Genomic DNA, 102,079 nt, shown 5'->3' with positions numbered 1-102,079 from the left:
GCGCACACACACGCACATGCACACACACACACCTCTTAAAGATTCAGAAAACCAGTACGGACCCAATAAAACATTTTTGCAGGCACTTTGCATTGGAATTGAAAAGGAAGTGTTTCCAGTCATCTTAAGCACTTACTTTTCCTTTCTGGCATATTTAGCCAGGTGAGAATTTGAGGCAGGTGCCCTCCAGTGACTGCTACTATTATTTGCTGAATTTTGTAGTGTAAAAGTCATTCTTTTGCATTAGTATGCAATGTGTGTTGGTGTACGCATCTATGGAAGCTGAAAAGAAAAATGGATTCCAAAGATGAAATCTTAACCCAAATTGCTGTAGTACTCTAATATTATCCAATTATAGAAAAAACAATGTTTAATTTGGAAAGAGGAGGTACAAGTTATATGATGAGTTATGGGGATTTAATTACAGAGCAAGATTGTCGTTAAATTGGTATTACATAATGTGTGAGTAAAAGTTCTTAGGATTTAATAACCTGGTCTTCCTGCATTTTTCAGTTCTCCTATTATTTATTGAGAAAAGTGATCTCTTTGCTTCATGGACACAAGACCAGTGTCAGGGATTTAGGAACTGGAAATAAAAAGGAGAGGACAAGCAAGTGGAATGACAGGGGAGCCACTGTCCGCCTAAATAAACCACAGCCAAGAAAAATGCAACTGCACTCCCCTTGCTCTATTTTCAAGAACGCACTTTGTTCCTAGAAACTTTCCATTCATGTATCAGTTAATCTACTGAGCAAAACACTTGACAATAAAGAATACAGCTTTTGTGGCAAGAATATTCTGGACAATTTTTTTTCTGTCCAGTAGAAACCTCTGAGCAGGCTGGCTTGCTCCTCCCCTGTTTCTGGCCTGGGTGATGGAGCCAGGGGACGATGGCACATCACTGCCAGTCCCCTTTCCGTGGGTGTGCCAACACCACCAGAATCAGCATGGGCTATAAATTTTTAATTTTCTTTTATGCACGAGCATGAAAGGCTCTGACTTGAAATCTGGCCCCTGGTATTTCCAAAGTTTGGAAAAATGCAGCTCAAAATCTGGGCTTTGGAATTGTCCCCTCTAGCTCGGCTTGGCAAGGTGACTTGTTACCACATGCCAGATGCGGGCACCCGGTTGCACATGCTGGTTCATGCAGAGCTTTCACAGGCTAACAGAGAGCCGAAACATGGGATGTGCCAACGTCAGTGCAACCCGTAAGCTCCCACGGCTGTGAAGAATCAAATCCTCTTTTTAAAGTGCAGCCCTCGCTGGTCTATATGACAGAGATAGGAGAAGACAGTGCAGTGCAGTATTTGTGTCAGCTGTCACAGAAGTGTGATAAATGTGCTGTCAGAGCCCTACAGCTCTATCTGTTTGCTGTCTGGTGGTTGCATGATTCAAGATCAGATTATGAGTTTCTTCTGGAACCAGGTGGTTGCAAGGCAACAAAACAAATGCCAGCTACATATAAATGTCAAATGTTCAAACCATTACATGTCAACATATGCAGGGTGTGCAGCCAGCAGTGCTGCAGAGCACAAAGCCAGAGACAGGCAGCGGGTCTCGTTTAGCCAAAGCAATACAGAATTCAGGAAAACTCTGATTCTAGTAGAGATACTTGGTGAAAATAAATCAGCTCCTTATAACTAAAATATGACCAGGTCTCCATGTCATGAGATAGTCTGCAATATATGTCATGAAAGTGAGTCCTGTCAGATTTAATTACTTTTTTCTTGCAGCTTTAAACAGAGCTGGCTTCAGAATGAAGGCAGCTCCTTTTTAAAAACTAAGTACAAAAGATGAGGTTACTAACCACGAGGAATTACCAACAGAGACAGTATCTAATCCTGTGCAATATCCTGTGCAATCGTGCAATATCTGTGATACATGCAGCATTCCAGAGAATTATATTTTGGCATTAATTAGTCTTCGTAATTAGTGTAGTCAGACAGAACCTAACTGCAAGGCCTTTGCAGTGTTGGAGAGCACACTTCAGTGGGTTACATTAGCAGATAAGATGTACTACTTCATTCCAGATCAAAGTATTCTGCCCAGTAGTTCTGCCATTTTATGCCAAATCCCATGGACTTGAGTGGGGCCAGATTCTGGACTTTGGCTGGTTCCTGTATGTTCTGGCAGAGATGAATGCAATTTTATAATGAACTATTCAAAATCCTTCCAAACAAACTCAGTAATAAAAGGATTTCCCCGCTGTCAGAAATGAGGTATTTAGATGATTCGTGATGAGTACAACCTTTTCTAATAAGGGCTGGATATACTTTCTTTTGAGCTGCACTTCATTCATTTGCTAGAAATCCAGGAAACATTTGAATCGAGTTAGGACCAAACAGTGCAAAGGCTGAAATGTGGTTATCATCATGTCATGCACAAGGCAAAGACTCAGGCAGAATCCACTCCCTCCAGAATGTTCCCATCAATATTATGGGTGTGAGAAGGAGCCTGCAGCCATCTGGCCTTTATTATCTGTGTTTTCAAGCTTGATATACATGAGGAAGAAGTCTAAGAGACAGTCTGTTACAGTCAAAGATTTACATCAAATGCCCCAGTCCCTGGATAAGTGATCCCAGGAAACTACCTGCTAATGAATATAACATGGCATTGTGCACCAAGGATGCTGTTGAGCTGATAAGTTTTTAAATGTAGTTTATGATCGTCTCCGTTTTTAAAATTAAACAGTACATACCATCCATTTCAGAGCCTTTATAACCATTCATTTATCTCTGCAAGACTTAGCAAGAACAAGTCTTTTGGTAAAATCTGTGTCATTCTAAAATTTGTTTCTCACAGGCTGTTGCAAAATTGTTTGTCCTCCCAATACATCAAGTTTTATTGCCATCAGTTACAACTGCACAACAGTGTAATATGATTATATCCCATAAAAGAGTCAGCAGCATACCACTGTGGGCACCTCTATGAACCTTTCGAGGTAACATGCTGCCTCATACACGTGTGTTCAACACTCCAGACAGTAGCTAGTGCCTTTACGTGGATGCTGGACTCCTCCATCCTGAAAACTGGGACCAGAATGGATCAAAATCCCTATTAGCCTTGACCTTACAAGACCTCTGCACACTAAATTCCTACTGACTTCAGTGGGCGGTCGAGTGTGGGAGGTTGGCAAGACAGAGGCTGGGGTTTCGCTGCAGGAACCATTCAGGGACATCCCACTGTACGCCCCCAAAGGTCTTCCAAGGCCTTAATTAGAGCTGGGCACCGTCTGGGTCAGTGGTTACAGAGGCTGCAGAGATTTATGTGGAGTCCTCAGAGAACAGGCAGTCACTCCATCACGGTTGTTCCCCTGGTTTGTTCTCTGCAGTGGTTTGCACAGCATGTGGGGAAATGTCTACCAGATCCATCAGCACATTCTGCGAAACCCTGCTCCAGCCCCGGGCGGGACGGCTGCACGTCTGTAATTACCAGTGTAAATGTGGTCCTGGCTCCTCCCTGGACAAAGCATGAGCTTGCAAAGTCCTGGGTCAAACAATGACATTTCTCTCAGCTTATTGAAAACTGCAGTTCTTTCTAAAAAAAAAAAAAAAACAACACAATTATAAGATTGATGTGTAACATAAATCAGAACTAATTCAACTGAGACTGTTAAAATAAAGCTGCTTTTTCTTACTGAACTAAAACATTTTGATGTGACTAAAATGAAATGGTAAAGGCAGAACTACGGCTATCGACTATTTTAAATGAGATTTCACTTTAATCAATGATATTCTGCAAAATGTTTCTGACTTGTTTTCCCTGGCTATTCTCAGAGCCTTGGTCTATTAATATTTATTACCCATATTTTCAAACCTGGAAGACTAGGTTGCTCCCTAGCGTTAGTGAGCTACTATAACTTTGAATTTCCTATCAAGGCTGTGCTGTCGGGCTGGCTGTTGCCAGCTCCATGATTAGCGCAGGGATGGGAAGAGCCGGGCTTTAATCTTCCATGTGGTTTGGGTTTGTCATCTTCAGCTTCAGATTCTTGGCTGCGAAGTGGGAGACAATGTGTGCAATTTTATTCATCCAGATGTGAAATTGTCGTTGAGATGCTCAGCTGAAAAGTCAAGAAATTAGGATGACTTTTGTATCATTCGCCCTGGTGCAATGGGTGGTTTGTCTACAGAAGATAGAGTCCGTTTGTGCATTCTGCTTGCACTGAATTGCCTTTACCGTGGTACTTCAGCTCCTCCCGAACTGGTCTGAACCAGCATGCAAATATAGCATCTTCTGTCAGAAGTGCAGAGCCTGTTTTGGGACATTGGAAGCAAAAAGAAGCTCGTGTGCTCACCAGAAGGTAAGCTGTCTTTCTGGAAGAAGTTGTCCTTCTGTTTCTTCTTCCTCCAAGGACAAGCAGATAAAAGCAGCCAGAGTCACAGAAACCACCAGTGATTTCCAAGGAAGATTCTTGCAGAGAATTTTCATACTCAAAAAATGAAGAAATGGGACTAAAGATTTTCCAGTTCTCAGAAAGGTGGGACTCTATTGAGAAGAGAACTTTTCTCCTTAAAGTACTACTACTAACTGAAAATTTCTCCACTGAAAACCAACGTTGGCGGGATGCCTTCCAAGCCTCCCACATCCCTGGGTCAGCACCTCCTTTTTGCTGCCTTGAGGAACCCCCAGAGTGAAGATGCCAAGGCAGGCAGCAAGGCAGGGCTGTGCTGGGGAGACAGAGCTCCAACTCGTCCCCTCTGCTCGTCCTGAAAGGTCAGAGTGGGGGCACATGCAAGGAGGCTGCTCTGGGGCAAATGGAGGTGTTTTATCACCCTGCCGTCTCTCACGACTGCTGCCTTCCCGCTGATAAATCCTCCTGGCTTTGTCCTTACACTCAGCGAAAGGCTTTTCAGATTGCCTGCGCAGTTAATTTTATCTCTGTCGCTGGTCTCCTCGTTTCTCTTCCCACACAAAACGAGCAGCCTGACAGCAGAAAGCTAATCAGGAGGAGAGCCAGAAGTGGTGCGTGCCAGTGGCCCGTAGCGTGCAAACAGCCTGAACTGTGTCAAAGCACCTCCGTTCACTGCAGGGAAGATTTTTTGGTGCCCCAGACAGATACCTGAGACAAGACAGCACTTACATACTTCATTATCTGTCAGAGAGAGATGGAAAATGGATGATAAGGGAAAGAGGTGGGGTGGGAAGCACTCTGTTGACATTGGTAGTGAAAAGGTGAGCACGAAGGCTCCTGGGTGGCCTTGGGGAAGCCACCGTCGCAGGTCCTGGCTCTCTGGGAGGGGCAAGGCTTGTGTCCCCTCAGCCCAGTGGCACATGTGGAAGGGACCCAGAGGACTGCTAAGCACAAGCCATTGTACAGCTGGGGCAAAAGATTTACTTTGTTTACCAAGGTATGTTAAGTCAGTTAATATAGAGGCCCAGCCCAGTTCAGTCTGCCAGGAAAAAGACTGAAGAGAAAAGAGCGGGGACTGGGATGGGGACTGTTGCCCTGGCCTGCAGGCTATGGACATGGTGTCTGCTCCTTGCTGTGATGGTGCAAACGGCTTATCCATTAGTTTTGTCTCCTCAGCGCTTAGCCACGGTCCTTACTGAAGGAGAAGGGGTCAAACCATCTTTCCATCATAACATGAGGTCAGCCTGTGGATGAGCCTGGGAAGCTCTGCTTTATCCCATTCTCCTGAAGTCTGGTAGATCCACATCAGCACCCTGTGGTTTGATGAAGTCAATATTGCAAGACAGCCACCACCGTGAGTCACGGACTTACCGACAGAATGCCAGGCCAGCACCGTACCCAGGTGTCTCCAGCACGGGTTCCCATGGGAGAAACCCATGGATGTGATCCCTGAGCAGGGCCTTGCTTAGCAGTAAATGTATTCCCCAGAGGGAACTAGGCTGGCTCACACTCAAAATTTTAATACAACATTTGGGATGGGCAGTGTTTCTGCTCTGAGTCACACTAAGCCATTCCTCTTCACAACTGGAAAGACGCTACCACAGGGTTTCAGCTGAACACGGCGGTGCAGAAGATTTCACGCAGTTGTCACGGGGCATTTATGGAGGTCACTTTGTTCTCAGGAGGATCAAAGTCCCTTCAATGCCGCAGCCATTCCCATGGCACACTCCAGGAGTTAAGTTTTGCACAGGAAATGCTCAAAGCAGTCACTTAGCAATTGCAAGTAAATATGTAATTGGAGCTCAACACTCAAAAGTGTCAGGAGCCAATATCACCACCCTCCCAAGTCATGCTTGCATTTAAAGATCCCAAGGAGGCCCTTGCTGTCCTTATTATAGTCCCGGGTGAAGACTGAGCCTCTCTTTCTCTCTCTGAAGACAGCAGCTGCTCTACTGATGCTAGTGGAGAAACTGCTGCAGAGCTCGGCCGCTCAGGAGTACCCCAGCAGGCTGCCTGAAACTCCGGCCAAGAATAATATTACCGTACAATGTAGTGAGTTTGTTTTTCACAAGGTTCTCTTAGCTTCCATGGGCTGGGCGCATGACTCAAAATTAATGGAATGCAATAATTAATTTCACTTGTCAAGCCAGCATTACCCTATCTTCTGTGCTGAAATGGTGTTGCATCACACCGGGTCTCAGTTTAGGGTGGAATCATGGAGGAAACTGTACACAGAGAAGTCATGAACAGGCCTAACCTGGGACTGCGTACAGCATATCTAAGAGGGTTACTTTTGCGTCTGATAGTTTCCTTTTAATTAAATGTAAGCGTGCCTAAGAAAATAGAACTTGAGGTCAGGATTTTTGGATGGAAAACCAAATGACCAGGCTACATGTCATGTTTCACAGTGGGAAGAAGCAGCGTGAGGGATTTTTTTATTCAGGCTGTAGAGATTAGCTGGTTTTCTGTGGTTTTTTGGATAAATCGTTCCCGTGCAAGTACCCAAAGGATAAAACGATAAATCTCCCTCCGTCAACAACACCTTAACTGAACCACTGCTTGTACCACATCAGGGTGTCCTCAGATCTGTGGGGAGCACCCCTTGGTCCCCACATGAGCAAAGGGGTAATTCCTTGCTCCTACATTTCCTCGCTCTCCCTCTTGCAAACCCCAGTCGGCTTTTCATGTACAGGACCTGGGCTTAAATGGGAGCTGGACACCTGAACTCACAAAAAACCAAAAACTTAATTTAATACCTGGGTCTCAGTGACTATACTGCAGATTTCCTAGCCAGGGTGAAGAGAAGCACCTGTAACTCTGTGGAGAGCCACTGCCTCCAAGGAAGTATCGCTTCCCTCTATGTAGCAGCAGGTAGAGGCTGGAAGGGTTGGAGTTGTATGAGCCACTATTGCAATTACTGGTGTTGCTGGATGAATGTTTTCCTTAGTGCTGTGCAAAGTTGTATTCTTTGGGAAAAAAAAACCCAAACCAAACCTCCTCAGAAACCACTTAAGACATGAGATGCAGAGCAAGATTAATGATAGGAATGAATATAGTGCAGTTTCTCAGACTGAGGACATGGCTTGGTTCAGCTGCACTAAAATGCAGGCTCAGATGTGTCCTCGAGGGCTCTGGGAACGCACCTTCCGCACGGTGGGTTCATAGCACGTCTGCGATTTCTCTCTCAGCAACATGTGCACACCACTGCCAGAGAGCAGGTGAGGCGCTGGCTTGTGTCGCTTGCACACTTTCCTCCTACCTTCAGGACAGATTTAGTCTTTTTTCTTTTGGCCAAGTCCATCCTTTATTCCTAGGAAAGAGAATTATATTCCAGACCAACTTGATTTTCCCTCCCTTTATTGCTGAAAATTGTCTGCTTCAGGAGTGAAGAATCATGAAACCCAGACTTGGAAAAGTTATTTTCTTTGAAGGAAACAATCTTACACCAGTGAGTTTTCTGCATGAATAGTTGTTTGCATCCCTCATTTATTGCACTCTGAGTCAAGCCTTTGGGCTCTGGCAAACTGGAGAGTCACCGAGGAGAAGGAGACCAGGGTGATCTCTGATGTCCTGGAAATCACAGGCCACACTGCTTCACTGCAAGAGTTCTAGCTTGTCTTTGATCATTTTTTAAAGATTTCTTTTTTAATAAAAGATTTATACTTAGGAAGATCTGTTCCAAATCAACTTCAGCAAAGAGCAATTGCATTATGAGAAATTGATCCCTTTATTCTCAGTCACTCTGGGAAAAATACATTCATTGGTATATTTGGTCCAACGCAAACCTAAGTTACTGAACTGATTGTATAAAGTTGCACAATCGCGAACTTTCCGCTTCGCTTTATGGATTTCCTGTTGTTTAACCACCTATGCTTTAGTGTGGCATATAATTCCTTCCAGGGAAATGCTCTGATCCGCTTTATTAAAATCTCTGCATACCTAGGGAATTCAACTTCTTTCAGGTAATTTATCAAGCAAATGTGGATTTTTTTTTTATCATCCTTTTAAATTTTGTGCTAATTTTGACCCCGATTTAATATTATTGACGTTAAGATTCACCCTCTACGGACCTTAAAATTCCAGGCTCATGAATACTGTTTGATCTCTAGGAACTGATTTCAGTCCTTGAAAGGCTAGCACACGCCATGGGGTCATATTTATTTTATGAGATGATTTTTTCCTAGTGAGATCAGTTAATGGAGCAGCCAGTGTTGCAAAATGTGGAATAAATTTCCAATAATATACTGCAATACCCAGAAAAGATCTCACCTGCCATTTAGTAGTCAGTAATAGGTGCATTTTAATAGCTTGCATTTTACATATCTCTGGTTTCATAACTCCCCTGCCCTACTATATCTCATATATATATGTGTATATATATATATATATATATATATATATATAAAATGGTTTCCTGCTTTCTTACTGAACACTGGGGAATTAAAAGTCAACTCTGCTTCCTTGAGTTGCTGAAAGATTGCTTTCAGGTGCTATAGGAGTTCTTCCCAGGGTTTACTATAAATCAAGACAGCATCCACACAGGCCACTGCATACCCCAAATGTTTGCATAGCAGCAGGCTAGTTACTTGAAAGACACTAAGGAGCAACCCACACAAACCACAGCTTTATGCTGAAAAAATCCATTAAGCACTGAAAATTTTATTGTGGTCTTGGAAGATTCTGCTGTAGGTGTTGCCAATATCTGTTACAGAAATCCAGAAAGCAATTTTTTTCCTTGGCCCTAACATCAGCTGGTACCCGAGGCATTTACACAGCTTGCTGGAATGATTTTTTTGCCTTGGTGCTGTAGCACTAAATGATTTAGTGCGAACCCCCCACATGGCCATCAGATCGAGATCTCCTTCTGAAATGTTGCCTTCTGTCGCCAGCACTCCCTCGTTTCCAGCCCTGTTATCCCGTCTCTGAGCACACCAGAATTTCAGGAAAAGGAGCATGGCAATTTAAGGGCTCACTTTAGATGCTGGCTGCAGAAAAACTGTTAAAAACTGTGCACTGGATCCATATCGCACTTAAATCTGCTGGAAACCTTCCCTGCTTTCACCAGCAGCATGAGTAACACCCTTCACCCACCCTACTCAGGCAGAAGACCCCGGCTTCCACCCAAGGAGGAAAGCTCTCCGCATCCCGGTTGCAGGCAGAGCCAAACACTGCTCTTCTTCACACCTTTCTCACTGATTTGACATTCCCAAAAATGTATTTTTCCCCCAATAAAGTTTGAAAAATGCTAGGACACTCCCAGGGAAGTGATGCATGTGGATGTTGAGGGGGCGGGGAGGGGATGGGGGAGTGTGGATGTTCACACTGTCTAATTTTAGATGTCTAATTCAATTAAGATCTGGCCTGGTTACATAGTCAAAGAGACTTGCCTTCCGACGAGGGTTACTCAGAGCTCCTAAATTAGGAGCTTGCTGCTCGTCGTGAGCTGGGCAGGCAGCATAAACTCACACGCCTGGAGTCAGACAGTGTTTGTACATCCTAGACACGTTAGTTTGTTCGACTCTCTCTCCACTGTGGCATAATGAAATACGCCCTTCTTATTTTGTCTCAAAAAAGGCTTTATTGGCTTAGCCTTATGCCCCACTTTAACCTCTCTTTCCCATTTGTTATTTGTGAAGAGTCAGCCCTGATTAAAACCAGCCCCATCTTTTATACTGTGTGATGGCTCTTGCTTCCTCTCCATGGATTTCTTCCACTGGATTCAGAGTTTCCCCAGCCCGGCACGTAGGAAGCCAGCACGGAGAGCAGGCCAGAGAATGAGATTTCCTTTGTAGCTTTACTTTACTTTTCTTTCTGTTTGATTTCCAGGCGAGAGATTTTATGTTGCCTGTTTTTTAATATTTAAAAAAATACTCAGGGCCTGGCTTGCTCGGTCAGGGTGCCAGGCAGCCCAGCAAAGCACTTCTTAACTCTTAGTGGTCTTGTTCTGCTGTTAGACATTTTAGCAAAAGTTTCTTTGTCCTTACCTTTGCTCACCTTCCCTCTCTGATGTTAAGTGATCGTGGATGAACTGATTAACTTTCTCTATTATTTCAATCAGAAAAAGTATTTGCTGACATTCTGAGCACTGTGATGCCAGAGATTAAAATGACCAAAACAAAAGTGCATTTCCAGCCGCTCAGCTATTTACCAGTAATTATAAAAATCCCCCACACTCTCCTGTCGGTTTTGCAGAGCTGAGAGTAGACTGGAGGTGTCCCAGACACCAGTTCAGTGCTGCTGTCCTCATGGCCAGCAGACGATGGGAACTCACCTCGAACTCAGAACAGGAACCAAATTAAACCATGTCGACCAACTCATTATTTTCAATTCACTCTACATTCTCCTGGTCTCTTAAAACAGCGTGTGCATGGGATGTGAGTTTGTCAGATACAGAAATAATTAAACGTCTGCCTCTTGACTCCACTGTTCATTACACTGAAAAAGTCCTGTCTTCAGCCATGGCAATCTTCCACGGGTCTAAAGAGGTAAGAGTCGTACACTGGGTATAGTGTACCGGCAAGAGTTTCCCGATGCTTTGAGCAATTCCTTTTAAAATTATGCGTAGGAAACCCAGGCTGTAGCCCTAAGTCATGCCAAAACAATCTCCCCCTTCTAGATTTATAAAGTTTGCCCAGCTTTCTACCACTGCCACCCAGGTGGTACTTCACCCTACTACAGAAAAACACCTATAATTTTATTTCTTTGAAAAACATGTGAAAGTTTTGGCTCAAAGGCTGGGTGGGAAAAAAGTACATTTCTTAGTGGTTTATTGCCCTTAGGAAAACATACTTCAGTTATGAAGTATTCCCCCCTGAAAACTTACTTGACATTCTGTTGAGAAAATAGTAACATTTCTAAAAGTTAGCCAAACTACTTAATATCATAGCTGTAAAGCAAAGACCTATAGAAATGTCAGTGTGTGGATGAGGCTAGTGACCTGGATTGGTTTTATTCCACCTTTATGAGCATGCACTTCTGCTAAGGGACCCATCCTGTGAAGATTTACCCACAGTAGCAGCAGTTGCTCCTGTAAGAGAAGCCATGTGGGTGCTTCCCTGCACCAACACCGTTGCTGTCTTACCGAAGGGCTGTTTCATATTCTGCACAAGGCTGGAGAGTGGGAAGGGAAGGCAAGAGAAGTTTGGGCATTGTGGTGAAGCTCCCAAGGGGCTGGACTGGGTCCCTGGAGGTCCAGGCAGGCTCCAGAGCCTTTTCAGTGGGCAGACCTGAGCACAGAACAGCTTTTCTCTATATCCTGGGAGCCTCAAACCACTCCAAATCCTCTGTCCTTCCCCACCTCGGGCTCCCGGACACGTGCCATAAGCAGCTCAAAATGGGTATGATGACACACTTCTGCCAGTGCTCATTTGCATTTTAAAGGAATAAGCCTAGCTTAGCTCAGATGAGTTAATTAATTAGTATCTGTCTGTCTGTCTATCTGTTGTCCATCTCTTCAGCTTGAATGAAATTCTGGCTATGCTGAAATCAATGAAATTTTTGCTATTCACATATATGGGACCAGAATCTCACTCCTTATCCTTTGCCTTGCAGTCTCAGAGTCACACCAGAAAGTAAAACCCTGTCGCAGCTGCCCTCTGATCCCCTCTCTCTGCCCTTCAGATCCCCTCTGAACAGACACATCTCGGGTGCCCCCAACGTATACTCATAGCTGCGGTACCGCAACACACATCCAAACTTTGCAGTTGCTCCCGTCTTTCAGGAGCAAGAGAGTTAAATCCTGCGTCTGAATAAATCTGAACTGCAAGAAAGTTCAGACCCATGCTGGGATGTGAACTTTATGTCTCAAGCCCATTTCTAGTTTCGCTGTAAACAATTTCAGAATGTGATTAGATTTTAGGGGAAACTTGTAATAGAGCTGTAATAAGATATGATGTAATAGGTAATAATAATAATAATATATAGCAGCTGTTAAGTAAAGCTTTTTCTGCATTTATCCCAGAAGGATACAGGGAGTCAGCTGCAACTTCATATTTTGAAAGAGGGAATATTAAACACTAGGACCATGATGCAATGATGTTATTGTAAACGCTAACAGGAAAGCCCAAAGTGTGAGAGTTAAGACCAGCAGAAGATGCATGCAAACAGCTGCTCTGACGTAAATTCCCTCAAGTTTGGTTCATTTTCTTTTATTTAACTCAGAGTTAATACACCGAACTCACAGATATTGCTTTCCATAGGTTCGGGGCTGCTGAGAACAGTGGGACTTTTGCTCTTGCTTTCCACCATGGCCTGAACGAACCCGCAGAGCGCACCTAAAGAGATTAATGCGAGGTGTCTCTCCAAACGCCTGTCTGAAGCAGCGTCACTCAGCTTCAAGCGACACCCTGTCCTCAGTTCATGCCTCTGAGAGAAAAGAAATATAAAGTCAACAGAAGTTAGGACTGGAACATCAACTTCAAAACGGAATTTCCTGGCGTTTTTCACAGCGTGCCATAACTTAAGCGTTAACTAATATTGCTCCATGTATTTAATCTCCATGTGTTGAAGGAAAAAGATCTTTCATGGAAAGACTAGAACAGATAAACCTATATTTAGCCTTCTATAAACACGTCCTAGGGTCACGTTTTTTTAAATGCAGAGGCCAAGGATTGCACAGAGAAAGTGTATGAACACAGGCACAGTTATATTTGACTCAAAAAATCAGCATTTCTGCGTATGATGGACAGAGCCCATTATAAATTAGGCAATGTATTAAAATAAAACTTTCATTTGTTGGCCATAACAAGAAACGATCCAACTGGGGAGAAAAGGAAACACATTTTTTGGGTTGTTAACCTGGCAGAAGGTTTCCAGGGTGAAGTTACCGAGCAGCAACATCAAGCAGACAGAGGAGCTGATTCTGCTGTACACAGCTCTTCTTCTCCACCTGCCCTTGGCAAACAGCAGTGCCAAAACCCTGCCTGCCCTGGGCTCTGCCAACCCATTTCTGACATCAGCTTTGCTTTCCACATAACTCATTTGGCTTCTGCAGCCCAGGACAGAGCTCTGGGTCACGTCCTTCCTGCCGGCCATAGGGGCAGCTGGGACCTCTTGGTAAGATGAGGACCCCGGCTCAGCATCTGCAGACGCAATGAAATGGTGAGGTTTTTTCCTTCCAAAGTTAAGGACACACCGGGATACTCGTGGTGTCAGCGTTAGAGAAGAGAAACAGAACCGGGTGTCCCATTACACTGGCTTTCAGCTGTATTTGGGAACAACTATTACGTGAGATGCACTGCCTACTGCCTGCTCTAAGCAATCCAGGCCTGATCCAAAGCCCCAAGCCATCTGCCCTGCCAACAAAAGCATGTTAAATAACTTACCAGAAAGTACATTAAAACAGTCTCCTGTCCTTGGTGTTATTTTGGTATTTTGCTGCCTGTGCAATGTTACCACGTTGTGCTTGCTGCTCGACTGTATTTTTAGCATAATAAAACTAGAAAAACAGTCATCCATTCACCTGAATCTCAGAAGTTGGTTCATTTAATGTATGAAGATGTCCTGAATTCAAATTGGGATTTGATTTTCCTGTAGATTTTGCTCTAAAGTTGAGGGGAATTTTCAATAAGATTTGCAATCTTTTTCTACTGTCTTTTAAGAACTGAAGGTCATTGCGTCATGTTAGGTTGCCAACTTCAAGGAGAAAAAACAAGTATTGGTAAGTGTGCTGATGAATCCGGAAGAATTTGAGAGTGATTAACTTCAAACAAAGAAGCTAGGCTGTTTTAATGATGAGATCGTTATCTGAGTTGAATGCATTTAAATGTGTATTTTACAGTCCGCTGGTCAAGTCATGAAAGTCCTATAAACCTTAAAAGAAAAACTGAAGGTTAATAGGTCAGAAATCAGCCACAGAATTTTACGGGTCAGGAAACAGCAGGGGTTTATTCTTTTCAAGGTACCCTGCAAGACAGGGCGGACAGAGGTCAGAGAGCTGCACGCTGCGTGGGGGCGGCTTCAGCAGTCACCTTACAGGGAGGGAGGAAGATCACATCACAAAATCTGTGCTGTCATACTGAAGCGAACGAAGATGCCAAGCGGCGTCACCAGCAGATGTGTGGTGGCATTTCCCACCAACACAACGCTTGGTTGGCACTGCCTGGATGGCATTTTGTCCTTTGTAATCTCTGCTGAATACCACAGCAGTAGCCCCGGGGCAGTGCAGAGAAAACACGATGCCACTGCCTCCGCGTGTGCCTGGGCTTCGTGAAGATTCCACTGAGCTCATTTCTGCAGCAGAGCATCTGCATTTTTCCTTTTGTAATGGGGAGTGTCGTTCTTCTGTGATTGTTGTATTTATTTTATGAGTTGTACTAGGAATGTTGTGTGGCACTCTTGGCGGCTCTTGTCTATGATTTACAGTAGTTATAAACATTCCAAAGTATACATGTAAGTTAAATGATACATTAATATTATAAAGTTACAATTCTGGTATAAATGTGTCATCAGTTTGAAAATTCAGTTTTTCCTTTGCCCAGCTTTGTGATTAGGCTGACTGGAATCAGCTCGATGCAAAGGCACCCCAGACATGAATTCAGTGTGCCTGTGTGTCCCCAAAGTAAAATGCCGTGAAGACAAGAGAAGAGAAGGATATTCTGCCAAGCTGAAAAAGCTCAGAATATTTAACTGCTTGCACGCATTTTTATCATATTCTTCAATAAATAGAGCAAGGGGGTAAAAGTAATTGAACCTCATGCCCATGACAGGAAGACAAATTAGACTCTCGGCAATACCCTTCAAGGTCCAGCTCTTCCCGTGGGTTCATGCCATTGAAGTTGTTTCTGCAGTGCCAGAAACCACAGAGCTGGACTCACTGCTTGGAAGGGTATGTCTTGCACCGATGGCCCTTCCAGACCCGGCCACACGCTGCCATGGCTCCAAGCTGGTCGGATCCAAGCCAAGTCCGCAAGCCAATGCCTGGTCGCTGTTGGCCTGAGTGCAAATTGCCCCTGAGACACTTGTACAGACATGCTTCCCTGCTTCTTCTTTGTCGGTCAGGGCATTTCAGCCCTGCTGCTTGCAGCAGCAATGGCACCATTGGGCTTTCCTTCCCCACTTACCCCCACTTTCTGCTTTATGCAAAGAAGCGTTTACATCTGCTAGGAGGGATGGCAGAGACTAGGATTTTCACAGGAGTCTGACGAAGTTCAGAGGCATCTAAGTCTCCTGTATTTGCAGAATATCTGCCACAGCAGCAGTGAAACACAGTGAAATCAGATGATTAGCTCAAGGTCACTTAGGATATCAATATCACCAGGAGGAATGAAACCTAACGCTTAAGAAGATCTATACCCAGAGTTTAACACTAACATACAGAAACTCAGCTGACAGGTATTCTGTAAAATACAGAATTGGCTATGCAAATAGCAATCAGAATAATCACTTATATAATGAATGCAATAGAATAAATTAACATGAAAGAAGCTATCAAAGGAAAAGGGAATTTGTGTTATTAAGAATTTACAGGATCAGTCTCAAAGCCTGGTGGAGACAGGTTATTTGGAAGGAGATGAAGTGACCGTATTTGTTATATCCATCCAGCTATGTACCATTAGTCTGAAGAACCCCTAAGAATGTTCATTTTCAGAATAAAATATGTTAATTAACTATTCAAAAAAAAGGAGATGACCTAACTCTTTGCACTCACGTCGCCACTCTGTTTCAGCCTGATTAAACTGACTAGTTCAGCTGCTTCATGGGCAGGGTGTAATGTCCCTAAATCCCTGAAAATGTCACCTGCATTGTCTTAACAGTCAATTCTTCATCAGTCATTCCATAAGAAAGTTTTTTCTTTGTAAGAAATTCATGAGAAAACAGCTTAGCATTCAGAAGTACAGCTCTTGAGAAACATTTCTCCCTCCTGCTAGATGCAGTAAAGGGAGCCGGGTGAGCTATCAGATCAAACAAGCCTACCACAGAGCAGCTTCAGTTTTCATTGTTGCAATATGAAAATATTTTATGATGTCTCATAACTCATGCATGAGGCTCTGATAATGGTCATGTCAGCCCCCACATTTCACACTGCGTTTAAAAATACAGCTTGTTTATCTACCACATGGGCTGCAGCCTGCGATCAGATTTACATTTGAAAACACTCAGCACCCGCACGCAGTCTCAGAGACTGTCTTATGAAAAGCACCCTAACACGATACAAAATTGTTGCCCTCCACATTGTAATTAATGTTTTAGAATTTAATATTCTTTTGTCTCTGGGTTTGGAGACAAACTGAGCCAAATCCATACTCAGTGTCGTTTCAGGAAATGCATTTAAGATATTCGGCACACCCCTTCCACCCTGTATCCCCTGCAAACTGTGGGTGGACAGCGTAGGTGGGTGGCTAGATGGGGCAGAGCCACAGTGTGTCTGTGCTAAGGGTTCCCATGTCCTCTTCATTTTATTGTGTTTTGGTGCATTTAGCATTTTACCTACATCCAAATCTTACAGACAATTGTGAGAGAATCTCTGCTCTCAGCAGTAAAAAGTAGCCTTGTAGCCCATACCATTACACTGAAAGTCTTCAGTATGCAACTGAGATGAACCTTTGGGTCTTCAGGCAAATGCAATGAACCTCAAGCATGCATTTAAACATACAAACAGATAAAAATAAAACAACATAATGAGTTCAAAACCAATTTCACAATTTTGCTGCCTGAGTCGCAAAACTAAATTGCTTGGAGTTGGCAGTAACATATGAACTTTTATTTGGGTCTGTGCTCTCTATATTACATTACTCTATTAGCTCCTTAAAGAGCAAAATAAAGTATGACTTAGCATTCAGCAGTAAATCCTTTCCTTTTTCTGTGTCCTGTGCTGCAGTACCATAGTTTAAGTGAAAAAAAATTTTGACAATGACAAGAAGTGCAAGATATTGCCTGACTGTAAAAATGAGGTGGTGTTTCAGTTAACTCTTTCATTCTCAATGCAGAGTATTAAATGTCGACCAGAGGCATTAGCCAGTGGTTTAAAGGAGCCTGTTGATGATTTTAAATATTCAAGCGGTGTTTTCCTGCCTTGTTTGTATAGCTGTTGGGCAGCTGACAAGTAATTTTGCAGAGCATAACAGTTGCACTGTATCACACCAGAGCCTCAGAGCGCCAGATGTTGCAATATAAGGGACGGGGGCTTCGAGCAGGCCAGCACATCTTGTTCAAAGTGTGGAGGTTGGTGCGTTTATCATTAATTCCTGTGTATTCAGGATGTGTAACCTCCTCCCGTGTCCCCAGCTGGCCCATTCCCCCATCGCCGCCGGTCCACACCATGCCCATACCACCTCCAATGCTGCCTTTGTCTCCTCACTTGCTGAGGCTCGCTGCCCACCACACAGCGTCTCTTTAATCTTTGTAAACCGAATTCCTGGCCAGAACAAACTCTGTGGGCCGGAACGCATTTGGGAGGGATGGCAGGGATGAGTAGCAAGAGGCTGCATGGCAGAGGAACCAGCGTAGGGGCCTCATGGGTTAATTTCTGGTCAGGTACCTCTTTTCACAAGGTAGAGCAGGCAACAGAGAACTATTAAAACCCCTTGGAGGTTTTTCCATTGATTATGGCACTGGTCTAACCTGTATCCTCAGGCTTAAAATCACACAAAACCACCTCAACGTGACCTGGACTTCAGCCCCAAAATGTCTTCTCATGTGGAGTTCCCAGCCAAGGGTTGCTTTTTGGGTGTGATTTCAGGCAGGAGGGCAGGTTGCTCTCCAAAAGCTCAGCCTGGATGCAGGGAGCAACACGCTTTCATGAAAAGCTTGTTCTGAAAAAAACACTGTATATTGTATTTGGAAGCACGTAGGGGGTTATCCACACAAGCCAAGTGTTATGTTTTCCAATTGTCCAATAAAATAGATTTACATAGGAGCAAGGAAGAAATAAGGCATTTTATAATACTATTCCTAACCTCCATGAACTAAGACATCTTGATTTAAAACTGCTGAGTGCCCAGCAAGAGGAAATAGTTTAGACTATATGGGAAAAGAGAATAATGGCTCCATCAGGTAGTCTGTCAGCTTGTGTAAATAGGACCAGGTTGGTGTGTAGGAAAGCAGGGTGAATGATCTACTCCCAGGAAAGGGCTTCAGTGAGGCATTTAATGAAACTAGAACAGACTTTTTGTTCTGTGGGACTCATACAGCAATTCCCCTGGGTCCCTTTGAAAATCATAGTCTGAATAGACACAACAGGAAAAATAAAGACTGTATTTACAGGGGAAATGTTGAGTCCTAAAGCATTTACAAGCTCAGTCTAAGGCCTTTCAGAAGTACAAGCTGAATCTGTATTTCTTAAAACCCAGCACCTTATCTGCAGGAACATCTCCCCATTCAGTAGAAGCAGCACAAAACATACTATTTGACAGCAATGCTGCACCCTGTGCAAAATCTTACTAAATTTATTTTTCAGGATGTCTCTTTCCTACTTTATTTCAGGCAAAACTCCATATTGCCAAAAGACTTCAATGCAGAACAAAGTTTTACGAACCTAAAGACCAAGGTCGATTGAAAATCAGGAATCATTCACGGAAAACTAGCAAATGTGACACACACAGAGTGAAATCTGCATTAAGAATTGCTTCCAACTGGCAAGGGCCTAACCTGCAGGACAGCTTTATTGTATCTCCCAGGATTACAGCATAATTTTCTCTGACAACTAGTTCACGATCCAAACTAAGCAAAAACCCTTTTTGGGGGTCTGTTCTGAGGCTGCCTACTGCACTGGGATCTGTGAAAAATACTGAGACAAAAAGAAGCAGGAGGGATTTTTTTGCTTTGTTGTGCACGAGGAAAAATAGGCCTTGAAATGGAGAGAGCTTCATTATACCGAGGCGTTGTTTCAGACTCTATAATTCTTCTGTCCAGATGCACAGGCGACTCCTATTAACATCAGCTGGAGCTTCACATGCCACAGCAGAGGAGCAGACCCCGCAGCAGACCACACGACCAGGCACATGTGTTTCCAGATACCGTCATGCCTCAGGTACATCCGAGGCACCGTGCCAGGACTGAGCTCTTCCCACACCTCCACCATCTCTCCAGTGCTCCTCATTTCATTTGACTTTTTAACAAAAATCCTGGCCAAAATGGATTGGAGCTTTTCTAGGACTGGTGAAAAAGCCTGGGCAAGCCCATTCACGCTATGGAAAAATCTCTGGGCTCTGGTGCATCTCCTCTAGCCCTCTGCAATCCTCTTTCCACAAAAGGGAAGCCCAGTTGCTGAGGGCAGGTGGAAGCCCCTTGTACAGATACCAGGCAAGCAGGGAGGACCAGGGTCAGGATAGCTGGTGGAGGGCACAGGCCCCACAGTTTAACAAAATCTCTGTTGATTTTGGTGGGGGTTAGAGCCATCTCTGAGTGAATGAAGGTCCCCGGGGTGCACTGTCCCCACCGCCAGTGGGGCCGCACACATGCTGGGTTATTAGGCAGCAGGCAGTAGCCGTCACCACATAAATGAGAGATATTTTTTGAAAGGAAAGCACAGAGAAGCTCATTGCAGCACTGTGGCAGGAGGAGTGTTGAAGGGGTGGCTGCCTGGTGTGCAGGGCAGAGCCCAGTCCAGGCGCAGGGAAGGGGATGCTGTTGCTCATGCAACATGGGACAGTGATGGGATGTGACCTGGAAAATGGGCAACGATGCATGGAAAGTGTGGTATGGGAAGGTACTGCAATCTGCACACTCTGCTGAGATCGGCATGTGGATTCAATGTCAATAGATGAAAAGCCACACGTCTGGGGAAGACCAATAAAAATGCAAAATATACTTTGGATGGAAGAGTTCATGAGGAAACTAAAGAGGAAACAGAACTGCTGGCACCAGTAGCTGCAAAGCAGTCGAATAAAGCTGGAGAATATAAGGGTGGGGGACTCGGTTACAAAGCAAAGGATATAACTGCTCCCCTCGTCTGGACACATCAGGAATTCTGTAATCAGTGTTATGCAATTTCCTTTATAAATTACACTGGGGAAGAGATTCAGAAGGAAAAAAAGGCCTTGTGATAGGAGAGGTGCTGCTTTTAGGAGGACCTACTCAGCCAAGCAGTTTTGAGCAAGGCAAAAGGCAATCTCCTCCTAATACAGGATAAAACCACCTGAAGGGCTTATCCAAGAGTGCAGGGGAAGATGTGCTCTGCCTGGATGGGTACCACCATTTCCCTCAGGCAGGACTGCCTTTGACTGCTATTTATGCCAAAGGAAATGGCGAGAAAATTTATTGCCAAAGTGTTGCAAACAGGCAAGACACAAGCTTTCCCAGAATAAGAGATGTGGCTCCTATCGAGCGCTCATTACCGGAGGCACAGGGCTGGCTGTGTATGCAGACATGTGCTGGCAGGGATGCTCGTACCTCTCCAGGCAGCAGCCACGTACTCAGGATGATGAAATTCAGCAGTAAGCAACGGGGACTGCAGGAGGTGGCCCTGACGATGCTTCAAGGGTTCTTGCAGGTGTCTTCAGACACAGTGAGGTCATTGGGGTGAGGTAGGTTTACAAAGGCTTACAGGTCCCCGTTCTTCTCTGCACTCACATCTGGTAGTTGCAGGGGCTGCAGTCTCAGCAAGAACCATCTTCTGCCTTTTTTTCCTCACTTTGCTTATGCAGCAAATGGGGTCACGGATGGGAAGTGCCAAAAGTAATGTTTCGATCTCCTGTTTTCTTAATATGAAAAATGTATTACATTTTTCTAAAAGAAAAAAAAAAGAGACAAAGAAAAATGACTTTGTCTGGAACCAAAAATTAAAAACCCCAAAGCCTTCCTTGTGAAGTGAGCTAGGAGTGACTTGGATAAACATATCTATTGACTTTAAAATATAATCTTTTCTTCAGAAGGAACAAATGACACAAAGGGTGCGTGTATCTCGGAAAGCTATTTACATTGCCTTAACCTGGATTCACCTTTTTTTCTCTACAGTATTTGTTTTTCTTTGCTTAATGTTCTTCTTCACATTAGCCCTTCTGCCATAATTTCATAAAAGGATTTGCAAGAATGCAGGTTGTATTGTCTGCAGTTTTGCTTTAACCTTTATGCAACTTTTGTTTCCAACAAACTCTTTCTAACTGTCCACATTCTTTCTTGTTCTTTCTCATTTCATCTTCTCTTCTTAGTGATTCCTCTGGTGGTCTTGAATCTTTTTTCCTGTTAGCTTTCAATAGATAAAACCTCTAGGACTTCTCAGTAAATGAATGTTGGCTTTTGCTCAGTATGAGCCAAAACTCTTACTCCAGAAGACTGAATTTGCATCTTTTCTGTTTGTAAAACTTAGGTAATACAGCTTCTGACCATACTGAACAAAGATCTACTTTAAAGAAACACATGGTGTCAATGTTCATGCATTTGATTTATTCATAAACCCATTGGAGGCGGCTTTGCTCTTATCAGGAGGCTGCCAATATGCAGTAATAACTGCAGGGCTGTTCCCCCAGCTCCAGCCTCAGCATGCCGGGCACTGTTACTCCTTTACAGTGTTTTACTTCGCTTCCCTGGTGTCAGGAGATGTGTGGGATGTGGCCAATGGCCTCATCACTCTGCAGAAGTACTTGCTAAAATACACGACGGAGAGGAGCTCAAAGTGTATGAGCTTAGGTTGTAACCCCAATGATGGCTACAAAGAGACTTCAGCATAGCTCTGCAATCAGGGAGGAAGACTTGGGGATGCTGCAAAAGTACTGTAATGACTGAGATACAGGCAAGGAGGATAATGGCTCAGAACCATTGGTTTTAAGCCAACATGATCCACAGAGCTGAGGAGCTCCGTGCTTAATGTCTCATACTAAGAAAACAAAGTCATCGTGCATCCAGCCACAGTAAAAGTTAGCGCAGTCAAAACTGATCCAAGGATGTTTTTTTCCACATGAAGCCTGATCAAAAGTCAGAATTTAGTACCAGAGGAAGTCTTTGTGGTCAATAATTAAGCTACATTCAGCAACCATATAGGATAAATAAACTTGTCCAGAATTAAAATGGTTACTGTTAAATCCTAGAAGTATTTTTAAATCTAATGCTTCTGAGCTGAAGCCAACATTCAACCATTTCAGATTAAGAAGTGTCTAGAGCAGGGAAACCTCCCACACCAGCATCTTAGGCATTTCATACCAGCACAGGCTGGCGACTGCACAGGGACCAGGATAGATTTTATCAGAAATGAGCAGCTTGAAATGAAGATGCCTACATGAATGCTAAACTCCTTTAAAGAGCTTAGCCCAACCCAGAAAGAAAAAGAAAGGCTTCTCCAAGGTACGGTTATTTCTTCAGGCTGTATTGGGTAGCTGCCAGCTTTATTCACGAAACTGCTGTTTTCCTCCTTCTGTAATTGCAGCGGGCAGAAAGCCACCTCACAGGAAAGAACTGGTACATCCTTGAGCTCCATCCACCCGCCTCAGCAGAGTTCGTTAGGATGAGCCGGCTGGCAGGTGCAGTCACTGTCTTCCCACAAAAAATGTTGTGTGACCTCTCTTTGCTCCTTCAAGCTCAGTGCCCTCTCTCTGAGTCGAATTTTCCAGTGCTATGAATGTCAGCCTCTAGTTGTTCAGGTGCCTTTTCACATCAAAAGCCTGAAATTTTGCTCCTCCAGCATGCAAAAATTGATTATTTATCCTTCCACTGGCAAGTTTTATCCTGCCTTATGTCATGAGCACCATCAAACCAGTGGCAGTTATATCCAAGTCACTAGCAAGTTTTCAGTGAATTGCGTTTTTGTGTTGTTGGAAAATGGCAGTTAATTAGAACTGAAGCTTTCTGTGCAAATGTATTGGTTTTGCTAAATTTAACTCAAGACAAGGTGTGAAACTGCTGAGCCAGGAGGCAGAGCAGGAGCGTACCCCTTTCTGTCTCTCCTGCCCTGATCATCCAGGAGAGTATCTGGTGTCCAGGCCCCTCAACTGCACTGTGGAAAGTTATTTGCAAGTCCTTTTTTTTGAAATCGTGCAAAATCTTTCATCTGGTACCCTAACCAATGGATGAGGGAGGAAAGAAATCACTGGTTTCTACACCGTGAGAGATGGATGCTATAACCTGGTGCCTCAGGTGTTCATTCAGAATAAGAAAACAATTCCATTATTTTTTCTGGAAAAAAAAAACAAACCAAAACAAACAGTTTTCAATTTTATTGCTTTGCAGAACAATGCAAATGTTGACACCTGCACATTTCACAACAGGTAACTGCTGGTGTTTCAGTTGTCCCTGGCATTGGAGCGGCGGGGTGAAGCTTTGGTGACGCTCATTCATACCCACCAGCTTCTCCCACGACCTGGCACCAGCGCTGCCTCTCCATCAGTTCTGGTGCATCTGAAACTCCCAAGGTGATTTGCAAGGACAAGCCAAAAGTTTGCATTTAATAAACCGTTTCTCATAGTTAATTAATAACAGTTCAGGTAACTGGGAGACCTGGGTGAGAAGTGAGGATCAGCCCTGTATGTGTTATCCTGACTCCCCTCAGCTCTTACTCCTTCAAGTCCAAGTGTGCACTGCTGGTAACTAGAGGGAAGAGCAGAACAGTGAGTTGCAAAATCACATTCTTTCCCCTAAAACATGAAGGAACACGTTTACTCCAGCACATTGGGTTTCATAGCGATGGAGTATAAGCAGGTTAGGGAAATGAGCCTGTCTGGCTATCAGTGTCATGGTTATCAGCGTGTCTTCGTCTCTGTATTACTGTAACTGGTAACGCGAGTGCAGAACCACGTCGCCAGAGAGCTGCTACCTGCCTGCAAGCAGCCAGCAAAAAGCCCTCAAGAGACCAAAGTCTTTCCTCTCCGTTTGCCCAGGCAGTGTGGCTCATTTGTACGTGTTGAAGAAAGTTTGACACCTTTTGGTTTCTTGAAGAGTGGATGTCGGAGCAATGGGAGAGGAAAGGTGAGGCAGGAAATCTGGCTCTCTTTAAAGGTGCTTTGATAATCTCCTGCACAAAAAGTGAAAGCCCTCAGGTTTCTCACGTTGTAACATGGAGCATGCACTGCTTGAGACCTACATTTATAGCTCAGTTACTAGGAGTGAAATGCTTTACATGCCTCTGGGGACATGTGAAAGGAGAGCTGCCCCCAGTGTACTACTAGAAGCCATGCCAGCAGTTCAAATAAATTTTTTCCAAGATTTTATGATCTGATGCTTGGATTACATTTGTTTAGCTGTAGAGGTGTGAGGTCTGAACAATTTGTCAAAGGAAAGAATAGCCCCAGCTCCAGACGTGTGTGCATTTAGAGTTCAGCTTCAACCATGACACTGTGGAAATCCTTGAGGAGGGATGAAGTCATAGGACATCTTGAAGTCCTTCTCTCCTAGGAGAGAAGAGGAACACGAATGGTGGCACAAAGTGGGGAGAAGTGGCTGTGGGACACCTTCCCCTCCTGCAGAGCAGGCTGGGTGCAGTGCTTGCGGACAGTGTCTGGGAAGAAAGCCCCAGGAGCCATTGCCTGGTTTTGGTGAGTACTGTGCACCCACACCTGGGGTGAATCCAGCACCAGGGTGAAGTCACCTAAAGCTCACCTGGACATCTCCCATCACACAGTAGTCTGCAATGCACATATTACACCCCAGCCAGACATCCTGAGGAGCAAAAAGAGACGGACCTGAAACAACGCTGTCTCAGTCACCTGCAGTGCTACCACAACAAAAATCTTCACCTTGAAATATAATTTTATTAAACTATTTTATTCCAACAATTTTTTCCTCAAATTTCAGGCTTCAAACTTTTATTTCTGTTGTTTCAAGGGGGCAGTTTAATAACACAACATGATTTTCTCCCTAAGTCTTTACAGACATGAAGTCAACCTTACAGCTCCCCAGTCTGGCAGACTGTGGCACTCATGCCGTCACGCAGGTAGGGTGTTGAAGCAGGGAAGGTGGTGATATTTCCAAGGCCACAGAGCAGAGCCACCCTCTCCCCAGCCAAGGGAGATGGTGGCAGCAGACAGGGCAGAGAAGTAGAAATGGCAGCCTGGGAAAGTCCATGGAAATCCCCTCTCAAAGCCCCAATTAAGGATTAAATGCCAGGGCAGTAACCCCAGGACCCCCACCCTATATCCCTTTTTGCTTCCCAGAGCCTCCTATCCCAGAGCAATCTGCTTTTCTCACCTATCCCACCCAAATTGCTTTTTTTCTTCCCCATTTTCTCATCCCCACCTCCCCGCTTCTGCCCCTTAGCAGCCTTCCCAGCACAGGTCCTTCTCCCAGCCCACGACACTTCTTGTCCTGCCCTGACCTTCCATCACCTCCCCACGTCCATCAGCCACTTGCATCCACGGACACCCTGCATCTGCCCACTGTGGCAAACCAAATCCACTCCTGCACACAAACACGTGTGTGCTTCAGGGTTTGGGAACCTTGGATGTGGGCTGCATCTATCACTTGGGGACAGAAAAAGAAGACAAATGTAAGAAAAAAAGGTGGACATATGGTAGCCCTAATAAAGAGTGATAAAGTCCTCTGATGTTGCTGGAAAGACTCCCACTTAATTAACCAAGCTTTGGACCAGACTCCAAAGCAGCTCGCTTTCCAAAGCTGAGATAAGTTCCTGGCTCCTATTTCCATCTCTTGTGCTCAGACAGCTCGACAAGGCCCATCCTCCTGCTTTTATTTATATTAGGGAGTCACTCATTCGTAATTCATCTGGGACTGAAGCTCATTTCCCGTGTCAGGATACAGATCGTTTATAAGGCAATAAGGGACTTTATTAACATTATAACCCGGTGTTTGTAGATGCTCACATTCTCTATCAAGATGTATATTGCCAATAAACACAGCAGAAAATCTGACTTCATTGACCTTTGCTTCATAGATGATTCTCTTTCATACTGGACATAAAATCCAACATTTATTTCACGTAGTGCTGTGTTGGGTCCAGTCAAGTTCAGTACATAACACTGAAGACAACAGGAGCTGTAGGTGCTCAGTACCATTGAAAATACTGCTCCTATAAACTTACTTAGGGTTTTTAATTGTCACATGTGCTGATAGTATATTTTTACTTGATCACCAGGAATTTCCCCTACACACTGTCCACCCCCAAACCCAAATTCCTTTATTTTCATTTGAAGAACAACAAAACATATAATTACCAAGCACATGACAAGACTTCATGATGGATTAACAGCATTTCACAGTTGAAAAATAGGCCTGTAGTTAACAGATATTCACTTAGTGAACTCAAAATTTCCGCCCCATCTCTAATTGCACTGCCATAGCACGTGCCGCATTTATTGAAAGGAGTAGCAAATGTTCATCTTTTATCTTTGAAACATACTTAAATGACTTGTCCTTTTCATGGCCTGTAAAAAAAAAAAGTCTTTATATATTGGGCAGGTAAATATCAAATCAGTCTCTCAGGTAAGAGAGCATTAACGAACTAACTGGTACAGGTACCAGCAACAAAGACTGGGCATGGATGGCTCATACCGCTGGGACTACTCTTTGGTTCATATTTTAGGAGTCTTTCTTTTCCAGGTAACAAGTTTGACTCTACCATGCTCTAAAACTACAACCAACTGACAGTGAAGGCTGGAGAGGAAATTCAAACTGCATCTGGTGCTCTTACGATGAAACAGCACTGGTGGGTCAGTGACTCAATGGGCCAACCCTATGTGCAGCAACTCTGGGGAGCTTCTCCTGAGCTGGGATAGCAGAGCTTGGTGAAGGGTCAAGGCCCAGGATGCCAATCCCACCAGAGCCCTTGGGTGACCGTTGCTCATGACTTATTACTTTGGAAATGACAGAGCAAGATATGGGGTGCCCAGCTCTGAAAACGTGAAGGACTGTGGCTTCCAGTAAGTGGTCAGCACTCACCTCTAAAAATAGAGGCACTGGAAACCACTGGTGACTTTTGACACTCTTGGCCAAAATAAACTATTTTTAGCCCATCTGTTCCCTCTGAGCTCAGTTCTCTCAGGAAGAATGTGTATTTTGGGGGAAGGGGAGAGACAGAGGTTCTTGTCACAGAGTGAAAGTTGAAACACTTCCATATCAAGAGCGCTAAAAAATGACAGAACCACTTAATTTCTTTAAATGGTTGTGAGAATGTTGCCAAGTTTTGTGAGCAATTAAATTTAATGCAGGATAAGATGGCAGGGATGAAGGATAATTATATGCTCTCAAAAGCTTGGTCTTTTTGTAAATGAAATGGCCTTAGGGAGTTTTCCAGCAAAGTTTGGGCTCAGCTTTTTAGTTCCAACAAAGCCAATTGCCAGTCATGGCTCTGCACTGGACATATGTGACATGATTTTTAATGAATTCCTTGTCAGATTCCCATTCAGTTGCCCACCAAACCTGACAATAGTTTGGTTTTTCTTTTGCTGTTTTGTGCTGTCAAATCTTGCCTAATGTGTTAGTGTTCCCACGTACCTGCACACTTAGCAAGTGAAGAATTCAATATACTGGATACTAAGAAATTTATCTGACAAATAAACACTGGAAGCCTTTGAGGTGATCGTGTAACAAATGCATCAATAACAGCAATGGGAGCACTAATTACAGTTCTTGCTAATGAGCCCAGACCTGTGAGGTGTTTGATAGTTCATAAGAGGTGCTCAGTTCCACCATTCACTGTGCTGAAAATCAAGAGAATTAATTCATTCTCGCTGAAGGGAGGCACGGGTACTGATTTGCCCTTGCACAAGTCGTTGGGCACGTCAGTGAGAGTATGTCCAGCCATCATCCCGTAGCAGTACGAGAAAGAAATCTTGCACAGGATTAGAGGCTGGTGGAGAGGCCCTATCCTTCAAACTTTGAGCACATTACTGACTCGTTTTCTTTTGAAGTCTTTTGTGGGTGTTATATGAAATTATTCATTTATCAGTGTTCAGACAATGTCAGCTGATATATTCATGAAAACTTTTTCAGTTTTCAGAAATGTTGTAAACCCATTACTGCTCATTCTCCAAGATCAGTTATTTAAGAAACTGGGGGAGGTGATATAACATTCTTTGTGCAATGCTCATTACTGTCCTGTTTAAAAAGTTTCACTTAGCCAGACACATAACAGAAACAATATAATACGATTTAGAGAGTATATTCAAAATATAGTCTATCTGAACAAGTTCATGAGTATCCCAGCAATGGAAATTTTAGGAGGGGATGGATTATGATAAAGGTCATAAATGATTAAAGCATTGTAAGAATGAAGGATTAACAAACTCAAAATGAGTAAATCCCTTGGGTCACTCATCTGATGTTTGCTATCTGCTCTCACAGCTCCCAGTCTGACAGGTTGCAAAACACAATCTTAGACCAGACACCAACTAGTTGATTCCAACAGAAGGAGAGAATATTTGTAAGCAACTTGGCTAACCATGTGAAAAAGTTATTTCCATTTTTTATTCTATCTTTTTCCATTTTCATTTTTTATTTAATAAATCTATTTTGTGATATTTTGGCAACATTCTCTCCATGTAATACATATTTTATTTGCAACTAACTACAAAAATATTTCCCAAGTACATTCCAACGAGCTGCAAGGATGATAATCTTACAGACATTTTTCTTTTTATGGCTTAATTATATTTATTTTTAGTTGAATTGCTGGGCTTATTCTTGGGAGCCTGTTGGATCCTGATGATGCTTGCATTTGCTGTTGGGAACATGGCACAAGCTGCAGCACTGAACTGGATAACATTTATAAAGTCTCTAATAGCTTCGCTGCTGGCGAAGAGCTGAGAATGTCATTTTCCCAACCCCACCTACAGTTTTCAGGACCTAACAAGCTCCAGAACAAATGTTGCATTTCAATTTTGTAAAAATGATTTTATCTATTGCTGGAAACCCCTCCAGCACTTTATGAAAAAAAAAAAAAAAAAAGAAAGAGAGAAATATGGCTGTATCTGATACCTGCATTTGTTTCTCCACTGGTTGAACATATATCAGTCTGACTAGTTCAGCGATATTGCCCAATAACATAACCATACTCCTGAATTACCATGTAACTGATACGGCCGTACCACCGTCAGCTAGGACGTAATCAGCTTGTAGAAGCCAGGTCAGGCTAGAGCAGTGCATCCATGCAAACGGGGCTGCTCCAGAGGGATGCTCTGGTGGTTCAGCCCAGGTGGACTATCCTTCTCTCCAAGGAAACGGATCGTGCAAATGGATCATGACTCATTGCAACTGGAAGAGTTGTCTGTGACCACTGCGCTGGATGGAGCCTTTGTGACCAGGGTTAGTGCACTGTAATGTGGGTGACAGGAAAACCAGTTCCTGGGGATCTCATCTTTTCATGATTAAAGACACTACGTTCTTTTCCATGGGAGACACTTGAGTTAAGATTGGGCAATTGCAATTTCCTATCTGTTTTTTGCTCTAGTTTTTCATTTCCTAACCTTCTTGAAGGAAGATGCTCAACATTGTTAAGCGACTTCTGTTTGAGATATTTACATTTCAGTAACTGATACCCAGTACAGAGTGGAGTTTGCTAATGGATCGTTCAGGAAGGAATACACTAAATGTGAGGTGCAATGAAACATATATTAATAGTATGTGTTCACAGTTAACATTAGTTTGATATTTTTTAAGATTTTGATGAATAGTGCCACACTTGACAAAACAAAAGAATAAATTGTATATGAGTAAAGATATCCTGAGTAAATACGTTTCACAGGAGCTAAACCTGAAATCAAAGGTGTCTCCTGGGTCTGTGCTTAACATGCCGTTAGCATTGCACATGGGTTTGCCTGTTTGCCCATTGTTTACGATTTTGGTGTTTAAAATACTTAATAACAGCAACCATTTGATGTTTTAATATGCCATGGGTCTCACATCCCTGAGCCTAACCATGCATCCAGTCCCTGTGGCTTGAAAGCTCCAGAGATAGACACGGTTCTCATGTGTGTGCATCAGCGTGCAGCAAAGTGTGTGAACCAGAAGTCTTTCTACTAATTGCCTGGAGGGGTCCTGTGCATTTGTATTGGCATAACTCACATCAGAATCCTGTTCCCCGAACCTTGAAAATAAATGCTTTGATTTCAGGAAAGAAAATGGATCCACAACAAATGGTGTAGCACTGCTTAATGGTTTCCTGACAAATCCCTGTCTCTGCTTTGGAGCTGTGAAAACAGACGCAGAGACTGCTCTCATTTCAGTCTCAGGAGGGGCCTGACAGGTGCAGCGAGCAAGCTGCTCAGGATAATAAAAGCCATAGGTTTGGTAGGCTATTAAAAAAGGTATTATGCACAGCTCGGACACTTAGCTCGGTTAAGGGCTGTCTGTAAAACTGCCGTAAGAGGAGAGGTCCCGCACTGCTGGTGTGTGCAATGCTTGCATGTGCTCAGCTCCCTCAAAAACGTCAAGAATGGGGAAGGAAGGCAGGTCCTCCATTACATGGCACGAGGTGGGACTCCCCAGGATCACAGCGACACAGAATGGGGGCAAGTCAGATCAAAAGGTGAGGTGAACTGCTCACATAGGAGACACATACCTGGGGATTGGGTTTCCATGCGTTTTCTTTTTTGCAATGGTTTTATAGTTTCCTAGGACTCTCAACATGAGTTCAGCCACGGGTCAGTCACAGCCCAAGGTTTCTGCTCTCTTAACGTCACTTTCCACAGTAATTTCTGCCCCACACTCAGAGTCTTTGTCATTCGAAGGACAGCATTAGTTAGAGTTTTCTAAGTTTGTTGAAAAGTCTTACAGAAATAGAGAGACTCGATCCAACAACCGTGATGATCAATGGATCTCCTCTTGCTCCAGCAGAGTGACAGAGCTGGAAGGGTGTGTCTACAGTAAAAACCCATCTCTTCCTCTTCAACCGTCCAGCCTAGATTAGACCACCTAGGTCTTTCCTCACAATTTATGTAGCCTGCTTCTAGAGACAGCAGCCTGCGCAGTCTGCAGCTGTGCTTCTCAGCCCTCACCCCTGGGAGGCTTTTTCTGATGTCTTGCCTAAAACTCTCTAGCTGCAGTTTAAGCCCATTGCTTTTTGCCCAATCCACTTAGGTGCAGAGGAAGGCTTTATTTCTAAAATACTTCATAAATTGATAGAAAGCAAGATGGAGCCTTTCTGCTTCCATTGTTACTTATTTATTTTTAATCAGAAATTTGGAGGATTTATTAACTTCCTCGGAGTAGTTCAAATAAACCACACAGAAGAGCAATAGCTTTCTACAGAGTGCTTTAGGGAAAAGTAGTTTCATGTGCTAGTTAAACCTGGTGTACTGAAGTCATGGGAAGTTTTGCCATGGAGTATAACAGAGCCTGGATTTCAGCCAGGGACTGGCAGTTTTCATACTCATAGCTTTGTTAGGGTCCATTGGCTCATCCATCCTGAGGGCAGGCATCTCAGTGTCTTGCAGGTGTCATCTCAGCGTCTTGCATAACAACTGTGAAGCCTCCAATAGGTCTTGCTGTCCTATGGCCCCTTCACCTCCCTCCACGGGAAAGAAAAGGTTTCCTTAAAGCAGAGTTATATGGTGCTTGATTGATTTGCCTGATCTTGACTTTAAGTAGAGAAGACAGAGCTGAGAGTGTAATTCTCTTACAATGAGAACACAGGTTTGAAGGAAGAAAGGAAGAAATACAGATTCTGGAAGAGGTGGAGACTCATGGCAGAGCACCGACAGCCTCAGCCCCATCCATCCATCACCCCAGACGCAGACCAAGAGTCTATCAGTCACAACAGTTTATTCATGTCAAATGATTCCAGCTCCCAGCAGGAATAATGGGACCAGCACCAAGCAGAGGAGGTTTGAAATCATCTGAGCTTATCACACAGAGGTTTCAGAAAGTTCACGTTACAGAGCCCCAATGCATTTTACAGCTTACTTGAAGGGAAAGGACTGAAACATCCAATATATCTCCCATAGGCTGACAACCTAGTAAACACTGCAGCAGGATAACCGTGATCCTTAGAACAATGGAAACATTTTAGTTAGAAACTGTAGAAGTTAGAAGGCAAAGATTTATGTGCTGTGGGGTAAATAAATATTCAGTTCCTATTAATGTTAATGGGAGTTAAGTGGCTAATTCCCCACACATTATGCTGAAGATTTACTTCTCTGTATTTTATAGAATAAATGAATTTACAGTCTTCCTGGAGGTTAGACCTGAGAAAAACAAAGAGCTCAGAGTTTACGCCATTTTTATGAGGTCATTTTTTTAAAGGAGGTTTATTCCCCGAACAGAAGGAAAGGTTAGAAGAGCACCAAGTTAAAGCAATCCCCTCCATGGGATGCCAGGGAGATTTGTGGCAGGCATTTAATCCAAACTCACAGATGGAGAGACACACAAAGATCCATACAAAATGTCTTAATAACAGAAGCCGGAAATTCGTAACAATAATAAAGGCTGACATTTATACAGAGCCTTTCATCCACACATCTACAAGCTGGATTTTGCATTCAGAGGCACTCACAAAATTCTCTTGCAAACCACATGTGATTTCACACTAAGAGGGCAAAATGCATCAAGTAGGCTGACTTCAGCATTACCGAAACTCAGCCAACATTGGAGCAGCCATTTAATGCCCCAGGAAGGTAGTTAAGCATGTTTCTATTTTAAAGCTCAGAGTATTGTCATTAATTTCAATTGATTTTTCATGGGTCAGAAATGAGCGTAGGTACCTTGATGCACTAATACCTATGCTAGCACTTAACAGTCATTCCCTGCATCTCTATGCAAAATTCCCATGGAATTTGCTCTTTTTTTTCTTATGCTCCAGCCTCTAAGATGACACCGTAAATATTCATTGCTGGTTAAAAAACAATTAAAGTTGGTTTTATCAGTGCGTTAGAAGTCACAAGAATCCTTTGCCTAAGATGCGAACAGTATGCCATAGTCTCTGTGTTAAAAGACGACCAAACATTCCTTCCAAACAATCACATTTTTCTCTTCCTCTGTTAAGGACTACTACGTATGTGTGCAGAAGCTGAGATTAGAGATTATGTATGAGACAACTACACATTTGTTTCCCTTTTGCCAGATCTGAAAAAAACAGCTTCAGAGAGAGGGAGAGAAAAATTCATAGCAGTGTTTTCAATAGGGCACAGTGATCTGCTACAGATATGAAGCAGTCCTTTTTCCTTATTCAAATGTTAAGCTTTCCCAGGCAAATAATGTTTGCCCCTAACTGGTCATTCATTCATCTACAACCCCATACAAACCAGAACTTTTCATTAGCAGGGTCACTCTCACAGTTTCATTTTGATCAGACGTTGCTTTTGTATTGCATATATTGGATTTTTTTTTTCTTTTTGGCAGCAAAACAGCCTCTCAAGATCTTTGACAGTAACTCCATGCACTCATCTTTTGTTAGGACTAAGCTCTCGCAGATCAGTTCATATTTATCAGAGCCAGCAGCTGCAGGATCAAGTGACCTGGGCACCCACGCATGAGCTTCACCCAGCACCCTGGTGCCAAGGCTGGGTCACGGCCATCCCCTCCCTCCTCCGGCCTCTGTTAAATCCTCTTGATGCAACTGGTTATCTCCAGGCTTACCTGGGAATTGCAAAATGAGGTAGCATACACGAAAAAAAGGTAGGTACCTTGATGTACCTTGGTTAAGTTATAGTCCAGGCATATTATGCTTCACCTGGTGCAAATGCAGAGCACAAATTCAGCCCCTGGAGAGCTTAGGGCTGAAATGTTGGAGAAGAGACAACCGGTGGATGGAGAGACAGCTGATAGCGGGGGGTGCTGATGGGAAGCCACAGCTCAGAGCCGGCCAGTCACCAAATGGGGGCATGCCCTTCTCGGGACAGGATAGCTGCTGGCCTTTTGGGGTTCTTCAGTGCTCAGTGAGAGCCGCCTGCCGAGGGTGATGGGGAACCTGAGTGAGGCTCCTGCTTTGTGTCAGGCTTCGGAGGGTCTGTCTCTTCCCATCAGCTGTGAAAGCCAGGCAGGGAGACTGTGCAGCCAACAGAGAGACCTACATTTTGTCATGTATGAAGTGGTGCAAATGTCCCCCAAAGTTAAAACTGCTTCAGTTTGCACTGGACTTTCCACAAGTAGAGCAAATCCTGGAGGGAAGGAAGGCGGCAGAGAGAAAGCAGAGGAATGTGATTCCCTTGCATATTTGAAATGTTATTCACTATCTAGTAAACTCATTTTATAGCACCCTGCATTTTATTTTCAAACACTTCCATCGACACGCACTGTATATCAGTCATTATCTGATTATGGAAGCTTTCACAATGGTTTCCGGGCAGCTTTAAAAAGCTGCCAATGAATTCAGTGTGGCAGAGGTTTGAACTTTATTGCTGCTTTTCACAAAAAGGCTGAATAACAAATAGCAGAGATGGAAAAAATGGATTTCAATGACCTGTGTGAATGCAGTAGGTCCAAAACCAAGAAAAAAATGACCTTTGGGGGGGTTATGCAGTTCAGATAACCTGCTCACAACTTTCTGCCAGTGGATCATGACATCCACAGCCCCTCTGGCTTTTTTATTAATTCTTGAAGAAGAACAATAAATAAATGTCATGCCATTACTGAAAAAGCACCTACAAGACACAGAACAAATATAAATTGTACTTAAAGTAGACTAGTTAGATGGTACGTGCGCATCCTAGAGAGATGATGGACAGGGAAAGAAAGAAATCTCTCCATTTAAAAGAGATAGCTGACTCAACCAGTTTGTTTTTGCTGGCCACACGTGAATAGGATTGCGCCTGTACAGATTACTTTTACATTCTCTGCTTCTCCTTGGGGACAATACCTTGTCTTTTTAAGCCATTTAGTTGTGTTGATAATTTTTATTCTTTACACTAGGTTGTTAGCCAAGGCAAATGTTTGTGTTGTTCTAAAAACTTGAAGTGTATCACTGTGGGAAACTTAAAATATACAGATAACGTCAGAAAGCATTTTAGAAAAAAAATGTGATAATATCCCATGTTATTTCACTTTCCTTCTATTAGTTTTACATGTATCAGTGTTTAATGCCTTCACAGGCTGTTTTTCTGTCCTCCTCCCTTCCCATTCCAAATATATGAAAATACTGATATGATGCTAATTGAACTGAACCATCAACATTTCTGTAGCGATAAAAAGTTACAGAAAAAATCAAGAAGCTAAAATCAAACATTATTTTTATCTTTGAAAGAATGTGTGAAATATATAGCTGAAATAAGAAAAACACTTTGAAGTGCATGTATATTAAATATTAGCACTAAACAGGACTCAAAATAGTAATGGAAGGACAGGGGAAGTTTAATTGAAAATGACAAAATTAAATAAGACACAGCCTCTGAGTTCACATAGAGAACATTTGTCTCAGTCAAAACCTACCAGTGCTGCATACCAACGATGTGCTGTGTGCTGCTGAGCACGCAGGGACTCAAATCAAAAAGATTACAAGTTTGGCTTGTGAAGCCTGCCTCAGACTCTAAGTAAAACAAAGTTAGGCTGAAAATATTCAAGGACTGCTAGGCACCGGCCGAGAAAGCTTGGAGGAAGGAGCAGAAGCGAGGAGGAAGGTGTTCGGGCTCTTTGCTGGTTTTGCAGATCCACCGGCCCTCCCAGCAGCTCTCCCTTACCCCAGGGGCAAAAGCAAAGAAGGATCCACCACCGCAGGGGTAAACCCTGTTCAGTACCCACTCTGTCCTGGAAGTGGATCTTACCAGGATCCACTACGACCAGCCAAGGGGATACTGCTCACTGTAAAAGGAAATATTAATTAAGGGTGAACCTGATCTGCAGAACCTGGGCTTGCATATCTGGACTCAGCTTAACCAGAGTTCAAGCACGTAGGTTTTGATACAGCGCTAGCAAGTAAACCAAACAAGCACCAGCTGCCAGCCCAGCCCGGCATCCCGTATTTCTGCCTCATTTTTCATGGTGAGGGCACTGTTATGTGTTCATACAAGCCAGAGGCTGTCCTGCCTAGAGCCTGACGTATAAACTATACATGTGTCTATTAATCAGATGATGATCGAGCCCCCATGTGTCCTCAAGCTAATCGTGGTCCTGGCATATTCAGTGTGGACCCAAATCTATATACCAGCTTGTCCTCATGAGCCATCATAACCTCAGACCGACCTCCTTTTCCAAGACACACACACAGGCACAAGTCCCCACAGGTCTGCTGTTTTCGGAGCAGATGACATTCAAGCGGTACCGAGTTGTGTAATGTAGCTTTAATAAGCATGTGCTTTCTATTTGTCACTGCTTAAACTGTACTTTTATACACACGGCCCAGGAGTCTTGCTGAAATCTGCAAAACATTAACAGCAGCAAAGATGAAGGGGTTTCGAACACTCCACAGGCTGGGGAGAGCGTCTGGCTGGGGAGGCTGGGTTGGGAAGAAGTCATTTTGATGGAATTAAAGGAAATAGTAATCAGGGTTGTAGTGAGAACTCTCTTCCTCCAGTTAATGTATTTTCTTAAACAAAGAACAGGAAGCTACAACAGAAAGCTCCTCTGTGCTCCGTAGGCACACAGCGACCGGCATCCTTAGGCAACCAGCTTAGCACAAATCCCCTTTGACTGGGGGCAATTTGGAGGTCCTCCCTGGTAGCAGCACACGATCCCAGGCATGCTCCATTCAATCCCTCCTTTTCCCACTCCAGGGATGCTTTTCCTCTTCCGTTTACCTCCTTAAATAGATGATCTGTTGATGGAATAAGAAGAGAAATGTCAGGTTTTCCTCCTTTTCACTGAACTCCATCACCACAGCTCTCTTGCTGGCTGTAAGCGTTCTTAGAATGTCTGTTTTTCAGCCATAACCGTTCCCTAACCAAGGTCACACATACTAAGTGCCAGCAACCAGAAACTTTAAATAAAGTGTTACTGAAGTAACTGTACAAATCTCTTTTTCACAATAATCTGCTCACTGTCTTTCATGTGTTTGCTAATGAGTTTTACCTCCTGTGGAAATTCAGTGGGCTCTAGCTGTACAATTTTCCAGCATTCGAAAAATATATCAGTTTTGCTGGAAGGGGAGCTGGTGTTTGTTTTTCTGTGGTGAATTTTGTTTTTATTGCTCTAACTGCAGCTTCAGAAAATGAAATATCTGTCAAAACAAATCAGGAGTAGGAATGCTCGAAACTTACATTTTTGGCACCATTCTTCGACATCAAATGTTCATCGTCTCAATTTTTGGAAACGTTGTTAAAATGAACCTCAAGATCAAAAATCAGTAGATGTCCCATTAATTATGTTTCAATGCGTAGCAAGCTTCCAAAGTGGAACTCAAGGCCATACAGGTTTTTCTGATGCCAAAGTCTGAGGTCTTCTCCAGCTCCACTATTGCTGCTTTACTCACTCTGAACACATTCCATCCCCCAACTCACTAATAGTGGAGGAGACTGGAGAAATCCCAGTTTTGCAAACATGTGCCACTGATCATATTAATCATATTACTAGTGCAAATACTAGTAGCATTTACCACTGGGAAAGATAACGCTAGTCGCCATGAGGTTACTTAGGCATATAGTATAAGCATGAGAAATATTTGCTGGTCCCAACAAATGTTCTTGAAGCAATTTAGTGCAGTGAACTGAAGTATCATGGCTTATGAGCTGGTAATAAAAGCGGGGATGCTAATACACAATGCAGTTTGTCTTTGCAAATGAACCTATATCAACTTCTAATTAAGCACAAGCAAGTCGGTGTGCATGATTAGTTGGTCTGGTGCCTGTGTTCTAGAACACAGCCTCCTCAGCATAGCCCCATGATTTGGGTGCAGGATGGCATGTATGAAGGCTAGAGCCCACATAGGACATGCTGACTGTGGTAACGCCAAATATTTTCAGTGTAGTAAGTCTTCAGCTAATTAGTAAAGAAAGGCTCAAGAGGGAAAGTTGTAAGCTGAATAGTGTTATCTTGATGTTAGGGTTCAGATGCTGATAATGTTGAAAATTGGTCATGTTTATGATATTACTTATTAATAATGAAAGTAATTTCCCATTGGGGTCTACTACTACTACTAATAATAACAGCAATCAAATATCAACAATAGTTGTGCAAAGAGATGTGTGCTTAGGCTAGTGTGCTACCAGACAGCACGTACAAATCTTAATGTGCAAATTCCGAGTCCAGGACTGAACAGGTGGCTTCAGAGAAATGTGGATAAATACTTTTCTAAACAAAAAATAAATAATAGAAAGCACAGGCAGGCTACCATGTTTAATATTTTCCATATGCAACTGCAGAATCACAAAGTCCAGAGATTAATAAGGGGGAAATTGTTCCATGTCAACACTAGTGAAAGTTTTAGAGGCCAAAATACTCTTGAGTCTGAGTTCAGCCATGAGAATATTCCCTCAGTGAAGAACCATGATTCTCTGGCAATAAAATAGTGGGAAGAATAATGCATTGCACTTGCACGGTGCTGCATGTGGGAAAGTGGGAAATAAGGACAGTGGTTGCATCTGTGTAAAAATAAACCCCAGGCTGGGCTCAAAGCCAGCTCTGCTGTTCACCTGCACTTCTTTGCTGCTGTAGCAACCTGAGTCAGCTCTGGGGTGAGCCACCTGGCAGTTCAAAAAGGGGGGAATTTGACATGCTCTCTGCCCTGTACAGCACACCCACAGCGTACATGGGGCCCAGAGCTCCATGCCTTGCTCTGCAGCTTCCCTCTGCCCTATCTGCCCGTGTGATGAAATCTTGAAATCTTTCCTAGAGGGCCACAGCATTAACAGCCTACCAGGGCAGATGGGATTGCCAGGCATTTCAGGCTGAATCCAACTTGCATACAAGAACAATAATGAATGCAAGGTTCTGGGACTTAGGAAGTATCCCAGACTTCAGGGCAGCCTCAGACTACCCAATTAAATTCTGAGGTAGCCACAGAGACCACCTCTATCTAGATCTATAGGATGGATCATGGTGTCCACTCTGGCCAGTTTCTGTCGTTCAGTAGCACAAAGGAAGGGAGCAGTTGACATAAGGGGTTGCACATCTCCATTCCCAAACACCATGCAGGCAAAAGGCTTGGCTGGGACACAGTAAAGGAGAAGGGGTGGCCAAGAGAGGCTCTGCTGGCCATGCCTCACCTCTGGCTGAGTGGCCACTGTCCCTGAGGTTGCTCAGTCACACTATAGGTCAAATAGCCATCCTGAAAAATCCAGAGTAGCTATTTACTGCTTCCCCTCCTCTCTGCAGTGTGCTGAGCAAACATTTGGACTGAAAGAATATGTTTAATCTAAGGACGAGAAGTATAGTTATTAGTGTGTGGCATCATTTTTCTTTCAAGTTCCATTAACAAGGTTTTTTGTGCCTTTAGATGGTGTTTTATTATGATTTCGAAATGTTAACATAAATCCTTTTGTTCATCAGTATATCTGCACTAATCTGATTTCATTAATTCCTATTTTTGCCCCTGCAGAATTTATTAATTTTAGTCAGTATATAATTAGATTTTTAAGAGCCATCATTAAATTCCTAGCATTTGAAATAGTCCTCAGAGAGTCACCCTGTAAATGTGAGTGGCTTCAAGCCCTTTTTTCCCTTTATAAGAAGTGCTGTAAGATCTTTTGTTTTATTCATGAAATGTCACACTGTCTAATATCACAGCACTACATCATATAACACATCCAGTTCTGTAGTAGTAAATCCCTTTATGTTTCTACATTGTACTCCAATTTGCAATATTAATGCTGCAAGTAGCATGTAGTGACAACTGAAACTTTCAAAAGAACATACAATTTCCATTCCAGACACCCACTATCATTTCCAGTAATGGGTATCCAGCCTGAATGTATGTTTCTAGCAGCCTATAACAGTATGACCATCAAAGTACCAGTGGTACTTGTGAAACCACAAATACACAGGTAATCTGTGAATGTTAAAACATTTCCAAGACCTTTGACTTTTCCATTTCAAATCTTAATTTCCTGTTATTCCCCCAAAATACATAATAATAATAACAACAACAATAATCATAATGATAATAATACTAACAGTCAATGGCAGAGTAACTGTGAAGTGTCTTCCAGTAATACATCAGTGCATAACTAAACTTCTGTACATGGCAGAGCAATTCATCCTGCCAATCCTGTCTAGAAAGACCCAAGAATTTGATGACTAAACCATGGATGTCATCAAAACGCAATTTTGATTTTATGTCTTGAAGATCTCAAAGGGTTTCTCACTTCTTTCTGTGCCACCAGGTTTATGCAAGCATTGCTGCCTTCCCACTAAGTCACGCTTCCACCATACACTTGGAAGTTCATGCCTTCAGGGTTTCAAATCAGCCTTATCAGAGCCTCCTTTTTGCCTCACCAGAAATAGCTCAGGCATCTGCATACATGATGTTCCTGCTCTGCCTGCAGCTGCACCAATACCGAAAGTGTAAGAAAAGAAAAATGAGGGGTAGCTTTTGAAAATGTGATTGTTGAAATTTAGAAAAAAATTCAAATGAATATAGCCCCATCCCCTCCTCCTCGTACACATCAACTGCAAGTTTAGATTTGTTCAAGTTCTGGCTTTTCCTGAGGCCTCCTTCTCCATTAGGAAGTTTTATCCTTTCTTTACTAGTTGTTTATACCAGAGGTAAACCCTCCCAGCTGCCCATGAGGAGCGAAGAGGTTCCCACAGCACTGCTGTCTCAGGGAGCACTGCAGGCCTCGGGGGAAACATTTAAGAAGAATATACAGACTGCGTGTCAGGACCACATTTCTTTCAGGCACCGGTGATTCAAGCCTTTAATTATCTTCTCAGATATGTCAGGACAGGTGACGACATCACAGGCAAGACTCACAATTCTCTGCTGGCATTGCATCAATGGTAAAGCCTGGGTGCAAAGCTATGACGGTGCCTGAAGATAAATGAGCCTCTGCATCCCAGCCTCTCCAAGCGTAGCCGCTTTCACCCCTGGGTTTTCGCAGGTCACTAATTTTGCCCTGGGGATCCGTGTTTACCCATTTTTTTTGCATCAAAAGGATGTTCCTAACAAGGCAAACAATCCCTACGATGCTGGGGGGTGGCAGATTCAATTCATCAAAACTCAGAGGTAAAGAACAATCATCATCACAAAACCTGGCTCAGCTCTCAGCTGCACCAGGTTCATGCTGTAAACTCTGCTTCTGTTTCCCTGAAGCTGAGCAAAAGTTGGGCTGAAAGGGTTTCCAACATACTTCAGGATGGCCTTGGGGCTGCTGCAGCACACCCCAGCTGCAGCCAGCTGCTGCCCAGCAGAGGAGCTGGCTAACTACGAAGCGCTGTCACCCACGTGTGAAGGCAGGGCCAGGGGACAGGCAGCAGAGAGCCAGCCAGGGCAGCTCTGCTCTGCCCTGGGGCTCCTGTGCAGGAGAATCCTCCATTACTCTGCGCGGGCAGAGTAATGCTGCCTCAGCAGAGAAAGAAACCTACTACCTGGACCAAAGTCCAAGGATTTAGCCCATAAATCTCAGAGCTTTGATTAGTTCCTTTCCTTTTATTTTTTTTTTTTCCCTTTGCAAATGTTAACATTTTCCAAGCAGTTATATGCTACCTTGGTGAAGTGCAAAGAAAATAGAAACCACGTCTGAAATTACACAAAGGATAAAGTAGAATAGTATGCATTGGTTTAATGCAGCAAACAAGATTAGATAAGGAGCATATGCCCAGTGCTGGATCTGAGAAACTGGCAGGAATGCAAAAGACATTCTTAGAATGTGTTTCTGATATAAAGTCACTTTCACTCCCAGTGGAAATACATTGTGCACTAATCCTGGTGTTTTCTTCCCTGATCCATCAGGTAAAAACATATTGGAAGAGGCAGGATAATACTATTTCACTGACAGTCCAATTTTCTTCTTGCTAGAAACAGAGTTATTGTGCCTTCTCAGTCAAAACTGATAGCATCCAGCATACTCCCATTTACCTCTCGCTGTTTCTGTCATCTGACATTTTTGCATAAACAGATAATGATTTAAGACTTCAGCAGAAATGAAATCATTTTGCCTGGTAGACGATGGTAAGCTTTGAGGCTGTGCAATCTTGATTATACCAATTTAACATGAAAATACACCGTACATCTAAAACTTGCTTCCTTTTTTTCCAAAACTTAACAATTCAAGAACACAGTTGCTTTCGTCATCCATCATCATGATAATGGTGATGATGAAAAGACATATTAGCCACATTTAAGTTATTTACTCAGAAAAGTAAGTTTTAATATGGAAGTACTATAATGAAATTTGGGAACTCAGAAATAAAGGTTTCATGCTACAGTCTGTTAGCTGAAATATGGGAGCACAGATGTACCTAGTTGTTCAGAGAAATCTGGAGTCTCAATAAAGACCTGGGAGTCCCAGTCCCAATTGCATTCAAATAAGCTGCTTTCACTGGGAATGTTATGGGTTTGCCAGTCAAACTGACATGAGGAAAGGTTCATTTCCACTCTTGAGGAGCTATAGAGAATTGATGGAGATTTTTCATAGTATGCTGTAGGAGCCTCATGTTGATGCTGTGGATCCAACAGCCAGGGACTGCTCCGTCCTGACTCACCCTCCGGAGGAGCCCCAGTCTCCCTCTGTGGGAGTCTGGCAAGATGTGCCATCAATTTTAGGGACTCAAGTTAAAGCTAAACAGGAGAGAATACTCCTACAGATACAGCTATTTCTTTTGCAAAGAGTGGCTGAACAACTGGACCATTTCTGCAATTATTTCTGTGTATTTTCCACTTATATACATCCTCCGTTGTTTTGCAAATTCAAGTGAGATGCGCATATAAACACATACGTGTAGACATCTATCCCAGCAGCACAGCAATGAACTACCACTCAGTCAACCCCATGGCACTACTCTTAGACCAATCCTCTCTTTAAATTCCCAGGTTTATGTCTGTATTATCTTTTATGCAAGAAACAAACTACTGTAGCGCACAGGCTTCGACAATGCAGTCATTAACCTCGCCTATGTGATGCTCACCTGATGCTGTTTCCGACGTATCAAAATCCCAGGACTGGAATACATGACCTCTTCCTTCTTCCTTCCCACTAAAGGGAATCACAATACATTTTTATAAGGTTGTATACTCCCACATAGCGAGGGAAAACATGGTGCTGCTCTTGTGTGTGTGTATCTTATAAAAGAAATTCTTTTGTCAAAGAAGCCCCGCAAATGATAGCCTAAGGCATAAAAAAGATATCTAGATCCCAACTCAGATTTAGATGTGAACACACTGTGATCAAAGATCTTGGAACTAGGGATAATTACACCCTACTGCAATGATCATTGCTGCTTTAAAAATAAATCAGGCTGGTTAGAATCTTTTCACTGAAAGCATTTCCAAAGCAAAAATGGGAGTTGGATCAAGTACAATTTTAGGAAAATGTTATATTTTAATTAGTAAAAAAATATATTAGAAATTTCCAGGCACAATTTGGATTTTTGTATTAATTATATTTTCACTTGAAACGGAGGTAACGTTGACATTATGTTACCTTTAGAAATCTCCCACCAAAAATTTCAAGTTAAAAAATTGTACGCAGAAAACATTCAGTTAAAAAATTTTACAAGAAAAAAACCCACAGCCTCAAAAAACAGAAAGCGTAACTGGAGAGAGCTAAGCTTCTACATTCATAAAAATAGGATTAACTTTTATTTATAAAAGCACAGGTTTTAAACAGACATCAACCTGGCCTTTGAATGTGTGAGTCCAACATATTGTCAGCAGTACGACCGTTAACTACAGTTATTGCTAAAACTAACTGGTGACATACTGGTGTACTGAAGTGTTAATGTCTCAACCCGTGAGTTAAGCAAATGATTGCTATCATGCACAATGCATGTGTCTTATAAATTAGATGGATGAAAATCAAAATCCCTTATTATAGTAAGCACAAAATTACAGGGATAAATTTAGAAACTATTTTCAGATTTTCAGTATTCCTACGGCATTAATCCCTCTCTTTGCTTTTTGCGTTATTACCGCATTAATTTAACAAGCCTATAGCTAGAAGAACTGTCACAAACAGAATCTGCTGGTAACTAATACAAATAATTTATTTCAATTCTGTGATTACTCAATATATGGCCTAATTTTTCTAGCTGCATTTTCTTCCATGGGTAGAAAATGCACAGAATTTCAATGGCCATTTCAGAATCCTTTTTAAAAATTGAACACTAGAGATCATATTTTCCAAACCTGCCCAGTCTGTCTCTTCTAATTAATGATGTGGTGCACTAAAATGGATTGCTGTGTGTTTTGCAAAGTGTTGCTTGACGTTTGACTTGTATGGCTGCCATTGGCTTTCATGGCTGTTGCCATGAAAACTCCAAATCATTATAAAAAAATAGATGTCTGTATAGCAGAATAAAGGCAGAAGTTGCAAATAACAGGCCGAGAAATGAATATGCCTAAGGAAGCGTGCCATCACTGCTATGCACCAAGGATTGCTCCTCCAACCTGAGCTCCATCCAAGAAAAGAAATGGCAGTGACGAGTTCTTGTGCCGTTTCATCCTCAGTCTTGAGCTCAGCAGCAGAATTAGCACCAGCACCTTTTGAATCTATTTAGCAGAATGGAGAGCAATGAGTCATTTCGCAGGAGAAGTCAAAAACCGATCAGCTGAGAAAGGCTTTTGATCACAGTCCTTTCTGTGGCCCTTCCCTGGCCGTGATCCACTGGCTCGCCTGGGTGTCCCCTGTGAGAAGGCCAGTGGCCCACAGAAGCTGGCAGCTTCCACAAGAGCAACGTGCGACTGCAGATTCTGTTGCTGGTGGATCTATTCCTAAATGAGTTCTTGTTAAAACCCTCCAGCTGCAGAAACTTGGCAAGGGGGCTGCTCCACAACACAAGCACTAACTCAGTTGTCACTCTGGATACAGGCCTTTTACACAGTGTGACATTTCCACTGATGGATGATGTACCCAAACATGGTGTCTATGTAATAAATGCATATGAGTGAGTAAGCACATTTCATTCCCAAACAAAAATCATGCCTAGGAGAACAAGAAATCAACAAACACATTAGAGAACTGAAAGGTCAGGGAAGGGAGCTTTTCTCATTAACCCTTTAACTACTGAGAAGCTGAAAAGAATAGTCACTTAGTCAATGTATGGAGAGCTAAAGGTCTCCATTGCCTTCTTTCTTCTCATCCATACCAGCATCTAACAACAGTGTGTGCAGGGATTTCTGATACTGCAAAACATTTGATGTCTTAGTGTAGGCAAGACTCACTGAGATCGCTACCCGCAGTAGCCAAAATCTGAAATATTCTGGCCTGTTGGTTATAGCTTTAGCTTCTGCCACTGAGCCATAGCATACAGCAGAGGTGTAGCAGTTTTACACCTCTATTAGTATATGCATGACTTAATTCAGATGGTGTCGTATGTAAATGTCCCACAGAGGGTGAGCATATGCTCTGCTGGGTGAAACCTTGCCTGTCGCATGCACTACATGATCAGCGGCCCTGGCCTGCCTGCTGATTCCTCCAGATCCCTCCGGGTTTGTTCCACCAACACAGCACATCTACCTGTGTACAATCTGCTAAGCCACCGTTTGGACGCTATTGCTAGGGAATCCTGATGTCCTTTTTAGCTTGGGTTACAAGGCAAAGCTTCACATACAGCCAACGCCTCCCTATTTTCAGATCCAAACGCCCTCAGGGCCTCAGTATGATGAGTTACCTCTATTTCTGAAACAAACTGCCATATTTACTTCACCACTGCATATCTTTCTGATAACGTTTCTTCCTGCAGATCACGAAGAGAAGCCTGGCTTTCCACAGCTCTCCTAAATTCAAAGTCACTGCAGTCACCTATCCTTTTCCTCCCCTATTTTCTGTGTGCCGTTTCAATGGCTTCTTAGGGAGGGGGAGATTCTCTCCCTTCTCTCCATCAGCGCACAGCCTTCCTCTTCCTCACCCCGCTAGCTGAGGCAGGAAGGGAGCAGGGGACTGACAGCAAAGTGAGCGCAGAGCTACTCGTGGCACAAGAGCAGCCCTTTCTGCAGTGTGCTATGCCCCAGAAAGCTCTCTCCAGCCATCGGGTGGTCCAGGATCCATAATTTGAGAAACACTGACAGGGAGAAACAGGCTTTCTCTGTTCTAGTCCAACACCATTTGGTGTTTTCTCTTACAGGCTGTTCTCTCCACCTCACTGCACAGAGAAAACACCCCAGAGTATCCTGTTCAGAGCCACTTCCTTACCCTACATCCCAGTGGATGCAGCTTCTGAAAGGAAGCAGAGTCGGCAAGGACGGAGTGCTTTTGGGAATCATTCCCAGCATATGGAGACTGCATTCTGCAGCAAGCGAGGGCAGTTCCCTCAGCAAGTGGAAAATGGGCTTCACCTCCCTGTGGTCTCACTGTGGTTTGCTTCCCTTGTGATATTATTTTTGAACAGCAGGCAGGAGCTCTGTGTTTCTTGTTCTGTTTAGTAAATCCAATAACCAAACCTGGCCCACTTCTGGGTGGTCCTTGCAAAATACCAGAAAACCACGCCAACGCCATGTGATATAATAATCATAAGAAATACAGGGATTGCTTTGACAGATACATCAAAATCAGTTTTTCAAGAAATGGGATGTTTCAACCAACGTGTCCATTCCATTTGGGGTTTTTTTCCCCTGTTACTTATTCAGTGCCTTTGTTCTTCATTCTGGTAAGCCAGAATTACCAGCCTGGAAAATGAAGATCACTAATGCATGATGCTTGACTTGGTCTTAGACTGGGAGATGTTACATTACACAAAATGCCTTCCAGTTTAAGGATTCAAATCTGAATTGCTAGGCAGACCGACTGCTTTCATGACCAAGAATAAGAAAGAGAGAGATGCAAAAAGCCAGCCATTAAAGCCCAAACGTAAGCATGGTTTCCTTTTATTTTCCTGAATACTTTGTGGGTAAAGTTAGTGCTCAAGGACTAATCTCAGTGCACAGGGCCAGCGCGAACCTTGCCAGGCGGTACGCCTGCCCACACACCCGCAGCTCTGCCAGCTGACTTCTCTTGCAGTAGCAGCTGCTGCCATCCCACCGCGGGGCCCCTGCACTCGCCGTTTGCCAACGCGCTTCAGCCATGACTTCCAGTGCCTGTGGTCCAGCTCTGGCCTTCCTCACTGGCATCTGCCCCCGCTCCCCGAGCATCCATGCCCTCCTGTCTCTAGAATTGCTTTTGGAACGTATCAGCCCCCGGGCTGGAGATGGGTGATGCAAGATGGGCTAAAGGAAAGAAAATAATCCAAGCCCCTTCTGACCTGAGCAGATGTGGAACCAGGAGCAGAGGCTGCTCACAAACTTACTCTGCTGTCTGGTCCCTTGCAGAAGCAGGGGCACAGCAAATCATCAGCCAGTTTGTCTCCCTGCACATTGGGGATATCCTGAAACGTACTTGACTCAGAGGGAAAATAAACATTATATTTCACCACTAACACGCCGTTTCCCAACTACCAACTATTAATGAAGTCATACTTAACTAACGTTTTTTCATTCACAGCTTTTTACAACTGCATTGTACATATGCACAGTCATTTCTGGAGAGGATAGGAACCCAAGTCTCTTCAGATCAAGAGGACAGGCTGGCCAGAGACACTGTAGTAAATTCCTGTTCTGATAGCAATCAAATTAATAATTCTTTGGAGCAGAAAGGCTCTTCCTTCTTAAGGGCCTGATCCAAACCACGTTGCATCAGATGAACTTTTTTCTTTTCTTCAGTTGCCTGTGCAACAGTGTCTAATTGGGCATCTATGCTCTTAATTGTCACTGCCCTGATTTAATAAATAAATTAAGTAAAATAAAATAAATAAATTTTCACTGGCATAGGATTAAAAATACTGGTTTAATTCATGCTGACATTAATATTAATCATTCTTGTATCTTTTCACAAACAGAGGCTCTCGTTCAAATATCATAATTTTACACAGCAAATGTAGCCAAAAATGTGATAAAGGAGAATTTCATGATCAGAGGTTGGCCGATACAGAAACATAGCACAGCAACGTGATCAAAGCAGAACAGCGTGATTGATTTTTCTCTTCCTTTACTGCCAGCTGCTGTGATTTGTGTGAAATCTGTCTCGAGACAATGGGATCCCATGAAGAATCAGTCAGCATTAAAGGGGATACACATCCTCCCTCTCCTGCTGGCATGGATATCCATCTGGATAGACAGTGATTGCTCTCCTGGATGCCCTGTCATTTCCTCATGATCCGGGAACCCAGCTGCTAAGCTGCACTTACAGAGGTGCTCAGGGTTAAACAGGCACACCCCGACCCTCCCAAAACCTTCATCCCACTGTCACCTGGCACTTCACAATCCTACTAGCTTTCCTTTGCCACATTACTTTCTCACAGAGATGCCTCTGCTCTCCCAGCATGTAAATAATGTAAAAAAGTCTGTTCTCTTTGTATTCAATTAGTGAGGGAAAATGGTTTTGTGGTTAACGGACCAGGTGGGGACTCAGGAGATGTGACTTCAATTCCCAGCACTGCCACATGCTTCCCATGCGAACTTAGCTTCCCACACAGCCTTGTCACATTCACCCAAGCTGAAAGGAGAGTAACAGAGCAAACGTGATTTCAAACAGCAAGCCCAGGGTGCCAAACCCACCAGTCATCAAAAGACCTGGCACCAGCAACACCACTACACTGCTGCCCACACACGGCTTTGGGCAATGGGGGTCATAGCCTGAGCAGAGCATGGTGTGGTGCCGTCCCTCCTTCTCTTCAGCAGGAAAACTCCACCACAGTATTTCTGACTGCACTGATTTAGTTTCTGTTCCCTTGCACTGCATCAGACCGAGCCAGCCAGGGCACAGGGAAGCCGAGGACAAGCTGCGACGAAGGGGGCATCACCACCAAGACAGAGAAAGGTTTGTATAACTGCACAGGCAAAAGGTCAAATCCTTTATTAAAAAAATCTGTAATCAATTAAAGTAGCCACGAATATGGGAGGTATGAGCACAGCCATTAATATTTAGGGGAGTGGAGGAAGGAAGACAGAGAGATGAAAGCTGAACACCTTTTTGAACCTCAGCCAAAGCTTTATCAACCATATAACTAAGAGAACATATCCTTCTCAGCGAGACACGTATTCACCCTGTTTCATTACATTCTGTTCTGTCCTCAGTCATGATGGATCCTGCGGAGACTCGTGTTTAACAGCTCCTTCCTGGAGTGGCTCGAGCAACAACAAGAAAAAAAAATATTGCAAAAGTCACACCCCATTGAAATCGCATCCTAAAGGGACCTGGCGAGTGCAGTAATTACCAGAATGACTATGAACACCAGGGCCACACTTGGCTCAGAGACTGCTGTATACGTTAAAATTAAAAAGGACTTTAAGCAGATGCAAGAAAAGTGGAAATTAGGGACCAAAGTGTAGGCACAAGAGCGATTCATCATTCCTGATAAGGAGCCATTAGGCTGGATTTTGATGGGAGCAGAACCCGGGGAAGCCAGCCTTTCTAAGCTTACAAATGCAGTGTAATCCCCAACTGTTTTCAGATAATGGAAAACTGCATTAACCTTGTAATGCTTCCCTGGTGACTCTATCACATTCACCCTTTTACAAGCCTCTCCGCTACTTTTTTTACACCCTCTGATTTCTCCGGATTCTGATTTCCATCCTCTGGGGCCAATGCAGAATGCCTTGGTACACGAGATCAGAATCCAGCCCCTTGTTATTTCTGCCAGAAACAAGATTTCTGGCTTGTTTTAGCCATCAGGATAGCCTTGACATGCTTTGACTTGCTTGCACCAAAAATGTAAACAGCAGCGCTAAGTACAACAATTAACATTGTGTCTCTGCAGATGTTTGTTTCCCTTGAAGGAGCTTGGAATTTGAGTGGGGAAAAGCAGGATAGACAGCGACCAGAGGCTAATGCAGTCTGGGGCAAACTTCCCAACTGCAGTTTTATAAACAGCTCAAGCTGCTCCCCTTTCTATCAGTGATGTCACTCCTAACCTTGTAGCGGGCTGCGGCGTTGCTATCCATCATCTGCCAGCTGCTATTCCTTCCCCGCCATATAGCAGGAGGCACACGGTGTGTGAGGGCGGCTGGAGTCTTGAAGCGTTTCAGCTTCATGTGAATGGAAGCCAATAAGCTTCAGATTCCCTGGATTTTTCATACAAATTATCTCACCCAAGTTTGCAGATAATGCCGTCTAACAGTTGTAGGTTATAATTTCCAAACAGCAAGATAACCTTCATCATCAAGCAAAGGCAAAAATGCCATTAGCAGCTAGAGAGGTGATTTAACTCAACCTAGCCATTTGCTCACAAGTCTGAATTTATGTCATCAGCTGTGATGAAATGAGTGTTTTCTTAGATAGATATGGATGACTAACACAGCGCAGAACTCGGCAATCTTCAAAGGACTCTGAGTTTTAAACTCTCTGGCTAAAGTCAAACATTTGTCTTTCTTATCACTTTCACTCAAAGGATGTGTTTTTGCAATATTACATCAGGTTCATTTGCCAACAGAAGAGGCCAAAAGGTGACATCCAAGAGATGAATGCTGCCTTCACTTACATGACAGTAACCCATCAGCTGCACTGGAATTACTCTGGGTTTCCAGTGAAGGACTTGACAGCAGGACCATAAAACCCTGCTAGAACATTTCTTATATCAGCATTGCAAGAGCTCTGTAAATCCAGCACTTTCCAGCTGAAACATTTGAGATGAGAGCTCAAAGCTGAGGTGATCAAACAACTAGCAAAGACGTGACCAAAGAATGAATAACAGTAGGACACTCGCCTTCCTTCCCTTGTCCAAAAAATGTGTGAAGTTAGAGTAATACTAAATGCAGAGATATTCTGTGTCTAAACCTATTTTGTCTGCAATTATAACCCTTTGCAGCATGAGAGCTGGAGGCTTTGGGAACAAGACATTTTCTTTAACAGGTCACCTGCTTTTTCTCATTCTCTTCTCAAATGACAGCACCTTGGATGCTCTTGGACCCTTCTTTAAACTGTTTCTGAGCCAAACCTGTATGATTCCTTGCACTGCTGCTTTCATCCCTCAACAGGCCATGAAAATCAAAGCAAATTTCATTTGCTTTGGAAGCGGATGCCTTGTGAAAAAGCCTCTGCCTGTTTAGCAGCATGGCAGATTCATTCCTCCTGCAGTCAAAAGGTTTTAACTTCAGTGAGGTCGCACAGTCAGAAATTGGCCAATTGAACACTCACCGAAGAACCTCTGCGTAGGTCTGATGTGATTCTACAGGACAGAGAAGTACCTTCAGCATCAGGTAGAATATTAGAGCATCTCTCATTATTCAAATACAGTGAAGTGGTTTCAGTGCAGTACATTATTATTATTATATACAGCAAATGTTGCTACATCAGTTTTACTTTCCTGCAGCCTCCCGTGGGGCTCACAGCAAGAGCAAATGAAGTGAGTGAAGAATGATCATGGGCACCAGACTCCTTCAGGCGTAGGAAAGGCTGAAGGTGACTGACTTTTATGCAATACATGACTACAAATCCTGAGCTGGTCATTTGCCACTTTTCTACCAAGATAAACAAAACATGCCCCTACTCAGTGCATGCAATTTTCCACAATGCCATGAACTCCGCAGGTGACAGCCTGGGCAAGGGAAGAGAGCCAGCTCTCTGCACACACGCTGACTGGATTTCAATACACAATTGTGACAGATGTGGCCATTTTTCAAAGCTATCTGGGTATTGGAGGATTTGAAATGTTTCTTACCTGAGGCTACCTGCTAATAACTACTACTATTCTTTGCAGCTGCAAACACCTTCAAAATTAAGGCAAAGTTTCAACTGAGCCTGATGTTCAAACTCCAGCTCCAGCTTTAAGGTATGTGAAGAATTCAATCAACCTACTCATGCATCTTGTTCAACAAAGATGAGTTGGTTTTAGTGCCCATAGTTTCTGGACAATTGTGTCAAGCTTTTTGCTATATCTAGCCAAAGACTCGCCTAAACCCAGATCTATCACTAGGTTAGTGAGATTAAGTCATGCCAGTGTCTCCACAGTGACATTAAAGAGAGCAACAATCTTTCCATCACAAGTAGCCACCTTCATGGCTTGAGACAGATGGGTCAGCTGGGAATACCGAGGCAAGGATGACCAGAGGGTTTCTGCACAGAAGAAGCTAAAGAAAAGCACCCTAGCACACTGCATTTAGCCATCACTAACACTTTTCAAGTGCATGATTTGAAACAAAAATAAAAGTAGCTGTAATTCCAGTCTCTGCACTCCCTGTCTTCAAAGAGCTTCCAAAGGCAGCTTGAATTCTTCACCCTTTTGCTAGCATTCCCAGAGTGACATTAGAAGCCACTTCTGGCACTAGCTGTTATCGCACCCCGGTAACTGCAGCCCCCAGCTAGCCACATGTTGGCAGCAGCAGAGGAACGCAGCTGTACCACTATCTGACACACACCGGGAGAGTTTGCGCAGCCCCGCTCACAACTCCACTATGCAGTGGATATCAGCCCTACACACTAACTATAGACTTGCTGAAACGTTATCATACATGAAGGACTAATTAGGTGTGCTGGGCCATTAGCCATCTCTGAACATTGACTGATGAAAAACATAATTAATGGCAGCTTTCATAAACAGACTCCAGAATGGAGAATTAAATTAAAAGGAAAACAGCTGTTGCTAATGGAAATAAGGACCATTTCTTGATTAAAATATCTGCCTGTCTTTCCGTGGGAGTTTTTCCACAGAATGGTGGGATGGAAGAGTGTAACGAGATCTGGGAGCAAAGAATCTGCAAAGCTTCCTGCTGAAGAAAACACAACTTCTCTGGCTGATGAGTCACAATGTTTTCCTTCCGCAGATTGGAGTAGGGGAAAGAGCTATACAATTGCCTTGTTCATCTCGCTGCCAGTCTGAATGGCTTTACAAACCTTGGAGATCAACCCTGACATAAAAGAATCCAGCTCAGCTTTAACATAAGGTGATCTTACATGTTACATGAACCCACAGATACAGGAGGGTCTAGATTTCAAAAGCTACTCACTAAGGCCTTATGTACTAGTACAGAGCTCCGAATCCAGAAGACAACATCTCCAGAAATTTCACTTAAGGACATGTATTGATTCTGACACCAAACTACACCAATGAATGCACAGCTGAGAACATCTATCAGAGGGAGACTTCCACCCAGAGAGAGCCACTACAGACTCAATAAAAGTCTTCTGACATAAATGAAAGGGTCTGAAGGACAGAAAATGTCAGAATCAAGATTTTTTTCAGGTCATGAGGCTTTTTCTTCATGCTGTGATGACTCTGATCCTCTCTGACAAATAGTACTGCAGGAGGAACCTACCGTACGGAAGAGTTAATATCCAGATTTTCATAGACACTGAGCACCACAGCTTCATCTGCCTCCTACTGTCTTCTGTGTGACAGAAGTCACACACCTGTGGTGTGAAAGTCTTCTTTCTGAGTCCCTGAAGTTGTTTACTTTTACATTTACTTCATTTAGCATAAAAATTTTCAATGTGTTTCCAAGTGCCATTGGGACCTGTTTGTCAGTAGATGTGGCCTTCTCACAGTTTTACCCTGTGTGTTTCAGTGTGTCCCCTCCAAGGCTCACAGACGCTTTAGTCCTCATATAAAGTCTTGAATCATGGGTTTGATTCTCTGGGAGGGCCCTGAGCACTGCATGTTACAGATTAATAGTAGTACTTAACTGTTGAGCAGCTCTTTGTAGATTTGCACCCCGTTCTGTCCCTGGGGCAGGAAAGCCTCTGCTCTGCCGCACCAACTCCACCAGTCTTGCTCTGCCTTGTTGAAAATGATAGATCTTTTCCATCACTGATGCCTGAGAGCTAAGCCCTGGAAATCCTATGCCCCATGAAGCCTGCTGACAAGGAAATACGTGCTCCATGCCACCTGTGCCTTGAGGAAGGAAGGCATATGAAAGGCTGCGTTCAAGCTGCATTATCAGATTCAAAGTGGAAACTAAAGAGAGAGAAAGGTCTGAAAGGTGAGCCAGTCAGAAATGCCTGTTGCTTTCACCTTTGATCCACATGGTGCTTTGATGTGGTATTTCAGTCCTTCAGACAAGGTGACTTATCCTAGCCTGCAGCTCATGGCACTGATGGATATAAATGAGGCAGCAAGCCGTGCTCTTCGGCTCTTGCTGAGGCACTGCCAGTTAGTGGCATAATTCAGTCCCAGCTCCCTTCCCATCCTCATTTTTTTTCTCTGCCTGCAGAGTCTAAAAGGAAATTCCCTCAAATAAATACAAAAGCACTTGATGTTCATCTAATGGCATTTCAGGGAAAGGAAGCATGAAACCACACAAGTTATTCATCTCCATAAAATGTTTTTATCAGGGGCCCAGAACACAATTCCTTAGCCTGAGAAGGTCTGATCTTCCTTGTGAGATGTAAATGCATAACATTATGTGCAGAATGGGTGCTGCTTAAGAACCCAGATAGATACAGAGCAGGCATGTGGGAATGATCAGCATAAAATATTTCCTTCTAATGACGTGCACACTTCTGCTCCTTTGAGGGAGAACAATATGTGCACTGAATACTGCAGCACATTCTTCTAGTCCTATGGAGGTCTTGATCTGCTGGTGAGGGCTCAGACTTAAGATGTTATTTGCATCCCTGACTCAGCCAAAGGTTTGCCTCTCCATTGCTCACAATCACTCGGCCTCGCTGTGCCAGGGTTTTCCCACCTGCAAAATGGAAACAAAGTTCATGTCCACGGGTTCACCATTTGGGCAATAAGCTGAGCTGGAAAACCTGGCTCCAGACTCCCTGGGATTTGCTCCTCTCTGCAGTCAACAGCAGCATGGAGTTTATTTTTCTCCCATAAGATTATCCCTGCTTCTTCCTTCCCTCTCACAACAGCACCAGCGTGAGCCTGAACTCCCGAACCCAGGGTGACAGAATCATGTCCGGAGGAGCCCAAACCCAGTGCGGAAACTGAGCCTTTCTTGCTGGGGGTCCGGGTATACAGCAGGAGTCCCGCTGGGCGAGAAAGGATCTGTCAGGCTCAGCTGCGGCAGTCCGAGATGGTAGCACCAGAGCCGATCACTGCTTCTCTGCTGGAAGCTGCTGTCACAGCCCGGCAGCTATCACAGAAATCACAGCTCGCAGCCACTGCAGTTCACAGTTCATTGCCATAAATTAAATCACCAGCGTAAGGTAATACAGCAGACTGGGAATTGCAGAGGCCGAGGACCTGGCAGACATTTGTGCCTCTCTCCCCTTCCATTATGAAAACAGCGCCTTATACCTTTGCCGCCCCGGGAAGATTTGGCACAGCTTGTCTGTCGGAGTCCCAAGCAGCTCGCTGGAGGTCACACGGGAAATGTGTATCAGCACAGGTCGTCGTGCAGGGTGTCGGATTTGCGTCTCTGGAGGCCCAGGCAAACACCCCCCCCACGAGACTAACCTTCTCCTCCGAGCAGGGGCTGGCTGTAAGCATCAACCCCGAGCCCTTCGGTTACCACCGCCGCTGCCTGCCAGGCGTGTGCCTGTCAAGCCGCCTTGCGAGCGGCTGGCACGTGCGTTATGAGGAGCATTATTCTGTAGTTGCCTTTCTAAAGCTCTGTTGAAAAATCTGTCCCAAAGAATAGAAAGAGAGGTATTAGCTTAAACAAGCACTCCTTAACATGCACATGAAACGAGCCCTGGAAAGGGAGCAGAGCTGGAGCTATTCTTATGTGCTACCTCCTGTGCAGGCTTTAATTGCACGTTATTCATTAATCCTTAGCTCTTCAGAACAAACAGATCTGTTTCAGACATTTGTGTTACATAAACAACCAGAAATCCTTCTGGATGAGTATGTGTGTACACATCCACCCAAGGGAGCGTCGCAGACATGTCGGGGATTCTCATTTCCCTGTGCAAGCGCTGTGCTAGAACCGACAGAACTAGTATTCGTTGTGTGGCTTTGTTGGGCCGTTTTGGAAATTGGTTTTAAAAAGTCCACATGGGAACCCAAAGAAAATTGCCTAGCTCTTGGTTAAGTTAGGAACAGAGATGCTGTCAGGAGTGGCACTTGGAGGGAGGCAGGTACTTGCAGGACTGCTCTGAGGTACAGGAGGCATCTCACCAAGGTGTGGCTCATAACAGTCCCCAGCAGGAGGGAGATTCCTCCTCTCGCCCACCAGCTGTTTGTGCCTGCTGCCACCCCTGTGCGCTTGCTCTGCTGTCAGACCACGCGCGGATTAGATATGCAGTTCTGGGTCTACAGCTATTAGCGCTCACCGCAGTGATACGGTTTCACTGTCGCTCTATACACAGCATCATTCTGGAGCTGGGGCCATGAAAACAAAAAGAAACTAACAACAGAGCTGCAGGAGAGGACGAATTTTCTTTGTTCGGGGCTTTGATCTCTGTAACGCAGCTGCCATCTTGCTTAAAAAAAGAGTTATCTGGAAACAGAAATGAGGGCGAGAAAGATGGAGAAGCAAATGCAGGGAGCACAGAAAGATGTTCGCAGGTCTCTGTCACCCTTGGACTGCATGTTTAGGAGAATCAAACACAAATGCCGCTCTGTCCTTCAATTCAATAGGAAAGCAGGCAGCTGGTCCTGCAGGGAGGAGGACGGGGTAACTGGCAATCCATGCAGCAGGGAGACATTTTGAGCTGGATCTGGAGCCAGACTAACTATTGGCCAAAGTCATCTCTGATATAACACTGCCAAAAGCAGCTCAGCATTCCTCACCTCCCTTGAGCTTCACCAGGGACAAACCTGGCCAGGCTGTGCTCAGCCCAGATAATCCAGCTGTGGTAGGACCCAAGCTCAGCAAACGAAATGGCCTTGCGGGCACTTGCCAACCTGACACGTCTGAGTTCACGAACTGCAGATGGTGCTGGCCCGCATTTCATTTTCCCATTTCCCATTTCCCTCGACATCCCCGAGCAAAGCGAGTCAAGCGTGCCTTACCACAGCGCCTGGGAGACCGCGGGCAGGAAGGGATCAAATTTTCCAGTTTTGCCTCAAGCGTGTCACCACATCAGCAGACAACTCCTTTGCCTAATGCCAGTGTATTGTGTGTCACCTCATATTTCACACGATACAACACACTCCAATGATGCAAGTCCCTTCTCTTGCCGGCGACTGGTATTTATGGAGATAGCAATTACCAGGAAGCCAGGATTTAGGGCACGCAAGGGCTGGTGGTGGCGCAGAGCCCTTGCTACTGGTGGGTGGGATTCCTTTACCTCTCCCTGAACTCCTGCCAGGCCACTCAGCACATCTCCAGCCACAAGAAGTTTGCAGCTGTTTTGGTTTGAAGCACCAGAGGAGGGGGAGAAGTGGGGGAGGCTCTATCAGCTCTTCCCAGGGAATGTGGTTCAGTTCCTCGCACCTCATCTTTGGTCAGGAAACTGAGATGGGAATAGGCAAAGCTGCTGAGCCTACTTAGACAGAATACCTCAAGAAAACATGCAGAGCCAAATTATGTCCCATTAACTTCTCCCAGCCCACCATCTTCCACAGCTATGCTGCAGGGAAAGCAGGTCAGCATTTGGATCGTTACTTAGGCCCCCTGCTATTGAACACCTCCGAGTCTCTAACGTGCTCTCATTCGCAATGGTGGAGAAAGCCACTGCTGGTAGCTGGGACACTGAAGCACCAAGAATAACCCAGATTCAAGCAGCTCAGATCCCACCGTGGTCCTTGTGCTCAGTGTTTCCTGCTGGCTGAGTGCTTCTGATGGCCTCTTCTACAGATTTTAAGGGGGACACAGTGGACAGAAGCCAGGGCAGACATTCCAATGCAAGGAAAATGGGGTGGCTGTATCAGGATAACCAGCCAGCCGGGACTGGCACAGGCTGGATCCATCCCTCCTTCAGGTACAACAATTCAGACATGGGTCTCTTTTTTCTTGCAACTCAGCTCAGGGCTCCAAGGATCCCGAACCCTCTATGGTCAATGGTGGACATACTCCAAGCATGGAAAGATGTGACCACCCCTGCAAAGCACAGCCAAAGGGCACTGGACTACCTTTCCCAGCAGGGATGCAACAAGGACAGCAGAGCACAGAAATGAGGCCATACACCTTGGGGACCACAGAGCCTCCCAGATCAGCCTATACATGGCAGCACTGAGATGAGAGATCAAAATAACCCCCTGCCCACACTGACCACTGCTGCAATCGTTCACAGTGCTCTGGCTGATCCTCTCCCAGCAATGGGGTTGAGTGGGGAGTTCAGGGCACAGATGACTGAAGGGGATATTCACTACCACTGCAGACCAGCTGGAGCCCACAGGCAACAGCTGAAGGGTCCTGGCCTAAAGCCAGCCACTGGGACACCAGTGGGAGGTAAACTAGTTGAGTCTGGGCTGCATGAGTCATCCAAGGTCGGACATCCATGTCTCCAGAGAGATCAAACGAGGATAGCTTGGAGAAAAACTGATTGTCAAATCAGCATCATGCTTCCTTGCCTCAGTTTCTTCACATATAAATTGGGGACAGTAAGATATGTTCCCGTGGGGCCTTGCTCTGTGGAGTGGAAGTTCACAGATGGTGGTAAAAGTGTTTCTATAGACATTGTAATTCTTTTACCTGAGCAACAGGAAGAAAACAGAAAGAAACAAGAGCAGTTCCTTTCTTGGAGCCGCTGTTCTGCTGTTCCTTGCAACCCCTTTGTTTTGATTTCAGAAGTATGGTTTGCTCTTTTTTTTTTTTTTTTTTTTTTTTTACTGTGATGCTATTTAAGGCAGAAAGGGGATTTCATCATCTCCCCATGGCCATTCTCAGCTGCAGCTCTGACCCCCCCCTTCCCGTCTTGCTCCACTTGGCCTAATAAACTTTTTCTTTTTTGCTTGGTCTAGTTTCCTTCCTTGCAGTCTTACATCATCTTTGTACTTATCTCAGATTCTAGCATTTCCCATTTCCAAGCACCTCTGAGAATAGCAATAAACACCATGTACGGCAGTATCTCAGCATAATACGTCAGCTGCAAGCAGCAGTCCCAAGTTACAGAAAACCAGTCTGGATTGCTTCTTTAGAGGATACCCACTTGCTAGCCACTTGGCCCCGGTTCATTAAGAAAATCAGTATTTACAATTCCTGATTCTACAGGAAAACCCAGGCCAAAAAAATGAAGATTTGTTAGGTAGGAACCTGCTCTTATGTGCCCTCTGCTGCTCCCAAATGGCATTGAAATTAGCAGGGTCATTCCTTCTTTCCCTCTTGTTTCAGAATGATTTATGGCTAAATGCTATTCATTATAAAGCAGAGTCAAACTACTTCTGTGCAAAATAATACTCATTATGCAGACTTTCTGACTAGATTTTTTTTCACTATTTCATTGTTTATTTTTACATTGTAACGTGCAAAACCCCATTCATGTCTTTATTAGCCTGACTTGTTTCCTACATTTATGAAAAAGATCTTTCTTTGATAACAGTTGTTATTGCTGGAATGAATGTCAGACTGTGATCTACTGTAATACATCTTTCTGAATTGCCTTCTCTAATTTTATTAGTTGAAAAATTACGTTCTAATTTAAAGAGATAAAACCTTCTGGAAGTGGAACATTGCCACTAATTAGGATAACAAGAACATAGATATGAGTTGCTGGGGATACTGGAGTCTAAGCTTCTTTTTCTAATGCAAGTACAGACATCTTTTTCTGGAACAGTCCTCCTTCTCTTTCTGAAATTCTTCTGCTTTTGCGGAAACTATTGACATTAATCTCCTTATCCATGATTCCCTTGGGAAAAATGCTGACCAGGACTCAGCAGCTCTGACTTCAGGTCCTGGGTTTGCTATAAATACCCTGTGTGACCTTGAGGAAGCCACTATTGTTCTGTGACTTGGTTTTTCCATCTGTAAAATGGTGGTAATGATGAATCCTGTGTTTTCTTGCCAGCTTTTACATTATGCATATCTGCAGGGGAACTGCTCACTCAATCTCTTCATGGCTTGGCTCCTCATCTCTAAAAGAGGAATAATAATACTTCCCTTGTCTACTTATTTTGATTACAATCTCTTCATGTATGCATGTACTTGAAGTACTGTGGGACTCTGCCACAGTATGCCAACACCACATTTCCCTCCTCTCTTACTCCAGACATGGTACTGTTTGACCCTCGAATGTGGGTTTGCAGTGGCTTCGAGCTAACTCCCCTCAGCACTCCAGTGTGTCAGCTGCGGTGGCTTGACCGCTCAAGGAAAGCTGCTATATTAGTAACTAAACTGATCGGCTTGCGCTAAAGCCCATGAGAAGCACTCACAGAGTGTACTGTGCTAGATAAATTGCAGGGTAACATCATTGCTACAGTCAATAGCAAACAGCATGGGGACAGAAACATCTTGAATTCACACTGCTATTTTTGTGGATGAACATCTAACCACTGCTGTACATCCAGCTCCAAAACTTTTGCTCAGCTAAACCACAAATCCATGGCAGCTAGATATCCCATCTTGAGCTAAAATCTTTGTATATATATCTTACAAGAAAGACACCAGTGACAAATGTTTACATTTGAAACATCAATTTAAGTACAGAATATCTTCACATGACTACCGGAGAGGATTAGGATAAGCAGAGATATAAATGCCTATAATGAACAGTATTTTATCTTTGCTGCAGAGGTGACCTAACACCATGGTGACACAGAAGATTTAATATAGTGCCCAGCTGAGGAAAGGAATTTTGCACAATATTAGATGACAAACTTGTTCCATTGTTTAAGTGCCATAGGCATTATTACCCTTTTATGAGACTGGGGTACGAGCTCATAGACTGTAACTCTTACATCTGCCTTTGAACAAGTTTGCCTGTCTAATTATGTATGTGAAGTATGTCTGCCTCTAAACACCAAATTTTTGCAGCTGAATTTTGATTAAAAAATTCCTCACACCCCTCCAAGCAGACACAGCAGTCTTCACTGCCTACCCAGCTTGGAGTAAACCTTGATTCCACCTGGACTGATTGCATTTCAGTAGCAGGGGAGGAGTACAGACACATTTGCAGGATCCATTCTACCATTTTTCACCGTGCAGAAGAGCAGCTGAACTGAACTGTTGAGCCCACTTACAGATGTGAATTTCTTTCTTTTTATAATTTAAACATCCATTACTTAGGGTCTCTTCATGACCAACTTATTATTCTTTTTCAGATGTTCTTCTCTAATTCATTAGATTCTACAACCTGCTGTTGAAATTCTGGTAAAGTTAGATCAATATGAAAAGAGTTTGTTCAACTGCAGTTTTCCAGGAAGAGTATATAATGCCAACAGTTTGAACTCAGAGAAAATAACAGTTCTCCTCTGTTTAAATTTCCAATGGGTTCGTTCAGATTATAGCTCATCGAAATAAAGAAATTATGGGCAACTATGTCTAATTTTCTCTTCAGAAAGCTGGAATACCAAGAGCTGGTTAAGAAACCAAGGGACCGAACTTTAAAAATAGCATAGGCGATTCTTACTCACCTCTCTCTGCCTTGCAGCACCACCTACAGAGAGGCTGTCAGAATCACACCCACTGCCAAAACTCGGGAAACTCCCAGTTCGCTGGCCAACCAAATCCTGGTTCAGTGATTAACACACTCTGGAAACTGCGAGTTTGACAGCCCTGAAGCCTGAAAATCTTCTGCTACAGGATAAAGGCAAGGATATGGTCTGTTTTTCCAAGAACCCCTCAATTCCCATGCAGAAAATGCACCTCTAGCAATGACAGAGCTAATCCTGCCACTTTGCCGATTTTTTCTATAGAAACTTTCCTGCAGAAGAACTTTTCTGGCAGCCAAGTGTCCCAGCTGCAAAAGGATGGTGGGATTTTCCAGGGCAAAATGCACTTGATGGTCCATTAATCCTACCTTTGGCACAAGCCGATTGTTCAGGCTTCAAAAGACTGCAATATTTCACCTCCTCCATGTATCTACTCAATTACACAAGATAAAATGTTGTGGAGATTGACCTTCATCTGATCACTGAAGCATAAGGTCTGTTTGCCCTTGACTTAGCCTGGGTAGCTAAACAGCGGTGATACAGTGACTGGACTGCAAGAAAGGAGTTAGCAAGCACAGTTTAAAAGCTGGCTTTTGAAATATGGCTCTGATTATCTTCCCATTTAAAAAAAAAATGCTTTGCCATTCACCTAAAAATAGAATATTCTTCTGAAATATAGAGTATTGTTGTCTTCCTCCAGAAGCCTGATCCAAATGCCATGGTAGTAACTGGAAAGTTCCCCCTGGTTTGGATCAGGCCCTAGCTGTGGGAGGCAGTGGGTGCAGGAATGTGTGAGTGCAGGCAGCATTGCTATTTCATTGCTCATTAAGAACAGCAGAAAAGAACAGGCATTAGAAAAGCAGATAAAAGGGCAAAGGAAGACACAGGCTCCAAACCTATGGCAGTGAGGTTTAGCATCAAGAATCAACAGCCCAAAATATTAACAGTATACGCTTAGAAAGATGTATTTAGGGATATGTGCTGTCTCAGGAGGGGAAAATATGATGCTTTTTATGAACGGATTGAGTTCTACTTTATAATGCATTTGTTTGCCCTTGCCATGCCTGTAGGAAAGATATACCAGGACCTCATTCCTCTGATGGTTAAACATTTTCTTCTAACATCCAGCCTACATTTATTCATTACCAGACAGAATAGGTCTACCAGCTTTTCTCTGTTTAGAAAACCAGTTATCTTACAAAGTCATCAGGTTACTCCAGCACTATCCACCTTCAGTAAATGCACGTTGTATTTTAGCCTGTTTCTGTCTGCCATCATGTCTGGTATTATTCTTTCCTGCTAAATTTATCCAAAAGTCTTGTATTTTATTTGGATCAGATTCCAATCATTTTTTCCTCTTTTTAAATGCTGGAACAATTTTTCCTGCTCTCAGATTGTGTTGTGTTGCTCCTGCAGTGATGCTGTTGTACAGCCAGATACAATCTTGATAGGCCAGTGCTGTTAGATGTCTGGGTCAGAAATTAGAATGTTTCAGTTGAAAGGGACCTATAACGATCATCTAGTCCAAATTATCATCGCATTATGTTCTTTATGATTTGTTCCATTTGGATGAGAATTTCTATCTCCATGCATTCATTTCCTCTATGTACATTTCCACTATATATTATGTATTCATTTGTGTCCTGCCTCTCCCCCTTTCATCACCCTTACCTCTTCTCTCCTTCATCTCCTGGTATGTACGCCTGAAGAACATTTTGCTATTTGTTTTAATTTCCTTTGCGAGGTCTAACTCGGCTTTGCTTCTGGCACGTTTCCCTTTATGCCTACACTTCCTAACTTCTAAGACGTAGTTTTCTTTGATTAATCCTTTTTTCCATTCCTTCTATGCCCTTTGCTTATTCCTAATATCCACTTTGAAGTGGTTATTCACCACGTTAGGTCTGGACCCCTTCCTTACAGAGTTTTATCCCTCTGTGTACAATCCCAAATACTTTTATACCCTCGGCTTAAATTCCAAGCCTGCCCAACATTCAAACCTTCTTACGCTGTCAAAAATCAGGAAGTAAAAGACATTAATTGCTGGCGTATACCAACTTCCAGCACATTAGGCTTCCCATTGGGTTGACATTCACCATCCCACTGTGTGAGATATTCCAACTGGTTTTCTCCGTGCATGCACCCAGAGCCAAAAGATCATGGGGAGACCGCTGATGGCAGGAGAAACTCCTCTCGACCTACAGCCACAGCAGCAGTGCCAAGAGAAGGCTGGAAGGTCATTACCTGAAACTGTTCTCCTAGAATAAAAAATTGTTACAGTAGATTAAAAATTAGCATGAAGAAATGAAGTACGTACATATATTTTTAAAGCTTCTGTCAGGCAGCCAAAATGAAAACAGATTTCACTAGACCGCAAAAAATGAAACGCATGCGTTAGTCCTTGTATGACTGGAGCTTATTTCCTTGCTAAATTCCAAGATTCGGTTCTCTCCCGCTGAGGCAGAAGGGCTGCTCAAGAAAACTCCCCAAATGTCTTATAATAGCAAAGGAATACTTTTTTCTATTTCTCACTGTACAAGTTTGCCCAAGCGGTTAGATAAAACGGGGTAACATTTCCAGAAAATGTGGTTGTGATTATAATCTCTTTTCCTACCATATGTGTAAATACTAGTTGTTTTGTTTTGGGGTTTTTTTTGAGAGTTTAAGCTAGGTAGTCTCCTGACAACCAGCATGCAGCAGCTGCCCGGGCCGTGCTGGGCAGTGGCTGCTGCTGTTTTCACAAGGGACGCGTTGGATGTCCCCGGGGGCGCGGGCGCGAGGTGCAGACCTGGCATGGGGTGCGCAACGGGGAGCCTGAGCCCCGCCTCGCGTCACGTCGGTCCCGCGCAGGGGGGACCCAGACCGGCCTGACAGAGCGGCAGGGAAAACATCGTTTCAGCCCAGCTTATTAAGAAGCCTCTTTCAGAAAGTCAAACTCAATATTGTCATTTTAAACGGCTTTTTTATTTTTGGGGAAGATCCTGATTTTTGAATGGTCGGAGCCAGCAAAAAGAGCTGTGCAAGGTTTTTTGGAAAACAGAAAATTCACTGAAAGGAAAATGGGGGAAGGTGGGTGGAAGAAAAAAAAAAAAAGGAAAAAGAGAAGCCATCAAACCAAAATGGCCTTACTACAGTATTTTGCTTTGAACCAAACGTGTGCTTTTTGAGGACGATTTGAGGATGCCTCTCAGCAGTGACAAGGAGCAAGTTAACCGAAAAAGCTATGGAAACGTTGGGGCTTCTCTGTACGAAGCCCTTTTGCCCAGCTTCCCCACCAGGGAAAGGCAGGGCTCCAGCCCAGCGCCAGCGAGGGAGCCGGGACAGGTGTGGAGACGCGGAGGCTGCCATTTCTGAGAGGCCCACACCTGGCTGGCATCACGGGCACCCAACGCGTGGCACTAACGTCCCCACGCCCCCGCTGAGGCCGGGAGAGGCGGAGGGCTGGGGTCCGTCCGCCCTGAGGGGGTTCCACACCCGTTTGGCTTGGACGCGGGGTTTTGCTGCCCACCCGGGCCCCAGGAGGGCCGGAACGTTGGTGCGGCGGCCGGCGGGCCCGGGCGGAGCGGAGCGGCGGGAGGGGCGGAAGGCGCTGAGCGATGCACAACGCGGAAGTGAGCCGGGCCGTGGCTGGGGCTGCGCTCGGATCCGGGGGGGATGGATGGGGCCGGCGGCCGGGGGGGCCCGGCGCTGGGGCTCTCCGCCCGGGCCCTCTGAGCGGCCAGCGGGCGTCGCCGGGGGCGGCCGCCGTCTCTGCCCGCGGGCCCCGGGCTGAGCTAGGGCCGAGGGGCCCGGCAGCGAGGCGCCGAGCGGCCCCGGGGCGAGGGGCCCCGGGGCGGTAGGCCATGGCCACCCGGCGTCTAACGGACGCGTTCTTGTTGTTGCGGAACAACGCGGTGCAGAGCCGGCAGCTGCTGGCCGAGCAAGTGAGTAGTTACGGCTCCTCCAGCCCTCTGAGTTCACGTAGCATGGCTGCTGCGGTGAGTCTCCTCCCTTCATCCTTCTGTACCTTGCTGCGCCTGGGCTGCCAGGCAGCCCTGCCGTGTGCCCCGCTCCCCCCGTCTGCCCTCCAGCCTTCCCGGCCCCCTCACCTGCCCCGCCTCTCCCTACCTCCCTTTCTCCGGGCCCTCTCCTCAAAACCCCACCGTCCTCTGTACTCTCCCGCTCCCTCCCCACCTCGTTGATCCCTTTTTCCTACTACTTCACGTAAAACGAATAGAAGAGATCTGTCTTTGTGCCGATCACGTCTCTATTCACTTCATGAATAATAGAGTTATTGTTCTAATAACTTCATGTTAGCACTGACATGAGGTTTTTCATCCACTGTGCTTTTTGATGTCTCCTTTCCCCAAAGAAAAAAATCCAAGTTATTTCATAGAGCAGAACTCTTCTATTCCCTTCAGTGTGGGCACTGTTAAATACACTAGTGTAGATTATTCTCATTGCTTGAATTTTTTCCATAATTTGCTCTGATGTCCATTGCCCTTTTTTTATTTTTTTTCCCCAAATACAAATAATAGTGAAAGTCATCTGTGAGAGAGAGGAGTCAGTAGATTCTAGCATGAGTCCTCATTACAGAAACTTCAAAAAGCCATTTGTTCAGTGGCAGTTTATGTGGCTTTTTCTAAGTTTTGAGCTAGTCAGACTGTGATGGACTGCTTGGCAGATCAGCTCTACTGAGGTTTTTACACTTTCTGTTCAAACTTATCATTTATTTGTAATAGTCACCAGTAAATATCTGCTGGCAGTCTCATCATTCTAAATTGCTTTGCATTAATGTATTTTTGTTAGGAAAAGCAGTACTTCATGTTGCAAATTTTATTTCAACTGATGAGTTGCTCTTGAATGGTCTTTGTTCATTGTTAACTTTATTACACCTGTGTCTAACAAGCTATGTATTAAATTGCATTTGCAGAACAGGAAATGTCAATACTAATGTGTATTATACATGTTTAATTTGGCACTGCATTTAGTTCTTGTTAACTTTTTTTGCCAATATCAATATAGCTTTTTTAGATCCTTGGATTTTGTAAAATATCACATAGAAAAGTTAATGATAGTTTAAACTTGCCTACAGACTACTGAGCAGTGACACTACGCTTTTACTCAACACTTAGCACTTGCATAAAATGTTTATTTACACTGTTAACATTAATTGAAGCTATTTTCTAGGGTGCTCATTCAAATGTAATCAAAGCTAATAGTGGCTGGGAATTGTTGCTCTTGTGCAGTGGATGAAGTTAGTCAATGGATCAATTTTGATCCTGGTGGACAGTTGGGAGTTCCGTAGTTACTCAAGACAAGCCTACTGTTTTAGCAGGAAGTGTAAAGGTGGCAGCGTGAGCTATTTGCCTTTCATCTTTCTAAGGTGTCGATCACTGTCCGAGTTGCAGCTAATTACCTTTTCTTTTGGGTGGTATCCCCAGAACAGAGCTGCCGCATGTCAGCAGGGCAGTGTTGCAAACTGTAGCTCATACTACTTTGGCTTACCTTAGTTCACTCTCCGGGCTTCTCCTGAAGAAGTCCTTTACTACGAGAGCTCTCTGTCAAAAATTGCATTTTGCCCTGGAAGATGCGTTCTCATGTGGACAGTCAACCACTCCTTAAACTCAGATAATCCAAGTAGCATTCTTAACAGTATAGTCCTATTTCAAAAGCTTGGTATAGGATAAAAGAGATCATTAGTTGAAGCCTGCTGCTTTGTTAAACCACAAGTATTTTGTCCTTGTTTTGGATCTGATGTGCTTGCTTTATTAATCTTCCAGTGAAATATCCTATTGCTTGCACATACCCTCTGCAGTACAAAGGCTGATGAATAGAGAAGGTGCAGATACGTTGCAGATACTAGCCTTTTGTATTTTTTCGGATGCATATAGGATTAATTGCCTGAAACTAGAACATAATTGAAGTGTGTACATAAGTGAGTGTATACTACATTGGCTTTTGCTTTCTGTCTTTTGCTGTCTGTTTTATCCTGTGATAACTGGGGTGCTTGTCAATAAGTGTCTTACAAAAGCTTCTATGTGCATCCTCCAATCATGATCAAACCTTCTAACTCAGCAGTGGATGTTGAATACTGCAGTCAAATTGCCCTTGCTGTCACACTTCAATATATTCTATTGCAGTTTTTCTACCTGAAATTTTAGTAACTAGAAACTTCACTGTGCGGTTACTTTGGAAAACAAACCAAGCTCTTAACTTGATCTCTTATGCTCTTTCTGTTTACCAAGCAACTGAAATATTTTTTTAAAAAGTTTGTGCATCAAGCAAAATGCTGACTTAAAAAGTACAATATCATGATGTATTTACTGAATAGTTGTGTTTTAAAAGCCAGTTTGTTTTGTTCTTGGTAAACCAGCATGCTTAAAAAATAAACTAGTATTTTCTCGACTGACCATACCCTGTATCTGTCCTATGTTTCTTTTTTTCCCTTTTATCTTTTGCTGTCTCTAACTGGATGGGGCTGATGGGATCCACAAATCACTTCAGGAGCTGGATGAGGTATTGTTTTTCACATTTTATTCTGCCATGGTGCATCAAGCGTACATCATTGAGCTAAAATGTTCCTTTCTTTATTCTGCTAGTTTGTTAAATTTCATTATATAGGATGAGGTGTCTCTGCGTACAGTAGAAGGACAAGGCTGCATAGAGAAAACAAGCATTTTGTGTTATAATGTTACATTGTTAATAGATACATGTATAAACTAGTCTGACTTATTGTGTACATATGGGATATTGTGACTTTGTACAATGAGGCTGTTAACTATTTTTTATGCTATGCATAAATTGTACAAACTTTATTGATCAGGAAATAATGTCAGGGATAAAAGACAGGCTTTCAGGAAAGAATTGCCCAGGAAGGAAGAGGGATTGTTTTAAAAAAGGGGAGGGGATGGGGAACCACAAAGCTTTCCAGGCCTGATAAAGGAAAATTAGAAATTTGGGAGAAACTAGAAAGCGAGGGTTTTGTACGAAATCTTTCCCTGAGAACAAACAGTGGAGTAATTAGGTATGTTTCAAGTGGTATCACTGATGATGGTCTCCAGTCAAGGAAGATTATTTTATTGCTGAAATTACAAAGCCTGGTTCAACTGGCAACAAGATCTATATTGGTCTTCCAATTCCATCCATTCCCCTGCCTTCCTCTCAGAGGAGGAAGATGACTGGAAGCATCTATGGCCCAAGTGCTAAATGTTGCTCTGTGGCCCTGCACACTGTTAGGTGTGTATCATACTCAGCCTTAAACTGGAGAATCATAGGCATGCTTGTTGGAAGGAACCTCTGGAGATCTTCTAGTTTGAGCTCCTGCTCAAAACAGGACTATTGGTAATCTATATAGGGTTGTCCCTGACTTTGTTTAACCAAGTCTTGAAAACCTTCAAGAACAGAGATACCACACTTTCTCTGGACACCTCATCCAACACTGTGCCATTGTAGAAATAGGTTTCTTTGTACTTGCACTATAGCACTGAGTCTATTTACGTGAGTTTCTAAACCCTATCAAGAAAAATCTTCTGATCTGTTTAAAGGTTGGTAGTGCTAATACTGTCCTTAACAAAATAATTCTTATTGAGGGTGAACAGCACATTTTACTGGTTATGATATCAAAGCAGAAAAACAAATCTGTACCTGTATATTCAAGATCAGACCATGACTTTTGATTTCTGCCAAACTGAGCTTTAAAAAAACCAACCAAACAAAACCAAAACAAACACACCGCACATTATCTTCGTATTCCTTCATAGTTGTCATATTTTAAGCTTTCTTGAGGTTGAAATTATTCAACCTGCATCCAAAAGTATTATTTAAAAAATAAGGTTCTGATAGATTTATCACAGGCATTTTGTGACTCTCAAAAATACTTTTAATGAGTTATGTGGGTTTTTTTCCTAAGACTTTTTAATATTTCAAACCTACAAATTGGATTCTATTCCCAAAAATAGTCTCCAAAAAATATATCATACCCTTCTGCAACTACAACTGTGCTGCTGTACATCAGTGTGCATTAGTCTCCAGTAATATAAACCCCTGATTTGTTGCACCTGAGCTATTCAGATTATGACTATTAATTGTGATAAAGGGTTTCTTTTACTCCTTCGCTATCTCCAGCCCTCCTGTGGATCTGTGGAAAGCTGTGTATAAGCTGGATGGCACATTGTCTTATTTACTCTCTCACAAACTCTGGAATTTTCTAGAGGATTATTCCACCCATTTTCCTGCAAGTTTTCCTCAGACCATATAGCTGAAGCAGCAAGCATATGTATCACTGTGATATAGGGAAGTGTGGATTGGTCACTGTCTTGGCTATTTTTGTTTAGTACCTTTTAATTTCTGTTAAATAAATAATTTAACAATTCTAGTTGCATGTCAGTTTGCAAGAGTGTTTGTTCTTCAGCTGCCTAGTAGGTGAGTGCCTGGCTAAATACAACATTGTTTGAGAACAATCACGGGATACTGTTTTTATTTCTTGGAGACATAATAAACATTTTTACATGGAGATTTTCCCAAATGAGATTTTCAGACTTGCTTGGCCCCATATAAACCATGCTACACCATTGATTAGGGATCCCTTGACTGTGAATCATTGTCTAATACAAATGTACCAACATGAGAATTACTTGGAATTCTCACTTCAATACCATATTTTCTCCTTGAAAATCTGCTAAGAATTTATTCTAAGGGTAACTTTCATCTTTCAGATCCTGTAGGAAGTGGGAGGATGCAGGTCGTTAGCATATAAGGACAAATCGGGAGATGTGGAGCTTGATCATACCTGCATCATGCGCACACACACTTTTGAGGTTAATTTTTGTGGGACGGTATACATGCAGTTTTTCCTAACGCTCGAGGATTTGGATCTAACTTGAGTAAAACTAATTTGCTGTCTTTTCTTATCTTCTGTAGCTTGCTGATGATCGTATGGCACTGGTATCGGGAATAAGTTTAGATCCCGAAGCAGCAATTGGAGTAACAAAACGCTTACCTCCCAAATGGGTTGATGGAGCAGACGAAGTAAGTCGTGTGGCAAATCCAACGCAGAGTTTGATTTCTCATGTAGGGATTTATTAGTGTTGTCAGTTACATTCTCAATGCTGTAAGTTTTACAACACAAGTAGTATTAGATGAAAGACTAAAATAAGTGTGTTTTCTAAATTGACTTCCTTGTTTAGAGGAAAATATCAGGCAAGCTTTGACTTATTATCTTGAGGGATATATTGCAAGTGAAATAAAGGGAGATTGTCTAGGGCCAGAAATTCCGGAAGACTGGGTTTGCATCATCAGTGGGAGCCCAGTATTAACAGTACACTGGGACCATTAGGATAGACATGCTATAACTGAGCGTTTAGACTTGAGACTGCAGGAAGGTCCTAAAGCTCTTAGCAAACCAAAGTTGTTCTCAGTTTGAAATTTAGAAAGAAGGGTACCAAAAAATTAGCACTTTCGGTAGACTTTTTGTTTGAACCCATTGAGGGGTCCAGTTGAATAGACCCTCAAATGGTGGAGAATAGCAGTTTAGTATTTGAAAACAGAAAGCGTTAGTGTCTTGTAGCAGGAGATTTTTTCCTGCCTATGAAGTACTGATGCCTTGCAAGTCATGGAACTATTTGGACAAATGTGAGGGAACGATTCTGGAGGCATCCAGTTAAAAACCTTTTCCAGTATTTGGAGCGCGAAGCCATTCTTGACTTTCAGAAAATCCTTTTAAAATGTACTCTCAGAACACATGTTGGGTCACCAGTACTCTGTGCGTACAGAACCCATTGTGCAGAAAGGTGATCAGTCTCCTTTTTACTATGATAATTATCCTTACAGATTTATCTTTAATGACTTGTTTGAAAGCATGCCATTTAACTTCTACTGTTAAGTTCAGGCTGTTTGATGTTTGACAGAGTTGAAGGTGTGACCTGAATTTTCATTTATATTTTTGGAAGTTAGCTAAACCTTCTTACTATGATATTAATTATATAATGATAAAAATATTATTCCAACTTAATGAAGCATATTTGAAAGCAGCAGTCTTGCCTAAGATCAGCAACAGTAGGTTTAAAAAGTAGCAAACTCAGTATATGAGAGAATTCAGTTACTTCTTAGTCAGCTTTTTATGTGTTTTATTTTAGTGATCTTTGGTCTGCTTTCCATGTTATCTAGATTTCTTTCAATGATTTTTGTTTAGCATTTGTCAGAACCTTTTCCTATGAAACATTAGTCACTTCCCTTTCTTCATTGTTGGGTCTTCTGTTTTAGATTCAGTATGATATTGCCAGGGTTAAACAGAAGATGAAAGAATTAGCCAGTCTTCATGATAAACATCTAAACAGACCAACACTGGATGACAGCAGTGAAGAAGAACGGGCAATAGAAATAACAACCCAAGAGATCACACAGGTACAGACTGCTTTCAGTTCTAAACCTACAGTTTGATATATCTGTAATGCATCATGACGAGGCAGTCGTTTCCTTTGAGTAAAGCATTTCTTTTGTAATCAGTATTAGAGCTAGCCAGAAGTCCTGGGCTCTAGGCTTGCTACTGCACTCACTGTCTCGGTGAACTTCTCAACGAGTCACTTCACCTCCCTGTTCTTTTACTTACCTGTTTGCTTTTCTACTTGGAATAAGATTGGGAGGCTTAATCAAATCACATTTACAGATATCTCAGAGAAATACATATATATATATATTCTAAGGCTTCCGGTCCAAGCAGTTCTAATGAAGCAAGTGTCTTTGGTCAGAAGTAGTTGTGTTACTGTGCTACCCTGTTAGGTTTAAGTTGTTTGTTCATCTATGTTATGTGTTTCCATACCTTTTTAAACATTGCAGTGGGCAATAAGAAATTAATTTTAAGATAGTCTTCCATTTGAAACTTTCGCAATGTGATGTTTAAAGTGTGTGTTGCTATATGGTTTTTACTAATGGAATTGTTTTCTCAGTTATTTCACAGATGTCAGAGAGCAGTCCAGGTCTTGCAGAGCAGGTCGCGGAGTTGTACAGAACAAGAAGCACGTGTTCTCAGGAATGTAGTGTCTTCCTTAGCACAGTCCCTTCAGGACCTATCCACCAACTTTAGGCATGCACAGTCTGACTATCTCAAACGTAAGCATAAGAGATACGGTAATACCTGGGCACCTTCTGTGGAAAGCACTAATTAAGGTGTGCTTATTTTCTTGGTTGGGAAAACTGAAGCACAGAAGGGTTAAGTGATGCACACAGGCCTACCAGAAGTATATTAGAGTGGAGGTTAGAACTTGGGAGTTTCTGGTTTACAGCCCATGTTCAAACTGCTTTATTCTACATCTCTTTCATATTGCTAAGGGAGAAATTTCATGGTTAAATACATCAACAAAAGCAGTGTATTTCGTTCATCCACATTTTTAATGCGTCATTGTTTCTCAAATTGGTGGTCTGCAAAGCTACTTCTGTTACACTGGTGAAGCAGCCATTGTTCCTCAGACAAGATAACCTGCTGTTGACTGGTAGTCTGCGATAGATAAAACTTTAAAAGGTAGTCTGTAATAAATTAAAATTCTGCATCCATAAACAGATCGGAAGTGGAATATCCTCTGTTTAAAACTCTAAAATTGTGTGCAATTCTATTTTCAGCTAAGTCAGATTATTTTAATCTTGGAAGAAGCCACAAAAATTTGATCTTCAAATTTAATACTGATATAATATTTCTTCCTCCCATGGTATAAATGGCACAGGTGGAACCTAAGATCACAATTCAGACAAGGGATGTTCCTAAGAGATTTTGTTAGAAAATAGCCTAGAGTGATCACACTTCAAGGCTCTTAACTTACCTAATTTTTTTTAACTTCATGGAACATAATGACTTAAAATCACTGATGTAATCAGTGCCTTGCAAGTCTGGTTGAATTTGTTATGCTTTGTTAAATAGTAAGCTTGTGTGACAGTTAAAATTTAGATACTGCTATTGATGTCATTTATTAGCCAGATTTTCTTTCTTGTGCTTTTCTGTCTGGTGCTTCAGACCTTACTCTTACTCTGATTTTAGTGTGCGTAAACATTATGCTCAAACATAGTTTGTCTTTTACAGGCATGAAGAATAGAGAAGAAAGATCCAAACACTTCTTTGACACCTCAGTCCCACTGATGGATGATGGGGAGGATGATACACTTTACGACAGAGTAAGTTATTATTACACAAATTCAATCCGAGCAAAGTTTTTAATGTACCTTTAATTTTAGTATGAACTATGAAAATGGTATGCAATGAGCACCAAGCTACATGGAAATACTGTTTCTGCAGATTTCTGTGATGCATTTTCCTAATTAGTATCGCTGTTGTGATGTTAAGATGATTGTGCCATCAGCCTCAGTGTTGCAGTGTAAGGGAACTCAGTTTGACTACTGAATTCTCCTTACATGACTCTCAGGGACTAGTAGGTCTGTAAACAGAGTGCTGCCTTTTGTCATACCACCTTTCTGGGCAGATACAAGAGTAATTGTTAGAAAACAGTGTGATTCCGAGTTTGGGTGGAAGGTGGCACTCTTTAAAGTGAACTTGAAAGTGTAACTGAAGATTTTCAGTGTTACAAATTGTTGCAAATAATGGTGTAATGATTTGTTTCCGCGCAGTTAAGTTGTTATGTTGTAGAGCTGTACCAGACCCACTTCTTTGTTTTACTTTGTTGTGGAGTTTGGGGATGCTGCAGTTCTAAGCAACGGTGGGATCTGTTCTATTGTATCCTGTCTAATAGTGCCGCAGAATACTCTTAACTGCAATGCTTAATATTTAACTGAAAACTTACTGAAAAAGTCAAGGCAGCTTTTCAGCTAATCTTGTGTATAAGAGATTTTTCATTTATCTCTAAATAAGAGCGATGGGGAAAGAATAGTGTTCAGTGGTGAATGGCCTTGGGAGACAAAACCAGTAAGTCTCTATAGTTTATAAAAAAAATCAGAATTGCTGCTGTTTCTTTACACATTGGTATTATGGGACTTTCTGTAATGCTGATCAATCAGAAGATATTCCGTAACTACTAGACACTTGCATGTATTGGTTTTGTACACCAATAAAAACATTGTTTTAGGACAGATCTTATTTTAAAAGGTTGTTGGTGTGTTTGGACAGGATGCAAAATTTACATTTTTCTCTGCTCGAACTATAAATAGCTGGCCAAGTTATTTTAGTGCTCCTGAAACTGTTTTTAAAATACAATAAATTTTTTTTTCTTACATACTTGACTACTAAGAAAATTCCAAAAGGACTGTTGTGTTATGAAATCTTATAATCCTTTCTAGTGTTTTCATGTTGTTAATGTTCGTTCAACATCTAAGTCTTTTATTTCAACAGGGTTTTACAGATGACCAGCTAGCACTGGTGGAGCAAAACACATTAATGGTGGAAGAGCGGGAACGAGAAATCCGTCAGATTGTACAGTCAATCTCCGATCTCAATGAAATATTTAGAGACCTGGGAGCAATGATAGTAGAACAGGTACGTTGACATCACAGTGTTAGTAAGAAATAGGAGATTGCGTGTAGTGTTAAGACTTCCAGACTCTTCCTGTTGTAACATCCTGTCCTCATGTGCTTCTCGCTTTTCCTAGCTTATCTCTTCAGGCTAAGGTTTCTGTGCTTGAAATCTGCCAGAAGATGAGTTAATGAAAATAAATAAATAAATAAAAATTCAACTGGTTATGGGTGTTAAACTAAAAAAAACATAGAATGCCAAAGTTCTGTTGGTTATTTCTCCCAGAGATTCAGTTTAGGTTAAATGTGTCAGCTAAAAGCACCTGAACTGGAAGTAGGGTGAATATTGAGAGATGTGATGTGAGATGGTGACGGAGCTGCCAGTTAGTCATTGAGCAAGGAGGTCATTTAATGAAGTCCCAACTAGTTCTTCTGTAAAAGTTCATAGTTTACATAGTTCGTTAGCTGTTTGCTGTGTTGTTAATTACACTGCTGCTCATAATAATAATTGCTTTATGAAGTTCATTTAGGTTCAATTGCTTGCTCATTCTCTCCACTTTGTTTAGGGAACCGTTCTAGACAGAATTGACTACAATGTCGAACAGTCATGTATGAAAACTGAAGAGGGTCTAAAACAACTACATAAGGTAAGCTGACAGAATACTTAAGCTGCTTTGCATATCTAATAATCTTTCATAATTTCATAGCCGTTAAGTTATTCAGTCATTTTTCAATCAGACATTGTCCCTTTTAGAAATGATTGCTGTACAGTATAGAACATCCAACTGTACCGTAGTAGGAATTTTCCGTATAACTTCTCTTAATGTCACGCTTGATGCCTAGTGTTAATTTCTTAAATAAGTTTCTGGGCATCCAAGGAATGTGCTTTGATCTTTATATTGCTGACCTGGTGGGACCTATCTGCAATTCCTTCTCTGTTTGGAGAGCCCAGCTCTTGTGAAATAGGACTGGTTATTGGGTACCCCACTATAGATTTCAGTCAGTTGATATATCCTAGTTTGAAAACATGATCTCAATAGTTAGAAGTTAGGTCCAACCTTATGCTTTTAATGTGAAGCTTTTACTATGAACATCTGAAAAGTTTGAATTGGCAGCAGAACACACAGTTTTATGGTTGTTTTGTTTTGTTGGCTTTTTTGTTTTGTTTTGATTTTAAGCTAAGTTCTGACTTGTCGACTCAGTTCAGTCCTTCCATTGCTGGAAATAAAGTAGAATGAGAGATTTATGCAAAAGCCTCTTCAGTAAAATATTCTGTTTTGGAAATGTGGACATCTTACTACTACACACTCTACTTCTTCCTGTTACGGTAGACTTCTAATATATGGACAGCAAAAAAGTGCCATTTGAGGAAAAGCAAAATAAATTGGTTATAGGTTTATTCTTGTTACACATAAAAGTAAATTGGAGATTGCTAAAATAAGGCACTGACCATTGGTGAACAAGGCTTAAAGTAATTGCAAGCAATTTGCACAAACTGAACTGGAAATAAATTAATCAGTTGGAAACAATGCTCTTTCTAGTCTAGTGGTAGTTAATGAATTGTCAGCAAACCCCTGCATGGATTGCTGACTAGAGTATGGATTTTTGATGCAATATATACCTCTTTTCAGTACAGCATAGGAATTTTTTCACCTGTCAGGGAAGACATACACACAGGTCTGAATAATAATATCAAACACGGATACCTTGCTGTTTCTAATACTGTTGGTAGCTTTGTTCTGATTGAATATCTGTGATGTCAATTTTCTTTTCTGTTTTAATTGGCATAATTATTACAAACTACTGAGACAGCACTTTTACAGAAATTGCATTAATTCACTGCAGAATTCTGGTGATATGAATCACTAGTTACCAATTCCTGCTTCACATGAAAATTGGAATCAGTTGTGATACTTTGTCAGGCTTTGATACTTAAAGCCTGATTAAGTAAATAATCACAGTGGTTGCGTGTTACATAGTTTCAGGTCAAAAATGCCTCTTTAGCAGATCTGGTAGTAATTACTTTCCAGGGACTATAAAGAAGAAGAATTAACATCTTTTTCCCTTTAAATTTTAAAGGTTTATTAATTTAAAAAGAATTAAATGCAAGTTTTGTTTTGTTTAGCTTCTATTAGCAGACTTTCATTTGGCTTTTGGAGAGTTTTCTCCACGTTGCCTCCTTTTAATTCCCCTGGGAAAAAGAGGAAAGGGATGAGAAAATGTGGTTAGAAGAAAGAAGGAATGAAGCAGAAAACTGAGAACCAAATCAAAAAGAAAGCTTTCAGTTCTAATTGACATTAAATGAAAATGCACAGCTGAATCAGGTACAACAAAAATGCCTATTAAAAAATGAAGTTTTGTTGTGAATTTTAATGTCCTTCAAATATAATACAGGAATCTTGTATCAGCAAAATGAGTTAAAACATCTTACCAACTTCTACTGTTCAGACATTCGCATACCCAGTTGCCTGATCTTGTTTCCGTGGTCTTCATAGCTAAGTGTTCTTCCAAATGAAGTATCGTTCTTCCGTGTAGCTCGTGTGTCCTGCGGAGGCATAGGACCCCCTCAAGGACTGCTGAAAAGAAGTCACAGTAAGGTTGCTTAGCCGACATGAGGTTGCATTCTTCTTCATAGAGTCTGCTGTTTAATACAGATAAATGTGACTTCAGCGTACACTTAAGTCTGTGGTGCAGACCAGAGTTATTTTGTGGGAGTTGCTTGCAATATACATTGTATGAAACGTCAGGTTACCAAAGAACAGTTCTGAGATACGTGTACTTCACTTATACTAAACAAGAGTCTGTACTTTGTAGCTTTGCAGAAATCTAAGTATTAACTTTTTCTTTTCTGTTTCTATAGGCAGAGCAATATCAAAAGAAGAATCGGAAGATGCTTGTTATTTTAATTTTGTTTGTTATAGTAATTGTCCTTATTGTTGTTCTTATTGGTGTAAAGTCACACTAGGTTTCACTTCATTTTCTCATTTTTGGAGTTTATGTGAACTTTTTTCCCCACTGTGAATGGATGGACCTGCACTCCCGAAAGCTGCCTTTGAATGTATAAGCCCTTGTGGTGCAAAGTCTGTGCAATGTTTCTGTAGAATTCTTCAAAGTGCAAGTTTGGTGATCTGTGAGGTGTTTGTAAGGATTATATGGAAAATGTCAGGAAATTTGATGCTCCCACACAAATAATTTGGTGCTCTCTGCAAAGGTATTTGGAAACCGTACTTAAAAATAATTACAAAATTGAAGTTTACCAGTGAGTACAGTAATTAGTGTGTTACTGTGAACAAAAATGTGTTGTCTTCTGTACCCTTATTTCACAATTGTTACAGGCTTCAAATGGAAACCATGTTACTGAGTCATGGGACTAGATTACAAAATTGATCTAGATGTAAAATATGTTGAGGCATAAAAATGTTTGACTTCATCTCCTTTCTTCCAGACTCAAAAACTCCGAAGAACAGGATAGACAGCTAAAAAAGAAAGCTTTTAGCAACCAGAATGTAATCCAACCCCTGTGATCTTAATTTAGATATTGCACCATTACTAAGAATCAGAGTAGTACTTGATCTTGTAAATAACAAGATTTAATCACTGGCATAATTTAACACATTTAGTTAATTAAAAAATTTTCTGAGCTTGAGTAATCATGGGAATGTTTTTCCTCACCAGAATGATCATATATATTTTTTTCACGTACTTTTTTTTAGTTTAAAGTACAGACATCACATTAAAGCAGTGGTGAAGTTAAACCTAAAAAATGGAGATTCTCCTTTGGCTTTCTACTCCATCTGACCTGCTGTAGTGGGTCTCGGATGTTTCAAACTTTAGTTGTTGTATAAGCTGTTTATTTTACAGTGCATCTGTCCGTATGTGTTATGGGGTTTTTTTGTATAAGAAGTGACTTCACTACAGTATATATTACATCCATTTTCCCTGACAGAAGAGTATTTCTTTCAAATGCCTGCCTGGAAGAGGACATGTTTATGGTATTTTACTGACCATAAGAGATGTCATGCAAGTGACATGTTACTAGGCCTTCAGTAGAGAATTTGGGGGTTTTTTTCACTATTTGTTTCAGTGGAAAACTTTGCTGTAGGCCTTAAAAGAGAAATTAGGGAAACATCTAAGTTAGAGAATACTCATGATTTAATTCAGGCCTGAAGTGGTGTGCAATTGTAGAGGCCTTGCCTTAATATTTTTAATATGGCTTTTCTGTATGGATTTTTTTTCCCCAAAGGGACTGTAGCTTATTTCCTTCATTTTCTGACTGATATAGTGCTCCCATAAACTTGCAGAGATGCTCTGCTCAAAGCCCCTGAAGTGCAGTTTCGTAATACTATGATATTAGTGTTGCATATGTTCCCTGCCCGGAGTTTATCTTTACTAAGGAGCACTTAAGATGTGGCTTTAAACTGACTTGGCACAGGAACAGACCTGAAAGCAAAGACTACAAAGATGTGAAAGCCTTGGCTTTTTGTGTGGCTTATTGTGAAAAGCTTTGTGTCACTCGTTACCTCTAGACAAAGGGGATGTCAGACTTCCAAAACTGCCCGTTCAAACCCTTGATTAAATTCATAAAGTAAATTGGTAAAAGAAAGAATGATGCTTGTAGCTGGATGTGCAGCTCCCCTGTTCTGGTAATAGATCTTTTCAATGATCGTGAGTAAAACTACTGTCTCCCTAGTGTGCTGTCTACATCGGTTGGTGTGAAGCAGCATATTGCTATAATTTAATATACTGTATTTGCAACCTCCTCTCTAACATGAGATCGTGTTATTTATTTCTGTCTTGACTGGTGCTTTTGACATTTTATCATGGCTGATGAATTCAAAGAAGTAATAAAACACTTCCAACCTAATTGGGTAACTATTCATTTTTTTAAAAAGTATAAACTGAAACATACTTGTGTGATGTTAATGCGTCTCTATATATTCTTCATAATTAAATAAAAGCAGCAGTGACATGAAATATCTTTGAAAAAACAAAAAAAGTAACTTTCTGTAGCGCAACGTAACTTGCATTGTCAAGAGTTATTTCCCATGAGTTACGCCCATGGTATCTTAACTCCACTGAAGTAACTGGCTACATATTTTCTATCGAAATTCTGTAAAAGGAAATGTATTTTTGATACGCATTGGACAAGAGGTTAAACTCAGATGTCAACTGTCTCGTGTAACTTGAGCTGGAATTTATGGAAACTGATTATATCAAGGAAAAAAACCAAAACAAAACACAACGACAGGCTTCTAAATCATTGCAGGTGTCTAGCTTATTAGGAGCCAGTCTAAATAACTCTCAGCAGCTAAATCAAACCCTGATGCTGTGCTTTGTAAGAATCTCTCTGCATGGCACGTCACAGAAGGGGTACCGTCTGTGCCGTTGGGCAATGAAAGCCCAAAAAAGGCACTGCAGCTGAGGAGTAGCTTGGCTTTAGCAGTGGCTGCTGCCTACTCAGGTGTTCGAGGAGCAAGAGCCTGAACCTACTGACTTTGCTTCTGTCCAGCCCCGTAATCACGTCTGTATCCTGCTGCAGAGAAAGCTGGTCTGCTCTGTTCTGCAGGTTGCGGCCTCTTCGTGGTTGCTGGATTCTCCTTGGCCTGTACTGACCCCCTGATTCCTTGCAAAGGAGCAGAGCAGCATTGCTAGAGCATCTCCCAAGAACCCGTGGCTCCTCAGCTGGTGGCAGCGACCCGTAAAGCTGTTGGCTTGTACGGAGTTTCTCCATTGAAGTGCATGCAAGCGTGCAAAAATGAGCTGCTACTCCGTGTTAACTGAAGTTAATTCTAGTGATACGTGAAAATGACGGTATTAAAAGCACTGTAATAGCAAATTTATTTCTACTGCAAGCCGCCTCTAGAAACTGAAAAGTAAAATGGAAGAATTAGTTTCTTGCTTGGTGATTTTTGAAACGTGCTAAAAATTTGGATGAATATAATGGATGCAGTGTTCAGTGAGGCTGCCTAGACTGTACTGATTTAAGGTTTGCTTTTATGAAACACTTACACAAAGAAATCTTATCTCCTTTGCTTAAATCCTTGGAAACTTTGCTTTTGGTGCAGCCTTGCAAAACGTAAGTTCTTGGATAGGTGACAGTGAAACTGATTTTGTTGGAAAAAATGTGTATTTACTATTAAAAAAAACAAACAAAAAACCCCCAAACCAACCCCAAACCCAACAGCCTTCCTAGATAAATTAAAATTCATTAAAACAGGGAATCCATTATGATTTTGCATATTAATTATGATGGATTATGTAAGATTATGTTTGAGTGGCTTAGCTCCATAAATACTTGCAGAGGATCAATAATTGGAGTGACCATGGAAGACCGGTCCATGCTCCAGCTTCCGCTGTGGCTCGTACGAGCAGAAATGTTTGCAGCTACTGTTGGTGGAACGTAAGTAGAAAGTTTCTGTACCGTAGCTAGAGCTGATTTTCTCTGTCTGTTGCCTTGACTAGGACCCTCCTCTGCTGTCCTTAGCTGTAACGAAGGAGGGATCGAGGCTTGGGTGAGTATTTCCCAGTGCTTTGTTTACCTGTCGGATAACGTGGGGTCAGGGACAGCGCTGTACTGGTATTCTTGCAGTAGCAGGAATGGCAGAATTTGTACTCGGTGACGAGGAGCTTACTGCCTGGTTGAGCCTTTTGAATGTCTCAGTCCTGAAATAATTGCTGTGTGTTGTTGTCTTTCCTATCTCCCACGCTGACTATATGCGTTGGAGTAATAGTGAGCCCCCCGTTTGTAAAGAGACTCGGAAAAGGTGGAGCTGGAGCTCATTTATTGAGTTATCCCGTCCAGTCTGTGAGGATGCACGACTGACCTCTGCAACAGATTGTGCTAGATCTTTTATTCAGGCTAATCTTAAATGTATCGGGCAATAAAGTTTCCGTAATGTCCCTTCAGAGACCAAATAAGACCTTACTCTAAGGAAGCTTTTTCTGCAATTCAACCTAATTTTTTTTTCTTTTTAGATGTATTATTTCCATTAAATGCATCAGCATTCACATTTCCAGTATAAGTGGAAGTGCACTCCCTTTCTGATGTTTAGATTTTCCTAGCTTTCATAGCTACAGATTAAGAAGTATTGATTCCCTACTGACTTGACATGAATAGGTGACTGGCAAATATAAAAAGATGAGGATACCCTATTATATTTAAAACAAACATTTAAATTTACTATTAAAGCAGGTGTTTGGAAAACAGCGTCTCCTTTTAATGAATCCCCGTGCTGTACCTTGGAGCGTATTTTGGCTGTTTCCTCTGTTTCTGGAACGTCTTTTACCAGTACATTTTATCCAATATTTAACTTCATGAGGAAAAGAAGAATTCAGCTTTTTCCGTTTTTATTCCTATGCAGCTTCACACTTGCAAAATGAAGCATTTCCATCCTAAAATGGTATTATGAAGGGGAAATACAGACTTTCGGCTTGATACCATTGCATTTCAGTCGCACACGGAGGTAGCTGCGTTAGTGCCAATACCTTTCCCCCTCTGAAAACACCCCGTACGATTTGATGCACGCAGTAAGACACAGGGGCTCTCGCACTTGCACAGCAGTGTTACCGTGTATTTTTTTTCCATTTTCCTCTGTAACCTGGGAAGCCGCAACCCCCCCGACCTACTCGCGTGTTCGCTGAAACCCGGGTCGCCCACGCAGGCCCGGCACAAGGCGCTTTTCTCGCCCAGGGCTCCGGGCGCGGGCACCGCCGTTACGCGCGCCCCGTGCGGGGCACTCCCGCTGCCGACGGGCCGCAGACCGCGCCTGGGTGCTGAGTCCAGGCCGCCCGTCCCCTGCCGGGGCTGCGAGGGGCCGCAGCGCGGCGGGGCCCGGTTCGGAAGGGCGCGGGGAGGCCGCCGCGGCCCGGGCCGGCTCCCGCCGCCGCATCCGGGTCCCGCGCCCCGCCCGGCCCGACGCGCTGCCCGCCTGCGGTGCCCGGCGTGGCCGCCGGGGGCCGCCCGCGCCGCCGAGGTGCCCGCCCCGCCGAGCCGGCGCCGGGCGCCGGGGCGGAGCCGTGCGGACGGGCCGGGCCGGGCCGGGCCGGGCCGAGCCGAAGCCGGGCCGGGGGCAGGAAGATGGCGAACGTGCAGCTGGAGTTCCAGGCCAGCGCCGGCGAGGCGGACCCGCAGAGCCGCCCGCTGCTCGTCCTGGGCCAGCTCCACAACCTCCACCGCCTGCCCTGGGCCCAGCTGCGGGGCAAGCTGCAGCCGCGGGTCACCGAGGAGGTGAGGCCGGGCCGCGGCGGGAGCGCGGCGCCCCCGTCCCCCCAACACCCCGCTGAGGCGGCGGCCCCGGCGCGGGGGGCAGCGCGGCCCCCGCCCCGGCACCGCCCCCCGGGGCGCCCGCGGACCCCCCGAGGCCGCGTCTGCCCGCCCCGGCCCCGGCCCCGGCCCCGGCCGCGGCCTCGTGGTGCGGGGGAGGCGGGGGCTCGCCCGGCCTGCGGCTGCCGGCGCGGCGCCGGGGCCTGCCGGGAAGGAGCCTGCCGGGCCCGCGGGAGGGGAACCCGGCCTCCGGCCCCCGAGCCGGCGGGTTTTACCCCGTGAGACCCTCGGAGCCGCCCTTAACGGTCAAATAACGGGGAGATGAGCCGGTCGGCGCCGCGCTCAGCGGGCCGGCTCGGGGGCGGCAGCGGGGTCCGGCAGGAGCTTGTTGCTGCGGCGGGGGGGACCCTTCCCCGCCCGCGGCCGGAGCTCCGCGGCTGCGCCCCCGCGCCCCTCGCGCCCGCCTGGGCGGTGAAGGCGCTGCGCCCGCCCGTGAGGTGAGGAGGGATGTCGGCGATTAACGTCCTGGCCGAAACCCGCGCTCCCGGGGCCGGGGGGGCAGCGGGAGGCCGAGCCTCGCTCCCTGCCCGGGGTGAGCGAGGTGGCAGCGCTTCCCCCTCCCCCGCTTTCAGCTGCGGCGGCGGGGTGCGCGGACCTGGTTTTATTTAGGTGGTGTTGATGGCTTGTGGGAAAATGATAAATGTTTTGCATCGCGGCTTTTAGGTCGCTAGATGTTTGGCACGGTTTTTTTGCTGGACTCCCGAATCTCTTATGGCAATCTCTAGCCTTCTTTTTTTGTTTGCTTTTAATTAAATTGCTATGTGAAACAATAACTCAGGACTAGTAAATCAATCCATTTATCACTAGGAAAACTGTCTCAACTTAAAAAAAGCTCTGAAGCAGCCTCTGCACGATATGGTGTGGTTTTAAATTGTAATTCACATGGCTTAAAAGAGATGCTTGCAGTGGAAAGCGCATTTGTATTTTCTGGCTAATAAACGGGTTCGTCGTATTTCCTGTTTCTTCTCACTTTAGAGGTTATTGCATTTAATAGTGTGCGCACAATTTCTTTGTATCCAACACCTAAAATCCTGTAATTGAAGAGTGCCTAAATACAGTGGCAATGAGATGGAAAGAAAAGTCTGATATAGTTCTTTAAATTCTCCTTCTCTCCCCAGATATGGCAATCCGCTTTAAGCACTCTGAATCCAAACCCCACCGACAGCTGTCCTCTCTACCTGAATTACGCCACTGTGGCCGCTTTGCCTTCCAGGGTCAGCCGACACAATAGTCCATCTGCAGCTCAGTTCATCACCCGGCTGGTTAGAAATTGCCTTCCAGGAGGTGTCAACAGATGTATTGTTGTAAGTGTCTGCTTGAAAATGCTTCTGGTGAGATGTTTAGTCAAGTATTTTCTTGACTTTTCAGGATTTTAGCTGTATCCAAGGAGACTGGAGGTGGGCAAGTTTTACCGATATAATTATACTGACATTTGTAAGTGGTTTTGCAGTGATGCGTAAACAAGACCCAACTATAACAGCTTATGCACGCTCAAGCAGTTGGAGGGGATTAAGGCTGGATATGTATGGAATACCTTCAGCTAGAAACATCCATGCAAAGGGAACCGGTAGTGGCTTTTTTCGAACTAGGATTTATGACATTAGTACCTGCTTTAGCAGATTGACGTAGCCTGCACGCAGAGTGCTATGTCTATATTGCATAACCCATTTAAGGTGGCGGCCGGTCATGAATGGTGTTCACCAGGGCTCAGTGTTGGGGCTGGTCCTGTTCAACATCTTCATTGATGATCTGGATGAGGGGATTGAGTGCACCCTCACTAAGTTTGCAGATGACACCAAGTTGGGTGGGAGTGTCGATCTGCTGGAGGGCAGGAAGGCCGTACAGAGGGACCTGGACAGGCTGGATCGATGGGCCGGGGCCAGCTGCGTGAGATTCAACAAGGCTCAGTGCTGGGTCCTGTACTTGGGTCACAACAACCCCATGCAACGCTACAGGCTTGGGGAGGAGTGGCTGGAGAGCTGCCTGGCAGAAAAGGACCTGGGGGTGTTGGTTGACAGCCGCCTGAACATGAGCCAGCAATGTGCCCAGGTGGCCAAGAGGGCCAATGGCATCCTGGCCTGTATCAGGAATAGTGTGGCCAGCAGGACCAGGGAGGTGATGGTGCCCCTGTACTGGGCACTGGTGAGGCCGCACCTCGAGTACTGGGTTCAGGTTTGGGCCCCTCACTACAAGGACGACAATGAGGTGCTGGAGCGTGTCCAGAGAAGGGCAATGAAGTTGGTGAAGGGTCTAGGGCACAACTCTTATGAGCTGAGGGAGCTGGGGTTGTTCAGCCTGGAGAAAAGGAGGCTGAGGGGAGACCTCATCGCTCTCTCCAACTACCTGAAAGGAGGCTGTAGCGAGGTGGGGGTCGGTCTCTTCTCCCTAGTAACAGGTGATAGGATGAGAGGAAATGGCCTCAAGCTGCGCCAGGGGAGGTTTAGGTTGGATATTAGGAAAAACTTCTTCACCGAAAGGGTGGTCAAGGATTGGAACAGGCTGCCCAAGGAAGTGGTTGAGTCTCCATCCCTGGAGGTATTTAAAGGACGGATAGACGTGGTGCTTGAGGACATGGTTTAGTGGTGGACTTGGCAGTGATAAGTTAACGGTTGGCCTCGATGATCTTAAGGGTCTTTTCCAACCTTAACGATTCTATGATTCTAAGGTGCTGTTTGTGTTATTGAATGAGTTTTTAAGTCTTACTGCAAACTAATGCTCCGATGTAAGTCCTTTGCAGGACAAGCTCTTGGACTTCTTTGGTCATCTTCTATATGAGCCTGATGAATTTGCTATTTGTTTCTATGACTTCTCCAGATGAATTCAGATTTCTAGGTTGTTAGAGAAGACTCCTATAGTCAGTGTCAGTAACAAAATCTAATTACACTCTTCACTTGGGAAAGCAAGAGTAATAACGACTTAATTTTTTTCCCTTGTAATTAACTTTGAAAATGTTTAGCTAAGACTGTTTTCCATTGGTAATTTCTGTAATGAACTTCAGAAAAATATTCTACATGTTAAAAAGCTGTTGGGTTGATATTAGCCACATTCTCCTATCATTTCTGTCTTTGTTTCATTTGTTTCAAACAGATATAGATGGGTTTTTTTGTCTTGATCTGTAGGCTAACCTGTGTTAATTGCACTAGTATAATTAAAGCAGTCTAGCTCCCTTGTAAGGATGTACTAATTCCCACACAGTCAAGTCCAGCAGTGTAATTCATTTCCGTATGGGAAATGAACTGAACCAGTTCAATGTAGTACTGTTCGTACTGCCGCTCCATCCATGCAAAACATGACGTACGAGTATGTCTTGATTCAGACATCGGGTATTTCCCACCCACCCCCTCTTTTTTAGTCCCCCCTCTTCACCAATAATGTCACAGGTAACATGCTTTTAAAGGTAGTCTTCCACATCACTAATGTTGTCTGACTTGTTTGTCTTCTGGCTGGTGTTTCAGATGGTCTGCGAGCGGTCTGAAGTCTTTGCTTCTGCTTGTGCATTGGCCAGAGCTTTCCCGTTGTTCACACATCGGTCCAGTGCATCAAGACGCACAGAGAAGAAAACCGTAACAGTAGAGTTTTTCCTGGTTGGACAAAACAATGGACCAATAGAAGTGGCAACACTTAAAGTAAGATTTTGAGGTTTTTCATCATCATTTTTTTCCATTATTCCCTGAATTTTTTTTCTTCAATTTCGTGCATGCACAAATACATCTGTCTCAGGCTACACACGGAATAGGTGGTGTATCTAAAGTAATAAATTGTCCTAGGTCAAAGTTCCTTGAAATTGATCAGTTCACAGCACCTGTGAGTAGAAATATCGAGCATATTACTGCAGCTAAGGCTGAAGATGTTATTCATAATTTAGATTTCAGGGGTGGAAAACACCAGACAAGTAGCACAAAGAAAAGTTCTCTTTTCTCATGTTTATCATAGATGCAAATAGTGCGCTTTTTAGCCTTTAATGTTACATTGCCTTTGGTGTGTAGGCTTCTCATTTTCTTTTACCCCAGCAAAATCTGTATGTGGCTGTGCAGGTGAATATTACAGTGAAGTCACTAAAAGTTGCTTATTCTGGGATCACATACGGCCTCTGATATTTCTGTCTGATGTACCTCTTTGGCTGAGTTTTTCTAGCAGAATGTAGCCAGAAACAAGACCCTAAGAAATGATACAGCTTGGGGATGAGCTATACGTAACAGTTAAGTATGACTAAGTCATCTTTCAATAACGGATAATCAAAGACTGTTTCCCTTGCACATGACTATTACAGAGAGGAAACTCCACATCAAGAAACTTTTAGTATGCTACGTCATTCCTTTTCAAGATCCTAACTTAAAAGCTATTCCAAGGTTTGCACTTGAGGTGTTAGGCAACTTCCCGTTCAGTTCTCCAGGTTCTGTGCTTCAGTACAGATGGACACTGACTTAGCTGATCAGTCAGTGAGGTTACACAAATCCCTTAAAAATTTTGGCAATGGATTTGACAAAGGATATGGTATTGCTGCATCTGAAATTCACAGAATTGCAGCTTTAGGGTATTTTTTTTTTTTCTTTCAGTATCTTTTCCTCCGTACTTTGTCCTTACTCTATGAACTGATTTGGCCACAGCAAATGATGCCAGACCAGTTTTCAGGAAAGCGACAGACATGCTTTGAGTACAACTGTTGATCACTCAATTTTTCCATGCCCCAAATCAGAAAAAAAAAAAATAGTTCCTTCAGATAGGTAGATTCCAAACTGCTTGGGTTATTTATAACTAAAAAACAAAGTCAAAATTATTTCTACCTCCTGTTCTTGCCCTTGATGTCAATGCCAAAAACATTGCTGGCTTCCTCCAAGCTAAGTTTTCACCACTTAAATTCAACCAGCACCAGACAGCTAATGTAGAGCACGGAAGAGGCATGTGGTAGGATTTTTTTAGCTAAGCCTCTCCTTTGGAATGTTGCTGTATTTTGCACCTATTGCATTGTCCAGGATATTTTATGGTGAGAACTAGCAGGGATTGTCATAGTTTTACAAGGCACATATTAAAGGCTGCCATTATCCAGGTTCTCTAGAGTACCCTGGAAGCCAAACCCAGGCACAGCTTATTTCTGTAAGTCATATCGTTTCCCTCGGACTTGGCCTTTGCATTAGAGCACCTCCATTTACATGCATGGCCCTAATGGTGAATCACGCCAAACCTAGCTTGGCTCCTGAGGAGGTCCTTATCCCTTTAGGGGAAGTAAAGCAATCAAAAGTAATTGTAGGGAATTGGGCAGCATTCCAAAGCAAGCCAAGGTTTATGAGTGTGCTGGGCTACAGAAGGTATAGAGTCCTTAGGCCAGTCTGGCCAAGCCAAACTTCAGATACCTCAGCATGGATGACTATCCAACACTTCAGATTCCTTTGAAACCCATCTTGACTCACCCGTCTGCTGTGTGTGGTCTTCAGTGTAGTGTGGCTACTGGAAAGCTTGAACAAAGTTTCCTTCCACCTAGTCTTTTAGTTTCAAGTTGTTGATTGACAGGAGTTAAAAGTTGAAGCTTAGTGTCTGGTGCCCTTGTTGTCCTTTTTGCCAGGAGGGTCCTTCTTCAAGGAAGCAGCCTTGGCATGCTCACTGGCGACCATTTTGATTCTGTCCAGTCTTGCTTAGATAAGTTTTTACTCAGTCCAGCTGAGGGTCAGTCCGTTTTGCCACAGGAACGAGGAAACAGATGCGTGCATGTTTTACACAAATATGAAATATTCCACATTCCCCATGGGCCTGCCATATGTCTTATGGTAGTAATCCTTATTGCACTCAGCCACTCTGCCTGCCATATATAAACTTTCCAGTTTGCCATGTTGTAGGTGATGTAATCTCTGCGGGTTTCCAGTCCGAGCGGCCTACAAGCTCATTGTGACTTCCTGAATGGGCTTCCTCTTACCTTTCTTTCCTCCACCTCGCATTGCCTTCTTGGTCTCACTTTGATAGTGGAGAAGGCTACTAAATTTGCAATATCAATTCACTGTGGGAAGGAATACAGTTGCTTAGAAATTAGAGCACAGGGAAAAATAACTTAAGCTTAACACATAGAAAAAAATAATGGTTAGCTTGTTTGACATTCTTTAATGCTGTACAACTGCCTGTGGTGGGTTGCAGTTAAGCATTACTGTGCTCCAGAGGAATCACACATCTGGTGTAGGCTGCATAGGACTAAATGCAAAGCTATGCAGAAAACCAGCCAAACCAAGGCCAGTTCTCAAGTGTGCTCACGTCTTCTCATAGTGTCTGGCAAGTGCTACAGAAGGAGTCAGACTGGCTGCTCGAATTGTGGACACCCCATGCAATGAGATGAACACGGATAACTTCCTGGAGGTAGGTAATACACCTGCTGAGTAAGAGTTACTAATTGTAAGTGTAGACTACAGTAATCAAGAACTAGTGTTGCTATCTCTTAACAAAACCTGTATGTCAGCTAGTGGGAAGCACATCAAAGAACCTGTCCAAGGATGCTGAGGGTATTCCTTTGGCCTTTAATATTTCATAGAACTTTGATAAGTTGGAAGGAGGCAGAGTGTACAGCTTGGGGTAAGGCACTGGGAGTCAGAAGACATGAGTTTTTGATTTGGTCGTGACGCTGGCTTCTTTGCCAGTGCTAATGTTGTCTTAAGCCTGATGGTGATAAGTGTTTCTGAAATTATGGGATGGAAGTTGACATGTTTCCAAATAAGTTTTATCATAAAGATCTGGAAGGCTGCTGAGAATGAAAGTATTCCTGTCCTATTGCATCATGATCCACTAGAGTGAACAGCTGGCCTTTACCTCTGAAGATTTCTTTTATTGGTGGAGCTTAAAAGTCAAGTTTGTATTTCATGCCATAGTAAGTCAAGGATGTCTCGGTGAAATTAGGCCATTGGAAAACCAGCACCACTCCCAAAATTGTGAATGTTTGTATGTCTATGCGTGCAAAAATCACACAGAACCCTTGGGTGCCCATGTGTGCAGTGCCCATATGTGTGGAAAGACACAAATGTGTCCTTCTGATGACTGACTGACAATGTCCTTTTTCTTTTAATGATTAAGGAAATCAAAAAAGTTGGCAAGGATCTTGGGATTACTCCTACCATTATTCGAGATGAGGAGCTGAAAGAGAAAGGCTTTGGAGGTATATGTCATTGAAAATTCAGCTTTTATCCCTCGAAGTTAATTGGAATGTTTTGCCATCTCCATTGTAATGTTTTATTTGCACATTTTTGAAGCGGTTTTATTGCCCATAGTATTCCAAGATGTTTTATAGAAAGTAGCCACAGATTGCTCCCTACAGGCTTTCTTCCCCACAAGTGGTTTAATTCTCTGTTTTCCAGGTATCTATGGAGTTGGTAAGGCAGCTCTGCATCCTCCAGCGCTAGCAGTTCTCAGTCACACTCCAGATGGTGCTACACAGACCATTGCATGGGTGGGCAAAGGTATTGTGTATGACACTGGAGGACTCAGCATTAAGGGAAAGGTACATAAACACTTGTTCTGCTGCTGCCTTTGCTTACAATGTTGTTTTCTGATGGAAATAATTCAGTTAATGTCTGTAGGAACAGGAAGTATATTTATTTGAGTAAACACTTGGTCTACTGTCATCCATATGGACACAAACTACCAGGGGAGAAGACCAAATAGGATTCAAGGAACACTTTACAGAGCAGTTAAGTAGCTACCTGATGTTTTACCCTCTAAGTGTTGCCCACTGCTAGGAGAAAGCTAGAAACAACGATGTTTAATTTCTGATTTTGGAGACAGATCTGAATAGGTTCATTTGAGTTGGCCTCAGCATGAATCTTGTAAACAACCTTTTTCTTTTTTCTAACAAATTAGCAGCAGAGTTTAGTATATTCAAGTTCTAAGGCAAGATCCACCAATAAGCAGATGCACGTGTTCTGTGTTTCTGTTACAGTTGAGTTACTGTCAAGACCAGAGTTACAGAAGCATCAGAAATACTAGTTTTAGCAAGCAATACTGTGAAATTTTCTTTTAAAGAAAAAAAAAAAATCTGTGGTTCTGTTTAAACAGACTACTATGCCTGGAATGAAACGAGACTGTGGTGGAGCAGCTGCTATTTTGGGTGCCTTCAAAGCCACTGTAAAGCAAGTAAGTAAAATGTGTTAATTGATATCATGTAGCCCAGTATTGCCAAGGAGCAGTCTGCCTTTTGGATACATTCCCAGATATGGGGACCAGTCTGATCCTGAAGTTTGACCTGCCACTGCTATTCGTGATCTTGAGGCACTCTGCTCTTTCTGCTATTTCAGGAAAATATTTCAAATCTTTACCGGGATCTTGAGAATTCTGAGAAATTCCTTGAGTGCTAGTTTTTTTTTAAGAGTCTTTCTTGAATTTCAGGGTTTGTTCTGCGGACTGAGTGGTTTCTGGTTCCTTGAATCAGATTTATACTTGAGTTATCCAGTGCTGATTTTGTTTAAGCTGTGGGATTTGGGGCAGCTGTCGTCCCCTTAGCAAAGAAGGGGATGAGTGACTCTGGGATATGAAGTCTGTCCATATTGCAAATCCTGTGCCAGTTCTAATATTAACTTACTGGGGAAGTGGCAGCTCTAGTCTCATCAGGAGCTGCTTGTTGGTTTGCTCCTGTGGTCAGAAAATAGTAGGGGAGCTGAGAGGAAGCCAGGTATTGAAATATGAAGAATTAAAAAAATGCATATTGTGCTTTAACAATCTGAACTGTGGAAAAGGAGTGGCCGCTGCCAATAAAACTCTGCCCTCTCCGCAAATCCAGTCACTGAGTCTTGCTGACAGAGCAGCTATTGCCTCCAAGGAGTATCCAAAGTTCAAAGAACATTTACTGCTGCAGATTAATGCATAGATCTGAGGGAAGCTTTGTCCAGGGGACAATCAGTGCCAAATTCCCATTTCTCAATAGTTTAGCTCTGTGCCTTGGCCCTAGCAGCATGTTTGATGTGGAAAGATTGTAAACTTCACAGTTATCTGCAGAGACTTAAAATTGAAAACAGATTTGTGAGCTGCATCTTAGGCAAAACAGCTACCTTTCCGTAACTAAGTCCTTCAGAAAGTTAGATCACGCGTTTGCAAAGGACAAGAGCTAGAACTTAATGCTTTGGGAGAGTCTGGGACAGCCATGGATATTGGTACCTTCTTTTGGTGATTCAGTCCTTGTTTCCACAGTAGTTTTGTGTGTAATTATCTGCACTGAGAGAAGTTGCATTCACAATCACAGTAGGTGTGAACATAAGTGATCTCTCGTTTCATACGCAGTTATTGTAACAATGAATAAACTGGTAGTAATATGTTTGGACAATCTGAGCCTGAAGAAGCTGTCATACCTCACAAGAAATCTGTTAAAAACAAAAGAATGATCTCACTGCCTAATTTTACAACCTCATGTAAGAAGACCTGTTCATGAAATCCCTACAGAAAGTGTATTCAGATAGGCAGTGGAAAGAATTTGTCGTTACTGTTTCAAGATGGGTTTTTTTTAAATGCTTTTAAGAATAATACAAAGCTAGAAGGGGTTTAAATTAGCTATGCTTTGTCACAGAGACTGAAGTTGGAAACGTGTGTTGGATAGAAAGTTCCGTGGGAAGAGGGGCAGAGGTTATTATTCATCTTCAGAAAATATCTGCCTACATGCTGTTCAACAGTTTTACAATATGATTTAAAAAGGCTTTGGATAGCAAAATTAAGCAAGTGATTTTTCCTAGAAAGATGCGTTTCATCCGTTGTGAGCTTTCCAGCACAAGGGAGAAGAGAAAAACATTCACTTAAATTGTTGAAATCCTTCTTGATCCTGCATGTTAACATAGTGAATCCTGCTTTTAAAGAGCTACAGGCAGAATGGGATTCAGGAAAAGGCAACTGATACTGGAAGAGGGTTTTCCCTTTTTGAAAATAGATTAACCACATCTCCCCCTTGGAGGAGGAAAATTTGGTACAGTCCAGTGAGAGACTGTGAACAGAGTCAGGTTTTTGCTGCACAGACGGCTTTGGAAGAGCAAAGGGTCAGAGATGGAAGGTTATCTCGTCAATGATGCTGTTTGCCCGCTGGCTGGACTGGGAACCGCAAGTTACTTTATGGCTTCTAGTTGCTGCCCATTATTTTGAAAGGTTTTGATTGATGCATTTGCTCTTTAGACTTCAGAACATGAGCTGATTCAGCAAGTCCAGATTTCTTCAGCTACGGACTTTTATCAAGAGATAAACAGTAAAACTGACCCTGGTTTCCCTAGGAATTTGATTTTTTTAAGGCTGGCCGTCCCAGTTGAGGAGGAACTATATTTTTATTTGTTAAATGCTGCTGTCTCCCTTTCTGTTCCTAGGATACCTCCACACAATATAGCCATTGTATAAATAACAAAATCATCATACATTTTAAAATATCATCCATAACCATATAAGCGCTTGATTTTACATGAATGTAAAGCAGAATGGGATATGCCAGAAGAGAGGAGGCTAAGGGGAAAAAAAAAAGTTTGGAAATGCTGTGTGCCTCCCAGCAGGAATGATACATGAAAAAAAAAAAACACCAAACACCCACACTGCACCCCCCCAGAAAAAAATAAAAACCAACCCAAATTCATCTTAGCTATGGATATTTTTGTTTTACATGGAAAGAGAGAGGATAGATCCTGGTGGTGTGTAGCTGACCTGTGGTGCAGATTAGATGCTGAAGGGCAGCGAGCTGTGTTGTTGGCAGCTGGGTGATCCACTGAGACATGGAGTACCACCACGTTCCAGGATTGCCACAATCAAAGTTACTTTCCAACAAAATTCTCAGAGATGGAATCTGTTCACCTGGGGTTGGTTTTTTAGGGAAAGTATACAGTTCACAAATGGCTGCGTATTAGCATTTATTATTTCCATAATTTTCCACTGTTACTGTAGACTCTTCCCCAGTGTGGCAGATATGATGGGAAGGAGCTCAGGTTTCTCAAATGGCCCCACTTGTATCTTTGTTGTTGTTGGAAACTAAATAAAATCAGTGGAAAATACAGGGTTTGGAGAAAAATCCTAAGCATCCTGACTGGCTGTGTAATGTCTTCTCGCAAGCGTTTGTAATTGTCATGTTGAACACATCCGTTACTTGGATCTTTCCTTTGTGGCTACAAAAGGTGAAGGAGTTAAACAGTCTGGACATGTTGTTTGTGATCTCTGGTGTGAGTCTATGTTACAGTTGTATTAAAATTAGATGAGTGAAGCGTTGCATCTTCGGAGACGTATTCTACTGATTTTCGTACAGAGGTACTGTAGTTTAGTGACTTAGGGTTTGGTTTTGGTGAGCCTGGCAGTTTTCGGGTGAGCTCAGTGGGCTTTGGAATTGTGCTTGTGAAGATCTTACTGGAGCTGGCTGTAAAGAGCTGAATGTGTTCTTCCCAGGGAATCAGGTTTGACTAAACATAACCCCCTCCAGTCACATCTGCACAGTGCGTACAAAAGATGTTTTAATTCGGATACCTCGCCACTGAGAGAAGATTGTAGTGATCACTGCTTAATTGACACGGGCTTTCTAGATCCCTTCCCCATTTGTCTGTCACATGCATATGGGCTTTTATGCACTCTCAGTGAGAATTCTAAAATCAGTATTAGATGTTACCTCCTCGCCTGCTTTCTATAGCTGTCGGCCTCAGCTTCAAGATATAAGACATTCCTCACAGATTTCCCATATAATTAGTGGCATTGCTGTCAAGAAGGCATAATCCCTCATTGATTTCAGTCCCAATAAATTAGCTTGATGTGAATCAAAAGCCATTTCTCTCCTGTTGTTGTTACAGGGTTTTAAAGACAATCTTCACGCTGTTTTTTGTTTGGCTGAGAATGCAGTTGGACCACGTGCAACAAGACCTGATGACATTCATGTTCTTTACTCTGGAAAGTAAGATTGTACCTACCCTTTTCATAGAAACATTCAGAGGAAACATCAGCTTTGGTTCTATTTATCCGAGTACCATGCAGACTGTGAACCTTTCTCACATCAGCTTCCCTAAATATTGATAATAGTATTTCAGACAGCCACAGTAGTGAGTTTTAAGTGTGCTTAGAGTTTCCTGTTGGGTATGTAAATACACATCAAAATACTTATCATATATCATGAGCTCAAGTTTCCTTAAAGCCCTCAGGTTTAGGCGTTTTTCCAGTACAACCAGTTTTCTGTGTCCATTTGTAGTCTATGTTGTCTCACTCGCAGAGGCAGGCTACCACTGTATAAGAATCTCTTCTTGTTTTAAGCAGAGTATGATACCTCTTTGTACGGCAGTAATTTGTAAAATCCCAGCTCAACCTGCTAGGCATTATGCAGGCCCAACAAGTAGACCGAACCATGAGGGCAGTACTGTTATCGCCCTTTTCCACGTGTGCTCTGCCTGGGTGCTTGCAGCTGGGGAATAAGCAGCCGTACAGACTTGCAGAGTCAAATAAGGAAGTACATTAAGTTTGAGTCTGCTTTCTCATCCAGTATTCTAGTCCAGACAGATGAGTCTTAACTTCCAGCCTGAAGCACCGTTGTATTAAATGCCCTCTCTTCTTCCTAGAACTGTGGAAATCAATAACACTGATGCAGAAGGTAGACTGATACTGGCTGATGGAGTAGCTTACGCATGCAAAGATCTTGGAGCTGATATCATTCTTGATATGGCCACTCTTACTGGAGCTCAGGTACCAATACAGAACTGCTAGCAGACAGGGGCTGCATCCTTTTACTGTCTGCACATCGTACGCTTCTGTGCCTCTGTCCTGCTAGCCTTTGGTGGAAGGCAGATACTGTGAACTGCTGTGACTGATGGTGGCTTCCAAAACTTGTGCAAGAGAAAGTTGCCAACAGCAACCCCAGTAAACTGTAATCCTCTGTGCACATGACGTGCTGTGAATGTGTTACATTTATAACTGCATTACTCAAGCAGGGTTTTTTTGGTCTTTATGCAACTTTTATGCTTTTGCATACTTAAAGAAAAAATGGAACTCTTCTGATGACAGTAGCAGCTGATGTAAGCGATCCAGTATTCAATGTTTGCAGTTCAGTAGCTTTATAATTAGCAAAACTGATTTGATGATAGTGATAAGAAATTTTCTTGTCCGTAAAATGGCTTACATCATAAGTCACACACAGAATGACACAAGGGTACAAATTTAATGCTACTGTTTTTTGAAATCTATTCCTGTTTTATAGAAGGTTATATTGACAACCAGTGATTCTTGTGGTTTAATTTTCTAGAAAATGAATTGGTCTTCATATCAGGAGAAGAAATGGTGGCAAATTTTAAAAGCATGAATGTTGCATATGTTGGTGTAAACATCAATCCTTTGAAAGTGTCCCATCATTGTCCTACTGGAAAACTGATGTGATGGTGGCTTCTGGGTTTTGTATATTTGGAAGGAAGCAACCTCTCCAATGAATGAGGATGTTATGTTCATACTGCGTGATTGACCCACATTATTGGGGTATCCTCTGTGTGTGTGTGTTAGATATTTTATTTATAATTCATTGTTGATTTATTTTTATTTCTAAGGATAAATAATTGTAAAGTGATATAGTTTGCTTGCTCAGTAACTATAAAGAAACATTTTTGTGGGACAGTGGTTTGAATAGGCCAGACAAATGCAGACTATTTCACTGCAGAATGGATTTTCAGAAATTTTAAAAGATTCAACGGTAGCTACAATGTCTCTGTGTTTGTAACACTATCTTGTGGAGTAGTTTTGAGACATGTTTTTTCTTGGTGGTTTTGTTAGATGGAAAGCAGCTGTTAATGCTGAGAGAGAGTAGTACAGAATCATCCTACCCAGCACAACTAAGACGACTCCTTCCTGATTTGCCTTCTGTCTCACTAGGGAGTTGCTACAGGAAAGTATCATGCTGCTGTCCTTACCAATAACGAAGAGTGGGAAAAGGCTTGTGTTAAAGCTGGCAGGAACTGTGGAGATTTGGTCCATCCTCTTGTGTATTGCCCTGAGCTCCACTTCAGTGAATTTACCTCTGCTGTAGCTGATATGAAGAACTCTGTGGCAGTAAGATTTTTTTTTTTTCTTTTAGATTTCATTTATTACATAACAACGTGTGTTTTCTAGATAATGTGCTGGCCTCTTGACGGCTGGCTGAAAGCACTTCATGTGGGCTGTAATCTTTTGGAAATGGGCCATATAGTTATGGTCTTCAGGGTCTTTTACCTGGGGATTTTACAGGCTATATGTCACTACACTGATACTTAGCATCAGTTGTAGGCTGCTTGCCTTTTAAGCATGGCCCTGAGATGAATGCTAAATTCCTGGATGGAGATGGTTTAAGAAGTAAAGGCAAGTATTCCTTAGATCATATATAATCAACAGAGACAGTAACTGGGAATGCAGAAACCAGGAAATTGGGGACAGAGGCCTCGGGGATTGCTGCAGCTGCTTTTGCTGTGTGTTTGAGAGTTACAGTGTGCACTGAGTTCCAAAAACACTGCAGAAAGGAGCTTGGGCAGAAGAGGAATTGAGCAGGGCCAGACTGCTACCAGGGATTAAGTCAAAGGATTTACAGCATAGCTGGTTTGCAAGACTGTGTTTTAGGGCCATTCATTAAGCTCTGAACTAGATTTGCACAACTGTCTTTTCTGTAGGCAAGAATAAAACATTGACCTTTTCTTTTCTTGCAAGACCAACTGTATTTTTATTATTTCTACAGGACCGAGACAATACTCCAAGCTCCTGTGCTGGGCTCTTCATTGCTTCTCACATTGGCTTCGACTGGCCTGGAGTCTGGGTCCATATAGACATTGCTGCCCCTGTTCATGCAGTGAGTATGTTCATATGACTTCCAATATTTTCCTGGGTGAGCAAGCTGGGTAAAGAAAACTGCTTGTGCCTGCAGATACTCTGAATTCTGTGCCATCAAATTCAAAGCGAGAGAATTAGGTGGAGAAGAGTTGTTTTGAAAAGTATTGACTCTTCATCTGTGTTGGGAATTTCTTTGTTTTGGTAGCTTCATCTGTTCATATTTTTCATTTTGGTTTTAAAATATTCTAACGGTCACTTTAATCAGCAATATCTTTATCATTGTAAACTTCGACAACTTGTCTGCTTTCTGTTCATGGCAATAATCCTAGCCTTCCATTTTCACCCATATTGTTTTAATATGATTGACCATAGTCGATCATCCTGCCTGCTGACCTGCAGCAGAGAAAACATTTGTTTCCTCTTGGGGGTTTCCCATCCTCCCTTTGGTGGAACTTGCGTATATTCTTTTTTCCTACAAAACAAGACAATTTACTCCCCCGTCTCCTTTTTTTTAAACCCAACTTACTCAGCTCATACTCGAAATCCATGCTCATGCTGGACAGAACATTCCCCGCCCTGAACAATGCTAGTATAAATCCACCCTTGAGTCAGTATCAGCTCTGTCCTCATGTGAATCAACCAATGTGTTGGTTTCATGTAACCGGGACAGATTCCAGTAGCAGTAAGGATACAGAAGCACACGCTGAGCAGGCCTGCCAGGGACCCCGAGTATTCACTGTGCCCATGTGCCATCACTGCTCTTGTTGAGTGAGTAGGTAAATTAAAACTAGATTCAAATTATACAATCTGAAGTGTGAATTGTGTGGGTTGTTTTTTTCCTAGGGTGAACGAGCTACTGGCTATGGCGTGGCTTTGTTGCTGTCCCTGTTTGGAGGGGCATCTGAAGACCCTTTGCTAAACATGGTGTCCCCTCTGGGTTGCAATGGAGACTCTCCCCCCGAAGATATGGAGAGGGATTCCAAAAGGCGGCGCCTGGTTTAATGCGTCCCCAGCCCTAAGTGACGGGGTGCATGGGTTACCTCACTTTGCACTGATTCATTCTCAAGCAATGAAAATGTCACACATCAGAAATTGCCATTTTTTTTACTATCATATAAGATTTATTACTTGTTTCTGATTAAAACAGCCTGATTTCTTGGTTTTTTTAAATTATTGGTGCACACAGTTGCTGAACAATATCAGTGGTGCAGAGTCCAGGCTCAACTAACTGCATCAGGAAGAGGGCACATCCTCCTCTGAGCCCCTTACAAAACCTAACTAAGTGCATTAATGCATGAGAAGCTCTCTCTAGTCTGAAGAAGCAACTGCAGCTATTGCTTACAAAGCCTTCTGAATTACTTATTATATGTGAGGTTTTATCAGACATTTCTGCAGGCCCCACTACATCTCGGAACACAGGACAAGGAAAAAAATCTCTGTAGACTTGGCTTATTCAGTGACAATTTAGCTTAGCAGCAAAGGAGATGTAATGAGAAAAGGCCTATAGTTTTAATACGGTGCTGTTTCCGCATGTTTAATGTTTTTCTGACCAGTAAAATCAGTGAGAGTGGTCCAGAACATATCTCTACATAAATCTTTCACATACACGTTGCAGAATGTATTCATGTTAAATGAGGAAAAAAATAGAGGGACTGTGATTGAGTAAAATCGGTTTACAAAGCAGAGTGGCTTCTTGCCACTTAATAAATTTATTATTATTAAAGCAGCTTATGTATCCCATGTGGCGTTTCATGGTGTCATTTACATTTCTGAGAACACTGAGCGCTCCAAAAGTTTGTGCGCGACATCATTACTCTGTTCCAATTCCTTTTCCCAGCACTCACACATCTGAAAGCAGACCTAATAGAGTAACAGCTTAATACTGAATGGTTTGGGGCAGTTCTGAAGAACTTACGCTGATTCACTTCATTTGTTTCATTCAACAGTAATCAGGGATGCATAGTATTAGTTTCTGTATAAGCCAGTCACAAGGAGCTCTCGAGCACTAGTTTGACTTGGACGCCCACGGAAAGTGACTTGCCCCAATTTATGTCACGTCAGCAGCAGAGTCGGGAACAGAGTGACCAAGTTTTAATCAGTGCCGGTCCCTGCCCGGTGGTTCAAGCGTCAGCCTTTGGAAACATTTCTTGGCTCAACCAGAGTGTCAATGGTGAAAAATCCCACCCAGCGCGCACTTTTGGCTGCTTTGCAGATAAAGTCAAGCTGAGTTGTGATGAATTACACCTTTCCTTGTGCTGGAGGTGATCTCTGGAGAGAACTAGTGCTAGGTTTCAGATGGAGTTCCAACAATGAGGTACATGTCTGGTTTAGGCATGAGTCTTTTTGATTAAAGACCTCATGGAAAGCTTAACGCAGAAGGGAGAAAAAACATTTTTCATTTTGGTTTTGTGGCTATATTTGATTCTTAGGCAGAATGTAACTTTTTTTTAATAAAAAACCCAGAACTTCATCACTTCCTGTATTTGCTTCTCCCTTGCTGTTTTGGTTCCCTGGTCCACATGATCATAGTTTTAGGAGATCTGTATATAAATGAGTTCTGCCTTTGGTCATTGTAGACACTCGGTATAAAGCATTATCTGGTACCAAAAAATGTGGGAAATGGGTCGATGAAGAGTTAATTGTCGTTACTGACTCAGTCTGCTCGCTGAAGCTAATGGCAAAATGTTCTAATTTCAGTGCTCTGAAATCAGGTCTTCAATCTCCATCCTATAGAAACACTCTTCAAATTAATCAATTCTAACTTTGAAATTTAGTGTTTTGCCAACATGAGGCAGATTTTTACATAAAAAGTAGCCTGCGGTTTTGTGCTGTAAGGCTAAATTCTAATGTTATTCACTGAATGCAGCAAGCCCAGATAAAGGAAAAATTAGATTTTGATGACTGATTATCCCTCAATTTTGCTGTGTTCTGCTGGATTTAATTTGGAAGGCACTTAATAGAAGACATCTTTAAAAAGAAATATCTAGTATTAAAGAAATCTAATATGGAATACCTGAAAAGCAAACAGGATAAATAGCTAGGAAATCAAACACTGAAAACCAGCTTAAATTTGCTTATGCAGAGTAAAACAAATCAATCCAACACCTAACAGTAAAAAGGTCCAATGCTTCCTCTGTTTCAGAGATACAAAATAAAAATCAAGGATTTTTTTTTTTTAATTCCGTAATAAAATCTCTTGCTATTCCTGATGTACATTATTATTATTTCCTTCTGTTTAGACAAGAGGTGTGTTCTCTAGAGCAGAAGCTTTGGACCTACACAAGACAGTGGTTTGTGAGCTGTATTTACCAAATAAATGATTCTCTCCTGTGTGTCACAGAGCTTGCACTGGGATAATTCCTGTTATGCTCACAGTGTTTCCTAAGCCCCTAACGAGCAGAATTTTAGTTCCTCCAAGACCAGCTTCCACTGGATTTACCTACCTGCTTTTAGGCGATGGGCAATTTTAGCTTCTGCTGCAATGTTCACCCTGAGGCATCTTGGTATGAGACCTGGAGGCAATCTACAAACGGGGAGATCCCAAAACTGCCTTAGAAGTAGCAGATACTCGGTGTCAGAACTTAATACGTGGGATAGTTACCAAAGAGAAATAAGCTTGCATCGAGCCACAAAGCTGGAATTTGGTCTCTGCAGCCGCTCCCCGCTTCTGCTAATCGCTGTGCAGCCTGAAATGAGCACATCGCAAAAGCTTTCTGATGTTCTTACTGCCTCTGTGGCCATCCTGACCAAGTGCTCCGCAATTACGAACACATTTAGCTTTACAGTCCCCTCCGTGTGCTCAAAGCAGCACGGTTATTCGCGGGAAGCGGTTCCAGACACCAGAGGCTGACCTCGGGATTTAGGTGACTACACTTGAAGTATCCTCTGGTGCCGCTTCAGCAACTGTAAATAGAAACGGTGCTACGGTGGGCAGTGTGCACCTGCATCGTTTTGTAAAACGCTGCTAGGGCCTGGGTCCTCCACGCTGCCGGGTACCCTGGACCAACCCTTCAAAGATAACGAAGCAGCACAGGGCTCAGTGAGTTGCTGAGGATCACCTCAGTATCTAAGCAGAGAAC

At 43.1% G+C, this 102,079-nt stretch overlaps 2 protein-coding genes across 6 annotated transcripts; both read left to right on the top strand.

Annotated features, from left to right (window-relative positions):
* Positions 1–65,126: 65,126 nt before the first annotated feature.
* STX16 (syntaxin 16) lies at positions 65,127–79,808 on the top strand. Of its 4 annotated transcripts, none has more exons than XR_015703059.1 (9): positions 65,127–65,493; positions 70,418–70,525; positions 71,759–71,899; positions 72,442–72,604; positions 73,566–73,657; positions 74,826–74,969; positions 75,511–75,591; positions 77,070–77,268; positions 77,805–79,808. XR_015703059.1 is itself a non-coding variant. In XM_087750274.1 (9 exons), the coding sequence occupies exons 1-9, from the start codon at positions 65,359–65,361 to the stop codon at positions 77,907–77,909; spliced, it is 981 nt and encodes a 326-aa protein (XP_087606400.1). In that variant the 5' UTR covers positions 65,127–65,358; the 3' UTR covers positions 77,910–79,808. The 4 variants fall into 4 exon arrangements, 3 of the variants coding, with proteins under 3 accessions (XP_087606400.1, XP_087606403.1, XP_087606402.1); XM_087750274.1 differs by lacking the exon at positions 77,070–77,268 and adding an exon at positions 68,003–68,014; XM_087750277.1 differs by lacking the exon at positions 77,070–77,268 and having other exon boundaries at positions 65,127–65,439.
* Positions 79,809–82,926: 3,118 nt separating this feature from the next.
* NPEPL1 (aminopeptidase like 1) lies at positions 82,927–99,740 on the top strand. 2 transcript variants are annotated; one of them, XM_087750271.1, is made up of 12 exons: positions 82,927–83,171; positions 84,386–84,571; positions 86,723–86,893; positions 89,517–89,606; positions 90,315–90,396; positions 90,596–90,738; positions 91,293–91,370; positions 95,024–95,124; positions 95,780–95,903; positions 97,077–97,253; positions 97,909–98,019; positions 98,844–99,740. In XM_087750271.1, exons 1-12 carry the CDS (start codon positions 83,022–83,024, stop codon positions 99,000–99,002), a joined length of 1,572 nt encoding a protein of 523 aa, XP_087606397.1. In that variant the 5' UTR covers positions 82,927–83,021; the 3' UTR covers positions 99,003–99,740. The 2 variants fall into 2 exon arrangements, with proteins under 2 accessions (XP_087606397.1, XP_087606398.1); XM_087750272.1 differs by having other exon boundaries at positions 97,909–98,023; positions 98,844–98,983.
* Positions 99,741–102,079: the final 2,339 nt, after the last annotated feature.

The sequence above is a fragment of the Nipponia nippon genome, unplaced genomic scaffold (genome assembly GCF_047370975.1).
Source record: "Nipponia nippon isolate SJK-2023a ecotype South Korea unplaced genomic scaffold, ASM4737097v1 scaffold_13, whole genome shotgun sequence".
Classification (NCBI taxonomy): Eukaryota; Metazoa; Chordata; class Aves; order Pelecaniformes; family Threskiornithidae; genus Nipponia; species Nipponia nippon.
This window is presented reverse-complemented; position numbering and strand designations above follow the sequence as displayed.

Bases quoted from the DNA above. Each gene is read 5' to 3' on its own strand.
- NPEPL1 (XM_087750271.1), top strand. From the start codon at position 83,022: ATGGCGAACGTGCAGCTGGAGTTCCAGGCCAGCGCCGGCGAGGCGGAC. The intron at 83,172-84,385 runs GTGAGGCCGGGC...TTCTCTCCCCAG, and splicing joins AGCCGCGGGTCACCGAGGAG to ATATGGCAATCCGCTTTAAG. The intron at 89,607-90,314 runs GTAGGTAATACA...TTAATGATTAAG, and splicing joins ACACGGATAACTTCCTGGAG to GAAATCAAAAAAGTTGGCAA.
- STX16 (XM_087750274.1), top strand. From the start codon at position 65,359: ATGGCCACCCGGCGTCTAACGGACGCGTTCTTGTTGTTGCGGAACAAC. The intron at 72,605-73,565 runs GTAAGCATAAGA...TGTCTTTTACAG, and splicing joins ACAGTCTGACTATCTCAAAC to GCATGAAGAATAGAGAAGAA. The intron at 75,592-77,804 runs GTAAGCTGACAG...CTGTTTCTATAG, and splicing joins GTCTAAAACAACTACATAAG to GCAGAGCAATATCAAAAGAA.